The sequence below is a fragment of the Prionailurus bengalensis genome, chromosome D3 (genome assembly GCF_016509475.1).
Source record: "Prionailurus bengalensis isolate Pbe53 chromosome D3, Fcat_Pben_1.1_paternal_pri, whole genome shotgun sequence".
In the NCBI taxonomy this organism is placed as follows: domain Eukaryota; kingdom Metazoa; phylum Chordata; class Mammalia; order Carnivora; family Felidae; genus Prionailurus; species Prionailurus bengalensis.
The window spans coordinates 32,459,354-32,561,537 of NC_057356.1; the positions used below are offsets into that span (position 1 = coordinate 32,459,354).

Here is a 102,184-nt window from a genome sequence, read left to right on the forward strand (position 1 = left end):
GCTGTGAAAAGGCAGATGTGTTGCTTTCAAACCCATGGGGGCCACGGGCGGAGGGGCGGGGGTGGCGGTGGAATGAGGTGCAGGATGAGTTACCCCCAGGGCCGCACTGGGTTGGGCGCCCGGGCTGCAGCCCCCGACCGACGTCCCGCTCCAAGCTCAGCAAGCCGGCTGGCAAGGCGAGGAAGTGGCCGCAGACACCTGGACACAGCGCCCTTTAGATTCTCGGGAAGTGGGGCCGGGGGGTTGGCTCCCTTCCTGTTAGGTGCTCCGCGGCTGTTCTGATGGGCATTTGGGGGCAGTAAGAAGGGTGTTTAGAATGCAGGAGTAAACGGACCGTTGGACTTGGTTAACAATCTTTTAGCTTATAGGGAAGAGACTTTCTCAGAGTAAGGGAGGCAACAGAAAAACCAAGCCAGGGCTGAGGGAGATTTTGTCGGCCTCCTGCTTGCGCAGATAATCCTACCAGAAGATGCAAGTCGGCTTGTTTGGGACCTCAGAAGAGGGCAGGGGGGCGTGTCAGGAATTCCACGGAGCTCTACCTGCAAAATCAAAGAAGTCTCAGGAGCAGGTTAAGGAGTGAAACAGTCCCTCAATTCCAGCCCCTTCAAAGGCGGAAATTTTCTGGGATATAGGGTTCCTAGTACATACTGTCCTGCACATGGTCAAGTGACTGGTTCCAGAAATTGTTAGTAACTGCTGACTGCCTTGTTGTGAGTGGTAGCCTGACCTGTGCCTCCCATCACCTGACTCGCCTTGGTTTTAACACATTGCCTAACACATGGCTCCTTCTGTCTGCATCCTTCAATTTAGCTCACAGAAACAAACACACATTTCTTCCCCTTTAGGGGCATGGGGATCAACATACCTCATTTGACTTGCCTGAAGGTGTGTTGAAGCCAAAAACAATTTCCTTCCAGAGTCCCGGACTCCACAGGGCCTTCTGGGAACTCTCCAGGCCCAGGCCACAGAGCTGTGTTTTCGGCTCAGTGCCACTGGGGCTGGACATGGTCTTAAGGCTGATCATTAGGGGCGCCTAGGTGGCTCAGTCGGTTAAGTGTCAGACTTTGGCTCAGGTCATGATCTCACGGTCCTTGAGTTTGAGCCCCACGTTGGGCTCTGAGCTGACAGCTCAGAGCCTGGAGCCTGTTTCAGATTCTGCATCTCCCTCTCTCTCTGACCTTCCCCCGTTCATGCTCTGTCTCTCTCTGTCTCAAAAATGAATAAAAACGTTAAGAAAAAAAAATTAAAAAAAAAAAAAGACCGATCATTAGTGGCTCCTTCCACGGATACTCTGCTGTGGCCTGAATGTCTTTGTCCCACCCCCAAATTCATATATTGAAGTCGTAATACCCAATGTGATAGTATTAGAAGGTGGGACTTTGGGGGGGTACTTCAGCTATGAGGGTGAGGCCCTCAGGAATGGGATTTGTGCCTTCTGAAAGAGGCTCCAGGGAGATCCCTAGGTCCTTCTGCAGGGGGAGGACACAGCAGGAACCAGGAGGAGAGCTTTTGCCAGAATGCAGCCAGGCGGGCACCCTGAGCTCAGACTTGCAGCGTACAGAACTGTGAGCAATACATATCTGTTGTTTATAAGCCATCCATTCTGTGGTATGTTGTTATAGTGGCCCACGTGGGATAAAACACACCCCTGGTCTGACAGATGAGAAAGGGGGTCCAGGCAAGTCAACTCAATTCACCTTTTTTTTTTTTAAGAAAAATTAATTTATTTACTTTGAGAGACAGAAAGAGAGAGCTGGAGAGGGGCAGAGAGAGGGGGAGAGAGATCCCAAGCAGGCTCCACACTGTCAGCGCAGAGCCCAACATGGGGCTTGGTCTCACAAACTGTGAGATAATGACCTGAGCCGAAACCAAGAGTCAGATGCTTAACTGACTGAGCCATCCAGGTGCCCCTCAATTCACCTTTTAGAAAGCTTTTTATTTTGAAAACTTTTGAATATAAGGACATATAGACAGAACACTACATGAGCACCCCAGCGCCTGGATGCAGCCACTGGTAACGTTTTGATACATTTGCTTGTTATTTATCTGTATTATTATTGAACCCCTTCACATAACATTCTTCAGCTTGTGTCTCTGAAGAAGCAAGGAACTTCTCACACATACCACAGTGACATTAGCACTCCTAACAAAATAAAAATGATCTCTTAAGAGCACCTAATACTCAGTCTACAGTCAAGCTCCTGACCATCCCAGTTGAATGACACCTTATATTTAAGGCACTTTGCCGTGCCCAAGATACAAGTGTATTAGACCTGTTCTGGAACAGTGAAGGTCAAGTCATAGGAGATCTTGACACACCAATAACCAATCATATTTCTAGGGTCTAGAGAGGCATCTGGATCCAAAGGCATTTAGTGTGGACTTGTTAATATTTGATGAATGGATGAGGGACTATGTTAGCAGTAATGTGTGAATGCAAATTGCAAAGGGAATAAACGGATGAATTCTTCCTGAAGGGTGTCCAGAAAGGAACACTGGAGCTGAGGCTTGAAGGGTGACAGAGCAAGTGGGGCACGGGGGGCTATTGTGACTATTCTGCCTGACTTGGCATGTCTGGGCTTCTGGGTGGGTGGGTGGGGGGTTCTAGAAGAGAACGCTCAGGGCAGCCATGCCGGAGTGAATTTGCACATCTCTGAACGCACAGTGGCCGTCGCCCTGAGTGGGGAACCAGCAGAGGTGGCTGGGTGACCTGTTCAGACATAGATTTGAGAAGACCACTCTGGGGTGGCTCAGGAGCCAGACTGGGGCCAGGGGACATGTCAGTGATCCATGTGACATATGTCAGGGGTGAGACCACTGACATTGGCTCTGGGGGTGGGGGCAGGGGCTGCCAAGGAACATTTCACAGGACCTGATGATGAACAAAAAGGAAAGCAGCTGGAGAGACTCCGATATTTTTAGATTGGATGACTGGAGAGGCAGTGATGCCCTTACTGGGAGGAGAAACACAGGAGGGGGAGCAAGGTTGTGGCAGAGATTGAGATTATGCTATAGCCTATAGGCCCGCGGACCATACTGGGCAGAGATGTGGGGTGGACCCACGGCCTGTGGCCCACATTCAGATGGAACTCAGGGAGAGGTCCCGGCTGGCAGCCAAGACCGGCCGGCTACCATTGCTCCCAAGTGGGAACCTGAGCCATATAAGTGTGGGGGTGTGTAGAGAGGGAGAGGAGGGCAGAGGCATGTTGTGCTCATAAGCATGTGGCAGCCAAGCTCAGGAGCCGGCAGAGAAGAAAGTGAGTGACAGGTTGCAGGTGCCGGCTGGTGCCTTTCCAGCACATTTCCAGCCACCAGCTCTGACACAATTAAGCTCCTTTCTCATTCAACACTATTTAACGCATCTTTATTGAGCAACTACTATGTTCCAGTGCAACTAAGACCAGAAATCCCATGTTTTGTGCTGACTTTAACCACTGTTTGTCGAGAGTCCCTATAGAGTCTGTGTGCAGTTCTCCTCAGGGCGACTTCCAGAGTCTGACCTCCCTGGTTCCCTGCAGCTGCCTATGGGGGTCCCAGCAGCCTGGTCTCGCTTCTTCTCCAAGGTGGGGCATCCCCCTTCCTCTCAGAGTCCTGGCCGAGTGCCTGTTCTGGAGCACAGCTTCCTAGCTTGGCCTTACCTCATTCCAATGTGACCGCGGGCAGGTCACCTAACATCTCTCAGGCTGTAGATCCTCATCGGTAAAAAGGTGCAGGGCTCTCTCTCTCCTCAGGCTGGGAGAGAATTGGGTCCTATAAGGGAAAGCCTGGCCCAGCCTAGTGCCTGGGCCAGAGTGCTCTATCAGTGTGGTGACCAAGGCCACTGTGATGCAGGTGATGGACAGTTGGAGTTCAGCTCCCAGCCAAGGGTCAATACCTGATACAGAAGCTGCTTCTCATTTATCTGGACTATATTATGGAGAACATAGATGCTTAAAGCTCAGAGAAACTTGGGCAGGCATCTAACCCGATTTCTGTGTGTGTTTTTTTTTAATAACAACGTGGATAAAACAATGAACACTGGGTCAGAACCCTGGCCTTGCAACCTTCAGATTCTGTGATTGTGGGCAAGTTTTCTCAGCATTTCTTGTTATGAGCTTCACTTTCTTTATTTCTAATAATCCCTGACCATCTGTATTCCTTACCAACTCTCAGTGGGTTGCAATGTGGATTAAATGAGATAAACTTTTGAAATACATTGTCAGCTGTCAATCACTAAAAAGTGTTAAGGTCTTATTATGGCATTGATAAGGAAATTGAGCCCTGGGAAAGGGCTAACTCTAAGACTATTGACCACATAAGCAGGGCATCTTCTGAAGAACTTTCAGGAAGGCAAAGAATTTCTTTCAGTTTGCTCCGCTATTTCTCATAGCCAAAGTGCCCAGTGTTCTCTTATTTCCATATTGCTTCCCAGTAAACTCACTGTTGGAAACACACACACACACACACACACACACACACCATATATTTATTTATGCTAAGGTGTAAATGATTGCTATCCCACTCAGCAAACATTTACTGAGCATCACACGAGTTATTCCCCACCCCACCCCCAACCCATTCTCTGCTTTTCTTTGCCCAGCCTTGGGCTCCGGGATGCTGGCCCTTGGGATTGCACTAGCAGCGCCTTGCCCTTTGGCTTCTAATTGGTTTCATTAATGGAAAGCACTGGTGGCCTTTTTCTAAAATTAAAAACAATTGTATTGCATAATAAATATGCATATGGTAAAGCGCACAGTTCTTTGTTTTACAACTCATAGAATTTGTATGTTTGTGAGATGCTCAGATCAAGATGAAGAATATTTGCAACACGCCAGTAGGCTCCTCTTGCTCTCTCGTGGCAGTAACCCCCTCCTTGCCCCGCCCCAGCAATAACATTATTTTGGCTTCTATCACCACGGATTAGTTTTGCCTGCTTTTGAATTTGAGATAGATTGAATCCTACAGGATCTTCTCTTTTATACTTGGCTTTATTTGCTCTGGATCGTGTCAGTGAAATTCATCCACATTGTTGCGTAAATTAGCAGTTTGCTCATTTTTTATTACAACCAAGTAGAATTGCATTGTGTATTCCAGTTTCTGCCATTGGAACTGGGCTTTCGAAATGAGTAAGAAGCTACCTTCCCTTTAGGAGCTCACCCTGAGGGCACGGACGTGTCCACAGACAATTACAACACAGGGTGCCATAGGAGGAAGGAGGAGAGCATCCATTTTTTCCCTCAAGGAAATCAGGGAAGATTGTAGAGAGGGGAGCGGAGTCTGAACAGTATGGAGTTGTCTAGAAAAAAGCGAAGACCCATCCAAGGGGCATAAATAGTGTATCTAAAGACATGGGCACGTGAAATGCATGGCCACTCTACATAAAGTGGGTCGTTTAGAAGGATGGTGGGCAGAGCAGAGGGACAGAGGGATGTGTGGGGAGGGGACACATTTGAACAGAGGGAAGACTTTGTAAATCTCAGGAACACAGTTCGGATGGAAAGATGTCCTCTCTCCGGAACAGGCAGGAAAGTGTGATTTGGGGCTTGTACGTGAGGTCTGCCCAGGGCGTCTGTATTTCCACCAGTGCAGGCCTCGGGTTCTAGTGCCTTTGAAGCCAAGTCACAAACACAGAGAACTCTGCCTTATTCATGAGCCGGCTAACAAAGATTCAAGGTGAATTTTCACAAAACCAGGGAGCATTGCTTGTGGGCAACTATGCAGTCTTTTTTTGCACACTTTAACGAGACCAGGAATCACAATTAGGAAAGATCAGACAGTTACATTTTTAGTGAGGATGGCAGGGCTATGGATGGGGCGTCGGCCAATTCACACTTGAAAGTCCCAGGGGCTGCTGAGCCCCCTGGTATGGAAGGGGTGTCCAGAAAGCCAGAGCTTGGTCCTTCTTCAGTTCTCAGGAACACTGTGGGGTGTGCCCCAACTCTGCCACTTGCTGGGAGTGAGACCCTGGACAAGCCGCCCAGCCCACCTGAGGCTTAGCTATGGTGACTCAGAACTGGCTGGGTGGGGATTCATCTGCCCTGCATGCCAGGTCTGAAGGCAGAGCCGTGGGTCTGAGTGAGGAGCCCTCAGTCTGGACAACTGTTTCTGCAACTAGATTAAAAGTGCTTTACATTCTGGAATGGGCATTACAGTTTTCATGATTTCTTGTGTAGCAGGAAAACCTCAGTGTTGAGTTACTGCCTGCCTGTGATATCATGTCATCCCAAGGCAGTGATTCTCAACCTTTTGGGGTTCAAGATCCCTTAAATAGCTGATGAAAGCTATAGACCTTTTCTCCAGAAAGTCTCATGTAATCAACCTGCTTTGTGGGGTTCCATGTGCCACAGGCTATGAGGCCTGCTCAGCTGGGACGAATGGCTTAGCCCTGCAGCCCCAGGCTGGCCCTCGGTGAGCAGGCTGTGAACAACCTGGGGTCACCGGCCCCCAATGCCTGCCGTCATGACACTCATGTTGGTTGTTCTCATTACTGGGTGTGGATGTTTCTTTTCCTTTCAAATATAGGAACAAAGGTGATGTTCTTTTCTGCTGATTTTGATTCAAATTTTTCTCTCTGAAGAAAGTGCCCAAAAAAGCCTGTGCTTTGGCTAATTCCAGGGTGAACAGTCCTTGCCTCTCCCAACTGGGCAGGAGGGCAGAGCAGAACTCTGCTTTTCGCAACAAGTTGTGCCAACATCAACAACGATGTGTCTATAGAAACCAGCACTAGACTCTTTTTTTTTTGAAATTTTATTGGGGGGGAGGGGGGGAGAGGGGCAGAGGGACAGAGAATCATAAGCAGGGCTTGATCCCATGACCCTGGGATCATGACCCGAGCCTAAATAGAGTTGGACGTTCAGTTGACTGAGCCACTCAGGTGCCCCAGCACCAGACTTTTTCTACAAAGTGTCCTGGTCTCTACAAAGGTTTTAATGAAATCTTAAGTCTTTACGTCATACGCAAATACCTTGTCATTAGGAGACATTTTCATGAAAACATTTTATTAAACCATTACCGATAGGGAAAAATCTCAGACCATTGTCACCAGCTCTGATCCTGTCCCACATGAATCCTTCCCACATGAATCCTCCGTCCCACATGAATCCTTCCATGCCTTTTTCTTAACATGTCCCTTCTTGCTGAATATTGAGCTGTTTTCATTTGTTCATGGGTAGAAACAGTGCTGTGCCAAGTAAACACTCTCATAAATGCATCCTGTGGGCATGGTTTTTTTTTTCCCTCTGGGGTATACCACCAAGAAATGAGAATGCTGGCTTTTAGGGTATGCACATTTTTTTTTTTTAAAGTAGGCTCTACACCCAACATGGAGCTTGAACTCATGACCCTGAGATCAAGAGTCACATGCTTTCCTGACTGAGCCAGCCAGGTGCCCCAGGGTAGGTACATTTAAAACTTCAAGTAGAGGGATGCCTGGGTGGCTCAGTCAGTTGAGTGGCCAACTGTTGATTTCGGCTCAGGTCATGATGTCACTGTCGGTTGTGAGATTGTCCCTTCAAGTGGGGCTTTGTTTGCACTGGGTGTGAAGCCTGCTTGGGATTCTCAGTCTCTCTGCCTCTCCCCTGCTCATTGTCTCCCTGTCTCTCTCAAAAAAAAAAAAAAAAAGATTCAAGTAGATACTACTTTCTTATTCCTAACATGTATGCAGGTTTCTTGGCATCTCTGGGGGCCCTTTCCCCGTCCTTCCTGTGCTGATCAATAAGCTGGCTGCCAAGCCTCCCTGGACAGCCCTTCTTCCCATTTCTGTTAAGCTGTCATCATTACAATAATAATTTAATAGCTGTCACTTATGCTTTCCTTCAAAAGGTATTTAAAAGTGTACCCTTTATTAATGTTTACTTGTTTTTGAGAGAGCACCAGCAGAGGAGGGGCAGACAGAGGGGGACAGAGGATCCGAAGCAGGCCCCAGGCTGACAGCACAGAGCTGGATGTGGGGCTCCAACCCCGGAACCGCGAGATCATGGGCTGAGCCGAAGTCTGACGCTCAACCAACTGAGCCACCCAGGGGTCCCCAAAACACCCCTTTTTAAAGCATGTATGACAGGTTTTCAGAAATGGAAAAGCGAGTGGCTTGTGAGGAATATGCTTAAGAAAATGTCCAAGCTCACTAATGTTCAAAGGAATATAAATTTAAAAAAGAAGCAGTTGCCACCTTCTGCCTCCTGTCCTTTAGCAAAGATTTTTTAAAAACCAGCCCTGGTGAGAGTGCAGGAGAATAGGAATTTATACTCTTCCTCCTGGTGGGTGTGTACATTGTTCCATCCTTCTGGAAAGTAATTCGAGAACATATAACACAAACATGAGAAAAATGATCATCACCCTTGACTTGTTCATTCTGCTTCAGGGAATGTATTCTGGCAAACGCCAGTCTCGTGGAGGGTGTTTCATCGTCTCCACTGGCCTATGAGCTCCCTGCGGCTCACACAGACCCACCGGGCCCACCAGGGAGGACCCAGGCAAGGCTGCAGCACCACGGGTCTCGGAACAGCACCCTCCGGGGCAGTGGCCCGTTCTCCCCATGTGGCGGGACTCGCCCTCTGCAGGCGCCAGCCCGGGCCGTGCCTTGGCTGCCCTGGCGCCACCCCCCCACTCTGGGGGAATGATCCTCCTTCGAGCCAGTCTGGTGAGGTGCCCCGATCGGAAAGCTGCCCTCGCCTCCTCCTTGGCATGGTTCAGTGTCTCAGGGGACGGACGGAGTCCAGAGCTCTGGCCTGGGAAGGGGCGACACGCGTCAGCTTCCGCGGGTGCGTCCTGGGACTCTGGGAGGCCCTGCTGGGAGGAGCGCACCCGGGCTGTAGGGGCCCAGGGCTTCAGCCCACTTGTGGGGTTGGTAATGTTCTTGGGAGAGACTCCCCCTTTGTAGGTGGGGTGGGCCAAGCCCGGCCGCAGCTCGGGGGCCAGAACAACAAGACTTTGTGTGAGCAGGACACAGTCTTGACACTTGAGGATTTATCCTTGGGCGATAAATAAAGCATGGGTTTCAAGCTCTTTCACTTTACGAATTAGCGCATTCATTAAACAAGGTATCTGGATTCAATGACCAAGCATTCAGAAGGGGGGGCGCTTTCATAAAAACGAAATTGTGACCAACCGACCAACCAACAAAATACCAAACAGACGCTTCTTACAGAGAACAAACTGGTGTTTGCCAGAGGGGGAGGGGGAGGGGGTGGGGAGGTGGGTGGAATAGGTGAGGGAGATTAAGATGTGGGAACCTCCAGCTATAAAACAAATAAATCACAGAGCTGAAAAGTAGAGCATAGGGAATAGAGGCCACAATACTGTAACCACATTGTGTGGTGACACATGGTGACCATACTCACTGTGGTGAGTACTGGGTATGGAGTTGTCACATCACTATATTGTGTATGACTATGTAATTGGTCCTCAGCTATTGCCACTACAGGAATAGGCTTGTTGTCAGCTACTGCAACAACGACAATAATAATATTAATAATAATAGGAATTGTGTTAAAGCAGAATCTTCTGAATCTTCTCTATTTCATTATTCCATAACACCTAGGATTGGCCTAGAGACGGGCAGTTCCTGCCTTTCCACTTTATAACGAAGCCCACTTGTGATGGTGAAATTTCACAGATCACGCCAGTGGATGATAATTGCTTAAAGGACAGGAAAAAAAACCCATAAATCCACTGAGCTTATTTGTTGTCTACAGATTGCATTCACAACTGATATACAACATACAATTATTTTTTTAATGGATGTACCCTAATTATTATTGTCTTCCTGAGCCCCTCCACTTTTTTTTCTATTAAATTGCAATTTCTGATAGCTATTTGGTATATGGATCTGATGAGTTGGTCAATAAATATTGCCAGAAATAGAAAAAAGAAAAGAAAAGAAAAAAGCTTGCCACCTCATATTTGTGAGCTTAAAACCTTGTTTTATATTTATCTACCTTGTTTGTCTTTATCTACATAAGTGGGAAGAAGAGAATAAAATAGGGTCTATAAAAAGTTAAGTGCTGCTTATGATGTCACAGGTGAATCCTTTACAATGAGCTGGAAACGATTTGTAATACCCAAATCATACTTTGTACCTGTGACACACGCATGTGCACACACTCACACACACACACACTCACAGGCCTCAGTCAGAGTCTCAATGTTGACTTACGTGAAGCCTGTCTTTTTAAGTTGCTCAGAAAACTGCTAACAGCATTTGCACTAATGGACAGCACTGGGGGTAAGAGAGACAGAGAATGAGAGGGAATTTAATTTCTATTCTATAATCTTTTGTACCTCTAGAATTTTGTGCCTTTTAACTTAGACCACACACATATATTACCAATTCAGAATAGTAATCAGTGTTGTTTTTTAAAATTTAGCTCCAAATGCTCTTCAGTTGCTTCTGTAAACATACAGACCTAATTATGGAGAAATCCTAAAAGAAAACTAACACTGACTGTGGGGCCAAATCAAATTTTGCCAAGGGCAAAAGGAAGATCTTTTTTTTTTAAAGTGGAGCTGGAACAGCTAGATATTTATATAGAAAAAAATAAGGCTTGGCCCATATTTCACTCCACCTACAAATATTAATTCAAGATGGATCACAGATCACAATATAAGAGCCAGAACCATAATGCTTCTAGAAGAAAACAATAGAAAACAATCTTTGCAACTTTAGGGTAGACTAATATTTCTTGGACATGACACAAAAAGCACTAACTACAAAACAAAAATTTGATATATTGAATTTCATTAAATTTTAAAATGTTCTTCTTATCAAACTATTTAATTTTATTTTCATTTTTTTAAAGTTTATTTTTGAGAGAGAGAGAAAGAGCAAGAGAATGAGCACGAGTGAGGGGAGGGACAGAGAGAGAGGGAGCAAGAATCCCAAGCAGACCCTGAGCTGTTAGCAGGGAGCCCGACACGGGCCTCAAACGCACAAACTGTGAGGTCATCGCCTGAGCCAAAACCAGGAGCTGGCCACTTAACCAACTGAGCCACCCAGGTGTCCCTCAAACAATAAACTTAAGTTGAAAATTCAAGCTACAAACTGGGAGAAATATTTAGAAAAATATATCTGACAAAGGACTTTTAGCCAGAATGTTTAGAGAACTCCTATCAATTAACAATAAAAAGATGAACAATCCAAATAAAAAATGGACAAGAGACTTGAACAGTCACTTCACAAAAGATCTACAAATGGCTAGAACTGTGCTCAGTACTGGTCATTACTGGCCAAGCCAGTTTCAACATCTGAACATCAAAAAAGTTCACATCAACAGAATAAATTAGGAAAACCATACCTCACCATACCATAATGGAAAACCATTATCTCAGCAGATACAGAGAAAGCATTTGACAAAATTCAATAGCCATTTATGACACAAACTCTTAGCAAAATAAGAGTAGAAGGGAATTTCCTCAAGCTGATTAAGGGTGTCTACAAAACAAAACAACTACACTGGACTTCATGAAAATTTAAAACTTTCAGGCATCAAAGGACACTAATAGGAAAGTGAAAAGAGAACCTACAGAATAGGAGAAAACATTTGTAAATCATATATCTGTTAGGGGTCTAATATCCAGAATATATAATTTTAACAACTCAACAATAAGAATAACTCAATTTAAAAAACAAGCAAAGAACATAAAGAGACATTTTTCCAAAGAAGATATACAAATGATATGCAAACATGTTCAATATAATTAGACATTAGGAAAATGCAAATCAAAACCACCATGAGATAAGACTTTACACCCAATAGGCTGGCAATTTAAAAACAACAACAACAACCAGAAAACAAGTGTTGGTGAGTATGTGGGGAAATTGGAACCTTTGTGCTTTGTTGGTGGAAATGTAAAATGGTACAGGTGCTGTGGAAAACATTTTGGTGGTTCCTCAAAAAATGAAAAATAGAATTACCATATGATCCCAGCAACATGGAATATAAACACAGAAGAATTCAAAGCAGGGACTCAGATATTTGTACATTCATGTTGATAGCAGAATTATTCACAATAGTCAAAAGACAGAAGCCACCCAAGTGTCCATCGAGAGATGATTGGAGAAGCAAAATGTGGTAAAGCCATACAATGGATATTATTCAGCCTTCAAAACGAAAGAATTCTTTTTTTTTTTGAACGTTTATTTATTTTTGGGACAGAGAGAGACAGAGCATGAACGGGGGAGGGGCAGAGAGAGAGGGAGACACAGAATCAGAAACAGGCTCCAGGCTCTGAGCCATCAGCCCAGAGCCTGACGCGGGGCTCGAACTCACGGACTGCGAGATCGTGACCTGGCTGAAGTCAGACGCTTAACCGACTGTGCCACCCAGGCGCCCCCAAAAAGGAAAGAATTCTAACACATGTTACAACATGGATGAACCTTGAGAACATTATGCTAAGTGAAATAAGCCAGTCACAGAAGGACAAATACTATGTGATTTGACTTATATGAGGTACAGAGAGTAGTCAAATTCATAGTGACAGAAAGTAGAATAGATATAACCAGGGGTTAGGGAAAGGGAAGGAATGAGAAGTTATTTTGGCGGGGGCGGGGGGGAGGGATTTTTATTTTTTATTTTCCTTTTTTTTAGACTTTTTTTACATTTATTTATTTTTGAGAGACAGAGAAACAGAGCACATGTGGGGAGGGGCAGAGAGAAAAGGAGACAGAATCCAAAGCAGGCTCCAGGCTCTGAGCTGTCAGCACAGAGCCCGATGAGGGGCTCAAACTCACAAACCATGAGATCATGACCTAAGCTGATGTTGGACGCTTAACCAATTGAGCCACCCAGGCGCCCCAGTTTTTATTTTACTCTTTAATTAATTTTAAAATTTCAATCCCAATATAGTTAACATGCAGTGTTGTATTAATTTCAGGTGTACAATTTAGTGATTCAACAATTCTATACATTAGTCAGTGTTCATCATGATTAAGTGTGAGAAGTTAACATTTAATGGGTACGGAATTTTAGTTTGGGATGATGACAAAGTTCTTAAAATGCTTCGTGGTGATGAATGCACAAGTGGTGGAAATGTATTAATGCCTCTGAAGTGCATATTTAAAAATGGTTAAAATGTAGGGGAGCTTGGGTGACTTAGCCGGTTAAGCGTCTGACTCTTGATTTCAGCTCAGTTCCTAATCTCATGGTTCATGAGTTCAAGCCTTGCATCAGGCTCTGCACTGACAGTTTGGAGCCTGCTTGGGATTCTCTCTGTGCTCCTCCCACTCTCTCTCTCTCTTTCTCCCTTTTTTTTTTTTCTTTTAAAAAAAAATTTTTTTTTTCAACGTTTATTTATTTTTGGGACAGAGAGAGACAGAGCATGAACGGGGAAGGGGCAGAGAGAGAGGGAGACACAGAATCGGAAACAGGCTCCAGGCTCTGAGCCATCAGCCCAGAGCCTGACGCGGGGCTCGAACTCCGGGACCGCGAGATCGTGACCTGGCTGAAGTCGGACGCTTAACCGACTGCGCCACCCAGGCGCCCCTCTTTCTCCCTTTTTAAAAAATTTATTTATCTATCTATCTATCTATCTATTTATTTATTTAAATTTACATCCAAATTAGTTAGCATATAGTGCAACAATGATTTCAGGAGCAGATTCCTTAGTGCCCCTTCCCCATTTAGCCCATCCCTCCCACAACTCCTCCAGTAACCCTCAGTTTGTTCTTCATATTTGAGTCTCTTATGTTTTGTCCTCCTCCCTGTTTTTAGATTATTTTTGTTTCCCTTCCCTTATGTTCATCTGTTTTGTCTCTTAAAGTCTCATATGAGTGAAGTCATATGACTTTTGTGTTTCTCTAATTTCACTTAGCATAATACCCTCTAGTTCCATCCGCGTAGTTGGAAATGGCAAGATTTCATTCTTTTTGATTGCCAAGTAGTACTCCATCATATATATATACCACATCTTCTTTATCCGTTCATCCACCGATGGACATTGGGCTCTTTGCATACTGTGGCTATTGTTGAGAGTGCTGTTATAAACATGGGGGTGCATTTTGGATATCCATATGAAAAAACAACTTTGATCCACACCTTGAACCATATACAAAATGAACTCAAAATGGGTCATAAATGTACAACCTAAATGTACAACCTAAAACTATAATGCTTCTAGAATATAAAATAAGAGAAAAGTATTCTGAGTTCGGGTTAGGCAGAGATTTCTTAGCTACCACATCAAAGTCATAAGCCATAAAAGAAAAAAATGATAAATTGAACTGTATCAAAGTTCAGAACATTTTGTCTTCAAAAGGGATTGTTAGGAAAATGAAAAGTCAAGCCATGGATTTTGAGAAAATATTTGCAAATCACATATTGTGATAAAGGTCTTATATCCAGAATAAATAACTCTCAAACTCAATGATAAGAGAACAAACAGCCCAGTAGAAAATGGGGAACAGATTTCACTAAAGAAGATAATTCACACTAAGAGACGGTCATTAGAGAAATACAAATTAGAACTATGATGAGATGCCACTGATTAAGATGTGTGCAATTTACAAATTAAAAACAAATCTGACAGGAAGCATCTGGCCGGCTCAGTCAATATACAGCATCGACTCTTCAACTTGGGATAGTGAGTTCAAGCCCATGTATGGTGTGGAGTTTACCTAAAAAACAAAACAAAACAGGGGTGCCTGGGTGGCTCAGTCAGTTAAGGGTCTGCCTCTTGATCTCAGCTCAGGTCATGATCTCGGGGTTGTGAGTTCAAGCCCTGTGTTGGGCTCCATGCTGGCATGAAGTCTGCTTAAAGAAAAAAACCAAAAAACAAAAAACAAAACCTACAAAACAAGACAAACCCAACAAACCTGACAATGCCAAGTGCCGACAAAGATGCAGAGCCACTGGAACTCTTATGTATTGCTGGTGGGAATGTAAAGTCGACAACAGCTCGGCAGTTTCTCATAAAGCTAAATAATCAACCATACAGCCCAGCAATCCCATTTCTAATTGTTTGCCCAAATGAAATAGAAACCTATATGCATGTAGAGACCTGTGCGTGAATCTTTAGAGCGGCTTTACTCACAATGGCCCCAAGCTGTAAGTAACCTCCGAAATGTGCCTCAACTGGGAATGGGTAAACACGCTGCTTTATTCATACAAGGGACTACGGCTTGGCGGTAAAAAGGAATGAACTCCTGCTGTGTGTGCAACACCATGGATGATCGTGAAATGCATTTTGCTAAGTGAAAGAAGCCAGATTCGAAAGACAGTGTATGAACTGTGTAATTCATTTATATGACATTTTGGAAAAGGCAGAGATATAGCAGTAGTTCGGTGGTAACGAACCAGGAGCTGGGGTTGAGGGGAGAGTGACTACAAAGGGGGCACTGGTGAATTTGCAGACGGTGATGGGGTGGGTTGAAACTTGGTTGTGGTGGTAGTTACACAACTGTATGCATTGTGAAATTTTGCAGAGATGTACATTAAAAAGGATGAGTTTTACTGGCTGTAAATCATACTTCAGTTGAAAAATAAAGACTGGTAGAGGCGCCTGGGTGACTCAGTCAGGCAAATGACTTCAGCTCAGGTCAAGATCTCCAGTTCATGATTTCCAGCCCCGCGTCGGGCTCTGTGCTGACAGCTCAGAGCCTGGAGCCTGCTTCGGATTCTGTGTCTCCCTCTGTCTGCCCCTCCCCTGCTCACACTCTGTCTCTCTGTCAAAAATAAACATTAAAAAAAAACTTGTGGGGGCGCCTGGGTGGCTCAGCCGGTTAAGCCTCTGGCTCTTGGTTTCAGCTCAGGTCATGATTTCACGGTCTGTGGGTCAGAGCCCCGCATCAGGCTCTGTGCTGTCAGAGCGGAGCCTGCTTGGGATCCTCTCTCTCCCTCTCTCTCTCTCTGCCCCTCCCCTGCTCACTCTCTCTTCCTCTCAAAATGAATAAATCTAAAAAAAAAAAAATCCTGGTCGGGGTGCAAAATGGTATCACCCTGGAATTCTCTTTAGCAGTTTTTTTTTTTTTAATAGTTAAACGTAACCGTATCCTATTACACAATGATTCCACTATGCTTAGGTATTTTACCCTAGAGAAATAAAATATTTGTTCACATAAAGATTTATACAGGAATGTTTATAGCACCCTTATTCATAACAACCCCAAACTGGAAACAGCTCTAATGTCTATTAACAGAATTGGATAAACACATCTTGGTACACGTATACAATAGAATACTACTCTTCAATAAAAAGAAACCAAGTATCTACACAGCCACAGCGGTGACTCTTAAAAACAATTATGCTGAGTGAGAGGAGCCAGACAAAAAAGAGCACGTATTGCAGGATTCCATTTGTGTGAAGTCCAACAACAGATGAAGTGATCTGTGGGGAGAGAAATGAGAATGGCCAGGGGAGAGGGGAGGCACAGACTGGAACGGAGCAGTGGGAACTTTCTAGAATTCTGCATAAACCTGGATCTGGATTAGGGTGTTTGTTACATGGGTATAGACATTTGTCAGAGCACAAACAGCATACTTACGCACTGTGCATTTCAGAGTATGTAATTACAACCTCAATACGAAATATGTGTCTACTGACAGGTGTCGGCAAATGGTTGCCTGGAGGGGGTGCTGACAGGAAGGGGTGCAAGGACCTTTGTGGGTGATGGAAATATTCATATCTTGTTTGGAGTAATCAAAACTTATCGAACTGAACACATAAGAACGGTATAATTTATTGTATGTAAATGATACCTTGATACAAAATAATGTAAACACATAAAAAAATGCTGCCTAAAAAGGGAACAGGAGTCAGCACAAGAGACATATTTTTAAAAACAATTTTAAAGCATTTTTAATCGTGGTAAAAAAGAAAAAAAGCACATACCGTAAAATTTGCCATCGTCACCATTTTCCAAGAGCGCAGTTCAGGAGTGGAAGTGTATTCACACTGTTGCGCAACAGATCTCTAGAACTTTGTCATCTCGCAAAACTGAATGTCCGCATCCATTAGATAGTAGCCCTCGGTTACCACTCCCCCAGCCCCTGGCAGTCGCCATTCTATTTTCCGTCCCTATGAAGTTGACTACTCTAGGGACCTCAGTTAAGTGGAAGCATACCAGTATTTGTTCTTTTCTGGCTGGTTTATTTCACTCCACGTAATGTCCTGGAGGTTCGTTTGTGCTGTAGCAGATGACAGAATCTCCTTCCTTTCTAAGGCTGGATATATTCCATTGTGGGAATATATCACATTTCGTGTATCTATTCATCCACCAGTGGGTGGCTTCTACCTGCTGGCTATTGTGAATGATGCTGCTATGAACATGGCTGTAAACATGTGGCGTCAGGTTTTTGTTTTTTTTTTAATAAAAAACCAGGGTAGCACAGACTGTCTTACTGTAACTTTCCCCTTCCTTTTCTGCACTGACCTTGCTGCTGACCAGAAATTCATCAGAGGCCAGTGCAGTAACAGCCTATGGCACCCATACCAAGCATTGAATCCTGACAGTGACCCCGTGGGAACAAAAGCTCATGCTTTTCGCAAAGCCCAAAATGTGTCTTTGGAGGCAGTGCAGAAATCCAGTTGGGGGTTAATCCAAGCCAAAAGGCAGCAAAGGTCATCTTTCGTATGTGCCCAGGAAAAAGACCTTCTGGACTGCCAGGAGTGGTGGCTCTTTCTTACCCAACAACTCCTGGCCTCATTTGGCTCCTCTCTCCACCCTCCATCTTCCCCGAGGTGTAGCAGGAAGCTTGCAGAGGAGGAGGTGTGTGCCTATTACCAGGTGGCAGTAGACCCTCCCCTCTCCCAGGCCCTGTGGGACCCAGAGAGGGTGTTGCCCACATGACTGGCTTTCTCGCCTGCTTGCTATCCTCTGTCTTGCCCTGTACCCACCAGCCTTCCCGGATTCTAGGCTCTGCATATTCTCTAGCCATAGCTGTCCGTAAGGCGAACTGGTAATATCCCTGGGGAAGCACTGTTAATAAACACATCTGTGAATTTGCAAGCTTGTATATTCTATAATGCTCTGGGCAAAACAAGATGGTGGCCAACGTATGTCGTTTTGCATTCCTTGCACGCAGGCCCAACACAAGTACAGCTTCTCGTGTCCCCCAACAAGACCTTACAAGTCTGCCTGAGAGTGCAAAACAGGCTCCAGGTACACAGGCCAGGAAGCTAGGGATTTGGCTTCTGCTGGAAACACCATTTCCCCACTTCCTTACAACCATGATGGGGAATACACATCCGCTCCAGCCATGGCCCCAGAACGGCTGCTTCCTATCATAGCCCGAGAGTTAATCTCCTCCCAACTGGCCCAGGAAGAAGATACTACATTCAGATACTCTGTACTTGTTATGTTCAAGCTTTGTAGAGCAGAGACTTTTGATAGAAACTGCTTCCCTACTTGCCTTTATAGTTTCCATCGATTCTAAAACAAGCCATGTATCTTGAATGTTGTACCTACTCACGCCTTCTGGGTATCAAGTATATTTGAACTATGTCATTACTAAGTTTACACCTTTTATACCTGTGTGGGACTTGCCACTATTTATACTCTACCACCATCCAGTTCAATTTAATCCTACAGGTGTTTACCCAGAGTCTGCTGTGTGCTCCACCCTTCTGCAGATAGGGACCCGCTCAGATAGCTTTAATGGTGCCTCATTGTCTATAAGACAAATCACACAGTCTGCAGCATGGCTCATACGGCCTGTGATTTTCTTCCAGTCTGGGGTGCCTGGCATTTGTAAGTCTTTACCAGATGCTTGCTACTGATTATGATCATTTCTTTAGCCTCCCTGCCTGCTGCCCCCACTCCTATATCCCACCCTTGGGTCATACTGGCCATTGGCTGATGCTGAATTTACTACACACTGTCATGATGACTCAGCATTGTTGTTCCTGTGATTCCCCGACCCCCCCCCACCCCCCCCACCCCCCCGCCACGGAAGCTGTTTCTCTACGTTCATCTAAATCCTAACTCATCCTTCAAGATCTGTCTCAGATGTAACCCATCCTGTAAAACCTTTTGATGTCCTTCCCCTCCGACATAATATACTTCTCTCTGTTGTCCCCCAGCACCTTGTTAAACAGCTTTTTACAACATCGATCATTTATAATCTTATATGCCTGTTTGTGTCCATCTTTACTTTAAATTGTAAACTTCTCGAGGATAGGAATCATGTCTTATTATGAGTACCCCAGCACTCAGCTCAGAACCTAACTGTAGTAAGTGTAAAAATAATAACAAACATTTCACATGAGCCCTCAGTCTGGCCAGGAATGGATATATCTCATTTACTCCCCACTCTGTGAGCAGGTAATATTATTACCTATTTTACAGATAATGGAACTGAGGCACGGAGAGTATAAGAAGCCTAAGGTCTTCACAGCTAGTAAGTAATGTTGTTGGGATATGTTAAATAAATGATTATTAGCATGTTGAATTGAGTGGAATCAAGATTTTTTTCTATTCTGGGAAGATGTCAAAAAAATAAAAGCCACGGTCCCTGTCCTTGAAACACTTAATTGGCAACACTCTTTGCCATCACAAGACTGTGCATGTCAATGTCCAGAAGCATAGCTTCAATTCCATCTTAAATCTACCTAAAAATCATTAAACGGCTTTTCTAAAGTTATTATTGTAGCCTTGAAAAACAAAACAACCTCTTGTCAAAGTCTTGATTAAACTCTGGATGAACTAGTTCGATTATATCTTGTTTTCTTATTGGAATTAAATTTTACATCATATCTTTACTTTGGCCATGACCAAATGAATCTCAAAAATATGTTGACTTTTTTTTTGGTTATACACACGCTATGTCATATTACATAGAATGATGGCATTTACTCTGTCATGATTCCTAAATCCTGTGTCCACACAGTCGTGGATACGGGAGAGCACAGCGGCTAAGCATCCCTGCCCTCCAGGGGTGGACATCTCGAATCACACCCTACAGTTCAGGGTCAACTCCGAACGGAAATGGTTTTTGCAAGCCGCCAACATCTGAGAGCACGAGCACCGCACAGTTCGCCACCGGGGACAGCAGGGGGCGCATATCCACCCAGAGCCGCGCGGCCAAGCCCTACAGGCCCCCAGGCCCAGGGGCGCAGAGAACCGCCTTGGGGGCACCCTGCTGATGTTCCACTTGAGACGTGGAGAACCAAAGAATTCACAGCATGGAAACACTTCTGGTCAGCAGCAATTGGAGGCTGAAACCCAAAACAAGGATGAAAGAGCTTTTCATCACCCCGACCCTTACTGGGATGGTTTTGATGAATCTGGTCCAGGTGCCAGATGTGCACGGCACTTGGCCAGCTGGGGGTCGGGGCCGGGGGGTTGAGAAGCGAGGCCATCCCCAGGGATGGGAAGGGGACAGAGGACATGCCTGCGCTGAGTCAGACCATCCGGACCCAAGCAGTAGATAGGAGAGTGCACAGCATTGGCCCTGAGCCAAAGCTGATGGGGGACTGAACTGATACCATGGAACAGGTCAGGCAGACTGACAGTGTACCGTAAGGCTAGTGACTGGTGGGACCTGCAGAAGAGAGGCCAGGTCACTCACCTGTGCAGGAGGTTGGACCAGGTCATTCCTATGCCTCCCCTATCCCTCCTGGGAGACTGTTAGGTTGAACAGGAGACGCTGTCAAAGTCCCCAATTACTTTATGCACATATGTGTCAGATCATCCTACTGAATGGAAGATAACCCTGTGGCATGACTGATGAACGATGAAATTGCCTCATGGAATCATAGCATACCTACCACCTGCCTGAGAGGTCCCTTACCTCACCCCAAAATTACAAGCAGCTCTCTGGTAGACATGCCAATATGTCCCAGTGACAAAGGTGCTGAGTGTTTCCAGCACGAAGTGCTCACTGCTTTGCTTTGTGCCCAAGGCCCTCTCAACTGGCCCCAGTGTCTTTCTTTTCTTTCTTATTTATTTTTTTAATTTTTTAAATGTTTATTTTTGAGAGAAAGAGAGAGAGAGCAAGCAAGAACGGGGGAGGGGAAGAGAGAGAGGGAGACACAGAATCCGAAGCAGGCTCCAGGCTCTGAGCTGTCAGCACAGAGCCCAATGCGCGACTGGAACTCACAGACCATGAGATCATGACCTGAGCCGAAGTCAGACGCTCAACTGACGGAGCCACCCAGGTGCCCCTGGTCCCAGTGTCTTTAACATCATCTTCCTGTCCCTCTCCTGGGTGACACCATGCCCCTGCCCAGCCAGCCAGCACTCAGAACTTTCCTTCATGGCACCCTCTCCACCTGGAATGCCCCACCCTGATTCTTGACCTAACCTCCACTCACCTCCTCAAACTCAGATTCAACATCACTTCCTCCGGGAAGCCTGCACTGATGCTCATGGGTGCCAGTGGAGCCCTGTGCCAGCCCCTGTTGCCAGCCCTCTCCTGTGGACCCCCTCGGTGCTGGGCACTGGAGGGCAGGGGCTCCAAGGTTATGGAAACCTATGTTTGCTTTTTCTCCAGATCAAGACACAGCTTTTGTTGCATCTTTAAAATACCACAAATAAGCCTGAGGAATGGTCCAGCATCTTGCTGCTTCTGCAGCTGGACAACTTAAATCTTATCAGCCATCTGCTGAACTGTTTCTTTTTTGGAAACATAGATACCATCCCCAAATGTTCTGATACTTTATTTCTGACTGTTGTGACTTGCTGAATCAGAGCAGTTGAATTCAATACAAGTTCAATGTCATTTCAAGAATTGACTCCTTTTTCCGGGCCTGAGATACTGAACAAGCGATGCCAGGCCTCATCCAAACCCCGCAGATATATTTTTTACCCAAGAAATCTCAGGTTTCAACAAGGGAACCATTCTCCTGAATAGCAGTGTTGATGGGGAAGTGAGCAAACACAGACTTTCTGTTTTACCGGAAGCCCAGGGTAACACTCTTGGTCATGTTCTGTACATGACTACAGATAGTGCAAACTGAGGCCAGTTCCTTTCTGTCTCTGCACCATTTGCCAACCTGGAGCCTCTTCTTTTTCTTCCCAAGGAGATGGAGTTCTACACTGATGTGATCGAAGTCCCTCTGCAGGTTCCTCAGGGGCCCTTCACAGTAGCAGCGTGCCGCTTCGGAGTAATGTCGACATTTTCCGGAATGTCGACAGTCTAATTGCTGAGAATGGTCTTCACTCTTGCCCTAGATGAGCCAAAGCCGGAGGCAGATGTTAGGACGAGATACACGAATAGTCGCAGACAGGCACCTCTGACCTCCAAGAGCCCGGGGAAGCATGGCACACGAGGAAGCTGGGGTGCTCCCTCTGTATGAACTTGCGTGTTCTGAGTCATAGCACTCCCCGAGGTCAGAATCATGTCCCGCCTCCTCCCTCCCCTCGTCTGATTCCCTCACTCCTCCCCCCCCCCCCAAATCCAGGCTCAGGCTCTTTCGCTTGTCCAGCCCAGCACGATGATGACGGTCCTGTCCCTCAGCTGCTTCCGTGTCGCACCTGGATTTGAAGCTGCCGTTGGGATCATTACAAGAACCCCCCTCCTTTCCTACACTGGGTCCTCAGCTTTCACTTACTGTCATCCTTCTCTCTTCTGCTGGTTTTGGATCAGTCATGAGGCCGCTGATGTGTGATGACCGAGCGACACCGGAGGGGCCAGGTCCAGGCTAACGCCGGGAAGCCGTGTGACTCAGTGTTCGAGGTGAGCCTCAGCGGACGCCGTACAGCACTACCCAGACATCCAGGCTTTTGCCTTCCTGTGTCCTTCACAGGAGGCCTTTATGAGGTGACTGAGCGGCACTCCACTCTGGGGACCCGCCAGCAGGAAGGGAAGCCTGAGTTGGGCTGCGGCACAGAGAGGTCAAAGCGGCTGAGTGAGAAGACTTTGCCCTCGGCTTCTCTGTTCTGGCTCCTGCAAGTCGATCTGCGCTCTGGTCCGTCTGTTTGATGCAACCACGTGTGCACACAATTTCATACACTTTTCCCGACCCTGGGAGCAGCACCATTTAACTTGTTTCACAGAGAGGCCCAGAGAGGTTCCACGAGTGGCTTGGGATCACCCAGCTCGTCAGTGGCCCCTGCAAGCACAGGTCCCTGCATTTCCCACCATCTACTTGGGAGCGCAGGGTGTTGGTTCAGAAGGCCTGGTGCTTCTGGAAATCATCCAAACTTTTAGGCCACTGATTTTGTCCTTTGCTTATGCTTTTAAGGGTCTGTTCTTTGTAGGGGCACCTGGGTGGCTCAGTCGGTCAAGTGTCCAACTCTTGATTTTGGCTCAGGTCATGATCTTGTGGTTCGAGAGATTGAGCCCCGTGTTGGGGCTTGAGATTCCCTGTCTCCCTCTCTCTCTGCCCCTCCCCTGCTCTCTCTCTCAAAATAAGTAAATAATAAAACACTAAAAAAAAAAAAAAAGTCTATTTATACCTTGTCTCCATAGAATAAAGCATGGGGATTAAAGTTTTTTGTATACTTTAATGTGGTTATTACTAAGGAAAGCGAGGGGAGGTATTTCCTGAGATTGCCTCAAGTGTCGGGTGCAGAATAATTGTAGAACTGATCGTAAATGATTTAATAAGTCAGGCAAAGCCTGTCTAAGCTATGGTGTAATCTGACTAAATATTTCTAGTTTTCTCCAATAGCTGAACCATTCCATTTGGCTGTGATGTGATCCTGTCACTCTTGAATATTTAATTGTAAAAAAAAAAAAAAGTCACCTGGCATTTCACAGCTCTGGATGCTTTCACATAATGTCCTGTGCCACCTGCACAATAGCCTTGGGAGGGCGGTTGGACAGGGTCCACATTACACATTTCACCAAGGATCAACAGAGGGGAAGTGACTTCAAGGTTACACAGCTATTTTATCGTGAACTTGGAACCAAACACCACGTTTCCTGACTCCTGATAGGGACACTTAGGGATGTGCTAGGACAAATGTTTTCCCCTTTATTTCAGGCCAGATCATCAAAGAGTAGGTGAACATTATTTTGAAAGGAAGTCCAAATGATATCGTGAACAGTCTGGTTGTCTCTGAAGATCACAAAGTGGGCAGCTCAGTTGGCTTCCGGGAGGCTCATCTGGGCAGTGGCACCCGGGTGTCAGGTTCCATGATGGGTTGAGCTCTGCACCCCAGCCTGGCCTATGGTTTCAGGGTCTCGGGCACCTCCCTGTCCTCCGGGGGTCTCTCCGCTTCTCCTGAAGAGGCAGTGACAAAGCTTATGCCAAACGCGTACCAAGGCCAGCTCCGGACCCCCAGCAATTGCAGAATGCAGAAACAAACAGGGTAAGAGACCCAGGGCGCCTGCAGACATTTATGTAGGCTGTATCCTCCAGGGTCTTGTGGTGCCCGTAGGGTGCTCTTAAAGGCTTTTCCTGTGGGGAGTGATTTCTCCAAAGAAACCTTCCAGTAGACACTTAAAGACGTCACATGATTAATGAGTGTTACCCCTCAAAATGCATGTTAAAGAACATGAGGAGTTTCTTGTGTGCATTTATACTCAGAAGAACTGTTTGGGTAGATCCTGAGAAAATAAAATCTTGCAAACAATTTGGTGAAACATGAGCATACATTTTAAACTTGCATTCAAAAAACCTATACCATTTATTAGAAAGTCCCATGCAACGAAATGATAAAATGGCAAACTGGGCTGTTTCCAGAGATGAGAGAAAACCTAGTCTCTTCAAAGATGACCGTACCTGTGCTTCAGGAACTGGTCCGTAGCTTGGCAAGCTCCGGGGACCCAGGCCCATGAGGACAGAGGACTCAGACCAGTTCTGGGTTTTCTCGAGGGTGGTCAGACATGGAGTAGGCTCCATATCTACAAAATGTGATTAAGCTACAGCGCTCACAAGGTGAACCTATGTAAACACACACAAACCCAGAGTGACTTAACACAAAATGTATTTACTATCCCAGCTGGATAACACACACCTCTTCTTTATTCCTGCTGGGAACTTTGGCCAGGTGTGGTATTTACTAGTTCACAGGCTGAGGGAACAGAATCTGGAAAAAGCCCTGGAGAACGTTAATGCACAAGTGTTAGGGACCAACTGGGGCCTTGGCTTCCTTAAGTGGTTTGCCCAAGGTCACATGGCTGGTTGGTATAGAGCCAGGATCTGAACACAGAACCAGTTCCAATCCCTGTCCAGTGTGCTACCCACACTTCTGTGCACTTCCCCTTGAATCTTTAAGCATTAAAAATTTATGCTCAATAATCCACGTTGGTGTTTTCAGAGTCACTGATATATGCCTGAAAGATACTAATTTATGTTCAAAATGACACTAATATTACCATAATATTTTTTTTAATGTTTATTTATTTTTGAGACAGAGGGCATGAACGGGGGAGGGCTAGAGAGAGAGGGAGACACAGGATCCGAAGCAGGCTCCAGGCTCCCAGCCATCAGCACAGAGCCAGACACGGGGTTCGAACTCATGGGCCATGAGATCATGACGTGAGGTGAAGTTGGACACTTAACCAACCGAGCCACCCAGGCGCCCCACCATAATATCCTGGTATTGCTTTTCTTTAAGTTTCTTTTTTCCTTCCAATACATGTGGGTTTCTAGGAAGGCTCCCTTATAGTTCATTTTTTAAAGTTTATTTAAAGAGATGGGAGAGAGAGTGAAAGAGCATGTGCACACACTGGTTGGGGAGGGGCAGAAACAGGGAGAGATAGAGAATCCCAAGCAGGCTCTACACTGTCAGCACAGAGCCCAACATGGGGCTTGATCCTATGAACCGTGAAATCATGACCTGAGCTGAAACTAGGGGTCGGATGCTCGACTGACTGAACCACCCAGGCGCCCCCTTACGGTTCATTTTAAGGGTATCTTTTTTAATTTTTTTTTTTTTTCAACGTTTATTTATTTATTTGGGACAGAGAGAGACAGAGCATGAACGGGGGAGGGGCAGAGAGAGAGGGAGACACAGAATCGGAAACAGGCTCCAGGCTCTGAGCCATCAGCCCAGAGCCCGACGCAGGGCTCGACCTCACAGACCGCAAGATCGTGACCTGGCTGAAGTCGGACGCTTAACCGACTGCGCCACCCAGGCGCCCCTAAGGGTATCTTCATATCACAAGTAGGTTCCCTTGAGACAGTATAATGATGGCTAAAGGTTGCCTATGTGCACATGCAAATATAATGTACAGATTAGGAGACTGATACTTAGGGAAAACACTTTTTTTAAATGATCATTGTCCGGGTACCAGACAATCCCTTCCAACACCACATATGTTGAACCCAGGTGATAAAATAGCAACGTGAGCACCAGAACTGTTCCCAGTGCACAGCAGTTTCCAGGAAGTTTGGAGAACCAAGAGGGTAGGTATGCGGTGCTTGCTTTTGTTAACCACGGCCTTCACGTATATTTAGTATGGACACGATCACTGCAAGGATGGTGGGGCAGCTATCCTTAGAACATGCCCCTAACATAATAATATCATTTATTTTTGCCCCTGGCGCTTTTGTATAAAGCAATGATCTCACATACGTATCTGAAGCCTAAACCTGAAGTATAAACCTTACTCCGGGTTCCTCCTAAAGGCAATGGAAAAACACTCCCACCCTTTGACAGCCCAAAAGCTTGCATCCTTCGTATTTCACATCCAAGTTATTACGTGTCTGCTTAACTAGGTCTAGCACCTGAGGAGAGAAACCTGTCACCATGACGATGGCAGGGGTGGTTCATGGCGCGAGGTACATTTTAGGGAGGGGACTCGCTAAAGCAATTTTAAAAAGTGACTGTCATCTCCTCTGGAAAACTTAGTAAATTAAGTTCCCAAACTATAGAACTTAGAAATTAAATTGACAAAGTGTCTCCTTTGCTTACATAACCATTTTTAGTAGGAATGGGAAAGCTCTCTTCTGGTCAGTTATTCTATCAATCTGAGCCCTGAAATCTCCAGGAGCCCCACCTGCCCGTCCCCCCATCAGGATCTACATGGCCTGCTCCCCTTAGCTGGAGAAGCTTGTCTCCATTTATGTCACTAATCTTCAAAATGTGTTAAAATGAATCTCATTCAGAAAATCTTGGTTAAGTGCTTACATATTTCAGCTGCCCGAAATGAACTTGAACACAGAAAGGACATCGTAATGATCTGAAAGATCTTGGTGTGGGTGTGCTCTCTGGAGGAATGGCGTGCCTCTCCTGGGAGTCAGCAAGAGGCTGGACACTGGTCAGCAGGGCGTGCAGGAGACTTGAGACTCCCAGGGGGTGGAGAAGCTTCAAGTAGTCGCTAAGGCCCTTGACCCTGAAGTTCTATGGCTCTGCATGCCATGTGCTAACTTCCTGCAGGTATCAAAAGTGAGGGCCCCCATGCACATTAGACTCGTTAGCCCCAAAGGAGACCCCCATCCTCACTCATCCAAGCCCCTCAACCGTGTACCTTTTGGGGGTGTGCCTGGTCATCCCATTCAGATCAGAAAAGGAAACTCCTTTTTGATAGTTTTAATTTACCAAGTAGTAAGCCAAGTGGAAGTGGTGGGAAGGCATCTCGGTAATCTACTCCCAAAGGGAATAATCCTCTGGGGAAGTCCACTGGGGGCTCTGCTATTTGCAGCCTGCACACAGGTTGGTCTGTGAGAGGTGGGTGGCAGGCAGGAGTTAGCAGTGAAGGTCCACCAGTGTCCAGAGAGGAGAGACCTTGGGGGCCAGCCCAGGACTTGCTGAGGACTCCCCAGGGGTACAGTCTGGTGAAAATGATGGGGTTACTGTATAGGCCAACCTCTGAATTTTAGGAGCCAGAGACAGCAGATGTCATGGAAGCTTTCAAATACTATTTGTTGACGATGATGGTATATTAGGAACATGAGAGGAAAAGTTAAGGGCAGCTTACAGCCTTCTCCACCTAAAGACTGACTTTCTCAATTCTTAAATTTCAGAAAAGATACCCGGCTAGCTGGTCAGTGAATATTCTTTACGTAATTCTACCTCCTACAGAGGGAAAAATGAGGCCCAGAAAGTATAATTCCTCATTAAATAGATGGATCACACAAACAGCATAATTTCAGAGATTTGTTTTTGAGCTATTCATTTTTCTTCAGTCTGTCCCATGTCTTGGATTTCAAATACTAACATGCATTAGACTAATGAAACAAGGAGGCCATCAGACTGAGGTGGCTTCAATGCCAGGGCACCTACATAACCAAATCAAACTCTTAAGCCTGTAAATGCCTCAAGGTTACAAAAGCGAAACCTAAGGACAACCACTCACAAACAGCAGGCTAGCCTCATGCCATAGGCAGTCAATATCTCCTCACATTGCTTCTGCTTTTTCCCCTGTAAAAGTTTCCCCCCAGCTCCTGTCAGCAGGGCTCTCCTAACCACTGCTGGTTTGGCACTGCCCGCTTGGAATCCATTTTTGCTCAAATACACACCTCTAAAATTTTAACATGCCTCAGTTTACCTTTTAACAGGTCTGGTGTCAGAAGTGTGATCCGAAGGTGAAACACTGCCATGCCTCAGGTTCTGTGTCTCCCTCTCTCTCGGCCCCTCCCCTGCTCATGCTTTGTCTCTCTTAAAAATAAATAAATATTAAAAAAATTTTTTTTTAAGAGCTCCCTGACTTTATTTGAGCATTCTTTTTCTGGACTGGGTCTGGGACTGACCGACTTAAAAAAGAAGAAACCACACCAGGTCCAGGGTCAGACTAGGTCCAGCTTAAGCTGGACTGGGTCCAGACCAAGGTCTTACGAAATAAGGGGGGGGGGGGAAGAGAGAAAAATCTGGAATTCTGACTGGAGCTTATGATCTGGGGCTGTAGAATCTCTACCAATTTATTTGTGTGGCATTAGGAAATGGGTGGGTGAAGTCAAATGGGAATTTGCTAGGAGCAATAGGTAAAGACCCACATACGTTTGCTCTGCCAGGGATGGACCAAAATGCACTAGAAAAATAGCCCAAGACCTACTTGAAAGTATTAATAAGGCACTTCTTCAAAAGACTGGTCTCTATCACTCAATCTTGCAAACAAAAAAGGACAAACCAGTCTCAGACTACAGACAAAATTGGAAACCTTTTTTTGTGAAACATTCTGTTCCTTCTTCATTAAATGCAGGCACAGAAAATGCCCTGAATTCCTTATTTATTACGGGGCTCCAGCCTAAAAGTGGCCTAATAAAGAGGCACAAACTGGGTTGGGCAGTGGCCCTTCTTGCTGAACTAACAGTCCTAGCTGAACATCTAAAAATATTTTTTTAATGTTTATTTATTTTTGAGAGATTGAGAGAGAGAGAGAAAGTGAGCAGGAGTGGGGGAGGAGAGAGAGAGACAGACAGAGAGAGCATGGGCAGGGAAGAGGCAGAGAGAGAGGAAGACACAGAATCCAAAGCAGGCTCCAGGCTCCGAGCTGTCAGCACAGAGCCCGAAGCAGAGCACAAATCCATAAACTATGAGATCATGACCTGAGCTGAAGCTGGGATGCTCCACCAACTGAGCCACCCAGATGCCCCAGATCCCTAGCTGAACATTTTGAAAAAACCATAGGGCCAACATGATATTTGAAAAGCCAATAAACTTGTGGCCCTATAGTTACAACCACTCCAAGGGCTGAGGACCTCCATGTATGCATTTCAAGCCAGAACCTAGAACTCAGGAATACTCTGTCCCCAAACGTCCTCCTTCACTGTAAACAATCAGGGCACTGGAAAAAGGAATGCCTCCTGCTGAACCCATCGTTTTGTAGACTTCCACCTATTAATTCACACCGTTTTTCCATCAGGGGAAGTCTTTAAAAATTTGATTGTCAAAATTATGATCAGCATTGATGGATTTCCAAGGGATTCTCCAGTAAATTGCTCCCCATGATACTTCTAAATTAGCAAGGGGAAATGAAGATAAAAATTATGGAGGGGTTCCTAGGGTGGCTCTGTTGGTTAAGTGTCCAACTCTTGATTTTGGCTCAAGTCATGATCTCACAGTTTGTGAGATCGAGCCCCACGTTGAGCTCTGCTGACAGTGAAGGGACTGCTTGGGATTCTCTATCTCCCTCTCTCTCTCTGCTCCTCCTCAGCTCTCACATGTGTGCTCTCTCTCAAAAGGAATAAACATTAGGGGCGCCTGGGTGGCGCAGTCGGTTAAGCGTCCGACTTCAGCCAGGTCACGATCTCACGGTCCGTGAGTTCGAGCCCCGCGTCGGGCTCTGGCCTGATGGCTCAGAGCCTGGAGCCTGTTTCCGATTCTGTGTCTCCCTCTCTCTCTGCCCCTCCCCCGTTCATGCTCTGTCTCTCTCTGTCCCAAAAATAAATAAATGTTGAAAAAAAAAATTAATAAAAAAAAAAAAAAGGAATAAACATTAAAAAAAATCAGTGGAGAATCCTGTACAGTATTGGTGGGTCTGCAGTAAACTTCACCAACAATAAATCCCACTTTCATAAAACAGCAAATCTCTCAGAATATATTTCCGTAGAGGGAGTTTCTAACCAAATTCAAAGGGTACCTATATCTAGACCAGTCCAAATGATATTAGGGCCATTTCCAGGAAACAATACATTCCTTCTCCATGGCACTGCCCCAGCAAACCTGTTAGGAGGAGATAAGTTTTCTAAATTGAGGGCTCATATAAAATTTAATTCAGAAGGAGTAACAACCTGAGTTGCTCTGCTCTCTGCAAGCAGGACTTGATGAAATTGAGACTTGAAAGTGTGAAAGCCCCGATCTCTCAGAAGTGCCTGCCTGCCTAGGAGCTTCTTCCTCAGCCAACACAGGCAGAATTAAGAGTGCTGAACCCATGCAATACCTACCCAAATAACACCAGCATTCTTCACAGAGCTGGAACAAATAATCCTAACATTTGTATGGAACCAGAAAAGACCCCGAATAGCTAAAGCAATCTTGAAGAAGAAAACCAAAGCAGGAGGCACCACAATCTCAGATTTCAAGCTGTACTACAAAGCTGTAATCATCAAGAGAGTAGAGTACTGGCACAAAAACAGACACTCAAATCAATGGAACAGAATAGAGAACCCAGAAATGGACCCACAAATGTATGGGCAACTAATCTTTGAAAAAGCAGGAAAGAATATCCAATGGAATAAAGACAGTCTCTTCAGCAAACGATGCTGGGAAAACTGGACAGCCACATGCAGAAAAATTAACCTGGACCATTTTCTTACACCATACACAAAAACAAACTCAAAATGGATAAAATACCTAAATGTAAGACAGGAAGCTATCAAAATCCTCAAGGAGAAAGCAGGCAAAAACCTCTTTGACCTTGGCCACAGCAACTTCTAACTCAACATGTCCCTGGAGGCAAGGGAAACAAAAGCAAAAATGAACTACTGGGACCTCATCAAAATTAAAAGCTTCTGCACAGCAAAGGAAACAATCAGCAAAACTAAGAGACAACCAACAGAATGGGAGAAGATATTTGCAAACGACCTATCAGATAAAGGGCTAGTATCCAAGATCTATAAACCACTTCTCAAACTCAACACCCAAAAAAGAAATAATCCAGTGAAGAAATGGGCAAAAGACATGAATAGACACTTCTCCAAAGAAGACATCCAGATGGCAAACCGACACATGAAAAGATGCTCAACGTCACTCATCATCAGGGAAATACAAATCAAAACCACAATGAGATACCACCTCACACCTGTCAGAGTGGCTAACATTAACAACTCAGGCAACAACAGATGTTGGCGAGAATGTGGAGAAAGGATCTCTTCGGCATTGCTGGTGGGAATGCAAACTGGTGCAGCCACTCTGGAAAACAGTATGGAGGTTCCTCAAAAAACTAAAAATAGAACTACCCTACGACCCAGTAATTGCACTACTAGGTATTTATCCAAGGGATATAGGTATGCTGTTTCGAAGGGACACATGCATCCCAATGTGTATAGCAGCACTATCAACAATAGCCAAAGTATGGAAAGGGCCCAAATGTCCATTGATGGATGAATGGATAAACAAGATGTGGTATGTGTATACAATGGAGTATTACTCGGCAATCAAAAAGAATGAAATCTTGCCATTTGCAACTATGTGGATGGAACTAGAAGGTACTATGCTAAGCGAAATTAGTCAGAGAAAGACAAATACCCTATGACTTCACTCATATAAGGACTTTAAGATACAAAACAAATGAATATAAGGGAACAGAAGCAAAATATAAAAACAGGGAGGGGGATAAAACATAAGAGAGTCTTAAATATGGAGAACAAGCAGAGGGTTACTGGAGGGGAGATGGGCTAAATGGGTAAGAAGCATTAAGGTATCTACTCCTGAAATCATTGTTGCACTATATGCTAACTAACTTGGATGTAAATTAAAAAAAAGAAAAAAAGAGTGCTGAACCCATAAAAATCCTAATAGATCATTCTGAACCCCTGCCTAAATTGTCTCAATATCTACTAAGACCAGAATCTACTGAAGGGCTCTCACTAACTGTAGAAGACTTAATTAAGCAAAGACTCAGAACCCCATGCACGAGTCCCTGTAATGCTCCGATCTTACCCATTAAAAGACCAAATGGACAAGGTTGGAGATGTGTTCAGGATCTGCATGCAATCAATAAAACTGTGATACTAAGGTTCCCTGTGTTCCAAATCTCAACACCTTGTTATCTAATGTAACTACAGAGTCAAAGTGGTTCACAGTGGTAGATCTTTGCTCTGCTTTCTTTAGTATCCCAGTTGACAGTGAGAAGCAATGTTACTTATCTTCATTTGGAAAAATCAACAATATACCTGGACTATAATGCCATAGGGTTCGCTGAAGCCCCATCCTATTTTTCATAGGTTTTACATCAAGACCTTACATCCCTAAGAATGCTACACTCATCAGTATGTAGATGCCTTACTGCTGTGTTCCCTTACAAGGGAAGACTCAGAAACAGGTTCACTTTATTATAGCAATTAGCTTGTAAAGGACTTAGGCTTCTAAGGAAAAACTCCAATTCACAAAAAAGAAGGTCCACTATCTAGGACATGATTTGAATGCAGAAGGTATTTCCCTCTCACCTGAAAGAGTAAAGACCACGCCAAACTTTCCCAGAACTACAACTAATGACAATTTCTTGGACTTGCAGGATATTGTAGATCTTGGGTTCCACATTTTTCTGATTGCATCTCCTCTGTATGAGCTTACGACAAACTCGATTCCCAAGCCCTTCTCCTAGGAAGAGAATCATGAAATAAGCCTTCAGCCAACTAAAATTAACCCTGCCAACAAACTCTAGCCCAGGGCTCCCAAATTATACTAAGCCTTTCACCTTATCTGTCCACGGGAGTGATAACCAGGCTTTAGGAGTTCTAACCCAAGAGCATGGAGGAAAACACAGACCTACTGAGCACAGCTTACAGTCAGACCTGGCAGGCGGAGCATGTCCAGACTGTTGGAAAGTGGGAGCCACAGTGACTAAGCCTCAGCTGAACTGGTATTTGGAGAGGACTTAATGCTACAAGTACCTCATGATGCTCAGAATCTGTTACCCCCTGATTAGACTCAACACTTTCAGCAAGAAGATGAGCATCTTGTGAGAGGCTTCACCTTCTACCTTCTAACCTCCGTCTTATGTGCTTTGACTCACTCAACTCTGCTGCCCCGGCCTGACGATGGTACAGAACCCCATAAATGTGTACATGTGGTATCACGGTTACTGACCCTTCACGTGACTTATAGGACAATTCATTAGAAAGCCCAGATTTGATACTTCATCAATGGGTCCTATGCTAAGAATGCAGAAGGGAGGTATCAAGCAGGATATGCTGTAATAACTCAGTATGAACTACCCCAAAGGATATCTTGCCCATTTTAAGTCTGTGCAACCAGCAGAGCTACGTGCCCTTACTCAGGCTTGTTGGCCACCCAACGGAAAGTCAGTAAACACTTATACCCATAGCACATATGTCTTTGGGGTGGTCTCTGACCTTGCTACGTTATGGAAACAGAGTTCCTCACTTCTAGCAGAATCCTAATCAAAACTGGACTCTGAGTAAATGAACTGCTGTCTGCCATTCTAGTGCCCAACTGAACTGGAATTATTAAAAATGAAGTTTGCACTAGAAAACAGAACCCGAGTATCAGGGAAATGGTCTAGCAGACTTCCATGCTAAATCTGCCAGCACTAAAACTCTTCTAATATACAACCTGAATGAAGTCTGGAAGACGAACTCTAACCAAATTATTTATGATAATCTATATAAAAGACAAAATCGGGCACCTGAACTAGAACAACAAATGTTGAGACCAAGGGTACAAATTTAATGTTAGATGAGGACACACTGAGGGCCACCAGATGGCCTCCTGGTTCTTCCTGAGCCCTTAAAATTGCCATTACTAGAAGCTCTGTATTCTGCAAATCACCATGGCACAGAAAAAAATGACCCAAATTATGAAAAAGAATTGGTGGATGACTGCTCCAAAGTCACAAAAGTGGTTTATGAGCAAATGTCTAATTGATCAAACCCCTAACCCTGGAAAGACCATTAAGATGGTTCATTTGATGGAGCATTTCCACCACCTACTGGGCCATTTGAACATTTACAAATAGATTTCACTCAATTGCTCCTACAATGGATTATTGATATGTCCTTGTAATTATTTGTATTTTCTCAGGATGGACTGAAGCCTTCTCATGCAGAAAGGCTGATGCCACAACCATGGCTAAGAAACTTTTAGAAAGTTTAGGGGGTATCCCCCAGAGAGATCTCCAGTGATTGGGAACTCATTTCTCTGGGGAAATAATTAAACAAATAAGGCGTTGCTTTTAAACAGTGGCATTATGGGGCGCCTGGGTGGCACAGTCGGTTAAGCGTCCGACTTCAGCCAGGTCATGATCTCGCGGACCGGGAGTTCGAGCCCCGCGTCGGGCTCTGGGCTGATGGCTCGGAGCCTGGAGCCTGTTTCCGATTCTGTGTCTCCCTCTCTCTCTGCCCCTCCCCCGTCCATGCTCTGTCTCTCTCTGTCCCCAAAATAAACAAAAAACATTGAAAAAAATTTTTAAAAAAAATAAACAGTGGCATTAGTATCATCCTTACCGTCCTCAGTCATCTGAAGTTGAATGAACAAATGGTATCTTAAACCTGAAGCTAGCTAAATTAACAGAATCAACTGGACTGCCCTGGCCAAAAGGTCTACCATTGGTTTTGATGGCAGTTAGACTGGCACTCACGGGAAAGCACAAATTAACATCTCATGCAGCAGTAACAGGAAGACCTAGGCTTTTGATGATAGAACCACGTGTCTACTGTACTCATAAATTCTGATGTGACTCAGTATTGTCAGGCTTTAATGCATTATGCCGAAGCGTACTGCCACCAGGAAAAGGAAGCTTTCCATGATGTTCCTATAGCTGGCTTAACCCTCCACAACTTAAGACATGGAGAGCAGGTCTTCTGGAAATGACACCTAAGAAAGACTGCCCAGGAACCTCACTGGAAGGGACCACACCAGGTTCTCCTCACCACCCAGATGGCAGCCCAACTTCAGGGATTTGAACCCTGGGGCCACAGCACCCAGTTGAAAGGCCTCCTCCAGGCTCCGGCACCGTATACCAGCCGGAGATGTGAAGTTAAAACTGGCCACAGACGTTCCTCCTCAGAAGCATTCAACAGCTTGGGGTGAGCAGCTCTCCCAAAATCACCGATCTGGATCTTCATCTCCTGTAAGAAACCTTTATTCCTTTGCCTATTTGCGATCTGCCTTTTCTGTCCCTTAATGCAGGGGAAGACAGGATTTCACAAACAACAGCTACCACAGGAAACTAAACCACTAAACCAACAGCCGGATTTATCATGCTGAACCAAACTCAAGATGTGAAGGGAATCCTGAAGGCCACTGTATGCTGCCACTGTCCTGCAGGTCCCTTTAACAAAGTTCAAACACCAGATCTACGTATCCTTGTTTCTTGTCTCAATTTAATCCAATCCTGGAATGGGAAAAGCAAAATCCACCGAATGCACATCTGAAAGGCTGCAGAGCAGCCAGTGTCAATCAGACCATTTGTAGGCTTGCTATTGGGCCCATATATTTGGCTGGTCTTTCAATGTGTGGTAATACAGTACTGTAGTCTTGGATGAATGATGCACCTCTATACGGAGCAATGGGTCCATGAATGCTAATACTTGAGGGAGCCCTACGTGGACCTCCTAGCTACACCTTTACACGTGGAGCTTTGGGCAGCGGCCTCCATGCTTGGGCAGCTCGCTGTCTGGAGGGTGTAAGGACAATGCACCCTTGCTCTAAGTACTGTCCCACTGTCCCATCATAATACCTCAGAAACTCCACATTGTCCCACTCCCCTGAAAGAGAAGTTTTACTAGCAGCTGTTAACCCCTCTGGATGCGCATCATTTGGAAGGTCCCCTCTTCCTTGGCTTGAGTTATTACAAACAAACGTACAATTAGAAACTTACCCTTAACTCCGGCAACCACTGCTGAGTCTACCGCTAACGCCATGGCTGCACCACAAAAGTCCCCAGGGGCTCTCTTGCTGAGATGGTTTTAAATAATAGAATTGCTTTAGATTACTTGTTGGGGAGTCTGTGCCACGGCAAATAGTTCCTGCTGTAACTAGATCAACACCTCTGGTTTTGTAGAAACTCCAGTACAAGACATTAACAAACATGCTCCTTGGCTTATACAGGTTGATTCTGGTACATTCTTTGATTTATTTGATAGCAACCGGTTTGGTTCATGGGGGCCATGGCTAGGAGTATATTTCAGTCACTTGGTATTATCAGTCTGGTGTGCTGTGTTCTCTCAAAGGTCTTACAGGCGTGCTTGCAGCCATCAGCACAGCAGATGGTCTCAGTGTGCTTGGAGAAAAAGAAACAAGCTGAACAATGGGGAAAAAAGCAAAAGCAATTCTTCCATGGATCTGACAACATAACCTGGGAGTTTCACAGTGAGGCAAGAGCAATTTAACTCTGATGGTGAAAGAGGGTGGCGCTAATACCAAATTTTGGGGCAATCTTCTCACATATGACAGGATAACCAAAAGGGGGGATTGTTAAATTAATTAAAAAGGAGGCCATCAGACTGAGGAGGCTCTAATGCCATAGCACCTGCATAAGCAAACCAATGTAAGCCTGTAAATACCTTAAGGTTACAAGAGTGAACTTAAGGACAACCAATCACAAACAGCCAAAGAAAGAGGTTTTAAGCTACAGCCAATCGAGAATTTCCTTTGGCCTTTTCTCTAGAACAGTTTTTCCCCAGCCCCCATAGACAGTGCTTCTAACCACTTCTGCTTTGACGCTGCCTGATTTGAGTTGTTTTTTGCTCAAATAAATTCCTAAAATTTTTGTATGGCTCACTTTATCCATTAACACATGATAATTACTAAGGTAGTTTTCACAGTGCTTATCAAAAGCAGCAGACAGACAGCAAACACTGCCAACTTAGGGCTTTAATATGCAAACTTTCCTGAAGAGCCTGGATCTACAGCTGTGGGCGTTGTGGGTTTGAGGAAGCAGGCGACACACTTATGGAGGGAAACAGATAAGCAGAGCGCCATTATTTTGATTTATTGCATTCTGAAGTACCATGGGGGAGGGCCTGAGAACAAGTCCGCTTCATCAGCAGTTCTAAAGCCTTATTACCTGAGATTTGCATTCTGGAGGAAAAAAAATCAAGACTCAATTTTCAATGCGTATGTCACACGAGATTTGGATTTTGGCCCTGATAGAAGAATGTGTACTAACCTGATAAAGGCTATGTGAGATTAAAGAGAGACACCAGCTAAACACCGAATCCCGGTGAAAGACGTGGATTTAACCAGAAAGCCACATACTTTAGCAAAACACCTCCTCTTGGGGGTGGTCAGAGACACTTGATGTGTGCGGGCTGCTGGAGGCAGCTTTGTCCCAGGGCTCACCGCCAGCCTCAGCATTCGCAGGAGGGCCCAGTCCTCGGGCCACATTTCTCTGCCCCTCTGCTCCCTTTCACTTCTCATCATCCCGCCCATAGTTAATCGTTTGTAAGGCCTGAGCTATGAGCGTTGCCATTTCTCGGGTGCCCGCAGCCACCACTCTGCAAGACATGAGGTCGAGAGGTCCACCTGAGGACAGAGAGAGAAGACAGGGTGCCTGAGTTACCGGAAAGGGCAGAACAGTCCCGAATGGCAACTGAGCACATGCACATTCCAAGGAAAACCAAGGTCCAGGCCGGGCTGGAGGCGGGACCAAACAGGGAGGTCTAGATGTGAGCCTGGCCAAAGCAAGGGTGCAGCCTCTCAGCATCCACTCTGCTGCCCCAGGAAGGGAGCACTCGAGGCTGTGCTGGGGGAATGGAGGTTAAGGTCCAGCCATCAGGACTGAGGTTCACATGATCGGTTAGACCACCACAGCGGAGAGCAATTCTCAAATGTCTGCTGTATGGGTGGCACCGGGGACCCCATGTGATAGATGGAAGTCCTAACTCAGCAGGTCTGGGTGGGGCCTGTCTAGGCGGTGACCTGATGCAGGCTGGCTAACAAGTCGTGACTAAAAAGCTAGAGAAAGGGATCTAAAAGGATTCACCCAGTCTCAGACTGCTTATTCCTAAATACTAGATGAGGGGTCTGCCTGAAGCTAAGAGGAGTTATGGGGGCAGACATATTAGGGGACTCACCCCCAGGGGGTCAGTCACTGGGACATGATGACCTTGAGGTAGAAGGAACAAGTCACCTTTTTGAGTCTGTTCTCCTAAAAAGCTCACAGTATGCTCATGCTCTACACCATGCTGACCCCATGCGGAGCTACACGGTGTGTGTGTGGGGGGGGAGCTAGCCTCCTCTTCATAGAATGGGGAGTACGATGCTTATTCTGCCTATCTCATCGGATTTGGTGGGGTCAGAATGTGTGCTAGAAAACCGTCAAATGTTATGTATGTGTACAGTGGTCACATGTTCCTATCTGTCCGTATCCTGATCCTGGGGTCTCTTTTCACGCCTAGAGGCATAGAGTAGGAAGGCAGGAAAGCTGAGAAGGCACTAGCCCACTGAACTTCCAACATCTTCACATGGTGTCTCATCAGTAGACTCTGAGGAAGTAGAGGGGACATTTGGTCTGACGGTGGTAATTGGCCCAGTCTGGGGGATGTTGGTCTGGTGGCACTTGGTCCAGTCTGGGGGATGTTGGGTCTGGTGGTACTTGGTCCAGTCTGGGGGAAGTTGGGTCTGGTGGTACTTGGCCCAGTCTGGGGGACGTTGGGTCTGGTGGTACTTGGTCCAGTCTAGGGGACGCTGGGTCTGGTGGCACTTGGCCCAGTCTGGGGGACGTTGGGTCTGGTGGCACTTGGTTCAGTCTGGGGGACGTTGGGTCTGATGGCACTTGGTCCAGTCTGGGGGACGTTGGGTCTGGTGGCACTTGGTCCAGTCTGAGGGACGTTGGGTCTGATGGCACTTGGTTCAGTCTAGGGGACGTTGGGTCTGGTGGCACTTGGTTCAGTCTTGGGGACGTTGGGTCTGGTGGTACTTGGTTTAGTCTGGGGGACGTTGGGTCTGATGGCACTTGGTCCAGTCTGGGGGACATTGGGTCTGGTGGCACTTGGTCCAGTCTGAGGGACGTTGGGTCTGATGGCACTTGGTTCAGTCTAGGGGACGTTGGGTCTGGTGGCACTTGGTTCAGTCTGGGGGACGTTGAGTCTGGTGGCACTTGGTTCAGTCTTGGGGACGTTGGGTCTGGTGGTACTTGGTCTAGTCTGGGGGACGTTGGGTCTGATGGCACTTGGTCCAGTCTGGGGGACGTTGGGTCTGATGGCACTTGGTCCAGTCTAGGGGACACTGGGTCTGGTGGCACTTGGCCCAATCTGGGGGATGTTGGGTCTGGTGGTACTTGGTCCAGTCTGGGAGACGTTGGGTCTGATGGCACTTGGTCCAGTCTGGGGGATGTTGGGTCTGATGGCACTTGGTCCAGTCTGGGGGATGTTGGGTCTGATGGCACTTGGTCCAGTCTGGGGGATGTTGGGTCTGATGGCACTTGGTCCAGTCTGGGGGATGTTGGGTCTGATGGCACTTAGTCCAGTCTGGGGATGTTGGGTCTGGTTACATTACCAGGTCTAGACTGGGGGACATTGAGTCTGGTGGCATAACTGGGTCTAGTCTGCTGTCATTCCCCTGGGGATGGACAGCAGGCTGAGGGTCAGAGGGGCTCACCTGAAGTGTCCATCACGATGCCACCTGCTTCTCTGATGATTACGGTGGCAGCAGCCAGGTCCCAGCAGTGCAGGCCAAACTGGTAATAAGCATCCGCAGCCCCCGAGGCCAGGTGGCAGAGTGCCAAGGTGGAGCTCCCGATAACTCGGACCCTAGAGGAGAGGGAAGAGGGCAAAGATTCCTGTGAGTAGTGCTGTGCACTAGTCAGATTTCTCTTAAATAGCTGACATCATCCAAAGTCACCTTCTGCTGGGTATTCCCAGTCATTAAAAATGAGCCACAGGGCTTTTCTAATAAGCTCTCTAGATTCAAGATCTGTGGTGCAGAGCAGTGCCACTCAAGAGAACTTTCTGTGAGGATGGAAAAGTTCTGCAAATGTGGAAGCTACTAGCCACCTGTGGCTGCTGAACACTTGAAATGTGGCTAGTGCAACTGAAGAACTCGTCTTAACTCTACTGAATTTGAACTTAAATGTAAATCACCTCGTGTGTCTGACAGGTACAGCACAGACCTAGGGAGGGTGGGAGACGGGAGAAGATCCATTTGGACTTGTTAGGATTCATTTTTCCTAAACATTTGCCGGAGTGATATCATTTATGAAGGGCTCTAAGCCCACACAGGATTCACTGGTTGGGTGGCTTGAGATCAGTCACTTGGCTTCTGGAAGCACTGCTCCGAAAGGAACACAGGTCCCCTGTTGGTTTTCTAACAGGCACGAGGGAGCACACCAGCAGAGGAAGCATCACGTGGCTCTCCCGGCCTCCGCATGGGGCCCATGTGGGCCACCTCCCATCACTCGGGATCTTTTCCTCTCTCCCTGGGGAGCTGTGAGCAAGACTGTGTGTTTGGCACTTTCCCCTTTGGCTCCAGGATGTTCTGGGAACTGAAAAGTCATACCCATGAGCTTTGGCGTGGAGTAACCTCTCCATGTTGCTCAGGAACAATTTCAGAGTGGCAGGGTCACGTTTGGGGCCAATTTCCGTTAGAACCAAGGCCTTGGAGATATCTGCAGTAGAAAGAATGCCCCATGATCAGAAAAATCAAGTCTTGGTTCTAACTGAATACTCAGCATTCCCTCTGAAGCAAACCTCAAACATCAGCCTCTCCTTCCCTTTCAGAACAAGTACCATCTGTTGAGTGGTTTACGCCATGAAGTTTTTCTGATAGCTGTGCAGCATTGTAAAGACAGCGAAGGGAGGTCAACAAATCCCACACTTGACTATTTCCTCATCACTCCTTTAAGGCTGCTTCCTGTTTCAGATTTCAGAGGGAACAGACTTTCAGATCTCTCTTTTCAGGGACAGTTAGCATGAAAAACCTGCAAGAGTCAGGTGGCTCATGAAAATCACCATCATTCAGCCATAAATAAAAACAAAATGATGACAAAAAAAAGCTTCATCAAATAAATCTGTCTTTAAAAACCTTTCTCTAACTGCTATGATCATGGAGATGGAAATAGCATCCCTGTAGAGAAAGTAGGATGTCTTTGGAAAGGGAATTCTCAGGAGTAACCCCACTGGGCGTAAGGAAGGCTGACGCAGGGGCTGTATGGTCACCCCAGTGTGGAGTGGTGAGGAGCTCAGGCCAACCACACGGCTCCTGTGACAGGGGTAGGAAGCTGGCCTGTGGGTGCCAAGGGACGTGCCTGGGCTCCCTTCCTATGCTGGGGTAGGAAGCCGGCCTGTGGGTGCCAAGGGACGTGCCTGGGCTCCCTTCCTATGCCTGACTCACCGGTAGGTTATCACAAGCGGTTTGTCTCTGTTTTGCTATACGCCCAAATACAACCAAATTCAGTCTCACGCCTGGTCAGGCTTCGGGCTGAGCACAATCAGCCATACCAGGTGTATTCGTTCAGATAACAAAGTCCCTCCATGAACTGGAGGAAAAACACTCTCCACAAGTTATGTCACTCAATGGGCCCAATCCTATGTCAACACCTACAGAGTCTCTCACTGAGGGACCAGATGACGGCGAGAAGGCCATCTCCTCTCAGACTCTATGCCCATTTCCCCTTTTCTTAAATCGGAGGCTCTCATTTTCTACTTTAAACACTTTCTGAAAATCGCTTGGCTCCACACCAAAGCTAGCTGCCTTGGAGAGGTCTGAATCACTCCCTGCCAGGCACACCCAGCACCAAGGCTGAGCCAATGACGTGCCTCCCCCATGTCCAGTGTGCACAAGGGGCTCTGCCCACAACAAGGGGCCATGGGGCCGGGCAGCTCCAGGATCCCCCTGGACAGGTCACTGCCCGAGCTTACCTCCTAATTCCCTCCCTGGGCTCCAAACTGAGATGGTGTTTTCTCAGGGGCCGGAAAGAAGACCTCTTTTGGAGAAAACAATATCAACAGAACCAGGCACGCAGCAGGTGCTCAATAGTCACGGAAGCAATGAGCACTTTTCCTCGAACACCAGCATTAGGGCAACCTTGGTAAGAGTCTTCTTGTTTGAGCTGATTTGTTAAATCAGTAGCATTTTTTAATTTAAGGCAGGAATACTTGAGTTAGGTAGAATTTGGTTGGCTAGTGTAAGAATCTAATAACTATGTATAATGGCACTATTTTGGGGGGGAGGGACGAATTCTTGAATGATAAATATTTCTGTTAAAAACACTCTTGAAAGATAACATTGCAATTTGGATGAGCTGTCCTAGACGAGGCCGCAGGGGAAAATGGAAGCGAAGGAGCAGGGTATGTGGCCCAATCTTGCCCTAATTTCCTTATCTAACTTCAAATCTTACACACCCACACACAGACACTGTATTCTTATTTTTTATTTTTAGTTTTTGAGAGAGAGAGAGAGAGGCAGGGTGGGGAAAGAGTACCAGCGGCAGAGAGAGAGAGAGAATCTTAAGCAGGTTCCACATCCCACGGAGCCCAACATGGGGTTGGATCCCATGACCCTGAGATCATGACCTGAGCTGAAATCAAGAGTCAGATGCTCAACTGACTGAGCCACCCAGGAACTCCACATACTGTATTTTTAAACACAGTTCATTCTGTTCCTTGCTCTTTTCATAAAACAATATATCACGTACATCTTTCTCCATCATTCTGTAATTGTAAGGACTACATGTTATTCCCATAGATGAACTGCTATTGGCTCAACCATCCCCTACAGATAAACATTCTCAATTCCTGTTATTATAAACAATGCTACCTCTTTTTCTCTATAGGTTTGTGCACCAATGTTGATAGTGTTTTCAGGATAGAATGACAGAAGTGGGATTTTTGGGGGCACCTGGGTGGCTCAGTCAGTGGAGTGTCTACCTCTTGATTTTGGCTCAGGTCATGATCCTGGGGTCATGGGATCGAGCCCTGCATCAGGCTCGTGCAGAGTGTGGAGCCTGCTTAAGATGTTCGTTCGTTCGTTCGTTCGTTCATTCATTCATTCATTCATATTCTCTCTCTCTCTCTCTCTCTGCCCCACTTTCCCACTCATGCTCCCCCCGCCGCAAAAAGTGGGATTTCTGAATCAAAGAGTATGCATATTTTAGATATAAAAAATTTTTTTCAAACTGCCCCCCACAAAATCTCTATCAGTAGTACCATCATCCCCTCTGCACTAAGATAAGATCCTGTACTATTTTCTAGACCCTAACAGGAATCTCTTACTCCATGGTATATGCTTTAAGAGTGATTTTTCTCAGAGAGCTAAGATCAAGAGAATAATATCCCTACATTCAGGGCATTTCCTGGTTCTAGGATCTCAGTCACACTGGGAGACATTGAATTTCCTTCAGGAACTAGAAAGCCACACAATTTCATTGGGGAAATAAGTACTACTTTTAATCAGGTTCATAAGACGTGGCTACTTGGATGTTATCTGGACTTACTGTGGCGATCATCTTGCAATATATACAAATGTTGAATCATGATGTTGTATACCGAAACTAATATAATACTATATGGCAGTTATACCTCATTAAAAAAATATTATACCGCATAAAAAATAATATGACTACTTGTTCAGGCCAAGGCCTAGGGGCTGGCTGCAGGGTGAGTGGAAAAGTCCCCAGAGTACCAGCCCAGACAAGCAGATACCCCACATGCAGGGCTGGTGCAGGAAGTGCAGAGGGTTTCAGACTAAGTGCCACAAGGCTATTTCACAAAGGGAAACTAAGCGAGGTGTGGAAACAGTAGCCCACATTTACCAACCTCTGAATCTCTCCAGACAGGGCTGTGCTAAACACTTTCCATTTATGCCTCTGTTTCTCTATTACATTTATGATACATTTACATTTCTATTCCTCTATGACATTCACTATCTCACTGCTGCCCTTGTTTCACAGATGGAGAAACCAAGCCTAAGGAAGTGACCAGTACGTAGTCATGTGGCCCTTAGGTGGTGAGGCCCAGACTTAAACTCAAGCTTGTCCAGTGATTATGTGAAAGACAGCATTTCTTCCCACAGTTTTTAAGTCTGTAAAGAGATATCTCTGCACCCAGTTGTTTCCTCTTCTTCTAGCTGCAATGTATCTATTTCTTTCTCTCACTAAAACTTTTCCCAAATGAAATGAACAAGGAAAATGGAAGCGTGAGTGCTGCCATCTACAGGCAAAATGGTTTCTAAAAAACCATCCCTTCTATTTAACATCACCTTATATTATGGTTATTTCAAACCCATAATCACTATGGTTTTTGCATTTTATTATCCATTTTGCATATTATTATGCATTGGATTTTATCTCAATCAAATACTAATGCATATATTTTATCATTTAAAATATTTTGTGACTTCATGGGTATGTGTGTGTGGGGGGGGAAGGGGAGTTATTGCTTAATGGGTGCAGAGTCTAATTTGGAAAGATAAAAATTTGGAAACAGATGGTGGTGATGGTGGGAAAACATTGTAAATGAAATTAATGCCATTGAATTACACACTAAAATGACAAACTTCATGTTCTATCTATTTTACCATGATAAAAAAAAATCCAACAGATTTTGAAGTAGGGCATCTCTGTACACTTTTTTAACGAACAGATTTTAGGGTGAAAACAATTGTCCACTAATAGACTTGCAACAGTTTAAAAACTATTGTTCTGATTGAGCATGGTTAAAGTACCCCAAGTATCATAGAGTATTGTTGTCTTAAGAGAAATTTTACAACTTAAGAGAAGCAAGCCATCTGTATACACTGAAATACACACTCACAGAGAAAGAGGTGAGTAGGCTTTAAGTCTGGGAAATATCCCCCATGAACACAAGCTGCTTTTGCTGAACATAGAGCCCCCAACCACTGCCCGCCCCACCCCCACCCCATGACAACACTTACGACAGCAGGTATTTTTACACACGTCCTAATTCTTTCAGACTTCTTATAGACCATTAAGAGCTACTCATATGAAAATAAAGTTTAATTTTATTTAACTTAAAAACATTAAGTACTAGACAGACGGGACGTTGGTGATTTGGTGGGGGCTGGGCAGAGGCGGAGGTGTGGGGAAAGGGGGCTTGATGGGCACAGGGTTGGAACTTGAAGCCAAGCAAACTAGGAGAGAAGAAAGCAAAACTGTAGACATCATCTACAAAAAACTATATCCACAAGGTGCATCCAAACCCCAGAATACAAATGGGTGGGGCAAGCCTCCAACAGCTACGAGACCGGGTGGCATCAGGAGGAAGAAGGAAGCATGGAGCATCTGCTGGACCCCAGCAGCCACTCCCTGGAAGTCAGCGCGGGCCCAGGTGAGAGAAGTGGGCGCTGAGAAGGGCCGCGCACACACCAGTTCAGGAGCCCCTGGTGCGTGATAAGGGCTGAAGGGAGAGAACCACCAGCCCTATGATCTCTCGTAACTGACTTACCAAGACCTCTTAAAGGAAGGATCCAGCACTGGGAGTAAACTCCAAATTCACTAGACAGGAGTAACAGGAGTAAAGAAAAGAGAAGATCCCGGGAACAGTTAAGTAGAATAAAGCCAAAAAAACCCACAAAAAAACAAGCAAAAAAAACAAAATCTAAGGTTAAAGCCAAGTTTTTGAACACTTCACAAAAACAACACAAAAGGGAACTCTAGAGCCACAAACTATCAAAAAGGTCCTGAACTCGCACCCCACCCCTTCAAAAGCCCTTCCCCATTTCAGGAATCAGATTTCAAGCAGAAATAAGTAACTAAAAAGAATGATGGGTGAGCCACACATACACTTACATGGAAAAAAAAAAAAAGAATAAAGAGAACATCTCTTCAGTTAATCAAGGACTACAAGAAATATTTGTCCACAAAACAGAAGTACTTTATATAAAATAAATAAAGAATGCCTAAAAAAACCAGCCTAACTAGAAAGTGGAGGGGATACAACTTAAGAACGAATTAGAAAAGAACATATTTCAGCAAAGAAGATTAAACTGAAGGAACAAAGTATAAATAAACAGAATAGATTGTACTTTATCAGAAATGGAGGTTGAAAAAAGATCGGTGGAAAATCAGCCCTCAAGTACAAAAAGATCGAGAGCATACTGTGCATATTTTCAGACCGCAATACTATGAAACTCGAAATCAACCACAAGAAAAAATTTGGAAAGGTAACAAATACATGGAGACTAAAGAACATCCTACTAAAGAATGAATGGGCTAACTAAGAAGTTAAAGAGAAAATTAAAAAGTTCATGGAAGCCAATGAAAATGATAGCACCACAGCCCAAAAACCTCTGGAACACAGGAATGGTGGTCATAAGAGGAAAGTATATAGCAATCCAGGCCTTCTTAAAAAAGGAAGATCTCAGATACACAACCTAATCTTATGCCTTCAAGAGCTGGAAAAAGAACAGCAAGTAAAACCCCAAACCAGCAGAACGCGAGAAATAATAAAGATTAGAGCAGAATCAATGCTATCAAAACCAAAAAAACAGAACAGATCAATGAAACCAGAAGCTGGTTCTTTGAAAGAATTAACAAAATTGATAAACCACTAGCCAGTTTGATCAAAAAGGAAAGGACCCAAATAAATAAAATTAAGAATGAAAGAGGAGAGATCACAACCAACACAGCAGAAAAAAAACAATAAGAGAATATTATGAGCAATTATACACCAATAAAATGGGCAATCTGGAATAAATGGACAAACTTCTGGAAACATATACACTACCAAAACTGAAACAGGAAGAAATAGACCCATAACCAGTAAAGAAATCGAATTAGTAATCAAAAATCTCCCCAAAAACAAGAGTCCAGGGCCAGATGGCTTTCCAGGGGAATTCTACCAAACATTTAAGGAAGAGTTAACACCTATTCTCTTGAAGCTGTTCCAAAAAAAAAAAGAAATGGAAGGAAAACTTCCAAACTCTTTCTATGAAGCCAGCATTACCTTGATTCCAAAACCAGACAGAGACCCCACTAAAAAGGAGAACTATAGACCAATTTCTCTGATGAACATGGATGCAAAATCCTCAACAAGATATTAGCCAACTGGATCCAACAATACATTAAAAAAAGTTATTCACCATGACCAAGTGGGATTTATACCTGGGATGCAGGGCTGGTTCAATATCCACAAAACAATCAATGTGATTCATCACATCAATTAAAGAAAGGACAAGAACCATATGATCCTCTCAAAGATGCACAGAGAGCATATGACAAAATACAGCAAATAAAAACCCTCAAGAAAGTAGAGATAGAAGATCATACCTCAAGATCATAAAAGCCATATACACAAGACCCAACACTAATATCATCCTCAATGGGAAAAACTGAGAGCTTTCCCCCTAAGGTCAGGAACAAGACAGGGATGTCCACTCTCACCACTGTTATTCAACATAGTATTGGAAGTCAGCCTCTGCAATCAGACAACACAAAGAAATAAAAGGCATCCAAATCGGCCAGAAGGAGGTCAAACTTTCACTCTTCGCAGATGACATGATACTCTATTTGGAAAACCCAAAAGATTCCACCAAAAATCTGCTAGAACTGATTCATGAATTCAGCCAAGTTGCAAGATACAAAATTAATGCACAGAAATCGGTTACATTCCTATACACCAACAATGAAGCAACAGAAAGAGAAATCAAGGAATCGATCCCACTTACAATTGCACCAAAACCCATAAAAAACCTAAGAATAAATCTAACCAAAGAGGTTAAAAATTTATACACTGAAAACTATAAAAAGCTTATGAAAGAAATTGAAGGAGTCACAAAAAAGTGGAAAAATATTCCATGCACCTGTATAGGAAGAAAAAATATTGTTAAAATGTCAATATTACCCAAAGCGATCAACATATTTAATTCAATACCTATCAAAATAACACCAGCATTCTTAACAGAGCTGGAACAAATAATCCTAACATTTGTATGGAACCAGAAAAGACCCCGAATAGCTAAAGCAATCTTGAAGAAGAAAACCAAAGCAGGAGGCACCACAATCTCAGATTTCAAGCTGTACTACAAAGCTGTAATCATCAAGACAGTAGAGTACTGGCACAAAAACAGACACTCAGATCAATGGAACAGAATAGAGAATCCAGAAATGGACCCACAAACGCATGGGCAACTAATCTTTGACAAAGCAGGAAAGAATATCCAATGGAATCAAGACAGTCTCTTCAGCAAGCAGTGCTGGGAAAACTGGACAGCCACATGCAGAAAAATTAACCTGGACCATTTTCTTACACCATTCACAAAAATAAACTCAAAATGGATAAAAGACCTAAATGTAAGACAGGAAGCTGTCAAAATCCTCAAGGAGAAAGCAGGCAAAAACCTCTTTGACCTTGGCTACAGCAACTTCTAACTCAACACATCCCTGGAGGCAAGGGAAACAAAAGCAAAAATGAACTACTGGGACCTTATCAAAATTAAAAGATTCTGCACAGCAAAAGAAACAATCAGCAAAACTAAAAGGCAACCAATGGAATGGGAGAAGATATATGCAAATGACATATCAGATAAAGGGCTAGTATCCAAGATCTATAAAGAACTTCTCAAACTCAACACCCAAAAAAGAAATAATCCAGTGAAGAAATGGGCAAAAGACATGAATAGACACTTCTCCAAAGAAGACATCCAGATGGCAAACTGACACATGAAAAGATGCTCAACATCACTCATCATCAGGGAAATACAAATCAAAACCACAATGAGATACTACCTCACACCTGTCAGAGTGGCTAACATTAACAACTCAGGCAACAATAGATGTTGGTGAGGATGCAGAGAAAGAGGATCTCTTCTGCACTGCTGCTGAAAATGCAAACTGGTGCAGCCACTCTGGAAAACAGTATGGAGGTTCCTCAAAAAACTAAAAATAGAACTACCCTACGACCCAGTAATTGCACTACTAGGTATTTATCCAAGGGATACAGGTATGCTGTTTCGAAGGGGCATATGCACCCCAATGTTTATAGCAGCACTATCAACAATAGCCAAAGTATGGAAAGAGCCCAAATGTTCATTGATGGATGAATGGATAAACAAGATGTGGTATATATAGTCAATGGAGTATTACTCAGCCATCAAAAAGAGTGAAATCTTGCCACTTGCAACTACATGGATGGAACTAGAAGGTATTATGCTAAGCGAAATTAGTCAGAGAAAGAAATGTATCATATGACTTCATTCATATGAGGACTTTAAGACACAGGACAGTTGAACACAAGGGAAGCAAAAATGATATAAAAACAGAGAGGGGGACAAAACATAAGAGACTCTTAAATATGGAGAACAAACAGAGGGTTACTGGAGGGGTTGTGGGAGGGGGGATGGGCCAAATGGGTAAGGGGCATTAAGGAATCTACTCCTGAAATCACTGTTGCACTATATGCTAACTTGGATGTAAATTAAAAAAATAAAATTAATAAAAAAAAAATTGGTGGATCCGGTAAAACGAATTAAAGAGAAAGCAACAAATAGAAAAGATAAGCAGAGAAGACTCAACATAGTTAATAATAGAAGACCCAGAAGATAAAAGAGAAGCAAAAGAATTGGGAAATGAACAAATACTAACAGCTATAATTCAAGAAAACTCTTCTAAAATTTAAAAAAAAAAAAAAAAAAGGGGGGGACTCAAGGGGCGCCCAGTGCTCAGTCAGTTAAGTGATCTTGATCGCAGCTCAGGTCATGATCTTAAGGTTCATGGGTCTGAGCCCCACAGTCGGCTCTGCACAACAGCATGGGGCCTGCTTGGGATTCTCTCTCTCACCTTCTCTCTCTGCCCCTCCCCCACTCTCTCTCTCTCAACATAAACTTAAAAAAAAAAAAAAAAAAGGATGTATAACATGGTGTGCCTAGGAAACTGACTGAAAACAAACACTGGGATATACTCTATTAAAATTACTGTGCTTGAAAGAAAAAGAAAAAAAATCTATTGGGCATTCAAGCAAACAACTGAACTCCCTTATCAGGGAAAGAAAACGAAACTGTCTTCAGACTTTTCAACAACATAGATACGCCAGAAGATGATGGAGACGATTTAAGACACTCGGCAGGGGGCGCCTGGGTGGCGCAGTCGGTTAAGCGTCCGACTTCAGCCAGGTCACGATCTCGCGGTCCGTGAGTTCGAGCCCCGCGTCGGGCTCTGGGCTGATGGCTCAGAGCCTGGAGCTTGTTTCCAATTCTGTGTCTCCCTCTCTCTCTGCCCCTCCCCCGTTCATGCTCTGTCTCTCTCTGTCCCAAAAATAAATAAACATTGAAAAAAAAAAAAAGACACTCGGCACAAGAAAATGTGAGCCACGTGTTTTGTTACCAGAAGAATGGATCTCCAGGTATAAAGGCCACTGATAAGCTGCTGTGAGCACGTAAGAACACAGAGAATGTTGTTCCCAGGAGGCCTTTCTGAGAAACCAACTGGAGAAATTCTCTGAGGGTGTCCTTGAGATTCTTCCAGGAATCTGCGAAGTTAAAATAATTTTCTTAATACTACTAAGACATGACTTGCCTTTTCACTGTGTTAACATTTGCACAGAGTAGACAAAGCCAGGCAGGGCACGCCCTGTTCTGGTGGCCAGTGCAGTCCTCTCTGCCACACTCACATTCTGGGGGAAAACGGGTTGGTTTTACTTAAGAATGAAAAGGCTGCAAAAATGACGAATTGCATTGAGCCTCAAAACCTAGGCAAATGTCTTTTCAATCCTGTGTGATGAGACGGGAATTACGGGGAGGCTTAGATAGGAAGAACAGGGATGCTTAGACGGGAAGTACAAGGAGGATTAGACAGGAAGTACGGGGGGCTGAGATGGGAAGTACAAGGAGGCTTAGATGGGAAGTTGTGGGGGGCTTAGACGGGAAGTACAGGGGAGCTTAGATGGGAAGTCCGGGGGAGGCTTAGAAGGGAAGAACAGGGATGCTTAGATGAGAAGTACAAGAAGAATTAGACGTAAGTTCTGGCGGGGGGCTTAGATGGGAAGTACAGGGGGAGGCTTAGATTGGAAGTATGGGGGAGGCTTAGATGGGAAGTACAGGGGGGCTTAGATGGGAAGTTGTGGGGGAGCTGAGATGGGACGTACAGGGGAGCTTAGATGGGAAGTACAGGGAGGCTTAGACTGTAAGTACAAGGAGGCTTAGATGGGAAGTACAGGGGAGGCTTAGACAGACAACAGCAATTTGGAGTTGGGTATTTGGAAGATCTTCTTGAAGATGAAGGCAGTGGGCCCATCACTTCAATTGCTAAGGCTGCCAATGATAAAATTCAAGCTCTGAAGTGGAAATTAGAATTTGGGAAGGCTTAGATCTACTACCGAAAGTTTGACACCTTCCCAACACTTAAAGATTTCTCATGAGAGTAGTGATACTAATGAGTACAACTTGCTTAATAGTTTACAATGAAATCGGTCAACATTTAAAAGAGCTTGAAAATCTCAGTGAACCCATATTTTCCAAATGACCAAGGCATGATGTTACAAAATCATCCATGAACAGAAGATCCCTTCAAAGCAGGAGACCTGCCCAGTAGATTTCACGGTCACGGAGTACAAAGAAATTCATTGACCGTCATTACATTTCATATTGCAACTAACCTTAAAGAAACCACCACTTCGTGAGTTTTGGTGTGGCATCAAAGAATATCCCCAGTTACTGAAAGTCTATTAAAATATTCCTCACCTTTTCCAACTACTCAGCTGTGTAAAGCCAGATCTTCTTCATACATCAAGATAATACATTACAACAGGTTGAATACAGAAGCAGATATGAGAATCCAGTTGTCTTCTATTAAGCCAGACATTACAAAGAGATTTGAAAAAAATGTAAAATAATGCCACTCATGAAAATTTGGTTTTGGAAAAAATGGTTGTTTCTCATAAAAAATATATTACTCATGTTAACATGTAATGAGTTATTTTAAAGATAACTTAATAAGGGTTTTTAAAGTTTCTGCTTGAGTTTCAAATATACCAATACCAACAGGTATAACTTACATAAATGAAAGCTCTTTGGGGGTCTTCAATAATTTTTTCAGTAGTATAAATAGGATCAAAAAGTGTGAGAAATGCTGCACAAGTGAATGAGCTTGAGCTTCACCCAATGGAGATACATCGGCATAAGAGACTGGTGGGGGTACCACATCTAATCTACTCGTGGAACCAAGACTATGCACTAACTGATAGTTCTTGGGTGACAGCATCATACGCATGGCCACTTGCCCTGTCGACACACACGCACAACCATCAGGAGGTGGAAAGGTAACGAGGAGAGGGTGTGACTAGTACAATAAGCTAGCCACTGCCTTGTCGTAACTGAGTGAAAGGTTATCGTGTTTTAATCATACTGGAGTACATTATGAGGAGGGGGAAGAGGAGTTACAAGCTAACTTAAGTATTGTCACTGATAACGGTAACCCAAAAAAGAGAGGAGTAGGGTAGAATGGAAGCATTTTTACATAAAGGAAATTACTGGAACAAAAATAGAAACCTTTCTAAGTACCAAAAATTATACCAAAACAGAGAATAAAAGCAAATGAAGCAGCTGCTTATTTAAAAGAAAAAAAAAGTACACCTAAAATAAGCAATGGAACCACTTTTTAGATGGTAATCTCTAAGGGGGAGGGAGACGATAGGGTAAAGGACAGGGCCAGAAGCTAAACCTCTTGGAATACACTTTGTTTTATAGATTTGACTCTGTAACAATGTAGCTTTCTGTATAGTTAAAACACAAAATCAGTTTTTAAAAACATCTTCCTAAATTAAAAGCAAAGTGCAGCAAATGTATCTAAGGGATTATCCTCATAAGCAAAGGGAGTAAAGAACCACTTTGTAGACTCCAAATGACAATACGAAGCAACAGAAAAACATCCTTGCAAGGGCTTTGGGGAACAGTTTGTTGACAGCTGGCTAGTACTGCTATTCAGAAACTGGTATCTTTTGTGTGTTGTGGGATAAAGAGGAAAAGTGATCGTGTGACATTACTGAATTTATCATTCCCCAAGTCCCCGCGCATACGGGTTCCAGCATGGGGAGAGGAGACACAGACCAAAGAGTTAGGGAGACAGACAGCTTTCTAGTCATGAATATGAATTAAAAACACCAGTATGAACTCACAATTTTTTTTATATTAAAAAACAACTTCCTAGCTCTGTCCACGGAGAAGGCGAGTGACAAAGACTGACCAGGAGCCACAAGGAACCCTGAGAACTGAGTGGGGCTTTGAAAAGCTGTTTTCCACAGGATGAAACAACTGGAAATTTGAACACTGGATATTTAATGACTTCAGAAATAACTGATAATTTTTAGAGGGATACGTAATAACGCATTTTAAAGAATCGCGTGTATGTTTGGAGATACATACTGAAATGCTGACTCAGAAGTGATATTAAGTCTGGGATTTGAATCCGGGACTTGCTCGTGGTAGTGGGAATTGGGTGGGGGTATGGATGAAGCAGGGGTGGCTGCATTGACAATGCTGGACACATGGTGGGTCATGAGGGTTCACTGTACTTTTTCTACTTTGTATATGTTTGAAATTCTGCATGGTGGGAAGTGAAGAAAAAAAAAGGCACTAAGGAAACTTTGGCCTCAATCTAATCCTTTACGCCATCTGATATGGTTCTGTTTGCTTTTTACTTTGTGAATGGAAGTCATTCTGGAAAGGTAATAGAAATAAGAGAAGGAGAAAGATCAGTGGTGGGTGTCCTGTTTCCTCCAGAAACGTACCCTGATCCTCACAATGGGCTTTAATGATCTTGTGCAGACTAAAGTCTTTTCTCCTTTGGTAACAACGCTCATCTTTGGGTACCACGTGCCGGGGACTTAACTGAGTGCTTTCTCTGTAGAACCGCATTGAGTCCTCAGTCACCGTCATCACCACCCCACCAACCACGTGAGGACGGAGGCCCGGGGGTGGGGGGGTTAAGTGACAGCTGGCTCTCACAGTGAAGGTGGCAGAACTGGGACTGAAACAGACAGTTGCTCTGTTGCCTCCATAGAAATCCAGTCACCCGGTGAGTACAAAATGACCAGCACTGAAAACAGCACATCGGACTCTTTGTAAGTCAGGTTTTTAAAAAGGAGCTCCAGAACCCGGGCAGTTTTGAGAGAAGTGGGAGCCCCAGCTGTGTTGCAGAGGGGGTTCATGACAGGGCTTGCATGGAGCTGGAGGGCCAATGCTGGGCCAGATGTAGAGGTGACCCAGCATCCCTGCCCCACGTGGGTCTGAGAGCCCCGCTGAGGACAGGAAGTAGTCATGCACAACTGAGCCACGCAGGCAGCTGACCAGGAAGCCAAGTGTGTGTGAATGGAGCCGAGTGTTCTAATCAAACAAATATAGAGCAAAGTTCACGTAAGCATGTTTAATGACAGGCTTCCTCACTACTAAGTTACACAATTTGGCCTGAGTGGTTACCTCTTGGCATGTGTACCTACAATTAGGGCTTCTTTTTACACAGCCAAACAAAACATCTCTGGGAGAGGGAGGCATGGGGTAAGGCTGGAGGCTGTTCTGGAATCTCCCTGGGACTCAGAAGCAGTAACTGGTTAGCATGTCCTGCTGGTCCCATGTCTGTCTGAAGCCTCGTGTGATGTTCCCTTTCCCCTTCCCTGGGCATGCTTGTGACCTTCAGAGGCCCCTGAGGGAGCCCCCCTGGGCTCCTCACTGGGCCGGGCTGCTGGCTCCAGGCACAAAGGGCTCCCTGATGGCAGTGCTGTCCTTGGGCTGCAGATCAGAGCTGGAGAACTCGTTCTCACTCAGTGAGGAGCAGTGGGAAGGCAGGGTCATCCCTCACTCTCCTCATTGCCTCTGAGGCCATCTAGGCACCCAGGTGCCATCCAGGGAGGAAGAAAAGGCAGAAGAATTAGAGACCATGAAGAAAGGCAGAGCGCTGACACCCACGGACCGAAGCCACGACGGGGAGGGTACCTCATGACGTCCTGCTGCAGAGATGTGCAAGTTCCAAGTTAGCAGCCACTGCACTTTTCTACCTTTTCACACTCACACATGGACATGAGGGAGCTTTCAAAGTCTTCTCCTATCTAGCTGCTTCTAGGCTGCGGCTCTTCTTCTGTTTCTGCCTCTATAGTACCTGTCCCACAATGCGATAAAATATCACGGATTTAATCAGTGGGAGACAAGGGCGGAAAAGCCCATGAAAAACCTAAACCAGCATATTGTTAAGGACACGTGCTTCTGTGCGGTGTAAGTGTAGCCACAGCCACTTTATAAAAGTTACTGGGTGTCCCTGAGGTTCTGCTTAGGAGTAGCGCCAATGGTGACACAGCTGTGGTGCGTGGAAGCATCACAGATTCACACAGCTCATTCCCATGGCCACCGTCTTCTCACAGAACCTGAAGCCAACTGCAGCCAGTCCACACTCGGTGAGCCACAGACTGCACCTGGTTGACGTCGCCCTGGTGACATCCGGATGACTGATGTCTACCTGGACGCTCTGAGGGCCAGAGCATGCTTCTGACTCTGCCCTTGTCCTTGGACTGCTAGAGACCACACCACACTGGTGACTGGGTCTCTCTGAGCACGGAAGATGAGAGATGTGAGTGTAAAACAGAATGAGACTATTTAAAGCTCCTGGCCACATCCACAAAAACATTAAGACACAGAACTGGCTCGATTTCCAGGTCATCAGAGACACAATGTCCCTAAAGAAATTGAACCCTCAGCAGGGGACTTCCAGCACCGTCTCCTAGAATGGTGATTCTGGCATTTTCCATTCACATTTCTCAATCTGAAATGACCTGAGACGAGCCATGCAAGGCCCTACCTGTCTCCCCGGAGACCCGGAGTCGCTGGCCGTTGCAGAAGGCGCCCCGGCCCCTCCGGCCTGTGTACAGCCGCTCCTCTGTGCAGTGGTAAATCACTCCAAATTCCAGCTGTGGGGTGCAGGGGCAGGATGGAAAACAAAAATGCTTCGCTTATTTGACACAGAAAATAAGACAGTAATTCAAAGGGGAAGGTGTTCTTGGTGTTATGACCAGTGTGATGGAAACTCCTTCACAAAAGGGAACTGAAAAACATTAGTGTCTCCATTCAAAACTGGACATGTCTTTTTGAAAATGACATGCTTTAAAATATACTAACACTAATATAGCTTTACTAAAAATTAACATCATAATCAAGCGTGAGTAACTGAAAGCCATTGAAAAAACTTAATTCTTCAGAAAGGCCTTGGTTTTGGGGGGTGGAGGGTGGGGAAGGCTACTCGTGACTAATCCTCACAAGAAGCCCTCAAAGTTGCTGACTTGTGAAGAATTAGGAATACATCTGTAAAGCTGATGACAGAATCACAAGTCAAGGATGGCCGAGAGGGAGAGGTGATTCACCAAGGAGGGGCGTGTCCCTGTGCAGGTGGAGTGCCAAACTGCAGCCACTCGGCCTCAGACGGCAGCCTCCCATAGGTACAGTAAAAAGAAGAGGTGAGAGTGGGACAGAACGCTGCCCTACACACACATGCTTTGTCTTCTTTCTCCTACCAACTGGTCGCTATTTGGGGTTGACAGGAGCAAGTGTGTGTGGTCTGGGGGCTGGCCATGTTTTCATTTCCCTGGAAAACAAAGAGAGACCCAGGCCAAATCTCTTGGGAGAGTCTCAGCTAGTCCGGGGTGAGCTCGACCACAGTGGAATGGACTCCCCAGCAAGGCAGGAAGAGGGTTTTTTTCTGGGGAGGATCATTCAGTCGGCCTTCCAGCAATATTTCACTATCTTCCTCCCTACCCCTCACCCTGGCTTTCAGGGGGTTCCCAAACAAGCGTAGTCCTAGAAGCACACGGGCCTCTAGACCCTGTGCCCCTGGGGTGGTTGGGGGGCCTGGAGGCCTTTGCTAGCAGGAGGGAGGGGTGAGGAAAGCTGGGACGCTCCCCTTGACCAGAGCCCTCTACTACAAGTCCAGACCACCTGCGAGCACTCGCACTGGGCCCAGCGGGGCTGCGGGCCTTGCCATTGGAGACCTTGCCCGCCCACAGCATTTTGTCCCCCAAACCCAGTTACTGACACGTGGTCATGAGCGTCACCCTCTGAGCTTAATGCTCAGCCTCCTATTCGGTCTCAATGACACCTAACAGACAGACAAGTTAACTCCTTAACCAGATTTCAAAAATTTTAGGTATCTTCACCTTAGTACTGTTACACGGGTACAAACTTCTCTCAGTTTCCATGCTAGAGAACTGATGCTGGCACTGAGGGTAAAGAAGAGAAAACAGTGCTCTGGCGGAGGGCTGCTTTTGGAAAATACGAACCCCCCGTCCTATTTAAATATAACTGTGGTGACTGCACAGGAAGTGTTAAGTGTCACTGCTTAAGTTGATTAACGCCTTTATGCATCCTATGGTCCTGTGACGTTGCGTAGCTCTACGGGTGATGGGAACCCTGCAGCAGTCTCGTTCTCATGCTGATAGCTAGAGAAGGATGAGGAAGAACTAATGAAATACTGGGATTAAAAATGTCCTCCAAAAATAGGAGTTTCTTCTGTGTGTGACTAGGTCACACGCCCCAGGGGTCAGAGGGAGACTAACGTGGACCATTTGCTCAGAACTTCCCTTTCCATGCTTCTCCAGCAGCATCACAGAAAGACCATGGTGGGAACAAGGGTCAGCCACCACGGGGGTGGGCTGGCCATGGAGTCCCAAACCTGCACACCCCAAAACCAGTTTTCATTTGTTTACTTTCTTGGATTTGAAAAACACATGCTTGAATTTACTAGTCATGATTAAGGCACATGACAAAGACGGGAAAACAGGAGTACTGTGATGGAACCCAAAAAGGAAGGTGCTAAACCAGGCCCCAGGGGCTCAGGACCACTGGCCGGGGGGACCCACCCACCATGTACCTCTTGGTTTACAGCAAATCCAATGCTTACTGCCACGGTGGGAAATCTGCAAAGAAAAACAGAATGGTTTACACTCTAAAATATAAATGGTCTCATGCAAACTCTTAGGAACCTCTGTGTGGCTATGTAGCATCATCGCTGGAGGCACAGAAAGAACTTTATACAGTGTGGGTGGGTTTGTTTTTTTAAAAAATTACTTCCCACAACTTCACTAACTGCTTCCAAGACAAATAGGCTTAACTGACCATGTTGTAAGATAGCTGACCTTGAAAGAAAGCAGTATTCTGAAAGTCATGTAAGACTGATGTAATTCAACAATGACCATCGAGTACCCAATTGAGAGGTATTTTAATAATCAGCTTGCTGGTTCTCAGAGACATAAGGGACAGTAGAGACCTCCCAAAAGGCCAGACCCACGTCCCAGTTGAGGTGAGGAGGGGCCCCCAGGAGGGGGCATCACAGCCTCCACCCAGAGGCCAGGTCTGGGTGACAACTGTGCCCCTCCTCACCCTGGGTCCTATGCAGGCATGGGCCACAGCCATCAGAGGCGGGCTGTGACATCGCAGATTGCCTTCACTTTTATGATTTTGTTGTTGCTGCTGTACCTCTTGGAAATAATCTCTCTTTTATGTGAAGATCAGCAGAGGTTACCAGCAAGTAGGAAGAAGCTAGGCACTACTAACCTCCAGGAAAACTATGAAACCAGTCCCACACGGACGTGAGCCCTGACTGAGGCTGCAGCAGTCGGCGTGGCCATCTGGCGGGTGGCTCGCTGAGCAAGTACACGGCACGCCAGGCTCCACTTTAGGTATCTCAGAAAGCTCTCTCTCACATGCTTCAGCCCTGACACTGTTGGACACGAGAATGAACAGATCCTATCTGAGCTGCAGTGGCCAAAGGCGTCCGATGTCTTTAGGCCACAAGAATCACTACGCTGTGGCCCTTGAAGGTGTCCTGGAACCTGACGACTAGCACCACAGCTGGTTTTCCAAATGATGCTCTCCTCCAAGCTGTCTATCTGGTTCCATGTTCTGTGTGGCCCAGGGACCACTGGGACCCAGAAGAGGCCCGCTGGTGGATGTGTGGCCTTCACCACACGATGGGGCTCAGCCCGTCCTGTCCCCATTACCAGCACACTTCAATCACAAGTGAGACAGAAGAACAGAAGCTCCACTCAGTGAAACACACCTACAAGGGGAGACCGAGGCTCCATGCGAATTCCTGCCCAGGGTGGGGGGGTTGTCGTGCTTCAAATTAGGCTGGTGACACTGCTGCTGTCACCAGATGGCACTATTCCATTGCCTCAAAAGGCAATGTGTGGGTATGACAGACTAAATTCTCAAGATAACCCACAGTGAGGGGTTAAGAAAAGGACGATGATTAACATGATGGATCAGGATTACTTTAAGTACTTACACATAAACACACTATCTGAGGCAAAACACAGAGGAAAGCCCCTCCCACCCCACCAGTCTGGATGTGCTCATGCTTTTTCACTTTACATAAGGAAACAGAGTATTTCCTAGTCATCTGTGGAAGGGGCTCTTGAAGTGTGGTCCCGCACTGCTGGCGTTGCCTGTATGCCTGTGAGGAATGCACATCCATGGGCTGCCCAACCTGGACGGGGACCCAGGCAGGGCCCTGAACCTGTGCCAGCCAGCTCTCCGGGGGCCCTATGCATGTTCACGTCAGAGAACCAACCGTCTGTGGAAACTGTGTCACATTCAGTGCCCTTGTGTCCTTGGACAGCTCTGATGCCCATCCCATCGGTCAGAGCTTCTGGAGCAGAAGCCACATCCCTATCCCCTCCCCGAGCTCTGCAGCTCATTCCCCCTCTGCCCAAGGGCCTCTCTGACCTCCTTGAAACGGAGTGCTCTTTGGCTGTTATTTACTCAGTCAGATTAGGCCCGGCCCGCTGCCAGTGGGTTCCTCAGCCACCTCACGGTAGCATGAGGTCTGCTCCCACCTCTGAAGACAGCTCTGGAAGGCCACCCCTCAGGGACTGCTGTCCAGACCCGTGCTCCTGCAGCTGCTGGACTGCACACACTTGTCTTATAACCCTGCTTGTTTCTCCAGGGGTTCCTTAAGGGGTTCTTAATTTAAACCAACATTTTAAAGATGGCAGACACAACATTTTTAAACAAATGAAGATTTCCTACATGCTGAGAGTATTTCACAATAAGGAAAAGAAGGAAATATGGGAAACCTTATTGTAAAAAATATCAACACATGATAGGGGCGCCTGAGTGGCTCAATCGATTGGGCGTCCGACTTTGGCTCAGGTCGTGATCTCACAGTCTGTGAGTTTGAGCCCTGCGTCGGGCTCTGTGCTGACAGCTCAGAGCCTGGAGCCTGCTTCGGATTCTGTGTCTCCCTCTCTCTCTATTCCTCCCCTGCTCATGCTCTGTCTCTGTCTCAAAAATAAATAAAAAACATTTTTTAAAAAGTTAAAAAAAAAATCAATACATGATCACCTTTTTAATGAGACTATCAACCTACTAGAAGTTTATATACTCCTGCCTCAAAAAATGCTGTTTTGGAAAAGACAAAGTCTTGGAGGGCTCTGAGGACAGTTTAGGCACCGGAATGGGGGTCATCCGTGCTTATGCTCACCTGTGCACAAAGTTGCAGGTGCCATCAATGGGGTCGACGATCCAGGTGGGGCTGGGGGTGAGCACACACTTGGCCCCGGCGGCTGCAGCCTCTTCAGCAATGAACCTGTAGCGGACAGAAGCTCAGCCTGAGAAAACTCGCCAAGAACTCAAGACAAAGCGCTTCAAACTGCCTCCGGTCCCATTAAAGACAAAGCAGACACAGCAGAGAGATTTCATTATGGTTTCTCTGGGTCAATCAGAAGCAGAGTCTACAAGAGACCATCTGCTTTTCTGTCTGCTAGCCTACTTAGCAGGACTTAGAAAACACGAAGTGACACCTCAACATAGGAGTTTTGGGAAAGCATCAAGGAGTGTGAGTGGGTCAGGTGGAGAAATACTAGAGAGAAGAACACCAGGGAACAGATTTTATAACACAAAGCTAAACTCTGCTCTAACTTTAGTCTGGAGGAGAAAAGGCTGAAGACAAAGGATAGAGAAGAGAAGGTGGAATCCTGGCCAGGGAGTAGGACCCAGGACTCAGGCTTTAGCTCTCCCACCAGTAATGCTGTGGCCGGCATGGACTGCTTCACTGGACCCAAGACACTGAATGTCACCCACAGATGACACCTCCCAGGTCTGTACCCAGCCTGGCCTCCTCTGAGCTGCAGAGAAGGTGACAACTGTGTCCACCCACCATTCGGGCTCCACAGGAGCTGCCATTTCTCCTCAGAGGCCCTTTCCACCCTGGTCTCTGGCCCAGGAGCCCTGGGTGGGCCACACCTTCTCCTTCATGCTCTGCGACCCACGCACCCTATAAGAACACGGGCAGCCCAGGACTGAGGCTGTGTACCCCCTGCGCTGGCTAGAGTGGGCCCCTGTCCCCAGCTCCCTCCTCTATAATTAGTCCTCGGTAGACAGGCCCTCCTGAGCCATCCTCACTTGAGCAAGCCACTTATTTCCTGTTAGGAACCTGCACAAGAGAAACACATCTCAACATTTAGCCTGGTTGTCCCTCCTCACATCTAGCTCAACAAAAGGCACCATCAGTACCCAGCTGCTCAGACCAAGAACCAGGGAAGGCACCCTTACTTCTTCCCTTTGTCCTCCTTGCCCTCCATCCATCCACACAGGCTCGGCACAGCATGTGGGGGCATTTGGGCACTGGTTTATGCACCACAGATGCCACCTCTGAGCCGGTGTCCCTGCAGGGCCAGCCTCTGCTTACGCCTCCTGGAGCCGCTCTCGAGAGTAAAGAACATACCCTCTCTAAAGCTTACACACCAGGGCTTGGTGCACGGAGTGCTTGGTATGTGTCTCCAACTGTCATGTAACAAGCCCAGGTTCACCAGGAGTGGGGCCTTTGCCCTGTGTTCGGCCTTGTTGCCAGGGCCTGGTCCGCAGCAGGCGCTGAGCAAACACTTGTTCTGTGTGGGAACGCAAGGCCTTGTGGAGGGTTTTTCTATCAGGTTCTCATGCTATGCACATGTCCGTACTAGAGAAAAAGGGGGCCTGGATACAGTATGTTTTTATCAAGAAGGATAAATGAAGGGAAAACAAGAAACATTTCCTGTCCTCCTGTGGCATCTGGTATGTTGTCAGTCGTGGTCTTCAGGCAGCAGAGCAGGAGAGCAGCTTGGCCTCTAAGTGCTCCCGGAAACCACTTGCTCCAGAGGAGCTGTGCATCCGCCCTAATATGTGGCAGTGAACTTGCGGCCGAGATGGACATCATACTGTAAATAAAAAGGCGGAGCTGGAAAGCTTTGTAACTGCTCTGCCCAACACGGTACGAACTGGCTACATGTGACTGTTTAAATTTAAATAATTTCAATTAAATGTTAGTTCACAAAACTGAAAAGTCATTTCTTTACTCTCACTAGCTGCATTTCAAGTGTTGTCCTGATCCGTAACACTCAAGGAAGAACAAGTGCTGTGCATTCTGAAGTCACGGTTCCGTCAGTACAGCAGTGACACACGCCTTGTAACTCGTACGGTCCCCTGACAACTCTGGGAGCATCATTTTCCATTTTACAGATTATGAAACTCATGCTCTACATGCACGCACAGAGTCATCTACCTCCTCTATTGGATAAAGCATCTGAAACCTGTCAGTGTATACGACGAATGAATGTGTGTCATTTTCAGGTTAGTGTTTCCCTCCCCCCAGCTGTTGTCCCCTGGAGAAACCCACGTGGGAGAGGCAGGGCGCTGGGGTTGGGAAGCACTGAGTGAGACACCTGAGGAACCCACAACCCACACCCTGAAAAATGGTCACAGTGCAGAGAAAACTTGGGTGAGCACAGTCTGAGCCCAGAGGCTTACAATCTAGAGAGGCAGGGGATGCAAGTTCCTTGCTTTTGTTTGCTCCTGGTCCCCTCCTCCTGCTGGGAGCTGCCCTCCCTACCACCACCCCCCTCCACAGGATTTTTGGGTCACTGGATCATGTGATCCAGGCAGGTAGGTCTAGATGGTAGACATGGCATGGTGAAAGACAATGCTAGAGGAGCCAAGCCGGGTAGAGTGGGGCCGGGCAGTGAAGACTGTGCCCTGACTGCAGCAGGAAGGCAGGTGATGTGCACACAGAGTCACGATCAGGCATAGCATTAGCTCTGCCAGTTTTCTTAGCCAAAGAGTTAAGGAATTAAATCCCTTTTCAATGCCTTTTTTCTACAGCTACATGATTTTCCTCCCATGTAATGGCTTGTGATTATGGTCTTAAGGAAAAGGGTCTACACCCCAAAAACATACATATAGGGACCAACTGCCAAATCTTCAATTGGGCACAAGGATCATAAAGCAGTGAGAAGGCATTACTAAGGTCAAGATAGAAATGGCAATGACTCACATCCAAATATAAATTCCCAGAAACCGAGGAGAAATGTGGAATTTTCTTCCTTTTTAAACTTGATTTAAGCAGGAAGTGGGTACCTTCTAGAGTTGGAGGGGCAATTGCCGGGGTCTCCCAGGAAGGAAGAGGAGAGAGCATCTCTGCAGGACTGGCAGCTAACACATGAGTCAGGGAGCACAACCTGCAGTGCACCAATGGGGCTTCTTAGGACAGGCAGGGACAGGAGGTGGGACGGACATGGTCTAGGGGGGGGGTCACCAAGCAGCCTGTTGAAAGAAGCACCCACAATGCTTCTGTTGACACAGCTTTTGTTCTGCACAGCAGTTCTGGTAGGAATCTCTCAAAGTAATCATCCTGAGCCCTAGACTTTTGCAGTTGATTATTCATGCCTGAGAGTTCTCTTCTTTTCTACTCAGCTGCCCGAGTGACAGAGGTGCAAGGAGTGTCTGTCACCTCCCTACTTGCTTTGTGCCTGCAGGTGGCACTTTGGGGCAGGGCCTTTGATGATGTCCACTCTTCTGAGGCATCCAAAATACCTCCCTGGTATGTAAGGAGAGCTGTAGTTTATTCACTGAAACCTGATTTTCCTCATTTGGGAAGCTAGTACCTAAAGAATGGGAGAGAACCTTCTTCAGCTCTCCACAGGGACATCAAGCTGGACACATGGAGGTGTGAAATTATGGAGATCTTAGTAAAAGCACTGGGACAGCTACATAAAATCCATAACATAAGTAGGAAAAAAACAATCTACCTAAAATTTAGGGAGCTCCTGGGCCTTTTCATAAGCCAGCTAATGTACAAGACGAAAACAGCACCTGGGGTAAGCTTCAAAGCTTCGTAACAGATTAGAATGACACATTCTGCTGCATAATTCAACTACCGTTTTTTTCTTATAGTCCTAACAAACCCTTCCTATAATTTTGATGGCCAAGGGCATCTAGGCCCTTTTCCCCTGGCTAGTTTGTCTACTCTGTGACAAGATCAGGGTCATCCTTTGGTCGACTAGGGAGCCAATTAATGCTCCCAGGCCTCGCCAGCATCGCAGCAGGCTCTGCTGCCCGAGGACAATGGGTACCCAGGGCAAAACACGGTGGGAAAGCGGTGGGGAATGAGTGTCTAGCCAGTGGTGGCCAGGAATTTACATTTTCCAAGTCTAGAGAATACTGGGCATGCTGCAGGGCAAAGGAGTCACCACGATGGATGAGGCCGTGTCCCACCAAGGGGAGCCCATTCTGGGACAGAGGAGGCAGCTGGGTGCACTGAGCAGCTCAAGCTGCTCTCCTCCCTTCACCTGTGCCAACCCAGACACAAGGGATAAGGACGAGGTGTATATAAATATGGTTCAGTGATGCTACTAAAGATTTCCAAAGTTGTGGAGCTTGGATCTGACTCAAAAATCATTCACTAAAAACAGGTTTAGGCACCCAACAAAGGCAGGCCTGGATGGGGACTGGGCTAATGTAGTCAATGCCAATACTGTGCTTTCTCTGTCAACCTTAACCTGCTGGTTTGCTTTCTGTCATTACCACCATACGATGACCTTGGCTGGGTGCCCCATCCTAGATGAGAAGGCTGGGACCCTGAGAACTGGCTGGGGTGATTTGCCAAAGCCGCGGGCAGTAGCAAATTTCAATCTTACAGTTTTTTGGCTCAGCATACTCCTGTCTTCCAGCTAAGGGACCAGACTCTGGATTTCACAAATGAGTACAATAAAATAATAAAACCACCGAGTCTACACCAGGTAGACTTATTTTATTAAAAACAAACAGGTGCAATATATCTTTAATATTGTTTTACAAAAGACATAAAATGGGGATGAGCATAAGCTCAGAATAACAGGGAGTCCTTCCTAAATAAGAATCATAGGCAACTTTATGCTAATTGATTTAAGGGATATATTTAAATGCTCTGAATGCAGAAAAATTACAATATGCTTTTTTATAATGTGTATGCCATTTTTTCTCATTGCAAATTTATCTGTGATCTAAAATATAACTAAGTGCTCCCAAATTATTTTAAATCCTAGTCACTGGCAAAAAAGCAAAAAAAACAAAAACAAAAACAAAAAACAAAAAACAAAAAAACAACAAAAAAAACCCACACCAAACTTGGCATAGATATGTTGAGAAATGATTTCATCTATTTGAGTTTTCTAGGCAAACTGAGCAGAGTAGAAGCAGGACATCCAGGCTTCCCCCAGTCCTGGTGGTGCCCTCAGAGCTGAGAAGGAAGCGGCAAAACACCGGGGCTTACCACTGGGCAGCCACATCTCTTCCCTCACAGGCTGGCTGGCACCAGCTGGGGGCAGTTTGGGAACCATCGCTATAAATCACGGATTCCTGGGCAGATATGTGCATCTGCATCTCCCAGGGCTTTTTAGAGATGGAGGCCGGGCATTAGCAGGTTGGAGAAGCTCCCAGGTGGGCCTGGAGTACACCCTAGGTAGGGTCCACTGCCCTGGGTCAATGCTTTTCCAAAGGGGCTTCAGAGTCTGGTGATCTCCAGGCAACCCCAGGCTGCAGGGTCAAGTGGGACGGGGGAGGATGGTGGGGCCGGAAGGAGGTACAATCACTCATATAACACACTGACTTTTCTCCTGGGATATGCAGCAATGAAGATTTAAATATACCTTGTACAAATGGAATCCATGCCCCATATTGACATGAATCCACAAGAGTGGACCCAAACCACTCAGCAATTGCTGCCAACACATACAATAGGTATGTGATTTCAGAATTCAGTTTGGCAAGAGTATTCTAACTGAAATACGCCAGAAGCCAAGCCCTGATAACGTCAATATGTCTGGTCTTGCAGTGACCTCCAGGCCTTTACCACATAACCAAGCCAGCCCTCACTTCTGCCACGGCCACCTGGACCGATACCACAGAAACTTCAAGCACCAAAACAGTTCCTCAACCACAAACAGCTGGTTGGTTACTGCAGCCTTTTTCCTCTCAAAGAATAAAAGCAACCTATAGAATTCTTTTGGCATTGTCATTTACCTTATATTTCAAAATGTTAAAAGAAAATCATAAACATTTTAGAGCTTAAAAATATTATAACAGATGTTAGGAATCTTGACTTCACACTGAATAAGGAAATAGGAAATAACAGACGGTCACACATAAAGGGTGTCAACAAAACAAACGTGACCCACTGGCAGAGAGAATTTCGAAAGGAGAGTTGGTGACCCTGAGATTACCTAACCAGCTAGGAGGAAACAACAGGGAAAAAAGGAGGTATGTTTGAAGGCTGGCTTGTCCCTTCTTTCATTTAATCACTCACAGGGGAAAAACTCTGTTGCACCCACCCTGTGCCAGATGGATGCTCAGGGAGGTCACCTTCCAGGTCTCTGCTGTGTAAGCCCATCAAACATGGAACCTTACCACAATCACAGTTATCCACAACCAGAAATCCAAGAGCTCCTATTCTAGTCTCCTCTGTGAGGAGAAAGACCCCTCTCATCTAAGGCAGTGGTTTTCCAACTCTCTTCTGCGGAACTCCAGAGGTGAAGGAGGGCCTGAGAAGCCCCACTCAGAGTTCAAGGGTAGTCTTCCTCTGAGGTCTAGGGTTCCCCTGGAGCTAGATGCAAAATGCCGCATACATATTTGAATTTTTCTGAGGAAAAAATTAGTGGTTTGCATTGGATTCTCCACATGGTGATGCCAGAAAGGTTAAGAACTTCTGCTCTAGAGAAGAGGGCAGAGTCCTCATAAGGGCCTTCTCAGGTGGAGAGCAGCCTTCCAGGTCTGCTGGTCTGGGCTGGCACAGGAGGGTGCATCACTGAGGACCGGCAGGGGCGCACCATCAGCCAGTGGACCTGGGGCCGCGCCCGTCTTGGAAAGTCTGCATGGGGTCACCAAGCAGACACAAGTCCCTCCAGAAATACGCCAAGTGGCTTAGCCGAGGACGGCAGAGACTTCCCCTGGGTGCGTTATAGGAAGTGGACCTTTCTTGGTATTTGTAAGGTAACATATTGACATGAAGGTCGTCAAGATGACAGTAAGATGAACGAAAACAACTGTGTGTTTACCACGCTGTCTTAGAGGCAGACTGTAAGGCTCCCTGTTTCACATCTGCTCCCAGCAACCAGCGGCCTGGCACCCCGAGTCAGACGCTGGCAGCATGTTACTAGGGTGTCTTCCCAATGAACACACCTACCTGTGCGAAGGAAACCTCTTTTGCAGCTCGGAAATAATTAAACCTTCCACAAGGTGATCCGTTTCTGTCACGAGGTCTGCAGCTGATGTTTTTGTTGAGACGCGTTTTTCCTCAGAAAGGGCTTTCCTGATGATCTGAAATGAAAGTACATAAAAGTACAGGAGGTGGTTAAACCGACAAGCTCCCTCGTCTCGCAGAGACACTCACGCCTCCTGTGGGCAACTCTGAACAAAAGAGGTGGCGGGTGTGGGTCTGAGGGCCACCGGCTGCTTCTAACATGGGCAGGCCGCTGGGGTTCAACATCACACAAAAGATCTTCTGCTGGGGATTCAGTGAACCTAACTACCCGCTATTCCTGCACCAGAAGGTGGGCTCACTGGTTGAAACTATCCTGCCCAGCCTGTGAGCAATTCTTTGAAGGAAAAGACACAGTGGCTCCAAAGAGCGTGAAGTTTCAACCCGTGGAAGATTATGTAACTAACACCTCTGCCCCAGAGAGTCCCGGGAATTTGATTTCAGTGTAAAAATGTATTTTCCCTAATTCACTTTACACATCACATGGAATGGACTATGCTCTTGAATCCAGATTACAAACGTTCCAACAAGGAGACCCGGGAGAGGTTAAGAGGCACTTCACCAACAGGAAGTCCCACTCTCCCTGCTGCTCTGGTCAGGGCGCTACTGACCGTCCAAGGGGGACGTGCACATGGGCTGGCTTAGGTGCCAGGACCTCACTGATCCCCAGTTCTGGGCTCACAGGCAGGCTCTGTGGATGTGCAACCTCCAGCACATCCGGTCCAAACCCGCTGCGCTAAATGCAGAGGCGAGGTGTAGAGGGAGCCTCCTGGCACCGCCTCGTGCCTGGCCCAATCTGGCTCTAGAAACCCCTGGAGGGCCCAAACAGGAAGGTGTGCGGAGCGGTTAATCCGTCACAGGACACTTGGGAAGGATCAGGTCTACTCTGTGAAATAAGTAAAAAGCACTCCTTCTCCAGCCCAGGGCTTTCTTTTCATTTTTGTCTGTTGTAACAGCTCAGTGTCTCCTTCCGCACAATGACAAAGTCAGGACACCTAAAAATGACTTCAGACCTTTCCTCCCAAACTGGCTACCACCCCAAGATCCTGCATTTCTTTCCAAAGCACCACCAATCACACAGCTACCCAGACTCGACATCCTTTGACTTATCCTTCTACCTTTATGTTTCCTGAGTGCCTCTTTCATGGCCAGCCTGCGCTATGTACTAACGGTGCTGAAAGGCAGGAGGGCAGGAAAAGATGACCCCCAAGTCTAGAGAGAGGAAGAGGACCTCAGATGGGATTTTAAAGAATAAGCAGGAGACCCTGAGACACTGAGCAATCCTCAAATTACTGCCCTCATCCTAGAGCCGGACAAAACAGTGCTGAGCCTAGACAGGTTTTGTTCAGTTTTTCATCTTGGTTGCAAACGAATACATATTACAGAAAATGTGGAGTGTAATTTTGTAAATAATGTGAACGACAAAGCATATAGCACTCACATATAATCCATTAACATTTCTTTTTTTTTTTTTTTAATTTTTTTTTCAACTTTTATTTATTTTTGGGACAGAGAGAGACAGCGCATGAACGGGGGAGGGGCAGAGAGAGAGGGAGACACAGAATGGGAAACAGGCTCCAGGCTCTGAGCCATCAGCCCAGAGCCCGACGCGGGGCTCGAACTCACAGACCGCGAGATCGTGACCTGGCTGAAGTCGGACGCTTAACCGACTGCGCCACCCAGGCGCCCCATATAATCCATTAACATTTCTATGCCAGTCCCCAGACTGTCTGCCACTTGGGGCCTTCTATTTGCAATATTCTGCTTAGCACTGTCAGGTTGATCTCCTTAAAACATCAATGTGCACACAGCAAGTTCCTACCAAATCTCCACAGGTTCCTTGTTTTTAAATTTGAAACTTCTCAATCTAGCTCATGTAGCATCTGCCCTTGTCCTCCAGGGATCCCTAAATTTTGGGCTAGTCTAGACCTCCTATTTGTAGGTCATTTGGCAGTGAGCTTGCACCTTATATGGAAAGTCAGTGTGGAGCATGTATGGGGGGGGGTATGGTGTGTGTTTATATGTGCATGTGTGTGATTTGGTTTATATGTGCACATAGGCAACGTCTGTGTGGTTTATACATGGGCGATATGTGTGGTTTATGTATTTGTGTATGTGATACATGTGTGCTTTATGTGTGCATGTGATGTGTGTGTGGTTCACGTGTATATGATGTATGTGGTATGTGTGGGGAGGTGTGAAGGGAGTGTGTGTGGTTACGTGTGGGGTATGCATGCATGCAGAGGGAAGGGGAGAGGTGTGGGGAGGTGTGGGGTTGTGTATGCATGCAGAGGGAAGGGGAAAGGTGTGGGGAGGTGTGGGGTATGTATGCAGAGGGAAGGGGAGAGGTGTGAGGAGGTGTGGGGAATGTATGCAAGCAGAGGGAAGGGGAGAGGTGTGGGGAGGTGTGGGGTATGTATGTAAGCAGAGGGAAGGGGAGAGGGGTGGGGAGGTGTGGGGTTATGTATGAAAGCAGAGGCAAGGGGAGAGGGAAGGGGAGAGGGAAGGGGAGAGGTGTGGGGAGGTGTGGGGTTATGTATGCAAGCAGAGGGAAGGGGAGAGGTGTGGGGAGGTGTGGGGTTATGTATGCAAGCAGAGGGAAGGGGAGAGGTGTGGGGAAGTGTGGGGTTATGTATGCAAGCAGAGGCAAGGGGAGAGGTGTGGGGAAGTGTGGGGTTATGTATGCAAGCAGAGGCAAGGGGAGAGGTGTGGGGTATGTATGCAAGCAGAGGAAAGGGGAGAGGAAGACTAGAGGACACACCACCAAAGCCTCTCAAACTTCACTGTGCATGAGTCAGTCACCTGGGGTCTTGCTGAAGTGAAAACTTTGGTGGTTAAGTAGGTGTGGGGTTTGAGGTCTGATGTTCACATTTCTGACAAGTTCCATGGTGACACCGATGCTGGGGGCCACACTGGAGTAGTTGGGCTGAGAGCAGGTTCTCAAACCCCAGAAGGAGGAAGAGTCCCCGGGGGTTGGATGTTCTGACCCAGCACCACACAGAAGTCCTGGGACCTCCACCCTGAGAGGACACAGGCTTCCGGCTTCATGTTACACTTGCCCCTACCCGCACATGTAGTAAGCATTTGTACAGTTCAAGATTATGATTCCAACCATGCACCCTGCAGCCTCTGTGCTGAAGCCAGAGCGGTTTTTAAACATATGTCAGCTCCAATCACTTTAATGCTTAGAACTACGCAAAGACTGCCATGGCTTTCAGGAAAAACCTAGACCTACAGATGTCACCTCCCATAGGCCACTCCCAGTCTCGCCATCCTTCTGCCACTCTGGTTTTCTGACTGGTCCTAACCAAATCTCTTTCTATTCCAGGGACTTTATATCTTCTAACCTATCCAGAACTTCTTGCCATCTGAAATCATCTCACTTGTCCCTTTGTTGATGGTATGTCTCCCCCAGGAGAGCAGAGGCACTTTGGTTCCCTGCCACACCCCTAGCCTCTAGAACCATACCTGGCATAGAGTAGGTGCACAGAAGTCTTTGAATCATGAAGAAAATACACATCAAACTGCTTGGATAGACTCTGCACATTTTTTCCAACTGGACCATTAGCACTTATATGAACACTGACCACCTTGGTCTCTTCGTTTTGTTTCACTGTGGGTTTTTGGTTGTCCTGTGAGAAAGTTAAGATAGACTTGGAGTCTCTTCCTCCAGCCTCCATCCACTGCCCCCCCCCCTCCTGGAGCCAGCTCGAATCTGCTTTACGGCCCCCGTGTCCACTCACCACACCACAACCAGAAGGGCTTGCTAACCCCCTGACCTTAATCCCAGCATAAAGCACTTAGGGGCTCCCTAGACTCTGAGGATACAAAACCCCCCAGGTGGCATACCATAGCTCTTGAGAGGTGGTCTCCTGGCAGAGACTTTAATCCCAAGTAGCCAGTATCCTCTTCTTCCTTTCAGGGAGAGAAGGCCCAAGTTTAGCAAGACTCAACAGTCCACACCTCTCTGCCTCTCAGGCAGGTAGGCATGGCCCTGCTTTCTGCCCAGGAGGATGTGAACGGAGGGCTACGTGCAACTTGAGTCACACCATAAAAGGCCACTGTTTGCGCACTACTCTCTCCTGTCCTTTCTCCCTTTGCCACCAGCTGGTGACGTAGCTGTGGGGGTGAGAGGTCAGCTTTGGTCATGTGGGAAGAGAAGACCTCCTTAAAGCAACAAGCGCCAAGGAACCTGGGTCCCTGGGTGACTTGGAGAAGCACAGCCCCCGTTTCCCCAGACCCCTAACTGGGCTGTTGTGGGAAAGAAAGAAACCTGCCTTGCTTCTGTCACTGGTCTGTGAACAAAGCCAAGCCACCAACCTAACAAATGGGCCTCACCTAAACTCTGCATTCTCTTTCCCTCCCCTCCCCACTCCATGACTGTTGGGCTCCAGCCTAAGTGAATCATTCACTCTCAAGTCTCCCCTCTGACAGAACCGCCAGCCTTCTTCTGGCCCATGTGGTGACTCAGCTCAGATGTCACCTCCTGTATGATGGGTCTCCAACATCTGCAGGCACAGCAGGGAGGGCACTCACCCTCTCAGCGTGCTGCTAGGGCACTTACACAAACCACACAGCTGGCCTCTTGGGATTCCACGTCAGTGCATGCCGGCAAAGGAGCCCCATCGGGCCTGTCTAGGTATCCACCTTCCACAGGTGGATTTTGTGGCCTACACGGGGGCTGCTACACAGTCAGGTGTTGGTGGACATCGGAATGAAGATTTCTTGGTTGCTACACACTGAGCTCATAGGTGACTAAAGTCTGGAAGACTTTTTAAGCAAGTGCTCTTGTGAAGCCATATCTAACCACCCTGGTATTTATGCATTTGGTCTTTAAGATCCAAAATATATGCAACCCTCGTATGTTGAGGAGATGCATGCTCAGGGACCTGTGTGGGCAGTTTGGGCAATGTCTGATGTCATCTGGGCACACTTTCCAGAGGACCCAGGCCCTAGCTACAAATCACACAAAGGAGGGGAGATTTATGGATTCAGGAGGAAGGTGTTGAATCATGCTCTTTTTCAAAATATTTCTGGTCTGTGTCTATTAATATTTATGACTGTTCTGCCATGACTGTTTCGACGTGGGCATGTGTCACAAGGAAAGCCATGGGACTTGAATGTGCCCGTGTCCTTTAACGGTGGGACAGGCCACACCACCCTCCGTGTTCACTGGCAACTTGAAGCGGTGCTGGGGCCAGCCCTCTCTCCTCTGCCGCAGCTCCTCCAGGCCCTGGATCCCATCTGCTGGGACACCTGAACTCCTCCCTCTCATCGGGTTACACACCCAGATATGTGGACCCTACTTCTGAATGACTTCCCAGAACTACGCTAACCTCACGCTGCCTGCCTTCACTTGCCCGTGTTGCTCAACCTCCAAACCTCCTGTCTTGCCCCTTTGCAGCGTCGTCCACCCAGAGCCCAGCGGCCTCTCCAGAAAGCAGATCTGTCTCCTGGCACACCCTGTGACTTGTCCTCTCCCTGCCCCACCCCACGCCGCCTTGAAAAGGATGGCAGGCCCCATGTCCTGTGTGTGAGGACGTCTGTGGCCAGCCTGGGTGGCACCTGTCCCCCTTGCCATGCCCAGTCACTCTCTGCTGTTCGCTCTCCAGCAACTTCGTCTTTGGACGGATGTTCTTTCTCCTGCAAGGGCCAAGCCTATTTGTCCTTGAGGACCCTGCTCACGCCCGTCTCCTCCGGGAAACTGCCTGTGTAGCCCTCCGCCCACTCACCCTGGGTGAGGCCCTTCCCCTTGGCTCAGCAGTTGCCGCAGCACAAAGGCACATCTCAGTCGCTGCACGCGCTGCACTGCTTTATCAGTATAAGGCACTGTCCAGCCTCTTCCACTAGATGGGAAGTGGCTGCAGGGCAGGAGCCCTGCCTTTCATCTTGGCAGGTCCAGGACCCAGCCTTCCCCACAACACTGCCCCTCAGGCTCTAGACCCGGCAAGGTGACATGCATTGAAATGGGACAGCACAGACTTATCAGCCGGGCTCCCACACCTGGGAAAGCTAGACGAACCAGCAGCCTCCTTTCAGTCCCCAGTGACTTGAAAACGCTAGTTCTTTGGGGAGGAAATACATATGAAAAATCCCCTGGTCTAGAATGCAGTTCCTGCTTGCACCCATTTCATAATATCAGTAGGGAGCACAGATGATAAACCTACAGTTTAGAATCACAGATCTGAGTTCCAACTCCACTTGGGAGACTGTGGGGGGCATCACCGAGCTTCTTGGAGCCTTAGTTTCCTCATCTGTGATAACAGTGGCACCTCAGACACAGTTGTTGGAAGAACTAAATGAGGAATCCTATGTCATGGTCTTGGGACGCAAAATGATTTCTATGTACACAAGGACGTGCACCACTGTTATTTTTGAGCGCAAATGCCTGATGGAACTTAATGACTTACGGCAAAAATCAAAAACCTATACACAAGGTACAGATCTCAAATGGGATCCTAAAATACCGGGTTAAGAAAAGATTTATTCTTAAATGTTCCTACACTGCAAGGAAGGGCGACGAGACAGTGCTGTATTTTTTTCAATCAATCAGCAGTAGACTCACACAGCCCCTGCCTTCCACCACAGTCCCATTCACAGGCGGGTGGCCGTGAGGCTGTCAGGGCACTTCCCTGCTAAGCCCTTTACGACAGCTATCTTTGCTCTTAACATTGTAAACATGCTCCTTCTGCCAGCAGTCAGTTAGTGTATGCTGTTTTTTAATTAATGTTTTTCAGCTACTCACTAACTAAGCATGCACTTCACAGACCTCCTGGCCTGGGCTTTCCCTCCAGATAACATTCTGTTAATGTTTAATATATAAAATATGAGCCTTTAGTCACTGACTCCTGAATTTCAAACCTAAAAGAAGGGAAACCATCGGGTTCCGTGTCAGAAGCATCATTCGGGGATGTGTCCCAAAGCCTCCTTCTGGTCTCTACACCATCTTGGTTCTACGTTACTGTCCCCAAGTCTGCTATACAATTAATACCCATAACTACAGAGCAACTTGTGTGTGTTCCAGAACGCATGGACCAGCACACCCCCCCAAAAAAAACTCTGCCAGAAGCGGGTTTCTAAAAGGCAACAGGACTTTCCTCTGTTGGACTGGGAAAAATGTGGCGATTGGAGGTACAGTCCTGACGATACTGACTATACATTTCAGGTTCTAGACATATCTGAACACAAGTGAGTGTGATGTGATGGTTAATTTTATGAGTCAACTTGACTGGGCCATGGGGTACCCTAAATGTTTTGTCAAATGGTAGTCTGGGCTTTTCTGCAAGGGTGTTTTCGGATGAGATTAACATTTTAACTAGCAAAGCGGATGGCTCTTTGTAATGCGGGTGGGCTTCATCCAATCAGTTGAAGGCCTGAATAGAAGGAAAGATCGATCCTTCTCTGAGTGAGAGAGAACTCCAGCAGACTATCTTTGGTCTTATTCTGCAACATTGGCTCTTCTTGCCTATGGCTTTTGGGCTGGCTCACTGGCTCTCCCTGGGTCTTCAGCCTGCCAGCCCACCCTGCAAACTGGACTTGCTGGCCTCCAGTTGGTTGTTTCTCTGGAGAATCCTAATACACAGGACAATCAATAAAGCCCACAAAGTGAATTCCATGTGGCTCTCCTGTGGCATGCGGGTCAGCAGTTAACATCTGCTAATAACTCACAAATGAACCTAATCACGGGAACGAGGAGGAGCTGGTGAAAGCAGAGGTGGGCCATGGATGCCGGGCTCTCAGGCATCACAAGCCAGCGAGTCTTAAAGCTCTCCAGCGTCACTGCCTCCCTCTTCAGCTTCATGGGCGTTTCCTCCAACTTGCTATCTCTACTTTTTAAAGTCCGGTCACCCCCCGCCCACTGTCTTCCTGATGCCCCGGCACTCCTCTGAACCAGCCCCACTGGGCGCCTGGCCACCTCGTGTGACACATCCTGAGGATAACCTTCCCCCACACCTCAACTGCCTTTTGTGTCACCTGACCCTCTCCACCTCAGACCATTCCTTATAAGAGGCACATCCCAGATCGCAGGCTGGGCCCCGCCAGCAGGGGCCGCTCCCTGGATCCCACCTCCTACAGCTTGGTGGCCGCACCATCACCCTGTTGAGGGCTCACCCTGCCCTGGCACCACTCCAAGCAGTTCACGCGTACCAACTAGCGAACCCTCAAAAGAACTCTGATGTAGTGATAATTAAGTTGAAGATGAGGAAACCAAGGCACAAAGAAATGAGGAAAGTTGCCATGGTCACAGCTGTAAGTGCAGGAAAAGGGATTGCGCGGCAGGTGCTCCAAATCTTCCGTCGCTGACCAGAGCCAACCCCCCCCCCCACCCGGGACTCCTGAATCCCTATCAGGTGTGGGGTTCCCAAGCAGTGGAACGCACCCAGCTGCCTGCGCCAGAAACCCCTAGGCTCTTCACAACTAGGTCTCCTGCACCTCACAATTCACGGCCAAGACCACCCACAACACCATCACTGAGACTCACGTTGGTCAGTTTGGGCACAATAATCCCTGCAACCCCACCGTCCACTGAGGGTCTCCTCAAGCCCCCCAAACTTTGCCCACCCACTGGTCTGACCCTCCTCTTCCAACTTCAGCTTCAGCCAACGTGCTACGTGCTTGCCGTTCCTGCGTGCCGCCTTGGCTTTCTCCCCTCAGGGAGTCCATCTTCTCTCTCTGCCCTGACACCCTCACCTTTCCCGAGCCTGTCACCCAACTTCTCTAGGGAATCCCGCTTTTCCTTTTAAAATCACAAGTGCAGGTATGACTTCTTCCAGGAAATTGTCCCCCATCTTCCAGGGCCTGGGAAGATGGCCACCACAGCCATCCTGCATGCTATTGTGATCATTGGCTAAGCTACTCGTTGTCCCAGGAGGCCTGGGGCGGGGGGTGGGGGGTGGGGGGCTCCAATGCCCACTGCATGCTGAGTGCACCACCCAGGTAGCCCAGGCACTGCCGGGACAGTGGACGCAGAGATCCTGAAACTGGCTTAGCTACAAGGACGTGGCACCACCACTCAACTGAATGCTTCCCTCATCTCCCATGGGAGAAAGATGTGAGCCCACCAGCCTTCGGTTCCAGCCTGATGAGGCCGAGAGACGGGGAGGAGCCTGGATACAAAAGTCCCCTTCTCCTCTCTAAACCTCAGGCTAGCTGGAAGAGCTCAGCATCCCCCCCCCCCCCCACAACTCCTAGGGCTGGGGAGTGGAGTGGGGGGCTCTGGAAATCACTAGCATCGTTTCCATTCTCTGGCTAAGTGGTAAGATTTCAGCCTACTCTCCCCGCCAGCCCCAAAGACTGTAAACTCCACTAACGAGGGCTCCATTAGGTTAGCAAGTAAATATCTCAGGGCCACAGAGGCTGATTCACCTTCACGTGGGAGTGACACCAGCCTTTGCTTCCATCCCTTTAGTAAGATGTGGGATTTCACGGACTCCTCCTGCCGGGGCAGATGCAAATGCCTCTGAAACAATGCGCGTGCTCTCGTCCCCCACCCCAGCTTGTTAGCAAAATGGGCATAAGAAACATGCCTCTTTCCTTACAACAACACACAAGGAAAATGGCAGTTGGCCTCACACACAGGGTCAGGGAGAGGTGGGCCCAGGACACTTGGACCACATGTGCCCCACAGAGGGCAGCTGCTACTTTACGTTCGCCAGTTGTCTCTCGGGAGTTCCATCTTGGCGGAGGTTTCAAATGTTGGCAAAAGTTTTACAATTGTAAGTGCAGGCTGACTCCCCACCCTGCGGAGCTAATCAGGAACAGGAGGCCTGGACCCGGGGCACAAAATGCAGCACGGGGCCGAGGGGAGGTGGGGGACAGAAGGCGGGAAGTGGAGAAACTGCCACCTGCCACCTCCCTTCCTCCAGCGCCCAGTGGGAGAGGGGCAGGGAGTCTCTTCTGAAAGAAATAAGTGACCTGAGACCTCTACACACTGACGTCTGGAAATCTCCCAGAGAAAATCCAGGAGGTTAACTTGGGAGCACCCTAAGGCGGAGTCCACGGGTGGACAAACCGGCTCTCTCTTGGTCCCGGAACCTGGCCTTAAACCCCAGCCCGGGCCATGGGCTCCCAGATTGGGGTCTCCACCCTCACCCTGTGCCCTGAACTCCAGATACAAACTCAACACCTCCACTTAGAAATCCACCGGCAATTCAAGCTTGACGTGCTCGAAACACACTTGACTTCCACCTCCAAACCTGTTCCTCCTGCCCTTTCCCCATCTTGGAAGATGGCAAATCCATTCAACCAGTTTTGCAGGCCCAAACCCTGGAAGGCATCCCTGCCTTTTCTCTGGGTCTCACACTCTGCCTCCATCCAACAGCAAGCCTGGCAGTTCAGCCTTTGAAACGCATCTGTTTTACCTCCTTCTTCACTTTTGCCCAATCAATCCACCCTCATTTCTCACTTGGACTACGTGAACAGCTTCCTATCAGATAGCCAATTCTGGTCCCCGGGGGCACTGTAGGGTCCCACACAGCAGCTAGGGTGAGCTCCCTGTCACCCTGTAAGGGCCCCACACAGGACTGCCCAGAACCTCATTATCATACTCAGAGTAAAGGTACAGTCCTTGTCAGAATCACTCAATAAATATTTGTTCGGTGCCTGAACACATTTGTAATCAGCATTTTAGTGCCACCATTGTAAAAACAAGATAACCAAGAAGCACATGACAAGACACTTAGGTTGATTAGTCGTATGGGACATGCAAATTAAAGCAATGAAATACCACCTGAAACCCATCAGACCGGCTACCGTGGAAAAGACAGACAATACCAAGTGTCGTCCAAGACGTGGAGCAGCAGGAACCCTCACCCATGCTGGTAGGAGTGTAAATTGGTACATCCACTGTAGAAAACTACCTGGCAGAACTTCACACCTGATGACACAGCAATTATTTCACTCCGATCATTAAAATATCCCCAGTAGAAACACATACATACGAAACCAAAAGACACAGGCAAGAATGTTCAGAGCAACATTATCCATAACTCCAAACTGGACATCATCCAAAGTTTCCTCAAGAGTTGAATAAACAGTCATTTATTCACATAACAAAATGCAGCAGCGGTTCTCAAAGTGCTGTCTCCCGCCCAGAAGCATCAGATCAGCTGGGAACTTGGTGGAAATGCTAATTCTCAGCCCTGCTCCTCACCTAGTGGGTCAGACACTCTGGGGAGGGGACTGAGTCTGCCTTTACAAGCTTTCCGGGTGCTTCTGATGCATAAGACAGTGAAGACCATTTCTCTACAGCCATGAATCTGATGAGTTTAACAGCCCTGAGTAGATCATCAAACATTCTGCTGGGAAGTTCAAAGATGACTATTAGCAGATACACAGAAAGCTAAGCAAATGAAAAAACACACTTTTTTTTTTTAAAGGAAAATACATGTTGCATGAGAAAGAAAATATGTAATACAACTATAATATCCAACTCAACCATGCATTACAATTGTATAGTCAACAGAACATGAGCTTATGACGATGGGACTGATCGGGAAATGCAGCTCACAACATAAATGCAGTGTCTACAACAGACAACTCCAGAGCGAGCAGTGGAAGCCTGTGATTCAGAAGACAAGTGTAACTATCAGAAAATTGAAAACAGTGACCTCTGGGGAAAAGGATGAGCATGATAGAGGACAGGGCACTGCTGTTTTTCCTAACAGTCCTTTCAGGGGTATTTCACTTACTAAATTCCCCGTGTGATATACCGGATAAAAATTAAAACCACAAATCAAAAACGACACTGCGTGGGCAAAGCCAGCCAGACAAGGGGGTTACACTGGGCCAGAGCCCACCGATGTGTGTTCTCCAGTCTGGGAGCCAGAGGTGGACACAAGAGCATCCACGTTCAGAGCACACTGTAGGGAAGACACAGCAACCAGACCAGAGATGAACAAAGCCGGGAAGCACCAGAGGAATGATGAGGAGAGTCACATGGGAAGGTCCATGAAGGAAAGGGTTGAGGAGCTGAACCCTGGAGGGAGCGTATGGTCGTCAGGAAGCATAAGAAAGGCAGGAAAGCGCAATGTGTTTTGAAAATGCCAAGTAGTTCAATCTGGCTAGCCAGAGGGTTGGTCCACGCAGGGGCTTTAGGGACGACAGCCTCACTTCTCAAGACTGGGCTTTGGGTAGGTAAGGCCAACTAGAGAGGATGGACGTCTGGTACTGAGTGAGGGTGGGTCCCGGGCTTTTGGTGTCCTGCCTTGTCCTGAGATTTTGTCACCAGTGAGCAGAGGTGAATTTACTGTGAAGCTAATGAAGCCGAGGCTTCAAGGCTCCCAGGGACCTTAGCAAGGTGTTCACACGATCACACATGAACACCTTTTATTAAGTCTGCAAAAATCAGCTATTCTGACTGCAGATATAACCACTGTCTCTTTCCACTGTGACCTCCATTATATTTTGTGTCAGGTGGCACTGGCATTTCTGGCTGAAGGCAAGTTGAGTGGAGATGAAATTGCCTCTGGGTTTGATGGAATATATCTGTGGGGTTTGCCGTCACATCTGTCTGTAAGTTATTATTAGCCATCCTGTGTAGGAATGGCTTCCAGAAATGCTTCCACTGTCCACCATGCCGAATGGCTTGGCATGGTGACATGAAGGGCAGGGCCAGAGGAGCGTGTGAGCATGCGTAGCAGCAACCGGCACACATGGAAAGAAAGAAGCGACCATATGGAACTAGAAGCTAGTCTGTAGAAAACTCTTCCCTATCTTCTCACAACTAGCATATAAGAGAAAACTGACAGGATTCTCAAATTTGATGGCGATCCTAAAAATGTATATAGTCCTACCCATAATAAGTTTGAAGACTAAATAAACTTTTCCAAACTATCAGTAATCGATTTCAATCAGTAGTGCTACTGGAGAGCCTGAACTTATCCTCCTCCTGGCTCCATAGAAAACACTACAAAATCACAGTCATTTGAAGGCACAAAGAGCATGAAGCCAAAAATGTGAGAAAAGTATTACAGAAAGTTGAGAAGCAGCTACAGAATTATTTTTATGTATTTTGTCATATTTGTTAGCATCTTAGAATTTATACTGTTGTGATTTTTCTTATTCTAAGCGATGTTTATACCTCATTTTGAATTTGTAATTTTGTATTTTTTTCTTAAAGAGGGCTCCTAAGTTGTCTGAGTTTCAGGCCTAAACAAAACCTAGATCTACCCCCTACAGGAGTTTTCTGAGATACTTTTGCTCACACGTCAAAGATGACAAACACCCATTCCAACGAAGATTACTATTTGTATTTGCGGTGGCGACAGCAGTGGGGCTCAAGTCACTCCCCTCCCCAAAGCCCAGCAGCCAGGTGGCTGGGCACTAGGGCTGCAGTGGCACCAGCATGGGTGGTTGGGCACCGCAGGAATGGGCGGTGCAGAACACTGGGAGGCCGTGGTGGAGAGGGCAGCCAGCACTTCAGGGCAGGTTACTTTTGCGGAGACCTCTTAGGGTGGGGCAAAGGGAGGTGGCGGCAAAGTGTGTAGGGCTGCCCTGACCCTAACCAGCATCTGAAAGATGAAGGGTGGCAATATTTATCTCTTGGGAGGCCCTCGCCCCACCCCCGAGCACATATAGAACTATATAGCATATATGAACATATATAGCATATATTTCAGCATATAGAGCCCAGACTTGGGAATTCAGCACACAGAACTGTCTCAGGAGAAGCTGAGAGGAGCAAACTTAAAATAGCGGAACATCGGGTACGGGTGAGGGGGTGGGCATGTTGGGCCACAAGGCCACTGTAACTGTGCCAAATACTCCTTTAGCTAAGGAGGACTCAGAAAAGGATCACCATTAACTACCTTTTCAGCCCTCTTTGGGCTATCTGGCCAAAGGCCAGATTTTCTCCAACCAGCACCCCATTCCTGTGAGAACAATAAGACAATCTGTCCCACTTTACATAGGTTGCAATGACCTTGTGTGGCTTCTGTTTGTTCCAGCCATAGACCATTCCGGCCACTCTCCCCTCCACTGCCCGGCAGGCAGGAAGCATCACATAATGCCCAAGAGGGAGCCCAGAATCCTGGGCTCCCTGACCAGACTCCTAATGGCAGAATCTTTATTTTACCCCTCCCCCACTCTCAAAAAAAGTTTTTTTGTTATTGGCAAGTTATTAAAACTTAAGATATCTCTTAATAAGACCCTTAGAATTGTGCCTACCATACTGCAAGTTCTATATAAGCATCTCTTCAAATAAAAGTTTTAAAAACCCTTCCGTTTCTTCATGGATCTACATTTGAAAAACCATAAAAACCCATAACAACTCACCAGGGTTTACACAGTGGTGTCCAAATCCTAAACTGGCTTCTCCTTAAAGCTTCAAGGGAGAAGAGTTTTACGGTGGAATCTAAAAGTTATTAAATATCCTGACGATGCTCATTCTGGAAAGGAAGTGAGGGGCCTGGGGGGGGGGGAAGCAAGTGCTCCCTGTACACAGTGGATGCGCTTTCCAGGAAGAATGTTTGTCCTGCAGCTACAAACTTCAGCCTTGTAGCACTCGAGGTTTGGGGTCCTCTTTTCCCACTAGGAAGGAGACAGAGCCAAAGGGTGAAGTCCCACAACCCACCTTTTAAGTCATGCCTTCCCTACAGGCTGAATCTTGCATCCTTAAAACCACAGAGGGAGGGCCCTCCAACACAAAATGTGTCTACTCGGTGTTGAAATGAACTTTTAAAGAGGATTAGAGGATTCACACCAAGGTGAAGCACTATCCACTATGCAGGTGACAACTCGGCTCAAACTCAGGATTGGTAACAGCCTGACTTTAACACCCAGGGAAAACCAGCAGGGCATTTTCATACTGCTAGACCTGAAAAAGAAAGTGCTGTTTGGATATAAAAAGTCAATCTGCTCACACTGCTACTTCTGTCCACCTTGACCCTCCAATTACCAAAACACAGTCATGTACCTTAACAAGCCAGGCAGGAGTAAGCCACCTTCCCACTCAGTCTACCCGGACCCTGGCCCTCCTGGGAGAACCAACAGCGCTCATTCACTGCGCAAGGACTTCGAATCTACAATGTGTCAGACACCGCTTCGGGTACAGAGGAAAACGTGGGGAACGAAACGCAAAAATGAAAGTGAGAAAAGAGTAGCTGCACTCTCTTTTCAAATTCAAGTAGCAGGTTCTTTTCAGCTCTGGTGCTTGATTTACGTCCTTTTTCTGGTCAGCGTTACCAAGTTCCTCCTAACACTGAATGGAACCACTTTTCCGCTGTTGGGTCGCAGTAGGTATGGATTTAGGTTGCTTGAGGAAAGACAATCAAACAGCAAGACAGCCAGATCTCCCGAGGCAGGGGTTTAAACCTGGAGGCAACCACACCCACGTCCTGGCCACAGGATCTATTCAAGGTCCGTAAAAACAAACAGCTGCGGCATTCAAGCCTGGGAGGGCTTTTTAAAATCCTAGGGCTAATTTGCATAGTTAGTATATTCTAACCTACTCTCTCCAACGCAAAGGTCAAGTCACCTACAGTTAGACACTCAACACGGCCAAAGGAGAGGGGCCATGTCAGGGATGCTTCATAGGTGGCCGCCCCCTCCACGGGAGAAAGGTGCTCACCTCCCCCGGGTCCTGGAATGGAGAAGGGAAAGGGACGGTCTGTGCAGTAAACCAACACAAAGGCTTCTTTCACCAAAACGCGCCCTAGCACCCTCGGTCCGCGGATACCAGACGCCCACCGCTCGCGGTCCGGCCGCGCCGGACCCACTCCGCACGCGCGGGCCACTGCCCCCAGCCCCGCGGCCGCACGCCGTGCGGGCCCGGCTCTCCCGAGCCCCGAGGGAAGGTCTCCTTCCGTCCGACAGGAGTTCTGCTCGGACTTTGCGAAGTTCCAAGTGGGCGTCCTACAGCCAGCGCGCCGCCCCGCCGGGCCCGACCTTGCCCGCTGGGGCTGTGCTCGTCCGGACCCCGCCGGGCAGGGGAGGAGGGCCGCGGCGCTCACCTGTCCCGCCCGCAGCGCCAGCTGCACAGCCGCCTCGAAGCACTCCTCCCAGGGGCCCCCGGCGGGCGCCTCCTCGTCCTCGCCGTTCGGCTTCATCGTGGCCTCGCCGGGCCCCGCCACCTCCAGCCCTCCTCGCCGGGCCCCCACCGGCTCCCGCCGCCCCGAAACTAGGCTCCGCACTGCTTCCTCCTCGTCCCGCCACTCCGCGCCTCGGCCGCCGCCAGCCCCACAGCTGTGCCCGCGGGAAGGGCAGGGAGCGGGCCGCGGCCGGGGGAGCCGCGCGGCGCGTCCCGCGTCCCGCCCCGGCCCTGTCCCGAGCCCCGCCCCGGCCCTGCCCCGAGCCCCGCCCCTCTCCGCCGCGCATCCCGCTCCCCGCCCCACCCAGCGCCGAGCCCCTCCCCTCTCGGCGCCGAGCCCCGCCCCCCTCCACCGCCCATCCTGTTCTCAGCCACTGCCGGTGCCCAGCCCAACCCCTCCAGCACCGAGCCCCACCCCCCCGGCAAGGATTCGGGCCCCACGCGGAGCCCTGCTCCTCTACGCCTCGTGCCCTCCTACCCCCGGCCCCACCCCCAACCCCGCCCCCGGCCCCGAGCCGCACCCCTCTCGATTTACGTCTAGCTTCTTGCTCCGCCAGGCCCCGCCCTGAGGCCGGCCTCTCCCCGTCAAACCCCGCCCCGCCAGCTCTCGGTCCCGCCCCGAGACCAGCCCAGCCAGCTCCACGCTGAACCCCGCCCCGCGCTCCTACCGCGAGAAGGGTGGGTGCTGGGGACTGTGGGCCAGGAACAGAAGCCCCGGAACCTGACCGGAGCAAGGTCCCGGGGCGGGGTTCGTGCGCGGCCAAGGCCACGACTGCAGCCGGGCACCCGATATGCAGTGGGCGCCGACGCGTCTGAGCCAGTTGGGGGCGCCTCCGACCCTCTCGCCCCCGCCGGGCGGCCCGTGCGCACGTGGCTCGAGAGGCGGCCAGGCCGAAGGCTCTTCGTTCAGCTGCTAACGGGTTGCTCTTCCCTCAGCGGAAAGCCACAGGACGCTGGGGTTGTCGGCCGGCTCGGTCACCCGCGGACGCCCGCCCTCACAAAGCGCCTGTGTTCCTGAATGTTTCGTTGCAAACGAGAAGCCTTCACCCCAACTAAAAACCACACACAATGATGACAGTGAATTTTACAAACTGTCTGAACTCAGAATTCCCATGTGGAGCCCAAACCGAGCAGCCTTTCTCTGTAATGAGGAATGACCTTTTCGACCTTGGATTATTTAACGCTGTTGAACACTGGCACCACCTAAACATAAATACAAGGCATTTCCTGAGAGTGTGTCTGTGATTTCCAGGAGTTTAATTTCATAAGCTGCTCTGCCTACCCCTTTATAAAATATGCTGACCCATATAAAATTATTCTGGAGTGCCACTTCTCAGAGTCTGGGAGAACAATGGGAGTTTGTACAAGAACCTCGATGGGACATTCTTCACACAAATAACCTAATGATGGAATTGAATGCTTTTAGATTTTGTCTGTGAGCACTTTATGTTGAAACATCTTGCAGAGAAACTTGAGGTTTACGGTGTAAAGAGGTGAAAATTACAGACCATGAAGAGGAATTAGGAAGCCAGAGCTGGATAGGGCTTTAGTCTGCGCTCTAGCCTTGCCCAACAGCTCAGAAAACTAGGCCAAGAATTGCCCCAGCTCCCACCAATGGCCATTTGGGGGCAGCTAAAGGGATGCTCTGCTTCATCTTCTTTGTTCCAGTTTTTCATGGTTTTCAAGATACAGAGCTGGACTTTTGAAAATACATAAGACTGTGTTCTGAATGCTTTACTCTGAAATTAATGCATTCATTTGTTGATCTTCATGGCAGGTTTTCGTTAGAGATCCCTTCCAACACCAAGCAAAATTAGGAAGTTACAAAATTTCTCTTTGGTGTCTTCTTAGCTCCCCTTTCTGAACACATCGTGCTACCGTCTGTCCTGGACCAATCTAGGAGCTCAATTACATCTTTAGATAAGCTCTTATGGACCTCAGCCTATCTAAACATCTAGAGAAAAAGACTTCATAACTTCATTGCTTAACTTCCAGATATCTTAAGGTAGAATCATGTGGTTTTTTACCAGAATGAAGTTTGGAGCCAGCCAGATTTTCCTAAGTCAAAATATTGGCCTCATTTCTTCCATGCTATGTGGATTTGAGTAAGTTACAAATAACCTTCTTTGCCTCAGTTTTAATTGCTCCTCAAAAAATAGGGTATTTGGGTGGGAGAGAGGGGAAACTGGGTGATGGGCATTGAGGAGGGCACTTGTTGGGATGAGTACTGGGTGTTGTATGTAAGCCAATTTGACAATTAATTATATTTTTTAAACAACAGGGTTTTTGTTATGTATTATATACGTTAATATACATGTATTTGGTACTAGTGTGTTTGCTACCGTTTTTAAAGACTGGCTCACCAGTGTACCATAAAGTGATCCACATGTTGCTGGGCACATAGTAGGAGTTTAGTAAATATCTGTTAATCATTGAATACTGAAACCAGCTTTTTCTAATGGATTATCCAAGTTTCTCGTGCTTTACTGATGATTCTCTGTGAAAACACAAAATAGTTCTTCACCATCATGACCTATATGCTAGTCTGCTAGTTACCTCTTTCAGAGGCCCTGGGAAATCACATTTACTTTGGTAAGCCCCTAGAGTACCATGCTCTGCCTTGAAAAGCTACTTCTTAACTGTCCCTTCCACCCCCACCCTGAGGGTGCAGCCTCAGTGGGCACTCTGGTCACCAGGATGTGAAATGCAGTCAAAGAATAGAGGGGGGAGGGAGGCAGTGAGAGAGTAGATGGGCACTCATGACAGACTGTCTCCTTTTGCCTTTCTCTTTATACCCTTATTAATCTGGGAGTCCTCTCGCCTCATGTCCTTTCTGGAACAAAGCAGGGTCTAAATAAAATGTCAACAATGTTTTTCTATTCTACCTACTTCTCTAGCCTCCCAGGTTATTTTGAAATCTGATCTGATTCTTGGAGGCCAAGACTCACTGATTAGGACATTTGACGAGCTTTGTCCTTTCATCTCATCTGAATCCCTAGAAGTAGGCCCAGGGTAAACATTTGACCATTCTTGGCCTCAGGTGTGGAAATTCGGTGTTAAGGGCTGAATTTTGTCTCCCCCCCCAGATTCGCGTGTTGAAGTCCTAACCCACAGCACCTCAGAATGTGTCTACAGACACATTGGAGATAGGGCCTTTAAATAGGTAATCATGTTAAAATGAGGTTCTTAGGATGGGCCCTAATCCAGTATGACTGATGCCGTTATAAGAAAAGGGAAGCCAAGAAGACAGGCCTCAGGAGAAACCAAAGCTGTGTACACCTTGACCTTGGACTTCTCACCTCCAGAACTGTGAGGAAATACATTTCTGTTTTTAAGCCACCCAGTCTGGGGTATTTTGCAGCTTTAGCAAATTGATACAGTTGGGAGTTAAAGAGGTTCATCACCACACTTAGGGCTACAGAGAGCTTTTCTCAGCTAAGAGGCCTTGTAGAAGGCCATAGGGAGTCTGGCTCTCCAGGATGCAACAACAGAGCCAACACTCTGTCTACCGCCCAGCTCCCTGCCAAGCTGTGTGTGTGTGTGTGTGGGGGGGGTCACTTATGCAATAATCAAAGTCAACCAACCCCACAACTTCTCACTAAATTAAGTCAGACAGGTGATTACCAACACATGCTCTGTATTTAAATATCACCCAATGTTCTATGCATGGCTACAACAAAGAACCATTCTTGGAGACCTTGCAAAACTCTGTTCCAGCAGAATTGTCTATAAAAAACATCCTCTGAAGGTTATCTCTCCTCATTTACTTCCACTGTAAAACTGGAGATGCTTTTTCTTACTCTGGAAAAAACTTCCAGGTCATCATTCCCACTGAGGAAGCGGTCAATGGGGTCATTACCCCTCCTGCTGAGTGTGACCTTGTACCAGATAAGCCCTGAGAATTCACCAGGTGTGCTGGCTTTCAGAATTTTGCAAAGTTTTTTCTGGAACCCCTGTTTCCTCTTTGCTGTGCTCTCCACTCACTGCTTATTTCCATGCTATGTCTGTCGGTCTTACTACTGTGGATCCTGGAGATCTACAACAAAGCTTCATGAAATTGTACTTCAATTTCTGTTAACCTAACCTTAACCTGTTAACTTTCATTCTGTTAACCTAACCTTAACCTGCAAGACCTCAGTCTTGTAAAATAAATGTCCAATATTTCCAGTTCCATGCACCTGAAATTCTGCATGAGGAAGTTCATGACATTGATGATTCTAGCAGAGTAGATGAGATTTCACAACCCATGGACCAGAGGTATTACGTGCAACTCTCTTTATTTCCCCATAACTGGATTCCCTCTCTAGCTTCCTCCCCTACCCGATGGCAGAAAAGTTACTTCCAGGACAATTCAGACATGTCCGAGTTTTCAGACTTTTTCAAGTTCACAATTCAATTAATTCAGCTTTGAGCTCTCCCTGCTTTCCCTAGGTGGGTCCATACAAAGGGGGCTCAGCCGTGGGAGAGGACTCTTGCCCTTTGAACCTCTCTCTGTCTTATGCTAGCTGATGCTGATATGAGACCTGCTCCATCCAGGCCACTATGATGATTCCTTCCTTTGACAGCCTCGGCCATCCTAATCTGGGGTATTAACAGACCTTGCTAGTTTTTTTCCTTAACCCCCAGGTCCCTTCGGGTCTCGGGCACCCCCTCTCCGGGGCACTGGCGCTATGGGATGCTCCCCAGGGGACGTTCCCAGCCTGGTCTTTCCAGTTTGGACATTTTCCCCTTTACTGGCTCACCCTCCCCCAAGCTGGTGTCGTGTGGAAGGAAATCAGGTCCGTGCACGCTTCCCAGGTCCTGCCAGGAAGGGGCCCAGGCTTCCTAAAGTTTTCCAGGAAAAGTCCTCCTCCCCCACTACCCCCCAGCTCCGCCCTTCTGCGGGAGGGGGCAGCGTGGCTGGCTTTAAGCTTTAACTCTTCCGTCACAGCAGCGCTCCAGCAGTGTCTCACGCCCTCCGGATCTCAGATCTCCCGGGGAGGAGGCGGTGGTGGGAGGGACACAACCTCTGCCTCATCATATCTTTTTCAAAATTTGTATTTTCTTCGTCAGCACTGACCAAATGGGCATGCTTTGTTCTGAGTTCTTCTCCTGGTACGTATCCCTTTCCCCTTAGGGTAATTCACCCTCCGGTCTCTCTGCTGGGGGAAGGTTCTTGGGGTTGAAAAGGAATGGAGATGGGACCATACTAACAAACTCTTCCATCTGCCTGTATTTTAAAACTGGATTGTTTTCAGGCAAATGTTTCTCCGCCTTTTTATTGAAAACTTATGCTCCATTTGCAAAGCTTTTTTTTTTTTTTTTTTTAACCTAAAAAGGCATTGTTACATTACGGTGGAGAAAGTTTGTTTGATAGTACTTACAAAATGCTATGAAGTTAATAATAACATTTGAGAGGAAGACACGGTGAGACTCTGTTGCATTTAATCCAATTATCAAAACACTTGACATTTTTGAAGTGGATGGAACACTGACCAGCACTGAGTCAGGCAATTCCTCTCAAAGCTTCATGTCTTCATCACACAGTCGCTGGCTTTTCAAGTGTTCATACTTGCACTTTCTTTTTCGGGTTGTTTTGGTAACTGCAGAAAGGGGGAAGTGCACGAATGTGCTCAGTCCTGCCAGACCTTTCTTCACCTTGCAGTTCATTTTTCACATTTCCTTCTTCCTTAAGAGTATCTTAAGTACTCCCTCCTTAGTGATAATAGTCTGCATCGGCTCCAACGCTTAGAGTAACAAATAACAAGCTTCCTGAACCAACTTTGTTGCATGAAGCCCCTTAAACAGTTCACCTGCCTTTGGAAAGCAGATTAAGTTTATTAAAATGGAGTTTCTGGCAATAATCAAAATCGTCATGTTTTAATTAAGGCATTTTTTTTTTAATTAACTCATTTTGGGGGGGGGGAGAGAGAGAGAGAGAGAGAGAGAGAGAGAGAAAGAAAGAGAAAGCGTGCACATGCAGGCAGGGGAGAGGCAGAGAAAGAGAATCCCAAGCATGTTCAGGACAGAGCCCAACACCGGGCTCAATCTCAAGAATCATGAGATCATGACCTGAGTGGAAATCAAGAGTTGGTGGCTTAACTGACTGAGCCACCCAGGCGCCCCTAAGGCCATGTTTTATATTACACTTTAAAAATGTTTGTTTATTTATTTTTGAGAGAGAGAGAGAGAGAACACAGTGGGGGGAGGGCAGAGAAAGAGAGAGGGAGACACAGAATCCAAAGCAGGCTCCAGGCTCTGAGTTGTCAGCACAGAGCCCAACATGGGGCTCAAACCCATGAACTGTGAGATCATGACCTGAGCCGAACTCATGCTCAACCGACTGAGCCACCCAAATGCCCCTACACTTTAAAAAATCTAATCTGAACTTAAAAAAAGAAAGTACTTTTTAGTACAGTTAAAAATTGTGTTTATACACACATGAAGAGAGAGAGAGAGAGCACATCACCATATGCCTTTAGGGAATATATAGCTGACAGAGGAAAGCTAGCAAATAAAGAATCTCAAGAATTTTCATTTCTAAGGCAGCCATTGCTTTTAAGCTAGCATATTTTTCACTTTGAAGGATGCATATGAGATTTAAATGAGATATGTGCATTCTACCCATCTCTCACAAAAAGGAAATATTTTGATCAGTATTAACGTTTGAGTCTCTTCTGCCAAGAGAGGAAACCAGTTTAAGAGGAAAATAAAACAAAGATAAATTTCATATTTTTGTGTGGATTTATCCCCATAAATATCATTTGTTTATTCATTCATGCGTTCATTTATTCAACAGGCATATCTTCATGACATAGTGGCTCTTGGTGTTCAGGGAAACAAGAAGAGAGGGTGATTCTATAGTATCAGTTCTATATTATCAGTTATTTCGGTTGGTGGCTTTGCACATGGAAGGTGGCCACCACTGAGTTGAGCTGGAAATGTCTCTGGACAGGGGAAAATATCACGTAGGGCTTAAGAGAAAGAGGATGGGAAAACTGGTAGATGAGCGTAGCAACAGATTGTCATTAGATTGTCTTTGGAAACTGGTTTGCAGAGTCAGACAAAATCCGGGGGACAGGTGCAGAATTCAATCAACTGTCACTGTCACATCAGTGAGAGCTGTGGTCCCAGCAATAGGAAGAATGTGAAAATGAAGCAGAATGTCATCAAGTTCGAAAGCCTGGGGCAGACACCTTGTCTTCCTGGAATTGGGTTGAGCGTTGTTCCTTCAGTGGAGGGGCATCTTTTAAGTGAAGAAATTAAGTGAATTAAATGAAGAAATGTAGGATGTAGAATTAAGTGAAGAAATACTAAAGAGAACCAAACTCATAATCCCAGGATTTCCACGTTAAGGGATTGTCAGTGAACACATATACATTAAATGTATACATGTAATCTTAAAATTTAAATGCACTTAACAAAACAATCATATTATAATAAAAAAATCACTTTTTAGAAGTGATTGTTTAAATTTGCTAAACAAAATATGAATTAAGTTGAACTAGAAACTTAGTAATAAATATTAATTATAGGACCAAAACCACCTGTTTCCTCTGCACAACTACCATCCTCGAGGACACTAAACAACTCCCTGACTCATATGACTCTCCCTTCAAAGCCTATTTCTTTTGGAGGTAATGGTGATGGGGGGGGGGGGGGGGGGGCATCATTGAGACCAGAGACAGAAAGCAAAGTAAAACAAAGATATTTCTTTTATTCCGATATGAGAGGTCTCTTGAAGTTGTTAAAGTTAACTTCTACAAAGTCAATCCTACTTTTCATTACTTAGGGAAAAAAAGTCTTCATATTTATATCATGAGCATTGTTCTCATGTCTTCTGCATTCCGGAACTTGATTTGCCTTTTGTTTGCTATTTGCAGTGCTTTCTAACATTTGTAACAAATGACATACTTGAACACTCAAGTTGCCGGGGTTCTAGTTTTCTTCTTCTTCTTCTTCTTCTTCTTCTTCTTCTTCTTCTTCTTCTTTTTAAAATTTTTGAAGTTTATTTATTTTGAGAGAGACAGAGACAGCATGAGTGGGGGGAGGGGCAGAGAGAGAGAGGAGAGAGAATCCGAAGCAGTCTCCGTGCCACCAGCACAAAGCCTGGTGTGGGGCTCGAACTCACAAAACCTGGAGATCATGACCTGAGCTGAAACCAAGAGTCAGACACTTAACCGGCTGAGCACTCAGGCACCCTTAATTTTCTTATTTCATGTCGATGGACTGTTGTATCCACTTTGTGTCTTATAAAATGGTTTTACGTAAGGTGGGAGCATATTTCCCCAGGATTCCAAATAGTTTTGTGATTGAAGGTGAAGCCTTCTGGAAACAGGGGAAAAAGAGAAAACGGGTGCCATCCATTGATCCCTAAATCTCAGAAACAAAAACAAGGAGATACATTCTGAGGCCATATTGTTAAGGTTAAGCCAGAGTTTGAATATCTAGGTATTGCATGACCCCACCCACAGTAAAACAAACCTGTCTCAGGGCTACTGCAGAGCACAGACTTTGGGGAATTCAACAGGCCACCGACATGGCTACTCTCTAGCTGCCCTCCAGAAGAATGTACATGTTTGTGGTAGACTCCAGATTTAAGCAGCGCCAAAGAGAACACACTCCTTATTTTGCAATGTGAGTATGTAGAAAATACACTGAAAGGACTCTAAAATTTGCCCAGCAGGATGAACAGAAATCTTAGGCATAAAGTCCAGCTGAATCAAGGAGTTTCTATCTCCTTCTGCTTGCTGGAACAACTCAAGCCGGCACCACTTGTCTGTGTCACAATGGCTTGAAACATTTCTAAATCTAATACACCCCTTCCCACTGTGCAAGAAAAAATACGCAAACATGAACAGATGATTGGAAACATTCATTTCCAACTGATTTGCAAAATTAAAAGATTTGTCAAGATGTTACCAAAAACAGGGGCGCCTGGGTATCTCAGTTGGTTAAGTGTCCGACTTTGGTTCAGGTCATGATCTTGTGGTCTGTGAGTTCAAGCCCCACATCCGGCTCTGTGCTGACAGCCTGGAGCCTGCTTCGGATTCTGTGTCTCCCTCTCTCTCTGCACCTCCCTCGCTCGCACTTTGTCTCTATCTCAAAAAATAAATACACATTAAAAACATTTTTACAAAGATTTAAATAAATTTATATTAAAAAGATGTTACCAAAAACGTAGATTCTTATTTGCCTAAAATGAATCAAAAAGAATTCAAATAAGAAAATTTAAAAATAATACGTCATTATTCATAATAGTATGTGAACAACCTAAGTGTTGACAGATGAATGGATAAAGAAAATGTGGTAGGTAGATAGATAGATGATAGATAGGTAATAGTTCAGCCTTTAACATGAAGGAAATCCTGTCATTTCTGATAACATGGATGAGCCTGGTGGGTATTATACTAAGTGAAAAAAGCCAGACAGAAAGCATGGTGTCACTTATATGTGTAATCTGAAAAAACAGTCCGACTCATAGAAACAGAGAGTGGAACAGTGGTGCCACGGCCTGGGGGTTGGGGGAAATAGGGAGAGGTTGGTAAAAGGTTAAAACTTTTCTGCTATAAGATGAATGAGATTGGAAGATGTAATGTATTAACATGGTGAATATAGCTGATGAGAGTGTCTTGTAGAACTGATTTTTTTTTTTAAGACCATAGAACTTCGATGTTCTCATCAGAAAAAAAGGAGGAGGTAAATATATGAGGTGATGTGTTAATTAACTCAATGGAGGGGGAAGCTCTTTCACAACGTTTAGATGTATCAAATCATCACATTGTACACTTTAAATATCCTACAATTTTACCTGTCAATTATGCCTCAGTAATGCTGAAAAAATAATAATAGTCGATGACACATTGTCCAGCAGTGATTTGTTGTGTAAACTAAATTTTTGTTTTGGATCAGCTAGTTCTTTTTTTTTTTTTTTTTTTTTAATGTTTTTTTTTTAATGTTTGTTTTTGACAGACAGAGAACAAGTGGGGGAGGGGCAGAGAGAGAGAGGGAGACGCAGAATCCAAAGCAGGTTCCGAGCTCTGAGCTGTCAGCACAGAGCGTGACGCGGGGCTTGAACTCATGAACTGTGAAATCATGACCTGAGCTGAAGTCTGACACTTAACTGACTGAGCCACCCAGGCGCCCCTGGATCAACTTTTTAACCAAATTATTTTGGATCAAATGGTCTGCCACACAAAATGCAGATGAAGGGGGTATATAAAGCAAAGATAGAGGACAGAATCATATTTTTCCAAAAGTACATTCTCAGTCTTGTCCTAAGGCTAGTGGGACTTCCAATGGGTGTACCTGCTGTTGGGAGAGGAGGGAAGGAAAGGGAGGTGAATACGGGGACAGCAACATCAGCCCAGACTTGCTTATCTTTCCAGGTCCTCAAATCTTGATCTGTAGCCTCTTTTTGGCACAAGAGACCCTTTGAGTGATTGCTAATCCCTCTCACCCCACCCCCCAACTCCCACCCCAGTCTGGGGAACTTGTCTTCCCTGCCAGTTGTTCCATGGGCTCTACGGAAAAGGCCGAGGCAGGGAAAGATTTGCTCAGTACTCAGACACTGCAGCAGCAGAAATGGTTCATAGCTTCCCCATATTCTAAGATCATTAAGAATCAAATGTCTTTAGAATAAATACTCTGTGGTGCCTGGGAGTGGGAAAAGAGATGTGATTTATCAGGCAATGACCTTGTCCTCTTAGAGTAGCTCAGGACGTTGAAGGAGAATTGGGCATGAATGTGATAAATTATCCTGAAATTTCAATGTATTTGGATGGGGCTTGGGTAACTCCTCTTAAGTATGGTTGTTCTTTTTTTTTTTTTTTTTTAATGTTTATTTATTTTTGAGAGAGAGTGTGAGAGGGGAGGGGCAGAGACAGAGAGAGAGAGACAGAGGATCCAAAGCAGGCTCTACGCTGACAGCAGCAAGCCTGTTATGGGGCTCGAACTCAGGAACTGAACCCTGAGATCATGCCCTGAGCTGAAGTGGGATGCTCAACCCGACTGAGCCACCCAGCGCTCAGTTTATTTTTAAATGGTGTTTGTCCATCTGAAAGGAGGACAAGAGGTGTGGACTAAAGCAGTTTGTGTCTGAGCACTTCATGGTTACTACTGTCCAAAGCTTAGATCAGCCCCGAAAGCAAAACAGGTAGAAGCCTACTATCTTTTTGGGCTTTGGGCCCATCTTTGTTTCTCATGCACCCTCCTCCCATTGCTGCTACTGTGACAGGCTTTCTCATTGAGACCCCCACCCCCACCCCAATGTACCCATTTCTCTGTTAAACCCCTGCCCTCAACACACACACACACTCAGCATCTTCACAGAAAGCTCTTCCTCTCTCTTCTGGTCCTAAGTGAAAGCAGGCTGTCTCTAGCAATAAAGCACCCCTTCTGGAAACTCTTCTGCATCTCTAGTGCCTGGGATATGTGAGTGAGGACAGAAGGATGGGGGTGGGGAGAAGGAGGTTAGTGTTCCCTCATCCCTTCACATTTTACACCTTGCTCTCCTGACTTCAGGGGAGACCCCAACTCCAAGGAGATCCCTCCCACACAGCAACTCCACTGTCCTCAGGGTGTTAACTTCAAGGTCATCATTCACATTTTGCAGAGTCCATCTCCAGGATTATAGTTGTTTTTTTTTTTTTTAATTTTTTTTTTTTCAACGTTTATTTATTTTTGGGACAGAGAGAGACAGAGCATGAACGGGGGAGGGGCAGAGAGAGAGGGAGACACAGAATCGGAAACAGGCTCCGGGCTCTGAGCCATCAGCCCAGAGCCTGACGCGGGGCTCGAACTCACGGACCGCGAGATCGTGACCTGGCTGAAGTCGGACGCTTAACCGACTGCGCCACCCAGGCGCCCCAGGATTATAGTTTTTTAACCCTCCCTCGGCCTATCCCATTTTTCCAGATTTTGCCAACGTTTAAAAGAACGACAGACTGCAGTAGTCTCAGAGGTTCTTGACCTCCTGCCTCCAATGTGTTCATTCCCATTCCCATATTCCACTCCCTGTCTGAACTGTCCATACTTCTTTCTGTCCTGCACCTATTCCCACTATCTTAACTGTCCTGATACCTCCAAGAGGGGAGCACCGCAAAGGATATGACTTCAGACCCAACGTAGGCTCAGGGTCCAGGTATGCTACTCGCTAGGACATCAGGCTTTACCTGAGACCTTATCTCTTTCACTTCACTTTCTGGTCATCTATAAAGTGATATCACACCAACTTCATAGGGCAGTCACAAGCAGTAAATGAAGTAACAGCTAAAAGATCTGGCACATAGTAGGTGCTCATTAATGTTGGCCACTTTCCATTCCCTCGACTTTGGTGCTTCCCAGCAATGCTTTTCCTCTCCCCTTCACTGACGTTTCCAAACCTCTGCTCACTGTCCAAATGCCCTATTGCACTAAGTCCAAATGCACTAAGAGGTAATTCACCATGGTAACATACAGCACCCTTCCCCTGCACTCATTTTCTCCTGTTTCAAAAGATGCACTTCTCTGTTTCCTCCCTATTGTGCTCTGGACCCATTCCCTTCAACTTCCCTCTGGACCTCACTTCATCAATTACTTCCTCTCTCTGGTATGTTTACTCCCTACATCCATTTCCATCGACTATTTCTTCCTCCTTGCCCCGCCCATGATGTCTGCCTCTTCTTAAATGTCTTCTGTTGACCTTGCACCCCTTCTAGTCACCACCTTCCCATTGTGTCTGGATCTCCTTGAAAGAGCCTTCCCTCTCCTCAGTGCCCAGCCAGCCAGCTGCCCCTCAACCTGCTGCAGGGCATGTGGCTTCCTGTGTCACCCACCTCACCTGCTTTCATGAATGTTGCCAGTGCCCTTCTGAGTGCTGCATACAAGAGACTTTTTAATCTTTTTTTCCTACTTCAATTCTCAACAGCATTTCACTCTGGGGGTGACTTCTTGTAGTGCTCTACTCTTTGTGTCCAGGACCTCAATATCTGCTGGTATATTTTTTTGCATGACTCTGGCCACTCCTTTTTCAGTCTCCTTTGAAAACTATTGGTTCCTCTTGTCTAAGTCCACTCTCTCCAACATATACTGTGTGCCTGTTGAGTGCCAGACCTGTGTGGATGGATGTGTTGCAGACAGACTAAGACTATAATAATAGAAGCACAGTCCGAAGCTGTACAAAGACAAGACCCACGCTGGAGCGTGGTCAGGAAAGGCTTCATGGAGAGGTGAGAGGAAGAGTAGGTGTCCACAACCAGATAAGGAAAGAAAGGATATTTTAGGCAGAAGAAACATTCCCAGGGCAATGCCTGAAAGGTAGACGGAAGCAGATTTACAGAAGTAGAATTCTGAGTAACACAAGTCTCAGAGGTACTATGTTCCTCTGTTTCAGTGTTCTCAACCAGTGTGATTTTGTCCTTCAGGGGACATTTGGCAATGTCTGGAGACACTTTGGGTTGTCATGATGTGGGGAGTGCTATTAACATCTGGTGGATAGAGGCCAAGGATACTGTAAAATATCCCACAATGCACAGCATAGCCCCCTCCCCAACAAAGAATCATCCAGCTCAAAATGTTAATAACGCTGAGGTTGAGACATCATGTTTTATTCTAACTTTAGCCTGAGGAGTCTGGCTCCAGGCCAAGTTTCAACGTGTGATGTTTTCAGACCAGACTACAGGCAATTACAAAGTTTTACCTGGCAGGTCTCATAAGGGGTAGGCTCTGCCCTACCCATGCTAGACTTGGTGCTCAGCCAGGGCACTGCAGTTTTCTGGACAGTGTTGCAAAGACTCAGAGGCAAGCCCCACCGCGCTGCACCCCCACCCCCCACCCCAGCCCTGCTCTGAGGCATATCTGCAAGCCTGGCCCAAACACCCCCACTTCCAGGCCTCTTTTTGTGTGTGGGGGGTTGTCTCAGATGAGGCCTTTCTCAGGACCTCTGCCAAGACCACCTGGTCTGGGGGGCCTTGAAGACACTACTCTCCACTCTGACTCAGCATTCAGTACTTTTCCACTCCTAGCCTTCCTCACCTCTACCTCCCCAGGCCCCCAGGTCCTGGCGGCTCTACTCTCTGACTGGCTGTAGACCTAGTCACATTGTACAATTATTTGGCTTTCTTTGTCTTCGAATCTGAGAGGCCCTTAATGATTTTAGAGCTGAGTGAACAAAAGCATGTGTCAGTTTTCCAGACGGCAAACCTAAGAGGGGTAATTCACAGCAGATGATAGAAAAAGGCTTCAAGGAATTTTGTGGACAGCTTGGCAAAGGAAAATTTCACTGGGGTCAGTGGAAACTCCTCTGTTTAGGTCTCAAAGAGTAACTGTGCAAGTGCGGAGTGAGTGCTTAGGGTTACCTAGCACTTGTGGGACCAGCACCCCGAAATGTTAGGATTCCCTGATATTTAGAGTCATGTAGGTTAGACTCCAATTGTACTCTGGCTGGGTAGAGTGGCTGGGTAGGTCATCCTGGAGTATGTTATTCAGTTTTTGACATGCTCAAAAAGGTTTTTTGCTTAAATTTGTGACTAAAGGCATTTCATTGTGCAGCCATGCATGCTCATGACACAAAGTCTTCATGAGGGCATGTATTGACAGGTCTCCTCTCAGCTCGGACACTGTCTCCCACTTTCCTTCTCCAGAGGCAGTGACTGTTTTATGCAACCATTTTTTAGGAGGGTCCGTGACAAATCTGAATATGTCCAAGGAAACAATTGGGTCAACGAAGGAGGCTTATCTTGGAGAAGGAAAAACCTCTCAGCATGGTGGAGAATGAGGTAACATGAAGAAGTCTCAGGAAAAGAGACTGGAACAGAAGTGGATTTGCTATGGCTTTCATGGAATAGAAGCTTCTGGGCCCCCCACCTGCGCTATCTTCTTTGAAGACTTCCACCTAATATCACGTTCATCATTGTTATTCTTTTTTTTCTGAAGGAGAGCCCTCCCCCCACCCCAAGTTGAATAAGATCAGCTCCACTAATTCTGGATCCACCCCTGAGCTAGAATTAATCTACATAATTCCTTGGGACAAAACTAGGATTAATAGTAGAAAGTTACAGTGAGGCAAACATTGCTCAAGATCTGGAAATTCTCCCAGTTAGAGCTATTAAAAATTGGGATGGGCTGCAGAAAACCAGAAAGTGTGTCATTGGATGCCTTGGGTAGAAGCGAATGAGGCAGGGGTGTTGTAAGAGGGGCTGATGATCTCTCCCAACTCTAGGAATCAAAGTCTCTGAGATAAGCTACAGAGAGGGCACTGAGACAGCATTTGCTAGCCTATGTATTAATAGTAGGGACTCCAAGTCCAATAGCAGGGACCTCCAAGTCCAGGCACATATAGTTTGCTAGGTTTAAGTCACTGTATTAAAAAAAAAAAGTAATAAAAATATTCAGAAGCATTCAGTGTTCCACGATGAACTTTCTCAAACATATTCAAACCAGTAGGAAGTCACTGAATCGAGTTGGCAATAGACTCCTAATCTATTACTCCTAATCTCCTGCTCTTCCAGCCATGCTCCCAGATGCTGGATTCCTTGCTCAAAATCAGCTAGAAGCGTGGTTGTATTCCTTCGGTAAGGTCTCCAGCGCAGAGAGAAGTGGCCAGCACCCCACCATCACAGTAATGTTTGTTTCTGTTGAACTGTCAAGCGCAGTGGCCACTGGTCCTTTCAGGCACATCAGTAGACGCTTCCTCACGACGAACCACTGGCGATCATTTCACTACCAGTGATGCCGTCATATGCTGCGGATTACTGGCGTCCCATTTTCATCAGGAAGAACTTCAGCACTGCATTCAAGGCCAAACACATCCGTATCCATCCCATATTCTGACCTTTAAAAGTTTGTTTTCTTGGACCACTCACACCCGATATGACATGGATCATGGTTCTCGGGACAGCAGAGACAACCCTAGGCATTTCACTAGAGAGAATTCAATGTAGGAAATTGGCTGTGCAGGTAAGAAGGCAAACACAGAAAAGTGTTTAGTGAGCAGAGATAGTGGGGGCTGGCTCAGGAAACAAGGCAGAGGCCGTATCACCAGAACCTGCCAGCTGGGAGGGGTGGCCTGAGGCGGGGAGCTGGGCCTCCATGGAGAGCTGTTGCACAGGCAGGGCAGAGGTGTGGAAAACGGGCCTTGAGGCCAGACTGCTGCCTGGTGGTGCTGTCACCTCTGCAAGACACGGGCAGACTGGTTTGGGGGTCTGGAAAAGAGCTGGGAGTCTGCCAGTGTGATGGTGACAAGAACAGCAGGCCAGCAGGTGGCCATTCCCTCCTCAAGCCTTCCAGTGTCCTCTCAGTGCTCCCACTGGTGGGTCCTAATGGGGAGCCAGCTGGCAAAGGGAAGTGTACTTGCAGAGCCTTGACCTTGGCCTCAAACTGCAGAGCAGAGCAGGGCGGTGCTGAGCTGCGAGGCAATGACTTAATAACTAGCACAGCCTCACCTGCCCGCAGGACACCCAGACCCCTCACCACCTGGTCTGCTGATCACACTTGCCTTCCCCTCGTCTCCTTCCCTCCCCGATAAGGGGGTGTGGTCCCTCCCCGCCATCTCCCGGAGAGAACTGATGATGCCCACCTCGGTTCCGTTGTACCTGCCCAGGTAATTAAGAAAGCACTGGGAACACATCAACATGTCTGTTTCTCCCTGTTAAAATCCTGAAGCCCCTTGATGGAAAAGGGTGAGTTTTCATCATCGTGCCTCCAAAGCTATGGTTGGCACATAGCACATACTTTAAAAACATTTGTTGAGGGAGCGCCTGGGTAGCTCAGTCCGTTGAGCAGCTGACCTCTGACTTCGGTTCAGGTCATGATCTTATCGGGCTAGCTGTTATCTGCGCAGAACCCACTTTGGATCTTCTGTCCCTCCCTGGCCCCCTGCCCCTTCCCTGCTTATGCTCTCTCTCAAAAATAAATAAATCTTTAACAAACAAAACATTTGTTGAATGAATATGTCGTAGAAGTTTGCCCAGTCATGGCACTGATAATCTAATTGGAAGAGGTCATATAAAACATTAATATACAAATTGAAAATCTTTAAAGGAAAGTGAAGCACACTGGACTTTAAAAATTAGTTTTTTATTTTTCCTAATTTAGAGAAAACTCTAACAACTTCCTTTTAGTAATTAAATGTATTAGGTAGCTTTTGAGGAGTCTCTAATATAACTTTCCTTTAGTAATCAAATGGATTAGGAACTTTTCGGGAAGAGTTTAAAAGTCCTCATCTCTGCATGAGTTGGATAACACACATGGAAAATACTTGTGGTCTGAGAACAGAGGTGTTTTCATATATGGAAGGGTTTTGTTCTTTTCCCATTTTCTTTGGGAAGGATGGTTATTCTTTTACGGAAGATGACAGAAACAGCAAAACAATGCTAAATTTCCTCCCAGGGAAGCACATTGGCCCCACAGAGGTCACTTCTCAGTTCTGAAGAGGGCGTTCCCTCTCCAAGCTGTCCGCTGGGGACGGGAAGGGCTCAAATGATGTCTTTGGACTCACAGTTGGCCCCGTGACAACTTTGGAGAGTAAAGTAATGCTGACAATAATAAGGCGCATTAACCAAGGGGCGCATTAATCAAGGGGCACAGATACTTTAAACAATATGAGGCAAAAAAGGAAAAAACAAAAAAAACAAAAAAAACAAAAAAAAAAAAAGAAAACAATATGAGGCTGACACTTGAGCCCACTAAGAGGCTAGGAGGGCCAGGCAGCTCGGCGGCGGGGGGTGGGGGGGCGGTCAGAGACAGGAGACCCAAGATGGCACAGAGTGAGTCCTTGCACACGTGTGACGAGACCTGTGGGATGGACCCAGTGCACAGCCTATTCTCTGGGGCTGTAACTCCCAGATGGGCACTGGTCTGCCCCCATGACATTTATAGCCACACTAGAGTAATAGGGACAGCCCCATGAGATTTTCATTCAGCTAAGTGTATTTCATGTGAAAAAAATGTCCTTAGCCCAAGTCATGTCCCTTCTGCATTTTGGTGTCAAAATGTCATTTCTGTAATAAAATGATCCTGATGGGAAACGGCAGGGCTTTCTTTTTGCTTTTCTTTTTCACTTGGCCACATACATGATTGACAAATCTATGTAGGTCACAAAAACAAAATTTTTTTGAGACGTTGCTGGTGTGTGGAATCTAGAAGTCTGGGAACCACAATAAAAGGCATGTCCCGGGGGCCCCTCTCCTGAGTCTTTCCTTAACCAAGAGGGAAAGAACTGGAGGAGGGGGTGTTAGTCAACAAAGGGCAGCTCTTCATTCTTGCCTGATTAAAAGCAGAAAAACAAGTCATTGGGGACACCTGGGTGCTCAGTTTGTTAAGTGTCGGACTCTCTTGATTTTGGGTCAGGTCATGATCTCACAGT

At 46.6% G+C, this 102,184-nt stretch overlaps 1 protein-coding gene, 1 long non-coding RNA gene and 1 pseudogene across 2 annotated transcripts; 1 reads left to right on the plus strand and 2 right to left on the minus strand.

Annotated features, from left to right (window-relative positions):
- Positions 1 to 21,005: 21,005 nt before the first annotated feature.
- On the minus strand, positions 21,006 to 22,252 carry LOC122470541 (annotated as a pseudogene).
- Positions 22,253 to 37,343: 15,091 nt separating this feature from the next.
- IMPA2 (inositol monophosphatase 2) lies at positions 37,344 to 84,117 on the minus strand. The gene is made up of 8 exons (XM_043558261.1): positions 83,786 to 84,117; positions 67,761 to 67,894; positions 60,774 to 60,878; positions 58,161 to 58,206; positions 56,100 to 56,208; positions 40,865 to 40,973; positions 39,968 to 40,119; positions 37,344 to 37,891 (listed from the first exon to the last, which is right to left on the minus strand). The coding sequence occupies exons 1-8, from the start codon at positions 83,879 to 83,881 to the stop codon at positions 37,776 to 37,778; spliced, it is 867 nt and encodes a 288-aa protein (XP_043414196.1). The 5' UTR covers positions 83,882 to 84,117; the 3' UTR covers positions 37,344 to 37,775.
- A 3,488-nt stretch (positions 84,118 to 87,605) lies between these two features.
- Positions 87,606 to 100,753, plus strand: LOC122470543. The gene is made up of 2 exons (XR_006293933.1): positions 87,606 to 88,956; positions 98,496 to 100,753. It is a non-coding gene; the product is annotated as an uncharacterized LOC122470543 (long non-coding RNA).
- Positions 100,754 to 102,184: the final 1,431 nt, after the last annotated feature.

Bases quoted from the DNA above. Each gene is read 5' to 3' on its own strand.
- IMPA2 (XM_043558261.1), bottom strand. From the start codon at position 83,881: ATGAAGCCGAACGGCGAGGACGAGGAGGCGCCCGCCGGGGGCCCCTGG. The intron at 40,120-40,864 runs GTATGACTTTTC...CCTCTCCTCTAG, and splicing joins CTCCACGCCAAAGCTCATGG to GGTCCGAGTTATCGGGAGCT. The intron at 37,892-39,967 runs GTGAGCCCCTCT...CTCTGTCCTCAG, and splicing joins CATCGTGATGGACACTTCAG to GTGGACCTCTCGACCTCATG.